The sequence below is a fragment of the Pinus tabuliformis genome, chromosome 5_2, assembly GCF_031772625.1.
Source record: "Pinus tabuliformis cultivar Carrire ecotype Pingquan chromosome 5_2, CPIR1, whole genome shotgun sequence".
In the NCBI taxonomy this organism is placed as follows: domain Eukaryota; kingdom Viridiplantae; phylum Streptophyta; class Pinopsida; order Pinales; family Pinaceae; genus Pinus; species Pinus tabuliformis.
Genome location: NC_142306.1, coordinates 852,775,567 through 852,919,745, shown reverse-complemented (window position 1 = coordinate 852,919,745; position 144,179 = coordinate 852,775,567).

Below are 144,179 nucleotides of genomic sequence, written 5' to 3'. Positions count from 1 at the left end.
TCCCACACACTCTGATTGATATTGGGGCTGCCATTAATGTGATGACCATGGACACCATGCTCAAGCTCAACCTCCAAGGGTCATTGAGGAAGACCACAACAGTTCTGAAACTTGTAGACCGTTCCACAGTCACCCTTGAGGGAATTATGTAGGATGTGATGGTCTCCATTGACTCCTGGGAATACCCTGCAGATTTCCTAGTTCTCCAGCCTAAGGCTAAGCTTACTAGTTACGCTCGCATCCTTGGGAGGCCATGGTTGGCCACAACTGATGCTTACATTAACTGCAGAGCTGGGAATAGTTGGTCCTATACCCTCCTGATCAACCTTCCCTAGAGCATGATTTACCTTATGGTTGGAGGAGGAGGAAGAAGACGAGGTTTATTCTGCCCAACTTTATGCTTTGGAAGCAACCATTGGAGGAGGATAGCAAGATGAGGATGACTTAATTGAATAACTGCTCCAAAGTCCAACTCCTAGTTCACTACCATTAGAAGAAGAAGTAAGGGAAAACTAGAACAATCATCCAATTGACTTATGCTTGGCCAATTCCAACCCACTCTGTGTCAAAACCATAGAATTTGGCCTAGAGAAAACTTTGAAAATTAATCCATCTCTTTTTGTTGTAGAAGAGGAAAAGCTATGCAACATGTCGAGAGAAAACCTAGAATCCTTCGCTTGGAGTTATAAGGAAATGAAGGGAGTACACCCCTTAGTGTGTACTCACCACATATACATCAAAGAAGGTTGCAAGCTGTTCAAGCAACCAAAAGGGAGGATCATTCTAGCCCTTAAAGACATAGTCAAAGAGGAATTGCAAAAACTGCAAGATGCAAGATTCATTTACCCTATCTTTGACAGTGAGTGGTCTCTCCTTTAGTGTTAGTTCCCAGGAAAAATGGTAAGTGGATGATTTGTGTTGATTATAGGGAGTTGAACAAAGCCACAAAGAAGGATAATTTTTCCCCTACCCTTCATTGACCAAGTGCTAGATGGTCTGGTAGGGAAGAAGTTTTTTTCCTTCCTAGATGGTTTCAGTGGGTACAACCAAATCCAAATCTACCCAGAAGGCCAGGAGAATACCACATTCACCTGTCCTTGGGGTACTTTTTCCTATAGGGTCCTTCCTTTTGGCCTATGCAATGCTCCTGCCACCTTCCAGAGAGCAGTCTTGAGTATTTTTGCTGAATTAGTACATGATGCTATGGAAATCTATATGGATGATTTTACACCTTATGATTGTGATTTTCGAGAAGCCCTGACTAACCTAGGCAAAGTATTGCACGAATGCATTGAAATGAATTGTTGAAAAGTAGCAACAAGAAATTTCTAAAAATAGCATTGCTAAAAATAGCACTGCTAAAAATAGCAGTTTGGGCATCAATGCTGGATTGGGTAACAGGAAATGAAAAATGGAAGTGCTAAAAATAGAAGTTCTATTTTTAGTCCTTGGACTAGAAATAGGAAGTAAAATTTGAATTTGGTCTTACCAGGAGTTTGAATATTAATTAATTAATTTAGTTTGAGTTAATTAGTTAAGGAAAATCAAAATTGAAGTCTTTTTGAGAACATGCAATAATTTCTCCACTGATTGGGGAATGTGTCCTTGATTTTATCCACTGATTAAGGAATTAAGAATGAGTTCTATATTGAGAGGATCAGTTGACTTAGTTTAACCTAGTTAAATCCAGTTAGATTAATTTAACAAGTTGTTAAATTATTGAGATTCAGTTTGTTGATGCTTGCATGCATGTGACAACTGGTATTTTCAGATAACTGAGTATTCACTCATGGATAACTGATGCATGTCAGTTCAGACAGAGACCCAGTTGAGATCAGATGAGGGACAGTGTACTATCAGTTGCTAGGATATTCCTAGTGAATATTCCTTGCATGAGGAAGGAATATTATTCCTTCTAGTATTGCGTAGTTGGACTTGAGGTGACAGCAGGTATGATTTGGGACAATTCACACATGTTATGTAATTGGACCCCAATCAAAACTGCGCAAGGAAATAGGGGCTTGGAGGACTTGTGGAGCCTATATATACAGGTCTAGATAGTCCATGAGCTACATCATCAGAGTACAGAGAGAGCAGGATAGCTTTTGAGCTCATTCTTTTTGTATGTTGTTGAGGATTTCCACTTGATTGATAATACAGAGATGGGGTTTTATTCTGGTGCTTTCCCCAAGTTATATCTTATATGTTATGGTTGATTACTTCTCATTCTCAGTTATATCTATCCTTGCTTGATGTTGCTCATGTTCAATTAAGCTTCCACAAAGTTTATGGTAGATGTAGATCTAGTATTATGCTTTAGTACATTGCATATATCAGTTTGATCTGTAGGTGAAATTTCTACACGATATCAGTGAGCTAGCTGATTTGTAGAGAAAATTCTACATGGTATCAGAGCACAAGTGATCAAGGAAGAACAGTATACAAGAAGGGAGAAGTTGAAGTTTGTGGTTTCTGAATATTGAATTGAGTTCTTATCACATCTATTTCACTGATGGCATTCTATGGTTTGCGACTCGAATATGCCCTTGATAGCAGTTCAAATTATATAGCCTGGAAGGATCGCATGGAGCCAGTATTAAAGATAATGGTCTAAAGGACTTCATTGATCAAGAAGTTTAGAAGCTGACTGATGCTACTCAACTGGCAGAATGGAAAAAGTGTGTGGCTAGAGCAAGGAGAATCATCCTGGAGGGAGTTCAAGATCACATTGTCTCGAGCCTCCATGGGAAGGAGACTCCGTTTTCGATGTGGAAAACATTGAAAGATCTTTATCATAATAGCAGTGATCAGAGGAAGCTGGCACTAAAGGACAAACTTCGAAAGATCAAGTGTGAAAAGGATGACACGATCTCTATGTATTTGAACAAGCTCACCTCATGCAGGGATGAGCTTGGAAGTGTAGGGATCATGATAGTTGATGATGACATGGTGAGTCTTGCACTCCTTGGTCTTCCTAAGAGCTAGAATAGCTACCAGGACTCGGTTAATGGAAGAGAGAAACTGCCAGATTGGGAACGACTTTGGTCAGATTTCATGTAGGAGGAGATAAGAAGAAGCACCAGAGATGGTTCTTCATCCATGGAAAATGAAGAAAACTGTGCCTTAGCAAGTAAGGCGAAGAAGGGGAAGGAGAAGGTTTCTCTTTCCGAGTCCAGTTCTTCCCATGGTGGGAAGAAGTTTGACAAATCGAAAGTATGATGCTTTTGTTGTCATGAGGTGGGCCATTTTGTTACAAATTGTCCACTGAGGAAATCCAAGAAGGGATCTGGGGAAGGATCTGAAGGTGAGGCACTTGCTTCACAGTTCGAGTTGGATTTCACACTCTTCGCATGCACGGTTTCATCCATGGTGGGAAGTGGTTGGTTTCTTGACAATGGAGCTTCTTTCCACATGTCTAGCGACAAGAGTTTGTTCAGTACTTTGGAGGATAAAGATCTCTAGATACTCATGGAGATGGGTAATGATGAAAAGTATAGTGTCTCAAGTGTAGGCATGGTCATTTTTCAGAGGGAGCATGGAGCTTGCCTTACCTTGACCGATATCAAGTATGTACTAGGACTAAAGTAGAAACTTGGTGTCGATCGCGATGCTAGAAGACAGAGGATATGATGTAGTCTTCAATAAGGGAAAGGTTTTCCTTAGACACATCATCACTAGACAGGTGAAGCATATCAGTTCATGGGTCAAGAGCCTGTATGCTCTTAAGGTTCAAGATGCATGCAAAGCCTTGAGAAGCAAGGCAACTGATGGAGACTTGGTGGTTGAGAGGGAGAGTATATTACCTCTCATCATTCAGTGCCAGAAGAAGTCTCAGACAATTGTGGAGGAGCCACGATTGGTGCAGCAGCTTCAGGAGGTTGTGGAGCATCCACAATAGGGGAAGCTGAGAGGAGATCGAGTAGAGACATCTATTGATGCAAAGACCTCTAGTAGGAGGAAACTGCGAGCCAGGTGGGCAGAGGGATCACATGTAGCCATACCTCCAAGTAGGAGGTGGGGTGATGTGGAGTGATCATCCCAAGGAGGAGGGGCAGGATCCTTGAGGTACCCAACCTCTTTGATTCGACTTTGCTATAGGAGCCCTGATGTGGAGTAGCATGAACTTACTAAGTGGGTAGAGACAAATGCGAATGGAGCAGCAGAGAGAGCTACAGTGCAGGGAATCCTAGGACAACGCAAAGCATGTAGGATGCAGCAATGCGAGAGGCACAAGTGTGTTGCACAGTGCAAGGTAGCACAGAGAAGGGTGCAACGGTGCGAGATGCATGGAGATGTTGCAATAGTGCAGTGGTTAGAGAGGGAGCACTTGTCAGCAGCAGGTAGAGCTTCAGCATCAGAGTATGTTTCTAGCTCAACAGAGAGGTTAGTTGGGAGTTTTTTTTTTGTTCGGAGAGTTGATGGAGCAACCACACTTGGTAGATGTGTTGCATGCAGAACATTCCAGAGGTACAAGATCGGGTTCGAGAGGAAGCCTTTCTTGTTGAGAGGGAATGTTGAAAATTGGCAACAAAAAATTACTAAGAATAGAAGTGCTAAAAATAGCAGTTTGGGCATTAGTGCTCGATTAGGCAATAGGGAATGAAAAATGGAAGTGCTAAAACTAGAAGTTCTATTTTTAGCAATGTAGTGTAGATTCCTATTTTAGTCAGTCCCTGTACTAGAAATAGGAAGTAAAATTCGAATTTGGTCTTACCAAGAGTTTGAATATTAATTAATTAATTCAGTTTGAGTTAATTAGTTAAGGAAAATCAAGCTTGAATTCTTTGTGAGAACATGCAATAACTTCTCCACTTATTGTGGAATGTGTCCTTGATTTGCTCCACTGATTGAGGAATTAAGGATGAGTTCTATATTGAGAGGATCAGTTGACTTAGTTTAACTTAGTCAAGTCTATTTAGATTAATTTAACAAGTTGTTAAATTAATGAGATTTAGTTTGTTGATGCTTGCATGCATGTGACAACTGGTATTTTAAGATAACTGAGTATTCACTCATTGGTAACTGATGCATGGCAATTCAAACAGAGACCCAGTTGAGATCAGATGAGGGATAATGTACTATCAGTTGCTAGGATATTCCTAGTGAATATTCCTTGCATGAGGAAGGAATATTATTCCTTCTAGTACTGCGTAGTTGGACCTCAGGTGACAACAAGTATGATTTGGGCCAATTCACACATGTTATGAAATTGGACCCCAATCAAAACTATGCAAGGAAACAGGGGCTTGGAGGACTTGTGGAGCCTATATATATAGGCCTAGATAGTCCATGAGCTACATCATCAGAGTACAGAGAGAGCAGGATAGCTTTTGAGCTGATTATTTTTGTATGTTGTTGAGGATTTCCACTTGCTTGATAATACAGAGATGGGGTTTTAGGTTGGTTCTTTCCCCAAGTTATATCTTCTGTGTTATGGTCGATTACTTATCATTCTCAGTTATATCTATTCATGCTTGATGTTTCTCATGTTCAATTAAGCTTCCACAAAATTTATGGTAGATGTAGATCTAGTATTATGCTTTAGTACATTGCATATATCAGTTTGATCTGTAGGTGAAATTTCTACATGATATCAGTGAGCTGGCTAATTTGTAGAGAAAGTTCTACATGAACTTGTCTCTCAAGCTTGAAAAATGTGAATTCTTAATGACTGAAGGCACCGTGCTAGGTCATTCCATATCTCAGCAAGGACTATAAGTGGGCCCAAACAAAATGGAAATCATCCAAAGGGTCCCACCTCCACAAAAGTAGAGAGATGTGAGGAGTTTCTTGGGATTAGCTGGATACTACCGAAGGTTCATAAAGGTCTTCAACAAGTTGGCCTCTCCTTTGTTTAGGTTGTTGGCCAAATATTCTGAGTTTATATGGTCAAAGAGATGTCAAGAGGCCTTAGACATTCTAAAGGGTAAGTAAACCACTGCACCAATCCTTATAGGCCCAAAATGGGCCCTCCCTTTTCATATTCATGCTGATGCCTCACACAAAGCCATAGGAGCAACCTTAGGTCAAGAAGAGGAGACATTTCCCTATGACATCTATTTTATTAGTAAGAACCTGTCAAAGGCTAAGCTAAACTCTATTGTGATAGAAAAATAACTCTTGGTTGTTGTGCATTCATTAAACAATTTTAGGAATTACATTACAGGTTATCAAAAATTTGTGCATACTGATCATGTTGCAATCAAATATTTATTGAACAAATCAGATTTGAATACTAGAATTATAAGATGGTTTCTTTTGTTACAACAGTTTGATCTAACTATTGTTGATAAGCCTAGTAAGGAAAATGTTGTTGATGTCTTTGTATCTAGGATGAATCTACCTGTAGGTGAAGAAGGAACGGTGGATGACCAGTTACCAGATGATATAGCAAACTATTTGGTATCAACATAGTTCTCTTCCCATGGTTTGTTGATATAGAAAACTATTTGGTATCAACACAGTTCCCACCAAACTTGGCCTCCAAGGAAAATAGCAAGATAGTCAGGAAAAGCACCCCCTTCACCTGGATTGGGGGCAATCTGTTCAAGCTTGGCCGATATCAAGTTTTGAGAAGGTGTGTAAGGGAAGAGGAAGTCTTTGAAATCCTTCTGACTTGTCATGATGAGCCTTGTGGAGGTCCTTTGCAGCAAAGAGGACATAATTCAAAGTGTTGCAAGTAGGCTATTATTGGCCTACTCTTCATCATGATGTGAAAAAGTACATTATTTAGTGTGATTAGTGCTAGAGGATGGGAAAGCCTACTCCAAGAGATGAAATGCCCCTACAACCTCAAGTGACTTTCGAGCCATTTGACAAGTGGGGCATGGACTTCATTGGGCCTATCAACCCTCCTTCAAAGCAAAAACATCACATCATTGTGTGCACTAATTATTTGACTAAGTGGGCTGAAACCAAGGCAATTAAGGTAGCAACAAAAGAGAAGATGGATGAGTTCCTAAGGGAGAATGTATTCTACAAATTTGAGTACCTTAGAGAGCTAGTCACAGACCAAGGCAACCAGTTTACCTCCAACATGATTGAATAACTGCTCAGCCATCACAAAATCAAGCATAAGACCTCCACTCCTTATCATCCACAAGCTAATGAGCAAGTGGAGGTGACCAACAGGGCACTGGAGAACATCTTAACCAAGATAGTGAGAAGCAGCAGGAAGGAATGGGTAGAGAGACTAGTTGAGGTCACCCGGGCCTATAATACAACATGGAAGACCACCACTGGATTTACACCCTATGAGCTGGTCTATGGGAAAAAGGCTTTGTTGTCCATTGAGTTTGAATATAACACATTGAGGATGGAAACCCAACTAGATTTGGATCTCAGTCATGCGCAAAAAGGAAGATTGTTACATTTGAATGGCTTGGATGAATTCAGAATGCAGACTCTCCTACACACATAAATAGTTTATCTTCAGAGGAAGATTTGGCATGACAAACATATTAAGGAGAAGAAATTTCAAGAGGGAGACTGGGCATTGTTATATGATTCTAGGTATAAAGACTTCAAGGGCAAGATAAGGACAAGATGGCTTGGACCTTATGTGGTGGAAAGATGCCATGATAATGGTTCAGTGCAAATCGGAACTATAGATGAAGAAGCCATTCCGTTGCTTGTTAATGGACACCGATTGAAAGTGTATAAGAGGCCTTTATCAAAACCAAAGTTCATTGACAATATCAATAAGACAGTGATGATGGTGGAGCAAGTTCTAGGTCCTCCCTCACCAAGGCACTAAAAAAGAGAAAAAAGAAAAAGGGTTCAAGTGAAAACCTCCATGAGGTGCCTGAGTGCTATCTTTGGGTTGAAAACCGCATGAGGTGGCCCAAGGATGAGAAAAAATGAAAATGAGTAAGATCCCTGGGTGAAAACCTTCCTTGAGGCGCCCAGGGTAGATATCTAGGGTGAAAACCTCTCTGAGGCAGCCTAGGTGTTTTTTTTTTTAATATAATAATAAAAGAAAAAAAACATAATTGTTATTTGAATGTGGTTGAGAAAGACAATCAAGGAGAAAAGAGAAGATTCAGAGGGAACCCTGCCTCACATATATTCATCTCCTCCACTCCTTACCATGCATCCCTCCATTAATTCCCTTATTTTTCACTTCATTGCTTCAATTCAGGTAAAGATTGTGTTTTCTACAGGATCCCCTAAATGGTAGATTGTTTAGGTCCCCAAAATTCATACTAGACATGATCTAACCAATCACCTCATCCATTAACATCATCCCTACATCCACACACACTCCTACTCCATATTTCCATTCATTACAGCATCCTCACAGCACGAGCCAGCAACATGATCAAGAAATTCTGAGGGAGACACCAAACATTGCCAAGTGGTAATCCAGGGGCTCCACAATAGCATCAGCATCAGATCTCTAGTCACAAACACCTCCAAAAGCCAAGAAAACATCAACAGATAGTAGAGAAGGAAGAAGAATGACCATGCAACAAGTAGACAACACAACACCCCTGATATTTGACAATTGTAGCATGGCATCAAGACCACAGGTAAGTATCCCACTTACTCTCTCATATGCATCATTTGATCAAAAGTTGTAAAGGTTAAGAGGTAGTTGGTTTGTAAGTGAAAAGGTGGCCAGTTAACTTGGCCACCTTCGTTCAGTCATCACATACAAAGTAGGGTGTCCTCTCACATGGCTGCAGTCAACTCAAATAATAGAGGAGGAGTAGGACAAGAAGTCGTTAACTATGGATTTAAAAATTGTGGGAGATGATTACAAGGAGTAAGAATGATGAGGTGGTATAAAGCGAAACAAAACATCATTTGCATGCATTCATGCATTCCACCTCCTTGAAACTCCCTCACTCAAGTAGCTCTCATAACTCTGGCCACCCACCGGAAGCAAGGATCCATTGTTTTGCAATAGAATTCCTACAAGAATAGTCTACAAGAGTAATCTACAAGATACACAAAGTCAGTCTATAGGATAGGCAGAGAGGGGTTCAAGAGGGAATATCAAGAGAATTGTCCACTACCACCATTCTAAATAGGTAGGATCTAAAAATCCATCCCCATTTACAAGAAAATGAACTAGAAGTCCTCTAAAAAGCTAGTGGATTACATACACAAGAAACTCTGTTTTCTCAAGAATTTTCTCATTCCCTCAGTCCACGCAGAAGAATCCAAGCCACTGTTATAGTTAGAGGGCTCACTATAGATCTCACCCCATATTTCATCAGTAGGGTCACCACACTTCTCCTAGGAATTGCATGGAGAAAAGAAGACAAAGTAGACAGTCAGGTGGAAAAAAGGAAATTCTTTTTAGAAGGTGAAGAACCCACAGAGGAACATGATGAAGCAGAAGAGAAGGAGGATGATGCTAAAACAAAAGAGGAAGAAGGCATTGAAAGAAAGGATAAAGAACAACAAGAGGAAGAAGATAAGAAAAACAAACAGGAAGAAGGCATTGAAATAGAGGAGAAATAACAGAAAGAGGCCATCCAACGTAGGATGCCAGCTAAATCCTATGCTCTTTACCTCAGAAAGAAATGGCTATAGTTTCAGATTAAAGCACTAGCACAAAGGGGCACCATGCCATTTTAGGACTGTAGGCAGTTTATTGATCTTTGTGATCAAAGTGCACTAGAGGATAGGGCCAAAATGGTTGAGTTTTACTTGCACAACATGGCCCTCACAGACATGAATATTTGGGATCCTAATGTAGAGATAAGAGATCTACAATTAATGGCTTTAGCATCATCTATGAACCATGAAAAGTAAAGGGTTGCAGAGATGAAACGAGTATTGGAAAGTGAACAAAATGAACCTCTTTTCATCAGAGCTAAACAACCAAATCCCATGGCCCTAATCAACACCCATAATCTAATTGCAAATGATCCTCAACTCGCACCTAGATATCTTGCTGCCCAAGAGCAAGCAATTTCACATTTTGAGGATATGTTTAGGTTGCTAAGAGATTATAATATGCATGCCTTCTAAAGGAGATGGAAAATACTACCATGCAGCTTGAAGATCAGATAATATCGCTCCCCTCAAAGGTTGAGAGAGGCACTGAACAGGACACCTATGTATAAGCAATCAATTCAAAGGTTGAAGGTCAATTGGATATGCCTAAAACTCAGTCCACCAATACTCCTAGGGATGCTAGAAGGGAGAAAAGAAGAAGAGGAAAATAGGTAGTGGGAAGAAGTAGAAAGGAAAGCAGGCTTCTATAAACAAGAATAAGAGACCACTGCAGAAGCATAGGATATCAGAGAGGCTACCGAAGCCATGAAGGGCATGGACATTGACTAAGTTTCTCAAGGATGAGCAACACATTCAGTAGGGGGGTGATGATGAGCCTCATCATTGGGTAATTATATGGGCCTTAATTGGCCTTAATTCACCTCCTAGCTTAGTCAAACCAACTATTCTCACAACTTATTGCATACTTTTGATTATATTTTGTTTATGAGATGAGTTAGAGTTGGATATTTTTCTTTGTGGTCTAATGTGCATGTAATGCAGGAATAAAGGATAAAATCAAGGAACTGTGGCAAAGACCTTTGTCAAAACTAGAATGAAACAAGGGATAGAAATTATAGGAGGTAAATCCTCCTCATTTACTACCCCTCCATTTGAATATTTCTCCATCAGCTCGGAGTGCAAACAACCAAATGATGAGGGCTAAAAGATAGCCGAGCAAGTGAATGTGACAGAAACGAGTTTATCTTGAGCGGGGAGCCAAGCCTCCCTAATGGGAAGGAAGTCATTGGAGACTTCAGATGTATAATTAGAGAGGCTTAGGACCTCAGTAGGATTCATATTCTTATTTGTAAAACTCTAATTTATTTCTGGGCTACAAGACTTGTGACAGTTTGTTCTGTAATCCATGGTTTTTATAATGAGAATGAGTTTCATTTTGAGCTAGCTATGAGTTAACTCAGAGGGCTGAAGCTCTTGGGTTAGGGCACAACCCGAGCAGCCAAAGCTCCTCTTTACTGTACATGTATGCTAGCATAGATTCCTGGTTTTCATTGTTCATTTGCTTAAGTAGCATATATTTTTTTCTATTCATTTGCTTAAATAGATGCATTTTCATTACAGTAGCATAGAGTAGATCGGTTGTGCTTAAGTTTACTTCCATTTGTGGCTTCTTTTAGTTCACAGGGTAGCTAGAGAAAAAATATCACCATAAGGTTGTGTGTAGGTGTCTCAGCCACATCTCCTCACTTTGGGACCATGACTTGATGAAGAGACCCTTTAGCAACCCCAAAAACACAAGTTTCTGGTTCTCACATGAGCTATGGAGTTTGTAGTTTGATGCAGTTACTTGTCCACCCTCACTAGTTTTTCTGTCGTTTTTCATTTGAAATCGCCTTCAACATGTTCTTCATGCATTGTTTCATTACCATCCGATCCACAAAAAACTTGCTCAATCACCATCTGATTCATTAGTTTATCCAACGCTACCTCGCGTGAAGTCTTCCACTTAATTTATGTGCTTTAAGTCCCCACCATCAATTTGCCTTGCCTGATCCGATGGCTATCATGTCACGTCAACACTGTATGTGCTTTAAACCCCCACTGTCGATCTGCCTCGCCTGATCCTATGGCTATCGCACAATCTCATGCAAACTCTTGCATCGCTATTATCTACTCGAGAGCACATGAGAAAAGTGATTTTCTCATGCTACGTGTCACGCAGTTAGGCTAATCGCATGAAATTTCAAAATACAGCTTACAGCCTTGAGGGCACGTGAGAAACTACTTACCGCCTTCGAAACCTGCCCCATCATTTCCACACGTTTATTTTTCCTATGATACGATCTTCGCCATCCATCCTCTGATTAATTATGTCCATTCATCTCTTGACTTAATCTCCGTGATAAGATCTTCAATGTTCATCTTGTTCATTCGTCTGGTTCATCCATCGATCCACTTAACCTCTGCAATAAGACCTCAGCTATTAATCTTGTGCATTCACCATGTTCATCCATCTAATCGCTTAAGCCTTCGCGATAAGATCTTCGCCATTCATCTCCTGTTCGTTGGCTGATCCAATGGTTCTTATGCACTACTGCTTCCTTACATCCTCCGTTCACTGATTTTGACCTCCTATTGTTCTTTTGCTTGAAAACCGATTTAGCTTAAGTTTCTTTGCTTACACCTTAGTACAGTTTGATTCTCTTTACCTCTACAACTTAGGTCGTATCATTAGGTTAGTGATTGATTTAGCAATTCTGTTTAGCATAGCTGTTTATATGGTTAGTTAGGTTATGGTGTGGTTTAGCATTACATGTTGTTTTCTTCTAGAATTCTGGCTTGGAACCACTGGGGTCTCTTGCCAGATGAGTAGTGACAATAGAGAGGACCTTCACTTTTACTTATGCATATAGCACTGTCACCTCCAAGTCTGTACGAACCTCGGGTTGATAAGTAAAGTTGGTAGCCCTGGGAGTTGCATCATTCTTGTTGCAATACCTAGGCTCATCATTGCAGATAGTCACTTTGAATATATCATCCACTTCTTGATGATAGGATCGGCTCTGGAAGGTTATAAAATTCAAAAGAAGAAGGAACTAGTAGTGCACACGACAAACTTTTCTATCATTGAAGGGAACTTGTACAAAATAGGGTTAGACGAAATATTGCGACGTTATGTGCCTGACTTTGAATGAAGTAGTATCCTCGTTGAGGCTCATGGAGGAGCTGCAGGAGGACATTATGCAGGGAAAGCAACAATGCAGAAGGTTCTACATGCTGGGTTGTGGACAAGGCAGACGTGCTAAACCTGCTATGGGTGCCAAATTACAACCGTGTACCTATCACACTGGTAGTAATCAAGCAGATGATGTGCTTGGTGCATGATGGGTGTCTATGGCTAGAGGAGTTGATACCGATCACGGACACGCTAATCCATAGGATCACATAGCTACCATACAAAAGAGAAAATTTGGCCATGACATTTGGCGGAAAGGCCGACGAGCATGTGCTTGCCAAGGCAATGAAGGAAAAATTTGAGTTAGTAAAGAAGCCACGCGGCTACGCCATTTCGAACATATGTGACATTGCGGTCAAAGTGGCGACACAAATATTAGCAGGAAAAGTCATGTGGTGATAGCTTTGGTGGCCCAATGCACAGAGGGAGTTCAATTTAACTGGGCACGCTACCTTTGCGGTGAGTTCCTCGCGACCTGCCGCAAGAGACAAGATCACAGTAAGCCCTTTCACTATGCGTGGCTATTGCTATCCATAGTGTTGGTTGTGTGGGAGATACCTGAAGATAGCCAGTTCCCTCTGGTCATGCTAGACCTACCAGAGGTAGCGAAGTTCACTTCGTTGTGGGCGATGAAGGATCCTCAGCGAATAAAGGACAACAAGATCTTCTCAATATTGATGGAAATGAGCATACATATGGCCATCAACCGCAAGCCGTGGTTGACACCTACAAACTTTGAGAAGTTAGAGGAATACATGGAATTCAAGGCTAACTTCCACCATGTGTCAATACGGGCGTAGAAGGACCCTAAGCAGAAATGGCACGACCTGCCATACTTGGCCACCGATGATGCAACTACAGCAGTCCTCGACTTTTGGCCGGTAGACTGGCGTAATGCCATAGATTCAACGACAGGGTCTAGAAAGACTGTTGCGCAGTGGAAGAAGGAAGAAGCGAAGCTAAAAATGGAACAACTAGCCATGAAGAGGAGGAAGGAGGCCAATGATAGGGCTAAGGCTGAGCACGCTGCTGCACAACATTTGAGTGGTCAGGCAAGAGAAGAGGAGTATAGATCTGACAAAGGTCAGAAGTCATCTTCACTAGAAAAAGAGGAAGAAGAGGACGAACAGATGGAGCTGGGAGGAGAAGATCCAAAGACGACTCAATTTCGTATCAAACACACTAGAGGTCGATAAAAAGTGGGGCCACAGAAGAAGTCCAAGGCTAGAAATACATCTCTAAGTTCGATCACCCTAACAGACAGGGATTTGAATGATATAGGGGATAGGATACGGGATGCCCTGGCGGAACTGTTGCAGTAGTTTGAGCAGCAATAGTAGCAGGTGTTGGATGCTATTCAAATGGGTCTGGCCAATTTGGCCCTTAAAACCTCAGAAGCCACCAGGATGCTGCGTGTAAGGGACCGTTGAGCAATAGTGCTGTCGAATGGAGCACTAACAACAAAGACTGAAGCTGAGAAACCCACTGTCAGTGCACTCAAGAGAGTTAGACTCAACCTAGCCACGCTTTCTATGAGGTGCTTTACCTTTTGCAGGACGATGTGATCGCAGAACTTCGGGCTCGCGAACAACGCGCTTTGCAGATCATTAGTGAACAAAAGGTTAACAACACCCAGATGGCTATGCAACGAGACTCCACCATTAACCTTGTGACCAACCTCATAGACAAGAATCAACACATAACCAAGGTTGTGGATGAAGCATGTCGGACTGTCCTAGAGCTAGACATTCCTAAGGCTAAGCCAGTGGATGTGTAGGTTTGGAAACTCGTTGTGGGAGTGCATGACACACGCATAGAGTTGGCAAAGGTTCAGCTGGAGCTGAACCTCAAGATCACATAATTGCAGTTGAAGGCCCAACCTTGGACTCCACCAGAAGTCATAGAGTAGCACACAAATACTGTAATAGTTGCGATCGCAGCAGTAGGGAGTGCAGTGACAAACTACACGATGCTCTTCGAGCAGTCACTTGAGTTGCTCACCAGCCTACAAGAAGACCCTAATGTGCAGAGGCTATAAACATAAGCACGAGAGTTGCAACAGCGCTATGATGAGGTTAAAGCGACAACACACATTGTCGCCATCACGCAGAGGCTAGAAAAACTATAGGAGGCCAAGGCATTGAAAGAATAGGTAGATTCACCTCAGCACAAGGAAGTTGTGCTAAAGGTTCTCTTGAAGCCTTGGTTGGACGAGGCCTACATGATCATGACCACCATTGAAGGCAAGCTGGCTAGTCTGCAGGAGACTCAGTAGAAGCTACAGGTTGATAGCGCAGGGCCAACAATAGAGCAGTTGGTCGAGGAGATGAAGCAGGTGACAACGTAGTGCACCACCGAGGTAGCATTTGTCCAAGTCGAGCTTGAAAGTCTTCGCGACAAGATCTCCATGCTAGTCGAGTGACTTGAGGGTGAGTCACCATGTTTTTGTTGGGGGGCTATTGGGAGCGAGTCCCCTGAGGGTCAATTTTGGGGTTAAAAACCCAAGTTTTGGGGTAGAAGGCCGAAGTTGTATAAAGAAATGTAAGTCTCCACATTTTGTAGTCGCGGAGCGTGAAGATATCTAAAGTCAAAAAGGGTTTTCTGCCCTTAGTCTAGATAGGTTGTGTCAGTTTTGGAGATCCATCCTTGGTCTGCGAACCATGGGATTATATAAAAAGGAGGTCTTAAGAGGAGTGTAGGTAGGTAGTGGGAGAAGGAAAAGGGAAGTAGAAGTACTAGATGAGTCTTTAAAAATCTAAGAGCGAGGGTCTTAGCGTAGGAAGAGGCTCTGCAATTGAGTGCATAGAGGCCTAGGGTAGAAGTCTATAGCTGAGTGCGTGGACTTCTGCAGCTATGTGTGCAGGGTAGATAGAGTCTGTATTGGGAATCTGAATCATCAATAAAGAGAAGTATTCTGAAATCACTATGTACTTTCCATCTGTGTATGCGTTATTTTACTTTTGTTATAAATGTTGCGATTATGCTATGTTGAATATTAGGGTTATGAATTAATGCTATGTTGGTGCGCGAATCTACGTATTTCACTTTGTCATATGAATTCAAGTAAGAATATGTGTTTACGCGAAGATAATCATAATAGATGTTAAAGTTAACCAATACTTAAGCTAATCTAGGTAGACACAGAAGTAAGACTAATTATAGAAGTGTGTAAGCACCTAATCTATCTATCTAGGGTCTGCGTAGGATGACCAGAGACTTTCTCAGAGGCTCCAAGGACGAATAAGAGAAGTACATTGATAAGCCCTAGTGGCCTTATAGACCTGTGCGAAGGCAGAGCAAAGGTCTAAAATCTGACATCACAACCATCTCAAAGTGCAGAAACTTGGTTCCTGCATCCCCCCATACTACTTCAGGTGAGACTTCAGTCTAGGCTCTGTGGATTGATGCTGAAAGGGCTAGTCATGTAGGCATTTTCTTGGCTACCTAATGTTGAACCTGGGTCAGGCCCCATCAAGCCAGCACTAATATCAATCCCTGATAATTATTTTATTAACAATACTATAATTCTAATATTTGCATTCAACCTTTATCAGTTTACATCACACTAATAAACTATTTTTTTAAATAAGTCTTTCAAAATTAAAACACAATCATACTTAAACATAATTACAAAATATTCAAGTCAGGGGATATCACATCCTCCCTCGCTTGAATTTGACAGTGTCTCATTGTTTGTTCATAACCTATGGAATTCATTCCATCTTCTTAAAATAGAGATGCATATGCTTCTTTAAAATCACCATCCAACTCCCAAGACACGTCATCTAGGCTGAAATTTTTCCATTAAACTTTCACTTGAGTTATGTCTCTATTCCATAGCATGAATACCCTATGGTCTAGAATATGTAATGGATTTTCTAGAAAATCTCCCTTTGTATCCACCTATACAACATTCCAATTAGTTATATGAGTTGATTCATGTATATATTTATTTAATAAGGATACATGAAATACATTATGAACTTTTATATTTGCTACAAGAGAAAGGTGATAAGCAATTGGTCCAACTCTAGCTAACACCTTCAAAGGTGCACAATATTTAGGTCGTAACTTAACACAATTTCCAAGTTTGAGTGTGCTTTACTTTGGTTTTAATTTTAAATATACATGATCATCAAAATTGAATTATTTTTTAAACTATTTTCAATTATGCATAACCATTTTGTTGATCTTGAGTTGTTTTCAAGTTTTGCCTCACCTATTTAACCACTTCTTCCAACTCTTTGAGCATGTTTGGTCCCATTATTAATCTATCCTCAGGCTGGTCCCAATTTAAAGGCACTTTTCATCTTCTTCCATAAAATACCTCAAAGGGGCTCATCTTAAAAGAGGTTTGATATCCATTATTATAGGCAAACTCAACTGGGTGGAGATAATCTTTCCACTTTGTTGGCCTATACATAACATACATTCTCAACATATCTTCTAATATTTGATTGGTCCTTTTTTTTTTACCTTCATTTTGAGGATGATAAGTTGTGATGAAGTTTAACTTCTTTCCCATACCTTCAAATAGTGCCTTCCGAAATTTAGAAGTGAACTTGGCATCATGCTATGAAATCACAATTTTGAGCATACCATGGATTCTAAATATCTCCTTCATGAATATTTTTGCTATGTTAATAGCCTTAAAGGTAGAGTTAACAAGAATAATGTGTGCACCTTTAATAATTTTTTCTACCACTACCATGATAGAATCATGTTGCCTTAGATTCCTTGGTAATCCAGTAATGAAATCCATTGATATTGTTTCCCATTTCCATTCTTGAATGGAAAAAGGATATAATAGCCCTACTGGGTGTTGATGGGAATCCTTAACCTATTGGAAGTCCAAGAATTTAGTCACATACTTTGTCGTATTTGTTTTCATGTTAGGCCAATAAAAATCCTTCCTCAACATTGTTATTAGCTTTTGATACCCAGGATGGTCAGTTGTTAGTTTCCTGTGCAATTCATCTAGGACAAATATTTTTAGTTTTGACTCATTAGGAAAGTAAAGTATGTCTTTTTATATTAATAAATCTTGATTATTTATAGAAAAATTAGCTTCTCCTTCACCTAACAGTTCAAATTTCTGAATTTTTCTTTTAATTTTCATGTATTCTTCATTAAAACTTGTTGTTGTTTTAATATTTTCCATCAAAATTGTCTACCAACTAGCTGTTGAAATGGCACAAATCTAATTTAATTTTCTACTTAAGGCATCAACAAATTTTTTTTTATCTTCCTTTTATGTGTATGATTTCAAAATCATATTCACTAAGGAATGTTAGCCATCTTACTTGCCTAGCATTCAGATTTGACTAGTCAAATATTATTTGAGACTAACATTGTCTATTTTTCACTGAAACCTTTTTCCTATGAGTTAGTGTCTCCACATTTTTAGAGCATGAATGATAGTTTCTAGTTCTAAGTCATGTATGGCACAATTCTTCTTGTGATCTTTTAGCTTCCACTATTCATTGTTGATTACATGGAATTATTGCATTAGGACACCTCCAAGTCCCTTTACATGCATCTATACATACAACAACATATTTATTGGAATCAACTAATTTCAGGATTGGAGCAGTAGTTAGTAGTTTCTTAAGTTTCTCAAAACTATCCTCACACTTCTAGTTCCAATCAAACTTTGTCCCCTTATTTTGTAAACAAGTAATTAGGTATGCCAATTTAGAGAAACCTTCTATTAATTTTCTGTAATAACTTGTAATGCACATAAATGACCCGATATCATCTACATATTTAGGTACTAGCCATTCAATAATAGCTCTAATATTTTCTGTGTCCACAACAATCCCTTCCTCATATACTACAAGTTCCAAAAACTAGATCTATTTATGTTATAATGAGCATTTGCTAGACTTATAATATAGGTCATTCTCTCTAAGTGTTTAAAGAACAATTTGCAAGTGTTGATCATGTTATTCTCTACTTTTTTAGTAAGCCAAAATATCATCTATGAATAAAATGACAAATTTGTCAAGAAAGGGGCTAAGCACACTATTCATCAAGCACATGAAACTCGTTGGTGCATTAGTGAGTCCAAATGGTAGTACCATGAACTCATAGTGTCCATATCTTGTCCTGAATGTTGTTTAATGAATATCCTCATCCTTGATCCTAATCTGATGGTATCCAGATCTTAGATCAATTTTTAAGAAGATTGAATCTCCTTGGATTTGATCATACAAGTCATCAATCCATGGAAAAGGATATTTGTTTTCTATAGTCATTTTATTGAGCTACTTGTAATCTATACATAGCCTAAGAGTCCCATCTTTATTCTCAAAAAATAAAACCAGTGCACCCCAAGGAGATACATTAGGCTTTATGAATTTCTTGTCTTATAACTCTTACAACTGAATTTTTAAATCCATTAACATGGGAATACTCATTATATATAGGGCCTTGGATATTAGAATTGCTCCAAGAATGAGATCAATAGTGAATTCTATATCTCTCCTTGGAGGAAGACTTGGTTCTTCTTCAAGGAAAAAATATTTACATTGAATAACAATAGGATAGTATTCTATATATGCCTTTTGTTTGCTTCTAGATAGGTCTTCAACCTAGACTACAAGAATTCAGAAACCTTTACAAGCACATTTATTTAATTTTAAGGTAGAATGTTTCCTTACAGAAATAGCACTTGGCACTCCTTTTACTATAGAGTCCTCTCCATCATCACTAATACAAGTGAAACACTTTTATAGGTAGTTTAAAATTACTCTGTGAGGTTCCATCCAATCCATCCCAACATGAACATCATATGACCCCAAAGGTAAAATTTTCAAATTTGGATGATTGTTTATTCCATTCAAATTTACTAAATAATCTTTTCTTATTTTTGTAACTTTCCTTTTTGCTTTCGTGGCTAATTGTACTAACTAGGGCGTACTCTATTTTTCCTTTTTCAATCCACATTTTTCAATTACAGTAGGGGAAATATAAATTAAAGTAGATTGGGGTTCAATTAGTACTGAAACACTTTTCTTAGATATTTTTCCTTGGATTTCCACCATATTGGACAGGTGATCTTCTTGTCTCCCATCCAACATCACACTAATCCTTGGGATGTTGTAGGAAATATCATTGACTGTAGAGGCCTCTCGCAATTTATTTATATCTCTTTTTTTAACTGGGTTTTGTGGACAATTTCTCCACATTTTTTTCTCATTACAACCCCAAAACTTGATTGGTGGTCTAGATGATTCACTAAAATTCCTATTTCCTGCTTGTCCCCCTTGAGCACCTTTATGTCATAGTTTTTTCTATTGATTTACACCTTTTTTGTAATTACCTCGACTACTTTTAAAGGTTTTAGAAAAAGCAGGTTCCTTAAATAATTTTTTCTAAGTAGAGAACTTCTCAGGCTTCGTAGCCATCCAATTCTTATAATTGTCTGTCTTCATTTGGTTCTATTTAAAACACAAAATTTCCTTCCTTGTAATCTCATCCATGCTTTTTGGAGTTTTGAATTCAATCCTTTCTCTTTATGAAAAGGGGAAACAACTAATAAACCTTTGTATCTTGGATTTGTATTCTTCCAAATATGGCACATATCTCAACAAACTCATGAACTTATTTAAAAATTCACCCATGGTGGATTGTCCCAACCTCAACTCATGGAACTCTCTGGCCTTCTCATCAATGTTTTTTTAATACTTATTTTAAATTCCTTTTTATATAGTTTCCATGTCATATTTTTTCCTTTCATCCTATTTATGGCTCTATTTTCCTCCCATCATAAGGTTGTTTTACCAATTAATTGGTATGTAGCCAATTTGACCTTCAAATTTCTTGGATATTTGTAGAACTGAAAATACTTTGACATATTTAGAGGTCATGCTTTTGCTCCTCCTTCAAATTCTCCATCAAAGTTTGGAGGTATAATCTTTTTTAATTCTCCTTGTAACTGAGATGTAGTCTTTTTCCTTTTGGACATAGAAGTACTACTTTCAAATTTATGTTATTTCCCTTCATCAAACCCATGGCTTTTACTTTCATTAGAAGTTATAGAATCAATTGCATCAGTGGATTCCCTCCTATATCTCTTCTTATGAATTCTTCATGTTTTCATATTGGCTATATTCTCTTCCAGCATCTTCAGTAAGTAGCCATTAATTTCCTCTTGATCATCCTTAGCTTTGGACATTTTTCTTGATTGGCCTTTGTATAATCTACATTTTCCTTCAAGTTACGCATTACTTGTAATATTTCAAATACTTGATTATTCGTATTACATGTTCCTCCTCCCATTACTCCAATTTCAGTATCAGGTTCCTCACCACCTCTAAGTGACCCTATAGAAGTATATCCATTGTATTCTTCAATCATTCTTTAATTTATTCCTAACAATTCTTTGATTACCTTATCATGACACAAGAAAGTAATTGTTTAGTTCAGGACCCATCAGGAGTCCAATGTTGTAACCTATAACTCTAATACAACTTGTAATATACCTCATTATAAACAATAATATTTTTTAATATAAAAAGTCATTATCATTATTTAGTACGAATCATGATGACCTTCCTCTTAATTCCTTGTTTAACTTATTTCAATAAAATTAATACTATACCTTATTTTTACACCCTCAATATTAAAGTATAAAGGAGTAATCACCATATACATTTAATTTACTTTCTTAAGAATTTTTCTCTCTTATGTAAAGGTGATTCACTGTAGTTCTTAATTAACATGTGTACACAATATGCTTCTTCCTTTATCCGGGAAGGAATAATTGTAAATGTTAATTTGATATTATCTTTCATCCAAATGATAAAGCTCTAAAAATGGGGTATATGAAGTTAATACTCATATGGCATAAGAGTGAGACTTAAACTGGTATTATTCCAAGTATTATTTGACATATTTTAATGTTTATATTATTTTTATTATTTACACTATTAATTAAATAAACTTTTATATATGTATATATAACACTCTAAAAATTGTGTATATGAAAGTAATACTCCTATGGCATTATAGTGGAGTGGGATTTAAACTTGTATTATTCCAAATATTATTTGACATATTTTAGTGTTCATATTGTTTTTATTATTTACACTATATATTAAATATTGTTTTTGTTATTTAATATATTAAATAAACTTATATATATATATATATATAACTTGGTTTACAAATGTTTTCCAACTTTGTCACATATATGGTTCCATCAACATCAACATCATATCTAGTACAAGTCAACATTTACCAACATATATGAACATTGAATAAACCACATTACACAACTTCCTTAATTCATGGTTTAGTATTATATGTTTTAAACCTTATTTTCTAGTTAATGCGGCATAGTTATTTAAATCATTATTAATATGTTGTCTGGTTGTTATCCCATGATAATCGATTCAAACCCTAAGATTTATGATTGTTATCCCATGATGATTGTCAATGGTTCACAAAAGTTAGGTTTACTATGAAATTACAGTGACTACCTTCAATTGTCATTTTCCCGGACTCATTCTCTCATTTCTACTTTTTATGAACAGAGCTAGGAAAGATTTCAAATTTGACTTTTCTCTAACCATTGTTTTTATGTTACTTGGAGCGAAATTTTGACTTCAATCTTTCTGTCTTTGAGAATTTATAGTTCCTGGCACGAGTACCCAAAATGTGCTTTTTATTAATTCATATTTTTCTTTCAAGGGTAAATTTTTCTTGTTTTGTACATCTTAGAAATTAGTTCTTAACACCATTTTGTAATTGTATTTTTTTGTCCCCTTCGTTATACAACCTTATAACTAATTCTAGTGTTTTTTTTCTTCTGATTTTCATGAAGTGAGTTGGATGGTTAATGGCTAAGATTTTGGTTGAGGATTCATCTTAATCCTTCACCATTTTTGGTATTCGCCATACATTAGAAGTATAAAGTGTCTTAGTGGCTACAATTCATCAATTTTTAGGTGACCCATAAAACCCTAAACTAAATTTGTTGTGGGTTTTTATATGTATATAATTTTATTATTTTTATACCGTAAGGCATTCCCCTCTGAAATCAACTTCCCCAAGCGCTTTTCTGTCTTAATCCTAACCGTTAGATGCATTGTTAGACAATTCAACAATACTCTGCCATCCATTTTAATTAAAAAACATTTAAAATAAAATTAATTTATTAAAAATTTAATTAATTCTCGTTACCCTGACTTATTCCTTCTTCTTTGCTGCAGGATCATGAGGGCCGCGGAGCGAATACCACCTTCTTTACTGCAACTGCAGGATGAGGAGGGTCGCCGAGTGCAGGGAGGCAATACCTTCTTCTTTGCTGCAGGATGAGGAGGGCAGGATTGTTGAGGCGTGGTTAGGGTAACGACCCCAGGGGAAGCAAGGAAAACACCACCATTTGCTAGTTGATTCGACTAAGAGAATAGCTTTGCAACCAGTTCACCACTGGGGTTACATATGCAGGTTCCGGGATGGTTTTCTGCGATCGCCAGGCCCGGTAATACCTCCGCTCATGATTCTGAGTCTTAACTTCTTTCCTTTCCTCCGGCTTTCAAGCAGTAACCTGCCATACTTTATCTGTTGCATCAGCGGGGAGGTTTGCTTCTTCCTTTTGTCTTCACCATCAGAAATGAGGGTCTATCCATGATGCACAACTTTCAGTCCACCTCGCTCGAATGGGTTGAGACCTCGTTCATGAGGGTTCAGATTCAACAGGCCAACTATGCATACCTCGTTCGTGACGGTTTAGATTCACTAGGGCAACTCTGCATTCCTCTGTCGACAGAGGTATGTACCGAGGTTTAGCTTTTCGTCTTAATGAGTTTGGAAATCCTAATTCAGTTTTATGTTTCCTGTAGGACTCTAGAAACTCTCAAAGTGGGTGGTTCGAAAGGAATGCAGTGTCTCTACCATCTTCTGGAGGGACTATTCGAGGTGCGGAGTGTACCTCCTACACCTTACAACGTGGTTCTAGCCCACCATGCTTACTGTGAGCATATCAAAGTAGGCCTCAACTTCATTCCCAAGGTTACAGCCTCAGGCCAATCCTTTTCTAAATCTCTCAAACTTATTGTTTCTTTCTTTTTAGGCATTATCTTGTCCATAAAAAAATTATGAAAGCAGCACTGCAATTTTGTAATAAATATATGTGTGATGTTTGAGGGTGGGTGTTGTAATGATAGATTGAAGAGGAGTATGGCCCTGGCTTTTCCAGCGAATAAGAGGAGAATGAGGGCGGCTAGAAAGAAGGATGTAGGTAATTAAACTCAGTTGCACAAGCCCCCTTTAATGCATGTTGAAATCACTTCTTTCCTCTCAATAAGTGTCTGATAGATTTTTAGGAATTAAGGACATCGTTGATAGCATGCTTCTATCTAATAATTGTGAAATCTGGATGAAAAGGACCTGAATGATATCAGTGTAGTTAACTGTTTTTTGTTTTTTGTTTTTTTTTTTCTTCTTTTTTTTTATTATTATTATATGTTAAAGACTACTCACAAAGTCTATTCTATGTAATAATGTTCTATTTGGATTAATGTTGTTACATGGTGTTTGATCAGCTGTGGTTAGGAGCTTACAAAATACCCAAGTTCGATTTTCATACCATCAATTCCGTAGAATACATATTTCTCTCTATTTTATACCACTCTTTCCACTTGCTTTACTAGCTAGTGTGATTTTTAGACCATTTCTGTCGATTACTGAATGTCAGATGTTAATAAAAAGAGCTGAATGGTATGTTTGCAGATAGTTATTTTTAGTGATTCCCAGATAGTTTTTTTAGTGATTCGACTAAGAGAATAGGTCTGCAACTAGTTCACCATTGGGATTACAGATGCAGGTTCCAGGATGGTTTTATATCGTCGCCAGGCCTGGTAATACTTCAGCTCATGATTCTGAATCTTAACTACTTTCCTTTCCTTCCTCTTTCAAGCAATAACCCTATCATACTTTTTCTGTTGCAGCAGCTGGGAGTTTTTCTTCTTCCTTTTGTCTTCACCATCAGAAATGAAGGATTAATTTTTCAAATTTAAATATGACATATCAGTTTAATGTTTAGCCTGAAGAGAATGATATATTTTTTTGACCCTAAAATCAAAAAATAAATTTACAATGAACTGAACCTGTCTCGATATAATAATAAATTTACTGATTTGTTTTATATAATGATTTTTTTTTTGAAATTGAAATGAATATGTACCGATAGGCTAACAGTTTTGAAATTGAATTTTTTTGTGAGTAAAGCATCCCACTGGAGGGACTATTCGAGGCAGGGAGTCTACCTCCTACACCTTACAACATGGTTCTTGCCCACAATACTTACTATGGGCAGATCAAAGTAGGCCTCAACTTCATTCCCAAGGTTACAGTCTCAGGCCAATCCTTTTCTAAATCTCTAAAATTTATTGTTTCTTTCTTTCTAGGCATTAGCTTGTTCATAAAAAAAATTATGAAATTGGGACTGCAATTTTGTAATAGATATATGTCTGATGTCGGAGGGTGTTGTAATGATAGATTGAAGAGGAGTATGGCCCTAGCTCCTCCAACGAAGAAGAGGAGAATGAGAATGGCTGGAAAGAAGGATGTATGTAATTAAAGTCAGTAGCACAAGCCCCCTTTTAATGCACGTGGAAATCACTTGTTTCCTCTCAATCAGTGTCTAATAGATTTTCAGGAATTAAGGACATCGTTGATAGCATGTTTATATCTAATAATTGTCAAATCTGGATGAAAAGGACCTGAATGGTATCATTGTAGTTAACTGTATTTTTTTATGTTAAAGACTACTCACAGAGTCTATTATGTGTAATAATGTTCTATTCCGATTAATGTGGTTACATGGTGTTTGATCAGCTGTGGTTAAAATCTTACAAGAAACCTAAGTTTGATTTTCAGACCATCAATTCGGTAGAATACATATTTTTTTTGTATTTTATACCATTCTTTCCACCTACTTTACTAGCTAGTGTGATTTTTGATGGGACCAGCCGGTAACTTTACTTTATTATGTTTAACAATGATGAACCAATGCTGTAATCAATGATTGAATGATTAGAAAATAATTTTTGGATTAATACATTTGATTAGGCGCTAACCATAGGACTGTTTTGGATATTTGTTGGATGGCATTTATGTCGGATTCAATAATGTTGTGCTGGCTGTACCCGCCTCGGTTACTGTTTTCCTGCTCTTGGTTATTGCCAAAACCCTTGGTTTTTGTCATCTCTTCATTTTTCACTTGTGTTTTCACTGCGCCGAGTGTTTAGACTTGCAGTGAAGGTTTGTGTTGCAACTGTATGGAGTTTGGCAGTAGGTTCTGCGCAGGCCCAACTATGGGTTTTGTTGTCTGTTGGCGTGATACCTTCGCTTGTTCTTGTGACTTCGTCGTCTGGTTACTTGGGAATGATGTGGAGGATTTCCTCATCTGTATGAGAGGGTTACTGTTGTTTCCGTCTTCTTGGTTACTATACTTTCCCCTGTTCCACTGTTTTCATTCTGTTGTGGTTTTTCTAGTTGTTAGCTTTGATTGATGGATGCCTATTCTGCGTTCTACAGGTCACGGTCATGGTGGCCTCCTCAGCTTCACAGTCCTGACAAGGTAAGATGTTCTTCCATGCTATTACTTACCCTCTTCAGTTTTCTCCGGCACTAACAATGTCTGCTCCTTGGTCTACAAGGTTTCATCGTTGACTGTGGCTCAGTGGGGTTTCACTTCTCCCATGCGAATACTCTTCAAGTAAAACAATTTTCTTAACTGTGCGTTCAGTTTTCTTCTTCTTAGGTTATTTCTTGGCTTTACTCAGCGTGCATGTAGCTAACAGTACTATGTTGGCTCGCTTGTGTAGGTGAGGGTTTGTTCACCGACGTGGTCGATGAAACTGCTATGAGCTTTTGCTCCGGTAGGCTTGTTCTCTACTATTGTTGTCAATTTTTAGTTAGGTGGCCTCTGTTAATTTACTGGGCAAAGTCCCGGTTCTCCTCCATTTGATTTTCTTTGCTATTGTGTGACCCGAGATTCAATTTTGTATATAAAATTTCGTGTGTACCCTGAACAATTGTGTTGGGTCCCTATAATACTAGTGATTACCCCATTACTATTGTAGTTATACCCCTTATTTATATTGTTGTGCCCCCATTACCCCCATATTGTTATTAATGTGCCCATAGAATCCCTCTATTGTTATTTTTGTGGCTTTATATTATTATTGTTAGGTCGGTTGGATTATATTGTGACTCCATAAGCTCCTATATATAGAAAGGAGGTTTTGTTATTTGAATCATCCAAGAATTGTTCATTTATGCAATGTAAAGGAGGTTGCCCCCTCGAAGAGGCTGAATTCTAAGGCGTGGATCTCTCTTTTCTATCTTTTTGTGAGCTGGTTTCATAACATTTGGTATCAGAGCTTTGGATTCTAGGGTTTCACTGCTCCAAACAGGTCATCGTGGCATTTTCGCTATAACTTTTTTTCTGTGACGTTTCAGAAGTCGGAAAAAAAACCCATTTGAGAAGAAATCGCGTTGAACCTTGGGTCCGAATTTAAGAGCTTTTCGCGCGATATTTTCAGAGATATGATCTCAGAAAGTTGGTCTTTTTGCAGACTCCTGAATTACACTCAAAACAGGTGACCTGGAGAAAATCGTCATAACTTTCTTTCTGAGCATCAGATTGAAATTTCGTAAGAAGGTCACTGCGGGAGATTGTTCATAACTCTTTCTTGGAGAATCCAATTTGGTTCAGACTAGTGGCATTGGAAAGAGGACACAGAAGGCTACTACAGGTCACAATTTCAGAAATGGATGATTCGAAATTACAGAGGTATGTATCAGATTCAATATCAGGCTTCTACAAATTAAAAAAAGCTGTGTAGTTTTTATTTTTTGTTTTTGCATAAGCTTGGTTTGAAGGAATTCAAAGGGCCTAGTAAAGCATTATTATCGGTAACTGATGCCTTGAGGAAAGAAAATGCAAACACCTAGTAAGGAACCTGAAAGCTCTAGCATGACTTGTGAAGAAGAGGAAGAAATGCTACATGATATATCAAAATTACAAGAACAAGTGCAACAAATGTCACGCTCACAAAAGCTAACAGATGCTAAGATAAAGGGCATGGAAGCTAAGATGGACGATTTGAAGATAGATTTGAAGACAGATTTGAAGAAAGACATGGCAAGTTTGAAGACAGATCTGAAGACAGACATGGCAGATTTGAAGACAGATTTGACAAATTTTCTACAAGAGATACTTACTAATGGTGAAAAGGTTGTAAAGGAAACTCATGATGTGAACAAAAGTAATGTTAATCATGATTCCATAGATTCTAATGTTGGATCAAAGACCCACCATATTCCAAAAATTGATATGAGGAAGTTTGATGGCAAGGATCCCGCCACATGGATATTACAGATGGAGCAGTTCTTCGATCTCAATAATGTGCAAAACACACAAAAGGTACGTATGGCAACTTTATATTTGGAACCAAATCAATTTGTATGGTATCAATGGCTTTGCTCTCGTAAACAATTTATCACTTGGGCAATTTTTACGGAAGAATTGATAGCACATTATGAGGATACAAAAAGCAACACTTTTTTTAGCCAATTGATAAGTCTCAAACAAAAGGGTTCAATAATGGAGCACATTGAGGAGTTCCAAAAATTGAACATAAGGGTAAAAGATATTCAAGAGCAGCATAGGATTGATGTGTTCATAGGGTCTTTAAAGGATAATATCCAACATGATGTTCGACTTTGGGAACCTGATTCATTAGAGAAGGCATTCAGGTTAGCAAGAAAAATGGAAAGAAAAATTATGGCAACCAGGAAGCATACCACTCACAACTATAAAGACGGAAGTGCACTTGCCCCTAGTCTTCCACAACCTATAAGGTTGACACCACAACAATTGGAAGAAAAAAGAGCAAAAGGGCTTTGTTATAGTTGTGATAGCAAATACACTAAAGGTCATAAGTGTGCTGAGAAGAAATTATTCTACATAGATTGTGAAGAGGAAGAAGAAAAGGAGCAAGAAAGGTCAAAAGAAGAAGATATACTCCAGGAACAAAGCCTAGATGAAGAACAAATAAATCCAACCATATCTTGTAATGCATTGGCGGGAATTACCACTCCTCAAACCATCAAGATAGAAGGACAAATCAAGAAGAAAAAGGTAATAGTGTTGATTGATTCAGGAAGCACCCACAATTTTATTCATTGTAGGGTAGCAAAAGAATTGAATTGCTTCCTATATCCAGCACCAGAGTGTCAAGTGATGATTGCAAATGGAGGAACAATAAATTGCTCTGGAAAGTGCCATAATATCAAGCTATCCATGGGAGAATATGTATTGACTAGCCCAATGCTTTCCATTCCAATGGGAGGTGCTGATGTTGTACTAGGAGTCCAATGGCTACAATCCTTGGGTACAATAGCTTTTAATTTTCAAGAACTTTTCATGAAATTTTCTGTGGAAGGAAAGGAAGTTGAATTAAGGGGTATTGCAGGGAAACCAGGAAAGATAATCAACTCTAATGGTATGACAAAGCTTCTAAAAAAGGAGCAAAGGGTGTAATTGCACAATTATGTTCGCTAGATGTTTCCACATTAGAATCATCTATTTCTCCAGATCTCCAAAAAGTCCTGGACAATCATTCCAAGGTATTTGAGACTCCCAAAGGTCTCCCACCTATGCGTGATCATGATCATGCTATTCATCTGATTCCAGGAAGTGTTCCTCCAAACATCAGGCCGTACAGATATCCCTATGTCCAAAAAAGTGAAATTGAACGTATGGTTGCAGAAATGCTAGAGGCTGGTATAATTCAACCGAGTCAAAGTTCTTTCTCTGCTCCAGTAGTATTGGTGCACAAGAAGGATGGATCATGGCGCATGTGTCCGGATTATAGGGAGCTCAACAAGCTCACTATTAAAGATAAGTTCCCCATTCCTGTCATTGATGAATTACTGGATGAATTGCATGGATCAATTTACTTCACCAAGTTGGATCTTCGTTCAGGATATCATCAAATCAGAATGAAGATTGAAGACATTCCGAAAACGGCATTTAGAACTCATGAGGGTCATTATGAATTTTTGGTCATGCCTTTTGGCCTTACCAATGCACCTTCAACATTTCAAGGTTTGATGAATTCAATTTTCAAACCATTCCTTAGAAAATTTGTGTTAGTATTTTTTGATGATATACTAATCTACAACAAGTCTTGGAAGGATCATGTTGAACATGTTGACAGGGTGCTACAACTATTGGAGGAGAAACAATTATATGCAAAAAGATCCAAATGTTTCTTTGGAGTCCAGGAGGTGGAATATTTGGGTCATATTGTATCTCATGAAGGAGTTAAGGTAGACCCTAGCAAAATTAAAGCCATTAAGGAATGGAAAATCCCCACATCCATAAAGCATTTGCGAGGATTTCTTGGGTTGACAGGGTATTATCGCAAGTTTGTTAAGAATTATGGGAGAATAGCAGCACCTCTAACAACATTATTGAAGAAAGATGCATTTTCATGGACTCTGGAAGCAACAAAGGCCTTTGAACATCTTAAAGAGGCAATGTGCCAAGCACCGGTCTTAGCTACACCGAACTTCACAAAAACCTTTATTGTGGAATGTGATGCTTCAGGAAATGGAATTGGTGTTTTTCTAATGCAAGATGAAAGACCCATTGCTTTTGAAAGTCGTCCAATCAAGGGAAAGTTTTTAAGCAAAGCTATTTATGAGAAGGAAATGTTGGCAATACTCCATGCACTTAAGAAATGGCGACCCTACCTAATGGGAAGACACTTCAAGGTAAAAACAGATCATGATAGCCTTAAATACTTTTTAGAACAAAGATTATCCTCTGAAGAGCAACAAAAGTGGGTCACAAAGATGTTGGGTTATGACTTTGAAATCATCTACAAAAAAGGGAAGCAAAATGTGGTGGCAGATGCACTCTCAAGGAAGGATGAGGATGTGGAAGCATTGTTGTGCGCTATTTCTATTATCCAACCAGATTGGATAAATGAAGCAAGGGAGGAATGGAAGAATGACGAAGAAGTGTGGGCACTTATTCGAAAGCTACAACAAGATTCCAGTACGTCTGATACATTTAGCTGGAAAAATGATTCGTTATGGTACAAAGATCGCTTATACCTCTGTAAGAATTCCCAGCTAAAACAAAAGATTCTTATGGAATTGCACACTTCTCCCTTAGGAGGGCACTCAGGATTTTTAAAAACTTACCACAGGGTTAAGAAGGAATTTTTTTGGGATGGCCTTAAATCAGATATTCAAAAGTTTGTGGCAGAATGTTTGGTTTGCCAACAAAATAAAGTTGAAACAATTAAGACACCGGGTCTATTACAACCTTTATCCATTCCAAGCCAACGTTGGGAGGAGGTTTCAATGGATTTTATCACAGGTTTACCCAAGTCTGAGGGAAAGAGTGTCATCATGGTGGTAGTTGACAGACTTACCAAGTATGCACACTTTTGTGCATTATCACATCCATTTAAAGCCAGTACAGTTTCTACTGCATTTATGGAAACAATTCAAAAGCTACATGGAAACCCAAAGATTATTGTAAGTGACAGAGATCCCATTTTCACTGGAAATTTTTGGACAGAATTTTTTTTTTTCTTGGTACTCAGTTAGCTCATAGCTCATCTTATCATCCTCAATCTGATGGGCAAACTGAGATAGTAAACAAATGTTTGGAAGGATATCTTCGTTGCTTTGTATCTGATAAACAGACACAATGGGTCAAATGGTTGCCTCTGGCTGAATGGTGGTATAACACTTCCTTTCATACAACAACAAAAATGACCCCATTTATGGCACTTTATGGGTATCAACCACCATCCATCACATCATATTTAAGAGAAAATTCTAAGGTTCAGGCAGTGGAACATCACATCGAACATCAACAACAAGTCCTCCAACTCTTAAAGGATAACCTCGTGTTGGCACAGAATAGAATGAAACAACAGGCAGATCAACATCGCAGTGAAAGAAGTTTTGATGTAGGTGATTGGGTATTCCTACGGCTACAACCATATAAGCAAATGTCCCTCAAGCAAGCTAAGAAGGATAATAAATTATCACCAAAGTATTATGGTTCGTACAAGGTGTTGCAAAAGATTGGTACTATGGCATACAAATTGGAGCTTCCTGCAGCTTCTCGATTGCACCCAGTTTTCCATGTTTCATGCTTAAAGAAGGTTATAGGCGACAAGCTCCCAGTTCAAACAATATTGCCAGAACTTGACGAGGAAGGAAAAATTATATTGGAACCGGAAGCAGTTATAGAAACAAGAACTCGACAGCTACGAAATCGATCAATTTCAGAGTACCTTATCAAGTGGAAGAACTTATCTGCTGAAGATTCCACATGGGAGGATGAGAATTTTATGCAGAAGTATCCTAAACTACTCAAGCGTTGAGGACAACACTTTTTTGAAGGAGAGGGGCATGTTGGGTCCCTATAATACTAGTGATTACCCCATTACTATTGTAGTTATACCCCTTATTTATATTGTTGTGCCCCCATTACCCCCATATTGTTATTAATGTGCCCATAGAATCCCTCTATTGTTATTTTTGTGGCTTTATATTATTATTGTTAGGTCGGCTGGATTATATTGTGACTCCTTAGACTCCTATATATAGAAAGGAGGTTTTGTCATTTGAATCATCCAAGAATTTTTCATTTATGTAATGTAAAGGAGGTTGCCCCCTCGAAGAGGCTGAATTCTAAGGCGTGGATCTCTCTTTTCTATCTTTTTGTGAGCTGGTTTCATAACAAATTGTAATTATGGTCCAACTTTTGATGATGGCCGACCAAAACCTCACTTTCAGGGTTCTGTTATTTCGTATTAGTCTTTCCTCTGTTCTTAACTAGGTATTTCAGGATTGTTGAATGTATACAAATATTTTTTCTGGTTATGAAAAAGAATTAACATGAAATTTTTTTGTATAATTTGTTGACCTCTGTCTTGGGGTCGTTGTTCAGTGATTGCATTCTCAATTTATTTCGAACTGCTCCTACTGTTGTTGGCTTTCAATTATTGGGACTCCATTGTGGTTGCTGCCAGACTCCATGTTGGGAATGCTCATTTAATTTCTCTATTTTCTCTTTGTTCTATAGAAAAGAAACAAAATGCAATAGATAAGAACGCACAATATTTACTTAGTTTGGTTACTCAATGACCAAGGGGGAAATAAATGAATGTCACGACAAACCATTACAGATGGATTCATATATTCGGATAAAAGAAATTACTCTTTTTATTGTATTTCTCTTCTCATGTATTGAACCCCTCCATAATGTATTACATTGGTTTTTATGTTGTGTTTAGACAGTTTCTTGAACTGTTCTCGATTACCATACAGTTACTCTTTGTAGTTACACAATCGATGATTATGCTGGGTTTTCTTGTGTTGTAGGATTTACAATATTATATTTTTGTTTATGAACAGACAGTTGTAAAATGGACTAAGAAAATGACAAAACAACGTAACTACTATGACACTATCCTAACTGTATTGTTCCTAATATTCCGTAACTAATAGTAATAAAAAACTAGTTTCTAGACACTATTTTATTCAGTAAATGTAAATGAAACTAAAAGACATTGAACCTATCCTCCTTGGCTGAGACCAACACCTAATCATGATGCCCTTAGCTGGATGCTCCTGCATCAAGCTCCCGGGGTCGGAAAAATTCATGACTCCGGTCCATGAGCTTCTTGACTGAATAACCCACCTGCTCTATCTGTCTAGGGTTAAGCCACGAACTATCTTCAATACGACAGTTCTTACACTTGACCAGATATTGCAGATACTCTTTCCGCCGAGTTCGCTTGGCCACCTGAGTGTCGAGGATCCTCTCAATCTCGAGGGGCTGAGCGTAAGGCACTTATCTCATCCAAGTCTCACTCCCTTCCTGTGTGTCCCATGTTGGTCGTGCTATGTTGTCTTCCTCTGGATCAGTAGTGAATGGAAACAGGTCTGCCACATTAAAGATGGGTGAGATGCCTATTCCTGGTGGTAGCTATAATTCATAAGCATTTGCTGAAAATTTCTAGAGAACTTTGTAGAGACCTATCTTTTTTTACTTCAGCTTGTTATATGCACCTCTAGGAAAACGCTCCTTGCGCAAATGTGTGAGGACTTCATCCCCCACATTAAACTGCACCTCTCTCTGTTTCAAATTTTCCTGCTGCTTATATTTTTTACTACTGTCCTACAACTTTATTTTCACTTGCTCGTGGAGATCGTTCATCGCTTTGGCGAAATCTTACCCATTAGCACTTTGTCTTTCCTGCTATCCTAGATCTCGTAACTCATGCACTTCGAGAGGATGCATGCCATATAAGATCTGAAAAGGATTGCAACCTGTGTCGCGATTGGGTGAGTTGTTGTAAGCGAACTCCGCCTGGGCAAGTACTCGATCCCACATTCGTGAGTTTTCCCTGATCAAACTTCGTAGCAGGTTCCCCAAGCTCCTGTTTACCACCTCTGTTTTCCCGTCGGTCTGCGGGTGATAAGCAGAGTTGAAACTTAACTGTGTGTCCATCTTCTTCCACAAGGTGCACCAGAAGTGCCCTGTAAACTTCACGTCCCTATCAGAAAGAATGGACTTAGGTAGACTGTGTAGCCTGACGATCTCTGTAAAGAACAAGTGGGCCACGTGAGTGGCATCGCTGGTTTTTCTACAAGGGATGAAATGTGCCATCTTTGAAAACTGGTCTACTACTACCATCATCGAATCATAACCTTGTTGCGTCCTTGGTAGACCCAAGATGAAGTCCAAGCTGACTGAGTCCCACAGTCTACTTGGAATGGGCAATGGCGTGTAGAGTCCCGTATTTTGACTGTGTCCTTTTGCCAACTGACACACTTTACATCTGGTCACAAATATCTGCACATCCCTTCGCATTCTTGGCCAATAATAAAAATGGCTAAGCTGCTCTAATGTTTTTTCTATGCCGAAATGTTCGGCTAGACCTCCACTGTGCTTCTCCCGAATGATATTCTCTCTCATTGAACAATCGGGAATGCATAATTGTCCCCCTCTAAACAATAGCTTCTCTTGCAAATTATAGTCCAACCACGGACTATTGTTTCTCAGCAAAGGATTCTGACAGGCTTCATAAGCCTCTTTGAAATCCGTGTCGGTCTGATACAAGTCTTTCAAATGCTCAAAGCCCAGCACTTGTATCGTACTCTCCTGCAAGAGCAAGGCTCTTCTGCTCAATGCATCTGCCACCTTGTTGGCCTACCCGCTAATGTGTTTCAACACAAAGGTGAAACTCTGCAAATATTCAACCCACTTAGCATGCTTGTGATTCAGCTTATGCTGTTGCATCACATATTGCAGTGCAAAATTATCCGAAAATAAAACAAACTCATTCCCCAGCAGATAGTGTCTCCAATGCTTTAGTGCTTGGATGACAACATAGAATTCCTTGTCGTAGGATGAATACTTCTGCCTGCTTTCATTCAAATTTTCACTGAAAAACGCAACAGGTTTGTCTTCTTGGCTAAGTACAGCTCCAATGGCCGTATCGCTTGCATCACAGCGAACCTGAAAAAGCTTTTTAAAATCTGGCAATCTCAGATCAATATTTCTATGATCTTCTTCTTCAGTAGCTGAAAACTCCTTTCTGCTGCCTCAGTCCAACGAAAAGGCTGACTTACCTTCTTTATAGTGTCCAACATAGGTGCGCAGATTTCACTGAAATTTCTTATAAATTATGATAAAAACTTGCTAGCCCATGAAAACTACGTACCTGTTGTGCTGTACAACAACCACCCATTTCATAAAATTTTACTTTCAAAACTATAATATGAAATGGGTCCCTTTTAGATTAAATTGGTATCAACTTACCATTCCTCAAAAGGTCTGAAAAGAAATAAAACATTATAAACCTTTTGAGACAATATATAATCGATCTTATGATAAAAAAATGAATAATTCTTTATTATTGCGATAAAGCGATCGCAAGATCGCATATCGCAATAATAAAGGACTCATAACAAAAGACCCATTGGTTTTCCTCGATGCGACAAGCGCGAATAACTATCAGATATCGGGCAAGTAAGCAATCGTAAAAAAGGCCCCTCTCTTTGCTCCGATGTGATATCGCTATCGGTGATCGGGGAATGTAACATGCATACAACTAAAAGCCCTCTTCTAAAAAGCTCCTGATATGAATTAGCGATATCGCTATCAGTGATCACGGATTCCGTAATGACACCAATATAACTACTTAAACATTCCTCTGATCCCCGATTGCGATAAAGCTAAGCTCGACTTTCAAAGAGGATTGATAAGGCTTGGGTATATTGTGTTGAATTATTATTAAAAGCCTTTCTCTTCCCAATAGTGATTCACTTGTGCCCAACCGCCAAAACATCAAAGTCACACTTAAATGAATTATTCGGCCAATAAACTATATGATGAGCATTTAAATGATTGACAGGTTTAAACGGCCAATTAATGGAGCAATTATGCCAAAATCTCTTCAGAGATTGTATCTGCGACAGTCTTATGTTAATCCTCCATTATTCATTGATTGATATAACTCTTTCATACTTGGTTTGCGCCACCTATTCTCCGCATTACGTTCATTTTATCTCCTGTGCAGAGCTCCTCCGAAGTAGCGAATTTAGGCCAAATGAGGAAGAAGTCTAAGAAATTTGGAACAGCTTCAGCTTCCGCAGAGACAGGACAACAAACTGCCAATCCAGGACCAAGTAAAAAAGGATTAATCTCAGACACCACAAGTCTTGGTCTCGGTAATACTACTTGGCAGAGCATCTATAATCTGGTTGAGGCCGAAGAGCCTCAGGAAACATCAGTACAAGCTATAGCATACCCGAACCGGAAGTCCGAGGTGACTCTAAAGGATTTGGCCAATTCTTACCTACACCGGATAGCGACTCGAGAGCAAATTCTTCCATACACAGATGTGGTAAGATGGGTAGTTGAGGAAATTCCAATTACAAACAGAACATTTTGCACTATCGATGGGAGAGTATTCGGTTCATTTCAGCCCAATGATTTGAGACAAATGTACCATTTGCCCGAACTAGAGAAGAGGTATAACAAAGCATTTTTGGAGAAGTTCAGAGATGAAAATGAAATTGAATCAGCACCTATACGGGAATGGAGACAAAACCCAGCGAAACACAAGCATGAGTCTTTGGGTAAGTACTCTGTCGATTCCTTGTGTTCTCCTTATTGTTATGCTGGAGCGATGATGTGTAGGATTTGGGGGTTGCATGATTCCTCAAAGTTCCCCATAGAGATGGTACCTTTAATGGAAGCAGCATGCAATAGCGAAATAATGGATTGGGGGAATATATTATCTGATAAGTTAGCAACAGTTGTTCTTGAGTTCAGAAACAAATCCCGTGTTACTGAAAGGTTCATTCCTCCATTTTACTTTAGTGCCTACTGTTACACAGTAATTTATCACTGCCTTCCTGTCAGTCGCCCTGCTGTGTCCAAGAAGTCACAATCACTAAGTGTTTGATCCCTGAACTGGCTTAAAACCCATTTTTCCAAAGTTTTGTGCATCAGCGCGTCTGTTCCTAAAATAACCGCGATGACCAGCGCCCCACAGTGTATTTCGTGCACTGCCATCGCGGAAGAACATCACTTTTCCGCGATGACGCACAGCGCGGCTTTCGCGTGTCCTTCCGCGCTGACATGACTTGTTCAGTTATTGTTATGTGCTGACAGCGCGGCAGTCTCCATATAATCCGCGCTGATCCAGTTTGGGCGAATTTGTTCAAACAACCAGCCTTCCAGATCTCTCCAGGCTTGGTTGTTAGCTTTGTGAATATCGACTCCCTTCTATGGCATGTCTGTTCGACCCTTTGCAACTACTTCCCTTGAAGATAAGCTCATCCTTCCACCTTTTTAGGAGACTCCTTCTCCTATATAAACTTCCACCATTACCATGAGCAGCTGGTTAGAAACTAGCTAGACTTAGCTTGGATTGTACAGAGCTTGTAGTGCTCAGATTGCTGCTATAGGTGTGGTGTGTTAGGAGTGGAAGTGATTGATTGCTTTGGGAAGTTTGTTTGTGACATTTGTGTGAGAGAGAGAGAGTTGTTTGTCTTGGGAGAATCATCCTCAAAGGTGAATGCTTGAGATACATGCTGACTGATCCCTCCTGAGGAGTTTATCGACGTCAGAACATTTGGTTGTACTCTTCTCTATTCTGATTAATAATAGATGACTGCTATTATTGTTCCATTCTCGTTTGTTTATGCAATGGATAAATGTGAATTATGTCTTTTCTGACTGGCATATAGTTACTTTTACTAGATTTTACGCTTGCGTTTGCCTTCTCTTCGTGTGTGCAGGTGTCCGTTCGCGGGGATCGCGGAGGACTGTGACCAGCCGAAGCAAAGGAGCGAAGGAGACATCTCTTCGTCCAACGACAGCGCAGGAATCCAAGTAGGTGCTCTTACTTCTTGTTTAATTGTAACTAGGAACATGCGTGGCAGCATTGTGTGATTGTTGCTAGACCCCTATTGGGCTAGTAGGGATCGCCTCTATCCGTAGAGGGGATTTACCTTCCCAACAATTTGGCGACTCCGCTGGGGAATCAGCCTTTTTGTCTCTTGAGTCCACTTTTGTGTTTGGCTTTGATTGATCTCTTTGTGGGTTTTTGGGATTGTCTTTTGTTGCTTATGAACTTTCTGGGTGTTTCTGGAAAGCGTCTTTATTATTAAAAAGCTCCTGCCTTTGGTTTGGGAAGTTTTTATTTTGGCTTTCCTTGTTTTTTACTCCCAGCGCGTTTTATTTCAGAACAGTCGCGCTGACATCGCGACTCTGTTCTTTTGGTTTTCTCTTCATCGCGTCTGTACGTCTAACAGCCGCGCTGACCTCGTTTTCAAGGGCAGCGCGCTTTATTCGTGTTCTTCCGCGCTGACATCGCGCCCCCTCTTCTTTGCGATTTCGGTCATCACGTCTGTGTGCCTTATATCCGCGCTGACCTCGTTTGTCCTAGGGCAGCGCGCTTTTTCCCTGACTTTCCGCGCTGACGTCGCAAAGTTGCTGAAGGCCTCCCCCTGTCAGCGCCAAGTTGCTGAAGGCTACCCGCGCTGAGCCTGAAAAACTCATTTTTGTCCAAATTGACCTCCTGAACCTCTTGCTGTGACTTTCCCTTCTTCTCCCCACTTGTCTGATGACTTGTTTTTCACTCTCTGAACTTTGAACTGTTTGATTACGGAGCTCAACTCCATAGGGTTTCATTTCGCTTGGTTTTAAGTTTGCAAACAACTTCCCTTCTAGCTGCTTGGTTCGTGTTTTCGTCCTTACTTTTGCGATTACTGGATTGTGTTTGGGTCTCTAATTGACTGGTTGCGACTCTGGTCCGTCGGATGTTTGCTTTTCTCTATTTGATTTCATGCTCTGAACCCTAGGACATCTAGTGGCCGTGTGTGTGTCAAGCCTCCCGTGAGGATCCCTGTTTGCTTGATTGACCAGCTCGTTCTAGACTCGCTTTTCGCATTTTTTTTCAGTGATTGTCAGAGTGTATTGGATTGTGCTTCCAAGCGGTCTTTTTCGCTTCCTCCTTGCTTGCGATCCTTGCTTGTTTTGCAGAGCTTAGATCACATAGCTCGTGCATTGCCTTGTTTCCCTTTGATTTCGAGACTTTGGTTGAGTGTTTTCGGGAACTTCGTGTGCTCTCATTAAGTAGTTTACTTGGTGTTCAAGTTCCTCCAAATTCCTTTAGGTGTTTTATGTCACTAAAAAGAAAACGAATTAGTAGCTTACTTTAAAATTCAAAAAGGAAAAGAACATTTCATTGATTTCCATTTTCAAAAGAAAAGTTTCCTTTCCTCGCTTTAGTTGCATTTAGCTGCTTGTTTGTTTGTATTCGTTTTGTTTAAAAAAAAAATTCTTTGCTCTCTCGTAGCTAGAATTCATCGAACGAAACGAAATTCTTTTGCATATAGATTGCATCTAAGTAATTGTGAGCGAACATACGATAGAGCTTGAAATCGAAACTTAATCTCAAGATCAACTATAAAATGAACCAAATGAATCTAAAAACGCATTGGAACTAAACGCAAATATTTAGAGGTCTAGGTTAGAGACGTGTTCCGGCGTCTTAAAACATAGTCACTGTTGTTTCACATTAGGTTGGGTGATTCCTCCTTCTGTGACTCGATAGTGGTCTAATACGGACTGCGCTCCCACGTACCGTCGAGTATATAGGGAGACCCCACTAGGCTTTTATCCTTTATCCATAGGAAGCCGAGTCGGCCGCCCTACAATTCGCAATGCAGTGAACACAGCATTCACGAAGATTGACCACCCGTACCCTAAAAAGTATTCTGTGGTTTTGCGAAGAGTTTGGCACACCCTCTACCTAGAGTTCCAGAGCAGTCACTTTTGATCCTTTTCGGACTCCCTAAACGAAAAGGTGCCTGTGAGCGTCTTGTCACTTCGTGCTCATTAAACATTCGAAGGAGATTGGAGTCATCTTTGTCCTTTTCTCGACTCCTGAAATATGAAAAGGTCAAGTTTGGTCCTTGCGTCTTAAAATTAATTTGGCCACGATAACATCTCCTTTTCTAGGTCTTGTGTGCGATAGTTTTGAGTAGGCTTTTATCGATAGTTTCCTTTAAGAGTTCTAAGGGGTCTGGTCATCCTGGCTAACCCGTCAACTCCCGGTATAAGTGACCAAGGTTCTCAATCCTCTGTTGCTCCCGAGGTACCAGTTGAAGGCGGTACTCTTCCCATTGTTCCGAGTATCCAGCCTATTAACGTACGGTCCCCAGGCAACCCAGATTACTTGGAGGATTGGAATCCCGTCTGGGAAGAAGATTGGGATACCCCCCAAACCCCCCGTACCCCTTTAGGTATGTCATCTCCGATGGAGGGGGCAGCTTCCAGCACGGGTGAGACACCCGCAGTCACAGACATCGAGACACCCGCGGTCACAGACATTGAGACCCCGATCCCGTCTTCATCTCCCCTCCCTCCACGATATCAATCGCTAAGGGATAGGTATGATGCTAGAACAACTTCTACCACTATATGGGATCCTACTCTCGCGGCCTCGATCGGCCCTTTTGTTTCGCAGCCTCTTTTCCCACCCCTCACGTCAGAACTCAACCCGCCCGTCACCTCAGTTCCCGCTCAACCTACTGTTTGTGTAGCACGTTCGACTCCGGTCGTCAGTGCTGTACCGATTCCCTCGTCTGAAGTTCCTCAAGCTGGTTCTTTTGTTGGAGGCATTCCAGGATCAGGACCGTATGATGCTTATGGAGAACCTATAACAGACCCAGATTACGATGGTCCTGTTTTCTTCTTCGATGCAAATGGTGAGTTCCTTGAGGAAATCTCAGGTCTCCCTCGTCACCCTTTCGAAGAGAACGAGGAATCTTTGAATGTCATGTATGACCACACTACTAAGTACTTTGGAAACCGAGACCCTCCTCGGCAGCCCATAGGACCACCCAATCAGGACCCGTCATTCTACGTGCAGCCCCCTCAAGGGCAACCATTATATGGCCTGCCTGACCCAGGACAATCTGGGCATCCACAAGGTCAACCTTACCAGGAACAACCTATGGACATGGGAGGTCCGCCATACCCATATCAGAATCAACCTACTGGGCAGCCAGAGCAACCATCTTTTCAAGACCAGCTTGGTTTCCAGCCAGGGTACCCCTCTGGACCAACTGGCTCAGTTTACAATCCTTCAAATCAACCAGCCGTCCAGCAAGGGTATCCTTATGGCCAGGGTGGACAACCCTATGTTCAACAGGGCCCACCTACCCCTCGAAACGCAAATCCTTCTGGGCAAGGGGGGCAACCCTCTGCCCAGCCTATATACCAAAGAGGGCAGCCTGCCGTACAGCAAGCCCAACCCTCTTCCCAACCCGGTTACAGTGGGGGACAAACGGGCCAACCGTCTATACAGCCAAATCAACCCGGGGTCTACCCTCACCGTCAACCTGGACAAGTTGGCCAGCCTCGGCGTCAACCAGCTATCCAACCAATTCGACCACCCGTTCCGCGAAGACAACCCTTGGTGGCACATGGACAACCTGGCGTTCAACAAGGCTATCCTGCTGGTCAACCAGGTCCATCTCGAATCCGACCAAGTCAACCTTCGGGACGTGTAGTCCAACCTCAACCGGTTCAAGGACAGTACTCTGGGCCTCAGACTCAAACAGGTTATCAACCTCCATATCAAACGCAACCTGCCTACCAGGCTCCGTATGCGACCCAGCAGTCACATGGCTACCAGCAACCCCAGGGGCAAAATCAGTATGCTCCTTACCAAAATTATCAGCGACCACAGGTCACTCCTTATCAAAATTATCAATATGGTCAACCTGGCGGGCAAGCTGCTAATTCATGGGGAGCTGGGGGGCAAACACAGGGACAGTCGTCCGCACACGGACAAAACCCCTACGGACAAAATTCTTATGCGGCCGGTCCTTTTGGGCCAGGTCCGTCTGGACAAAGTTCGTGGGGGCAACCCCAATCTGGGTGGAACCCTAATACCGCCTCGAACCCTCAGCCACAGATGTCCTTCAACCCGCAGCTACCATTTTTGGCTACGTTGGAACTACCCGATGTGTCCAAGTTAACAAACGATCCTATTTTGCATAACTCATGGTGGCCACCGGTTCCGACCAAAATACCAGGTGACTGTCCAAAGTTCGACGGCAAAGCCGGAGAGGATCCTCAAGCCCACGTAATGACATATCACCTCTGGTGTTCATCTAACTCATGGCTTGATGATTCTATCCGACTGCGCCTCTTCCAGAGGACCCTCACTGGTTCAGCCGCAAAATGGTACATCGAACTGCATCGCGGTATGTTTTCAGACTTTAACTCGTTGGCTATGGCCTTTCTCACTCATTTTCAGTTACCCATTCGGTACGAGACTGGGACCCATTTGCTCACGTCTCTGAAACAGGATACGGCAACGCACATCTCTGATCATATACATGAATGGAGAAGGCGCCGTCGTTTGATTAAATTTTGGATTCCCGATCAACTCCTGACCGACTGGTTTACCACGTCCTTTGTCCCTAAAATTGCCAAAGATATTGCAATGGGGGCGTGTGTAACTGAAGAGCAAGCGATTGCGCGAGCTCAATACCTTGACTTAGTATATTCTCAGTCAGGTACTTTGTATGACTATTTGCCAGATGCCCCGAGGCACGGACAAACCAAAGCTCCACCGAAACCGTCTGTTGATGGAGTTATTGGCTCCATGAATTCACCAAGTAAGAAATCAACCGCAAACTCTGGGAAGCAGAAACAAAACGCATCTAACGAGAATGCTTCTCAGAGCCCATCTATTCCTGGGAATACCTCCGAGGTAAATGCCGTTCAGTCCACCGCGGCAGACAAATCCTCGAAAGGCAAAAAGAAAGGAAAGGCCAAAGAAAAATCCGGACAACCTAAGCAGAATCCTCCTAAACCTCCCACCGAGGACGGAGCCAAGCGGAAGCCTAAGTATCCCTGCCTCATTTGCGAGGAGGATCACTACACCAAGGACTGCCCCAAGCGGTCCGAGGTTAGTCGGCTCTTAAAAGGTGCTTCAGGGTCCCCCGCCGTGCTTAAAGAGCCTTTCCCATCCCAGCAGACGCATCAGGTGGCAGACCCTTTTCAATCCTCTTCCTCGTTCGGTTCTCAAGTATTCATGGCGGGAACCATCCCCGTCCACATCACGACTCGAACGAAAGAATATCCATCTTCAGCCGGGAAGGAGCCGGAGGTCCCCTCCAGCGCTCCCGCGTCTAGTTCTGGCCCTCTTCACATTGAACGGCCCAGCACCGAGACGATTCCCCGACCCCCTCCCAAAGGTGTACTCAGGAAGTCATCTTATAACCCCAATGCTCGTGCCGCTCAGCATTATAGCATTGTCGAGGACTTAGCTCAGGCTCCGTCTGCTATGTCCGCGTTAGAAGTCCTCCAGAGCTGCCCCTCCCAGAGGAAGTCCCTGCTATCAGCAATTGGTGGCATCGACCCGGCAGATTCGGATCTAATTTCTTTTGACCTCGAAGGTTTCACGCAGAGATTACCTCATCAGTTGGCCTTCCTTATACAAGTTCTCATCAAAGGCAAGACGATTCACCGTACTGTCATTGATGAAGGAGCCTCAACCTGCATCATGTCGGTTGCTTGTTGGAAGGCTATTGGTTCGCCTGCTCTGAGCCAGTCTCCCACCACCCTAGAGGCGTTCAATGGAAGAGAATCTCGTCCACTTGGTATCCTCCCGCGTTTACCTATCTCTTTAGAAGGGAAAATTGTAGAAGTCGAGGTTGAAGTCGTTGACGCTAATCTCACTTACAACCTCCTTCTAGGACGAAGCTGGACTTATGCCATGCAAGCCGTGGCTTCCTCCTTATTCCGTGTCGTTCGTTTTCCCCATCAAGGAAAAATCGTCACGGTGGACCAGCTGTCCTTTTTTGCTTCCTCTTCTGAAGGGAATGTACCATTCGTGGAGCATACCTTCAAATCACTCGAGAGTGTGGGTGCCGGATTATTTAAAGATCCCTCCTTGATGGGAGTCTTTCCCCTCCCACCTCCAAATCTCGCCTCCGTTAACATGATCACGACGCATTCTGATCCATGGGTTCTCCCTCCCGTGAATCAAGAAGACTCCTGGGGCGAGATGATGCCGTTGAGCCCAGCCGAGCTCAACTACATCGAAATAGTTGCTGCATCGGCTTCAACCTCCGGACTTGCTATTCCAGGCAGCGTTCCCGATTCACCTCAAACCTTCCCCTGGTTGGGAGAGAAGGCCACCTCGGACCCCCTGAAGGAATCATTCCCATCCGACGAGGCTATTATCGAGACTATGTCTCCCGAAGAGCTCCCTTGGTTAGATCACCACCATCGCTCTTCGTTCCTCCCTCCTCATTCGGAAATGGCCACGTGTCTCGGAAAGTTTGCTTCATGTCTCCCACATATCCCTCTCCAAACACCTATCCAGTTATATCAAGTGTCTTCGGAAGGGAACATGGGTAACATTACGCAGACTTTGGCTATCGACATCTCTGTCAAAACAGGGGTTGTCGAAAATATTCATATTGGAGTCACATGTACTCCTGAGGAAATTCAAATCTACACAGATCTATTTCGTGAATTTCGTGATGTTTTCGCATGGTCTTACGAAGAAATGCCCGGCATTGACCCCAGTATCGTGGAGCACGAAATCCCTACCTATCCTGGGGCTAAGCCTGTTCGTCAGCGTTTACGCCCGGTGCACCCTCGAAAGGCTGCAGCCATCAAGGCCGAAGTTGAAAAGCTTTTTCGAGCTGGTTTCATTTATGCCATTCCCCTCACGGAATGGGTATCTAATATAGTTCCTGTCAATAAAAAACAGGGCACTATTCGGGTTTGTGTTGACTATCGCGATATCAATCGCGCCTGTCCAAAAGATAACTTTCCTACGCCTTTTATTGATCAGCTTATCGATGATTGCGCAGGAAGCGAAATTTATTCGTTCATGGACGGCTTTTCTGGTTACAACCAGATCAACATAGCCCCCGCAGACCAGCACAAGACTGCTTTCATTTGTCCTTGGGGCACCTTCGCTTACAAGAAGCTACCTTTCGGTCTCAAAAATGCCGGCGCCACTTTCCAGCGTGCGATGTCGTATGCTTTTCATGATATCCGAAACATCGTACAACCTTACCTGGATGACCTACCCGCTCATTCAGCTAAACGTAAAGACCATCCATCTCATTTACGCGAAATCTTCCTTCGCTGTCGACACTACCGTATTCGACTCAATCCGCATAAGTGTGTCTTCTGCGTGGAATCTGGCCGACTACTCGGGTTTATCGTCTCCCGAGAGGGCATCCGCTTGGATCCCCTTAAAGTCGAGGCCATTGTGAATCTTCCTCCCCCTGCCACTCTACAGCAATTACAAAGCTTGCAGGGAAAAGCCAATTTTCTCAGACGATTCATCCCAAATTATGCCGAGGTGGCCAAGGGTTTCACGCGATTACTAAAGCGAGACACGCCCTTTCATTGGGACGCTATCGCTCAGCAATCTTTTGAGCGTCTTAAAGACCTTCTGGTCTCAGCTCCGCTCCTAAGACCTCCAAATTACCACCGTGACTACACCCTTTATCTGGCCGCTGCCGATACCACCATCGGCATGGTTTTAGTGCAAGACGATGACGATGGCTCGGAGCACGTTGTATACTATCTTAGTCACAACCTCCTGGATACGGAGACTCGCTATGCATATGTCGAAAAGTTGGCATTGGCCGCTGTATGTGCCGTCCAACGTTTCCGTCATTACATCCTGTTGCGCACAACGACCGTGATCTCTGACTGCAACCCCATGACCTATATTTTATCACGTCAGTTGCTGGGGGGCAAATACTCGAAGTGGATCGTAATCCTCCAAGAGTTCGACTTGGAATTTACTGCCGCCAAGTCTAAGAAATCACTGGTCTTTGCTGAACTGCTCTGTTCCTTACCATCTCAGTCTGCACCATCTCATTCAGAGGAGCAAATTCCAGATGAAACGCTCTTTCTCATCAGCACTCTCGACCCATGGTACGGGGACATCATTGTATATTTACAAACGTCTTCGTTTCGTCCCAATACATCAAAGGAAGCCCGACGACGGATACGTCATCAGGCTCAACCGTATCGCATTTTAGGCGACACCCTGTACCGCCTCGGCGTCGATTCTATTCTTCGCCGATGCTTAACTCTCGAGGAAGCTGAGCGAGTCATGAATGACTGCCACTCCGGCGCTTGTGGCGGCCATATGTCCGGATACGCTACCGCTCAAAAGATCCTCCGCGCTGGTTATTTCTGGCCTTCTATATTCAAGGATTGCATCCTTGCTGTACGCGCATGCCATGAATGCCAGGTTTACCACCGGAAGATGCGTGCACCTGTTGCACCACTGCACCCTGTTGTAACCGTAGGTCCATTTGCCAAATGGGGCATCGATTATACGTCCTGTAACCCTCGTTCGGCCGGGGGGCATGGGTACATTATCGTTGCTGTGGATTATTTCACCAAGTGGGCCGAAGCAATGCCTACATTAAACGAAGACGGTCACACAGCGGCGCAGTTTTTATTCAATCATATCATCACTCGCTTCGGAGTCCCTCAGGCTATTGTTACAGATCATGGAAAGCATTTCCGAAATCATATGATGACAGAGTTAACGAGCCAGTTAGGCTTGCGTCAAGATAGTTCGTCACCGTACTATCCTCAATCTAACGGTCAAGTTGAAGCTGTGAACAAAGTTTTGATCACCATGCTTCAACGCACCGTCAATACACACAAGTCGAACTGGCATCTAATGCTTTTCCCAGCCTTGTGGGCCTACCGGACTTCTGTGAAGGATGCCACCGGTTTCACCCCGTTTCAACTGGTCTATGGACTAGAGGCTACCCTTCCCGTCGAATGTGAAATTCCTTCATTAAAATTAGCTGTCGAGTTGCTTCCCAACACCACTCCGGTGGAGGAACGGCTTCTTTACCTAGAACGGTTAGACGAGACTCGTCGTTTGGCCTCTCTGGCTATCGAAGCGCAGAAGAAGAGAGTCAAAGCTCACTTCGATCAGAATATTCATCCTCATTCCTTTGTTGAGGGAGATTTAGTACTGCTCTACGATCAAGCTAAGGATAAGCTGGGGGCAGGAAAACTCGAGTCCATGTGGTTAGGTCCCTACATCGTAAAACGTGTTTTACAAAAGGGCGCATATGAGTTGATTGATTATGAAGGAAATCCTCTTGACAAGCCCCGAAATGGGCTCTATCTGAAGAAGTACTATGCATAGCTGCTCACAGTCACTTTGTATATACGTGTGTTTTTGAGTTTTTACTGCATGAGTTTCTTTTGCTTTGGTGTGAAGGCATGTTTTTGCCCCTTATTATGCTTTCTCTTTCCTGCGCAGATGTCTCGTACTCCTTATGTTGGTTTCGCTGATGGTGCCTGCCGTAGTACTTGTAATTTGTCGTCGGCAGCGTGGGTGATCTACGATCCTCACGGGGAGTTGATAAACCTGCAGGGTGTGTGCCTAGGTCGTACCACTAACAACGTTGCCGAGTACAGTGCTGTAATAGAATTACTTGCCGAAGCAGTTGACCTCGGCATCCGAGAGCTAGTGGTGAACCTGGACTCCCAGCTGGTTGTCCATCAACTAAACAGGCGATATTCCGTCAGAGACCAGCGCATATTAAGGTTATACCTACGTGTGAGATTGTTAGAACGGAATTTCGATTACATTACTTATCAGCATATTCCGAGACGATTAAATACGTTGACTGATGCATTGGCCAATCGTGTATTAGATAGACATTTGCGAAACAGATAAACATCATACAAGGAAGGAAAGAACAGCATAGTAAGACCATAAGCATATCCAAGCATAGTTTGCACGTGTGTTTTTAAGCTTGCATTAAACATATAAAATCCATGAGTCGAGTGTCGTGCAAATTCATACATAAGATCACAAATTGTACTGAACAAACACAAGATAACACATCATCACATGTAACAACGACTCATCCAAAAATCGGTATGTATATATATATATATCGTGTGGCGCACTGAGGCGCTCAAAAATAGAAGTACGTGTCCCAAAATCTCAATACACCTGAGTCATAATGTCTCAAAATAAACAGTGGAAATAAAACCTAGGTGACTAATCGGCTGGGTGGTGCTCTCTGTAGTACACAGCCGCTCGTGCCACCCGCCTCAGAAGGCGGTGCACTCTGGGTTCCACACCCACTGTGTGGATCTGATGCTCCACAGGAACCTCCTCAACCCCCTGGAAATCCGGCACCCCCTCCAGCAACCCCTCAAGGTTGCGAGCCACAGTCTCTGGTGTGTTGGCCCCTGGAGGGGCTAAGGCCAAAGCTCCGGCTCCCGGGCCCTCTCTCCGTGCCGTGGCAGCCAGGCCAATCGGTCTAGTAGGCCCCACATCTGCATGACAAGACATTTATTAGGACATGTACATAAAAAAAAATACAAAACTCAAAAGACAAAAAGTGTCATACCTGCATCATCCCACTGTTCACCCGGAGGCAGCACCAAGTCAGGATCATTGCGGAAATCCATCCCCGCATATGGCCAATCCTGTACGAAGATCTCCTGTTGGTCCAACCAGTCTCTGAAATATACCCCCCAGCTATGTGGTCGGCCGCCACCCCCACGTGGCATAATCCGAGCCCATCGTGAGGCCCTCGTCTCTCGAGGATCTCTGGGGGCATCCACAGCCATAGACTGCAGTCGCATGGCTGGTACTTGCTCCAGAATGAGCGGGACCAGGATCGATCCATACCCGAACTGCTTCGTCTCTCCGCGACGGCAGTTGCTCAATTGACTCTTCATATTGTTGCACACTGCAGTGCACCAGTCGAACACGGTAGGCTCGAGGCACTCGAGGGCTAGTAGGAGATGGGTCTTGGATGCCTCGTGGTTCGCCATGCTGCCCGCTGCCCGGGTCACCATGAACAGGATGGTGCGCAGCACTATATCTCTCACTGTGGGGATCGAGCACTTCCCACTCCGCGTTTTCACCGCCCCCGGGCAAACCTCAGCCATCAGGTCATCCAGGGTACCACCGCTAGGTCGCTGCCCCTCCAGGATGGGCCTCGCACCTCGGCGCGACAACCCAGTCAAGAAAAGATATCCATATGGTCAAACTCAATGTCGTGACCACGGATGGTGAACTTTTGGTCCACCGGGTTCCATGCCCTGATCAGCAGCTCCAGCAGATCATGTTGGGCCCTCAGACGCGGCGTAAGGAAGAATTTCATGAATCCACACGCCCGCATGGCGTTGCAGCAATTTACGTCTCCCCAAGCAGCCACATCCTCTACATCGTGAACTCTCTCTTGCCATTGAAAGGCCATGGTGTCCTGCATGAACAATAAAAACCAATCAGAAGTGCTTCCATGTAAAAATTCACGTTCATTTTCAAAAACAAAATTTTTTCCGTGCTAGCGCGGCTGTTTTAGAAACAGCCGCGCTGACAATGGCAGCTCTTTGTAAAAAATGCGAGGTCAGCGCGGAAGAACACGCCTTTTCCGCGCTGACCCGAAGTTGGTTACATTCACTATTTTTCGATCAGCGCGACCCCGTGGGCAATTTCCGCGCTAACCGAGGGCGCACCCATGCAAATAAAAAATGCCCAATTGGGCCTATTCAACCGTTAAAAAACTCCTAAAATGAACCAGAATGCAGGGCAAAGGAATGGGAACCTACCTGGAAGAAGCAGATCTGAAAATGGTCTCCGGATGGGCTGGAAATCGCTCCGTCAACCTTTTGGTTTCTCCACGTTCTTCGCACTCCAAATAGTAAAATGGTAAAAATGACTTATTACCCCCCCTATTTATAGTAAAAACTCCTAAATTATCATATTTTTTGGGTTTTTTACCATTTTTAGCCATAAAACTAGCCTTGGTTCTGTTTTCAAGCATGTTTCCATATGTTTTTTACGTATATCGAATGGATTTATGCGGGTAATGCCCTTGTGCAGGTACAGGTATCGCAGCTTGGTCATGACAATTCACGATTCATGTGATTCCCAAAGTGTCGTCTCTAAGCTCTTTTCCGACGTTAAACAAGAGAAGATGGCCGAGCTCCCTTTCAGCTCGTTAAAGGGAACGAAAGGCGGTCGTTTTTAAGCTCTTTTTCCGACCGTTAAACCAAAAAGATCGCCGGGTGTTTGTCGTTTCGCACTCGATATTGGCTCTAAAACGACGTGTCTTCGACCACTTTTTTACTTTTTCCGGTCGGCGACACTATTTATGAAAAGTACTCCTCGGTTGTAATGACCGGGCGGTTCTTTCGAGCACAGTTTTATACTTTTTCGGGCTCGAGAGACACAACTGTACGAAAAAGGACCCCCCTGGAGTCTCCTTTTCCGCATTCTTTTCAGACTCTCGAAACAAGAAAAGAAGCCGAGTTTTTCCTTTGTCAGGCTCGTTAAACACTCAATGACATCGGATATTGTCAACATGACACACACCAAGCATATGTTACCCCCGTCAAGCTTGTCATCCAAAAATAATCGGGGTACCTGCCTGCAAAGGTGGGGAAAATGGAACTTTGATTACAGTCGTCTCGGCAGTACGTCACTCTTGAACATGGCACTCCGCTGTTTCGTGTCTGGGTGGGGTCATCTCATCTCGTTTTCACTAGCCTCCATGGGTTTGGGATAACCTATTTGACCTCTCATCTGTTCATTGCCGTCATCATCTTATTCGCTGCCCATTTGATGTCAAGTACTCCCAAATCCGTTACAGTGCCGTTATATGTTCAAGAGAAGTTGTCCTCTGCCACAATGCAACCTCGTTCGCTATCTCATCACAAATTATTATACCTCTGTCTCATGTCGATGATGTGGGAATCATCATGGCCCACCTTCGATCAAGGCCACTTCTCGTCGACTTCAACTCATTATCCGAGAAAGTGACTTAGAGACTCTTTCCAGGTGCCTTGGAGCCTGCATGCCTCAATGGCAGGTTCCTCGTGTTCGACGCAAGGTTTACATCATTGACCTACGATCGAATGATTCCGTGGGTGTTCGACACCAGCTCATTGATTCACACGCCACGGATTGTACCTATAGTACCTTGAGGGCCATTGTCATTATTGGTGGTACCTCTCGCGTCTGTTAACGGTTCTCATCATTGGCCGGTAATCAGACGATGTTCATGCATGTTCGACTCCAACCCCTGTATTCACATGTGTGGACTTGTACTCTGTTCGGGTCAAGATGGAGCGCAAGACCCTGGATCCTTGCTCACTGTGGTCCAGGTTGCGATTTTGTGGATAATCATTACATGACTCATTGATGGATGGCTGCGCCCATACCTGAGTCTTCATGGATGGCTGCGACCATACCTTGTCATTATTATGGTCTCTTTAGCTGGGTGGCTGCGTCCATACCATAGACCAGTCTCGCATGTCTTTTGGATGGCTGCGCCCATGCCTAGACTGCATGTATGTGATTGTCAGAGATTTTTCGGTACTTCTTGGTGGTGTTCCAGTTCGGCGTGTGTTGTAAAGCATTTCACCCCTCCCACTCTCTCGGTCTTCATGCTTTAGGGGGCATCTGTTACACAGTAATTTATCACTGCCTTCCTGTCAGTCGCCCTACTGTGTCCAAGAAGTCACAATCACTAAGTGTTTGATCCCTGAACTGGCTTAAAACCCATTTTTCCAAAGTTTTGTGCATCAGCGCGTCTGTTCCTAAAATAACCGCGATGACCAGCGCCCCACAGTGTATTTCGTGCGCTGCCATCGCGGAAGAACATCACTTTTCCGCGATGACGCACAGCGCGGCTTTCGCGTGTCCTTCCGCGCTGACATGACTTGTTCAGTTATTGTTATGTGCTGACAGCGCGGCAGTCTCCATATAATCCGCGCTGATCCAGTTTGGGCGAATTTGTTCAAACAACCAGCCTTCCAGATCTCTCCAGGCTTGGTTGTTAGCTTTGTGAATATCGACTCCCTTCTATGGCATGTCTGTTCGACCCTTTGCAACTACTTCCCTTGAAGATAAGCTCATCCTTCCACCTTTTTAGGAGACTCCTTCTCCTATATAAACTTCCACCATTACCATGAGCAGCTGGTTAGAAACTAGCTAGACTTAGCTTGGATTGTACAGAGCTTGTAGTGCTCAGATTGCTGCTATAGGTGTGGTGTGTTAGGAGTGGAAGTGATTGATTGCTTTGGGAAGTTTGTTTGTGACATTTGTGTGAGAGAGAGAGAGTTGTTTGTCTTGGGAGAATCATCCTCAAAGGTGAATGCTTGAGATACATGCTGACTGATCCCTCCTGAGGAGTTTATCGACGTCAGAACATTTGGTTGTACTCTTCTCTATTCTGATTAATAATAGATGACTGCTATTATTGTTCCATTCTCGTTTGTTTATGCAATGGATAAATGTGAATTATGTCTTTTCTGACTGGCATATAGTTACTTTTACTAGATTTTACGCTTGCGTTTGCCTTCTCTTCGTGTGTGCAGGTGTCCGTTCGCGGGGATCGCGGAGGACTGTGACCAGCCGAAGCAAAGGAGCGAAGGAGACATCTCTTCGTCCAACGACAGCGCAGGAATCCAAGTAGGTGCTCTTACTTCTTGTTTAATTGTAACTAGGAACATGCGTGGCAGCATTGTGTGATTGTTGCTAGACCCCTATTGGGCTAGTAGGGATCGCCTCTATCCATAGAGGGGATTTACCTTCCCAACACCTACATCTTAGATACTCTCTGTTTTAACTCCGAGTTTCCTGTGCTGGGATGGAGATGGACTCCACAGGACCCCATGCCCATTCATATCTATCACCAAAAGTTGTGGAAAACCCATTATAAACACCACCTATATCAAGCTTGCAATGGATTTATGTTACCCATTTACTATGCAATTTTTGACAAACCTACCCCTAAGATTTCCTCACAAGCAGAGATTGACTTGACAGCCTTAGGAACCTGGTTCGGAGAAGAAAAATTTACATATGTAAGAGTTTTCGGCCGTCATGCCAGGCCTCATGTCCTCCCCTTGTATATACCCAACAAACTATTGGCTCGAGAGATAGCATATCAGCTTACATCCGCAGGAGTTACAAAAACTCTGAGGAATTCAAAGAAGCAAGTCTGGCCTCCTTTTCCTCTATGGTGTGGTGTTTACACTCTGCATGACTACAAGCATGCAAAGGAAGAAGCAGAAAAATTTTCGCCGAAGAATTTTTCTCCAACTTGATATGGATCACAGAAGCCTGAACTCTATTAAAGATAAATACACTAAATCTCACCACTCTTCATAACAGACGATTTGATCCAAACAAAGTCATCTATAATGTACTAGAATAGGCAAAAATCACTAAATTTGAACATAAAAAAGATGAGTTTGATGACCTATTCTCCTCGGCCAAGTCATTATTTCAGGTTCAAGCGCTAGCTAAAATGAAATATCACGACGACGGGTTAGTCGAATTTAACAAACTTAGAGAGCAGAGGTTGCAAACTCTGCCTCTAGATTTGTTAGCCACTGCCCTGGTGACACAGTCAAGCGAGCCTGAACAACGACTTACCAATGAACCTCCTGCTACATCAGAAATTTTTGAAGAAGTCCAAAGAAGAGAGCAAGAGGAACTCCAGAGGAGGAACTCCAGAGGAAAGAACAAGAGGAAGCGCAGAGGAAAGAACAAGAAGGAATATGTGAAGAGGAACAGAAAAGGCAGCATGAGCAGAGCAACAAGGATGTGAATGTCGATACCTAGATTGACCCAAGGTTTCTCCAGGAATGGCAGCAATTCGATTCAATCATAAGCAATCTAGAAAGCTCACGAGAATCCGATACATCCAAAGCAACTGATACACAGGATACAACATCAAAAGAGGTTCCAAGCGAAGGAACCAGCGGTCTACCCCTTACTATAGACTTAAAGATCCTTCGGATCAAATCATTTTGCTAGTGGAGGATATACCTCCATTGGATGTCTTTTACAGCTCAAAGCACAAGGCTGTAGTAAAGCGACAGCGGAAAAGGAGAAGGATTGATAAACCTTCCCTATTCCTTGAACAAACAATGACAACCAACATATTTTGGAAGGAGGAGTTCGATCCTTCTGATGACCTAACAAAGTTGTCCCAATATGCTGGAGCCTATTCGACGACCACCATGGACAAGGCATCAGAAGTGAGTAATTTGTTAAAAGAAAAAGACCAGGCAATCGCTTCGTTACAAGCACAACTATCGGAGGCACAGCAGAAAGCAGAACAATTAGAACAGCAATTGTCCATGCAGAAACAGTTAAATAATCAATTGAACAAGCAGTTGCATGAAGAGAAACAGAGGGTAGATTCGAGTGCGATTCAAAAGCAGAAAGAACTATCGGAGGCATTAGAAAAATTGAAAACAATGAATGAACAGATGGTAAAGACAAAAGATGAGAAAATTGCTCAATTATTAGGTCAAATAGAGAAGTTCAAGAGTCTTCCGCAGCCTGCCAATTTCATAGTAGAAGCACTACAGATTAATAAGGCACTGGTAACACAAATAAGATTATTGTGTCATAAAATTGCTCAAGTTGAACCCCTGTGTGACATAACAACATCAATGATGGATAAATCAGTCGATGCTAGACAAGACTTAGAGCAAGCCGATGAGACCTTAACATATTTTCTTACTTGGTAGGACACTAATGAAGGACAGGAAGCAAATTTGCCTAAAATCCTAGAATCCCATAAAGAAATTCTATTTATGGAATGGCAGTCCCAATTGATGAACGCAGAGAGAGAAGTTTCTAGATGCAAATTATCCACAAGTAATTTGATTGAATAATTAACAATACTCTCTATTTATCTAATATGATCTCTCAATGTACACCAGGTAAATTACTATCGGCCAAAACATTGGAGCAATCATGTTATCAAGAGCTGGAAAAGAATGGGAGATTGATCACAGGTATTAAAAGTTTAACTTGGGACACCTATTGGTTGTTCCTAGTAAAACCATATAGCCAGAGAGCCACCCTCAAGTGCCTAACAGATGGAATCGGGTGTATCATTCTTGATATACACGATGCCACCTATTCTGCTCAACTCAATTCTCATCTCAGCCGCCCTCAAGAAGTGGAACCAATGCTAGCGATATGCCAACTCAGGTCGAAAGGCAAACAACCAGAGTGATGAATCATGTTGCCGACTACCAAATTGCTTTGGGGGAGATATTCAAGATCAAGTTGTACCAATTTAGTAGCATTTTAATTTTGTAGTTAGTTAGTTTAATTAAGTATTTATAGACCCTTTCATGTATTTAGAAAGGGTCGTAAGTTTTTGTATATAACTTAAACCTAAAGTTGCACTACTGTACTTCAGGTATATTTTTTTTATAAAGACTGGGCCAATTATTCCAATTTTGATAATGAAGATTTTATGTGGATGTGCAATACTACCTTTATTTAAAAGTATTTCTGAGTCAGAAGAAGGAATTCGAATTGCGATTGATGTTGGGAATGATTTTTAGCTCATATGGTACTACTATCTATGTCTGAATTCATTCTTTTTATGTGAATTGTTATTTGATCATTCTTGCTATTATTGAATATATGCATGTGTTTTAACAACATTCTTTATACTTTCCACTATTGGATGTTTACAGCGTGCTTTTCTTCTAATCATACATGTATCAGCGATATAAAAAGATAAGTGTAACAATGTTTTATTAATTACTTTGTTCAACTATTTGAACAAAGCAATTATTATATGAATGAATGTCTATGTTTATTGAATAGAGTCATCTATATGCCTATTGATGAACAAAGATCATCAAACGTTGCACTTAAGAATATAAGTTTCCCGGGATAGAATAGTCATTTGTATTTTCGCTTTTAGATTAAGTCATCCACTCATTATCACTTATTAGAAAACCAGTCACTCATCCATCCCTTTTTTATTCATTACTGGGAAACTGGTCCCATTATATCCAGTCGAAGCCACCATCCCAAATGGAAAAGGAGTTGTATTAAGGTTCGGACTGGGTGGTTATCCCCCGATGTTGATGCAACGATTTTCGAGGCATCAACATTTTTGGTGCTAAAAGGAGGGCATGAACTGTGAATGGCGAGCAAACCCAAACCTACAATCCATTCTAAGAGTAAATCTCCCTCCACATCACCTCGTACTTCCCAATTGCATGCTGGTTCTCCAGCATCCAAGTGAGAAGAAGAGGAATCAACTACCACTGCTGAAGCCCACAATACTCCAAAACGATTAAGTCCTGAGTCCCCTGACGTTCAGTTACTTATCCATAAACTTCAAGGCTTCTCGATATCACCACAGAAATCTGAGGTATCTCAAGGCATTGAGACTTTGCAATTCAATCTACCTCATCCTCTCACTAGACTTCAGAGTGGAAAGCTCGGTATCGAACCTACTGAGTTGCCCTTACTTAAAAGGAAAAGGGCAAAGAAGAACACTGAAGGATCTGGCAGTGAAGCATTTTCATCCACATCCTCCATCTCATCTTCCCTAGTGCGAAGTCAGCCATCCACTCCCTCATTACATATTGTTGTTCATCAGGGATTAGGAACTTTAAGATCCCAACCTGCTCAATCCTCAATATCAATTCCTTCCCAAACATCTAGAATTTCATCAGCAATCTCATCCACTACTAGTGTTTCAATGGAAAATCCATGGAATAGTCCTAGTGCGGTCAATATGCCTGCACCATTACATGCATTGCCTAATTCTCCTGAAAAATGGCTACCCAAGTTTAATCCAGATGCTGGAACACAAGCCGAAGAACATATTAATAACTTCATGTTATCAGTTAATCTGAAAGGATTAACAGAGGAAGATGTTGTCGTGAGGCTTTTCCCTTATACTTTGCAAGGATCAGTGGAATCTTGGTATTTTTCCCTACCCTCTGGATCCATTACCAGTTGGAACATTTGCCAAGAACAGTTTCTTACCAAGTATGGCGATGATAGATCTTTAGCCACATTAATCAATGATCTCTCCAATCTTAGGATAGAGCATAAGGAACCCATTAAATAACTCAACTCACGATTCAATAAACTCTTGAATAAGATTCCAATGACCTCCAAAAGAAGTGAGCAAATCAGAAGTGAATGGTATATAACCGCCCTACCTGCCAATATAACTATTTTCGTAGATAGGGCCGCAAAACCAATTTTAGCTGAAAACATGAAAGAAGTACTTGTTGTGGAGAAACTTATTAATGCTATAGAAAAGAAAGCTGCTCTTGAAGATAGAAAATCAAAAAAAGTTTCTTTTAAAGATGATTCAAAGAAGAAAACCCCTAAATATCCATATGATATGGAGGGTCTACAAAAGGTCCTCAAGACTATGTCAAATGAAATGGTTGAAATCAAAAAACAAGTAGCTGAAACCTCAACAAAAAGGCCATTTAGGAATTTCAAGAAACCTGAATCAAAACCACCAAATGTTATATCTAATGCAGATTCAGATCCTGAAGAGGAAGAAGAAGATGAAACAATTTCACCATCCGATGAATTCGAAGAAGAGGAAGTTGTTGAATGCCATGGAATGTGGGACTTCATATTACCTAACTCCGATACAGAAAATGAACAAGAAGCTTTTCCTGTGACTACTAGGAGTAAAGGTGCCCCTGAACCTGTCCAGGCAAGTTCAAAGAAAAGGAGTGCAGGTACTACTACTACAAAGGAAAAGGTACCCACAAAGAAGCCGGCTACAATAGTACCTCAAAACCAACCATCATCCTCAAATATACCTTCAACATCTAAAACGTTGGTAGTATCGGATTCAATGGATTACAATATTATTGATGATATGAAGAAAACTAAGGAAAACATCACCATGTTTGAACTTAGCAGATTAAAACATCAGCAGAAATTGCTTCTTAAGGAATTGAATTCAGTTCCTTCTTCACCTCTTCCTAGTGCTAAAGCTGCAAATGATTCAGGTCAACCACCTTCTGGTAGGGTTTAAGCTACTGATATGATTCTAATTGGAGACAGATCAAATTCCCATACTCCTCCTTTCCTCTTAACCTACGAGATCTATAATCAAAATCTACACAATTGTTTGATTGACTCAGAGGCATCCTCTAATATAATGCTAGAATTAGTTTGTTCTAAACTGAACATTGAGCCCCAAAAGTCCGCAATTCACATTGTGCAGTTAGATAGAACCAAAGTCCAGGTTTTAGGGGAAATCAACTCTGTGACTATCAGGTTATCGGCTGATCCATGAGTAGTTCAAATAATTGTTATCTTAATCACTGATATACCTCAGTTTTATGGTTTAATCTTGAGTAGGGATTGGTCTGAGAAGCTCCATGGGTATATTTCTACCGATTGGTCCCATATGTGGCTACCCTACAAGGGAAAGCCAAATCAAATAAAAATCAATCGGGGGAAACATATGACCCATACTGTTACAAAATCTGAATAGGAGAATCAACCAATAGCATTTAACAATAATATTTTGGGGAATTACTCTTCCGAATCATTCTTTGACAATTATAATTCCCAACCATCTCCTTTCTCAGTAAACAATTTCACATCCCAAATTGAAAATTTTTCACAAACCGATAGATCAAGATGTGTTAATGTTGCTGAGAACACTGTAAATAAAATTGTTGATAACTCTTTATTTTGGTCTTTATACTTTGACGGATCTAAATCCAATGAAGGATCAGGAGCAGGTTGCATTTTAGTGAGCCCTGAGGGAGAAAAAATGATGCTGTCTTGTAGGTTGGAATTTGAATGCACGAATAATACAGCTAAGTATGAGGCCTTAGTTCAAGAAATATATAAAGCTATTGGACTTAATGTTCAATATTTGAAAGTGTTTTGTGATTCAAAGATTGTCATAAAACAGGTTAGAAAAACAATTCATTGTCTTTCTAGTCATCTCTAACACTATCAGTCTTTGGTCCAGGAACTCATATCTCAATTTTTAGCGTTCAATATTTGTCCCATCCTAGGTCTCAGAATTCAGCAGCTGACTTGCTAGCCAATTTTGCTTCTAAACTCCTACCTTCTGAAGATTATAGCCCAGATAGATTTTCAGTAGAGTTAATTTTTAGACCATCGATTCCTGACAATATCACCAATTGGCGAGTGTTCAATCACGATGAAGAAATCTTACATTTTTTGACTTCCGACAAGTCCTACGATGATCAGATCATTGAGGAAAGCGATCATGATCTTCAGATGAAAGAAAAACATGAGGAAAACTCAATACCAAAACTTGTGGTTAAACTTGAGGATCTCTACGATATTAAAGACAGGTTTAAACAGGTAACCAATTCAAAGCTCCAAAGTTCCACCTTAAGATTTGAATTGATAAACCTTGGTACTGAGTAGAACCCTCAAAACATTAATTTGGGATTAGGACTTTCTGTGGAAGAAAGGATAGCATTCATTAGATTATTAAGAAAAAATAAACATGTCTTCGCTTGGAAATATGATGATTTAAAAACATACGATACATCAATCATCCAGCATACCATTCCAATGCTTTCTGAACAAAAACCAGTTCAACAAAAGTTGAGGAAAATACATCCGAACTTAGAGGGTCAAATAAAATCAGAACTCAATAAACTCTTGAAAGCTGAGATTATTTTTCCCGTTCAACACTCAAACTGAGTTTCCAATATGGTGCCTGTTAGGAATAAAAATGGCGACATCAGGATTTGTATAGATTTCAGAAATCTGAATAAGGCAAGCCAAAAAGATAATTTCCCATTACCTACCATGGAGCAGATACTCCATTCAGTAGCAAGTTCTGAGTTAATGTCCTTTTTAGATGGGTTTTCAAGATATAATCAAATTTTGGTCCATCCTGATGACAGACTCAAAACTACCTTCAGAACAAATGGGGAACTTACACTTATCAGAAAATGCCTTTTGGACTTATTAACGCATGAGCTACATTCCAAAGAGCAATGGATATAGCCTTCAAAGGATTGATCAACAAGACAGTAGTTGTCTATTTAGATGATATTACTGTATTTTCCAAGAAGAGATCCAATCATTTGCATGATTTGAATCAAATCTTTGAACGCTGCAGAAGGTATGGTATTTCACTCAATCCCAAAAATCCTTCTTTGCTCTTAATCAAGGAAAGCTCTTGGGCTTTATCATTTCCAAAGATGGTATTTATATTGATCCGGATAGGATTAAAGAAATTTCTGAAATTCCATTTTCTCATAACAAAAAATCCATGCAGTCATTTTTAGGTCAAATTAACTTTGTCAAGAGATTTGTTCCTGATTTGTTCCCACATCATTTTACCATTACAAATCATGATTAAAAAAAAATCAGTGTTTAGATGGGGATCTGCAGAAAAGGAAGCATTTGATTCAATCAAACAATCAATAATCAATGCCCCCACTTTAAACACTCCTAATTTTTCTAATCATTTCATATTGTACACTATCACGTCCGATTCATCTTATGCAGCAGTACTCACTCAGATTAATGATCACAACTTGGAAGCACCGATTTCATTTTATAGTTCAAATCTGTAGGGTGCTTAACTAAATTATTCCAAAGTTGAAAAGCAAGCCTTTGCTATGTATAAATCTGTCAAACATTACAGACCCTTCCTTTTAAAAGCCCATACAAAAGTTATAGCTCCTTTTCCCGCAGTAAGGCAATTACTAATCCAAAGGGAATTAGGTGAAAAAAGGGAAAACTGGGTTACAGCACTTCAAGAATTTGACTTGGAAATCAAGCCAGCAAAGATTGTTAGAGGCCAAGGTTTTTGCAGGTTATTAGCAGGAGCATCCAACATTCAAGAACCAGGTGATACAGAACATATTAAAGAAATCAACCAAATAAGTATCACTGATTCTAAATTGCAATATGCAGACTTGATATTTTATTTGAAAAATGGATATGCACCTCCTAACCTTTCTTATAAAAACAAACGGGCCATTAGATTAAAATAAAAAAAACTTCATAATTATTGATGATGTACTTTTTAGGCAAAATTATGATTCAATTTTATTAAGATGCCTAGAAAAACCTCAAGCACAAAAGGTTTTACAGGAACTAAATGATGGACCAACAGGAGGACATTTTGGAGCTGACACAATAGCCCACAAAATCATTCATGTTGGATATTAACCCACCCTATTCAGAGATACTCATGAATATGTCAGGAAACGCCAAATTTGTCAAATCTCTAGTGGAAGACAAAGAAAACCAGCTTTCCCTTTGCAACCAGTCAACATTGATCAACATTTCGAGCAATGGGGATTAGATATCATTGGGGAAATAACTCCATAGTCCTCCAAACAACATAAGTATATCCTTACTGCTACTGACTACTTTACTAAGTGGGTTGAAGTAATTCCTTTAAAGACAACAAACTTGGAAGTAATTATAGAGTTTATAGATCAATTCATCATTACCAGGTTTGGTGTCCCAAATGCTCTTATTTTCGATAATGCATCTTATTTCTCTGGAAATGCTATGTTTGAGTTCACTATTAAAAGAGGATTTAAATTGAAATATTCTGTAAATGATTATCCCCAGGGTAATGGTTTAGCAGAGTCTACCAATAAAAATCTAATTAAAATTATTAAGCGAACTATTGAACAGAATCATAAAAATTGGCACAAATCTTTAATATTCACACTATGGGCTGATAGAATAATGCAGAAGGCTTCCATAGGTACTTCTCCATTCAACCTTGTATATGGGAAAGAAGTGGTGCTACCAACCAATCTAGTGCTTCCTTCTCTAGCCCTAGTTCAATTTATTGAAGAAAGCCCCTCTTCTTCTATTCAACTTAGACATGATCAAATCTTAAAATTAGAAGAAGAAAGAGAAAAGGCCAAAATTACTCATGCAAAACATCAGAAAATTATCAAGTCATATTTTGATTCAACTTCATCCAGTTCAAAACAGTTATAGGTTGGTGATCTAGTTCTGAAATGGGACAAAGCCCATTAGGATAAAGGAAAACACACCAAGTTCCAGAAGATGTGGCTTGGACCATTTCAGATCTACGAGAAGATAGGCCATTCGACATTCATATTACAAGATTTATCAGGAAAGAGAGATTCTCTTCCTGTTAATGGCCTCATCTTAAAGAAATTCTTCAATTGAGGAGGTAACCCCTTCTCCCTTTTTTTTAAGTTGAGTATAATTTGTAGTTTTTAGGACCATTAGGAAATAAAGTTGTAAGATATCTTCCATTGGCCTTTGCTATATTGAAAATTTGCTCAAAAGAAGTAGTTTTGATATTTAATTTTAAAATAGAAGCCTTAAAAAAAGGGGACAATTTCTAGGAAATTAGGTATATTCACATTCTGAAACCCCATTTCATTTTTGTGAAATATTCTCAAGATTTAGAAGTACTGTAAATCATTTTATGGTTTTCAAATTGGCCACAAAAAAGGTTTTCAATATCAAAACATAAACTAATTCAATCTTAGCATCTTCAACTCTTACCCTGTCATCCATTCTCTCTTAAGCAAAAAATTGTCCATCCCATTCATCCAAGATTATGATTACTCAGAGTGTAATTCTAAAATATTTGATATAAAAGATAAGGGTTCTTATTACAAGCCTGCTTACCATGATCATTAGGAAATAGTTTAACCGACATTACCAACACTGCATACCAAAACAAGGTAATGGCTTATAATCATAAGACAAGGGGTCTTATCACGAGCTAGCTTGTTCGGTTAGATTACAACTAGTGAATGGCATTTTCAAACAGCTGGCCACCAAACCAGAACAATGGCTTTTTATCTTACAAAATAATAGAAAAGGAAAAAGAAATACAAAATATGAAAGCATAGTTTGAATTCATTCTTTTAATCATACTCTGAAATGGATGGGATAATGGATAGTCAAATGGTTAACAGGTATCCTTGTCGAAACCATGAACGTTTGCTGGCAGTAGAGGCTCTACCTATGACAAAGGAGTCAATTAAAAAGGCTAAGTTGGAAAGGTTTTTTGTTTTATCATTATCAACCAATAGAGGCCAATTTAAAACATAGAATGTATCTAATTTTAACAAGAGAAGAAATTAGCAAAAATAGCTCTTATTATATTTAGAATGTATGTATACCTAGTTATATTAGAATTTTCCTCTTTGATAAGATTTCTATACAAAGAAAGTCTAAGTATTTCAATATTTCTCAGAGATAACTGTTTCTCCCAGCGAATCGCCAATTGTTGTGTTGTACAACAACCCCCCATTTCATAAAATTTTACTTTCAAAACTATAATATGAAATGGGTCCCTTTTAGATTAAATTGGTATCAACTTATCATTCCTCAAAAGGTCCGAAAAGAAATAAAACATTATAAACCTTTTGAGACAATATATAATCGGTCTTATAATAAAAAATGAATAATTCTTTATTATTGCGATAAAGCGATCGCAAAATCGCATATCACAATAAAAAAGGATGCATAACAAAAGACCCATTGGTTTTCCCCGATGCGACAAGCGCGAATAACTATCGGATATCGGGCAGGTAAGCAATCGTAAAAAAAAGGCCCCCCTCTTTGCTCCGATGTGATATCTCTAGCGGCGATCGGGGAATGTAACATGCATACAACTAAAAGCCCTCTTCTAAAAAGTTCCCGATACGAATTAGCGATATTGCTATCAGCGATCAGGGATTTCGTAATGACACTAATATAACTACTTAAACATTCCTCCGATCCCCGATTGGGATAAAGATAAGCTCGACTTTCAAAAAGGATTGATAAGGCTTGGGTATATTGTGTTGAATTATTATTAAAAGCCTTTCTCTTCCCAATAATGATTCACTTGCGCCCAACCACCAAAACATCAAAGTCATGCTTAAATGAATTATTCGGCCAATAAATGATATGATGAGCATTTAAATGATTGACAGGTTTAAACGGCCAATTAATGGATAAATTATGCCAAAATCTCTTCAGAGATTGTATCTGCGGTAGTCTTATGTTAATCCTCCATTATTCATTGATTGATATAACTCTTTCATACTTGGTTTGCGCCACCTATTCTCCGCATTACGTTCATTTTATCTCCTGTGCAGAGCTCCTCCGAAGCAGCGAATTTAGGCAAAATGGGGAAGAAGTATAAGAAATTTGGAACAGCTTCAGCTTCCGCAGTAACAGGACAACACACTGCTGATCCGGGACCAAGTAAAAAAGGATTAATCTCAGACACCACATGTCTTCGTCTCGGTAATACTACTTGGCAGAGCATCTATAATCTGGTTGAGGCCAAAGAGCCTCAGGAAACATCAGTACAAGCTACAGCATACCCGAACTGGAAGTTCGAGGTGACTCTAAAGGATTTGGCCGATTCTTACCTACACCAGATAGCGGCTCGAGAGCAAATTCTTCCATACACAAATGTGGTAAGATAGGAAGTTGAGGAAATTCCAATTACAAAAAACACATTTTGCATTATCGACGGGAGAGTATTCGGTTTGTTTCGGCCTAATGATTTGAGACAAATGTACCATTTTCCCAAACCAGAGAAGAGGTATAACAAACCATTTCTAGAGAAGTTCAGAGATGAAAATGAAATTGAATCAGCACCAATACGGGAATGGAGACAAAACCCAGCGAAACACAAGCATGAGTCTTCGGGTAAGTACTCTGTCGATTCCTTGTGTTCTCCTTATTGTTATGCTGGAGCGATGATGTGTAGGATTTGGGGGTTGCATGATTCCTCAAAATTCTCCATAGAGATGGTACCTTTAATGGAAGCAGCATGCAATAGTGAAATAATGGATTGGGGGAATATATTATCTGATAAGTTAGCAACAGCTATTCTTGAGTTCAGAAACAAATCCCGCATTATTGAAAGGTTCATTCCTCCATTTTACTTTAGTGCCTACATCTTAGATACTCTCTGTTTTAACTCCGAGTTTCCTGTGATGGGATGGGGATGGACTCCACAGGACCCCATGCCCATTCATATCTATCACCAAAAGTTGTGGAAAACCCATTATAAACACCACCTATATCAAGCTTGCAATGGATTTGTGTTACCCATTTACTATGCAATTTTTGACAAACCTACTCCTAAGATTTCCTCACAAGCAGAGATTGACTTGACAGCCTTAGGAACCTGATTCAGAGAAGAAAAATTTACATATGTAAGATTTTTTGGCAGTCATGGTAGGCCTCATGTCCTCCCCTTGTATATACCCGACAAACTATTGGCTCGAGAGATAGCATATCAGCTTACATCCGCAGGAGTTACAAAAACTCTGAGGAATTCAAAGAAGAAAGTCTAGCCTCCTTTTCCTCTAAGGTGTGGTGTTTACACTCTGCATGACTACAAGCATGCAAAGAAAGAAGCAGAAAAGATAAATACACTGAATCTCGCCACTCTTCCTAGCAGACCATTTGATCCAAACAAAGTCGTCTATAATGTACTAGAACAAGCAAAACTCACTAAATTTGAACATAAAAAAGATGAGTTTGATGACCTATTCTCCTTGGCCGAGTCATTATTCTAGGTTCAAGCGCTAGCTAAAATGAAATATCACGACGACGGGTTAGTCGAATTTAACAAACTTAGAGAGCAGAGGTTGCAAACTCTGCCTCTAGATTTGTTAGCCACTGCCTCGATGACACAGTCAAGCGAGCCTGAACAACAACTTACCAACGAACCTCCTACTACATTAGAAATTTTTGAAGAAGTCCAAAGAAGAGAGAAGGAGGAACTCCAGAGGAAAGAGCAGAAGGAACTCCAGAGGAAAGAACAAGAGGAAGCACAAAGGAAAGAACAAGAAAGAATATGTGAAGAGGAACAGAAAAGGCAGCAAGAGCAGAGCAGCAAGGATGTGAATGTCGATACCCAGATTGACCCAAGATTGCTCCAGGAATGGCAGCAATTCGATTCAATCATAAGCAATCTAGAAAGCTCACGAGAATCCGATACATCTAAAGCTGCTGATACACAAGATACAAGATCAAAAGAGGTTCCAAGCGAAGGAACGAGCGGTCTACCCCTTACTACAGACTTAGAAATAATTCCCAAAGATCCTTTGGATCAAATCATTTTGCAAGTGGAGGATATACCTCTATTGGATGTCTTTTACAGCCCAAAGCACAGGGCCGTAGTAAAGCAACAACGGAAAAGGAGAAGGATTGATCAACCTTCCCTATTCCCTGAAGAAACAGTGACAACCAACATAGTTTGGAAGGAGGAGTTCGATCCTTCTGATGACCTAACAAAGTTGTCCCAATATGCTGGAGCCTATTCGGCGGCCACCATGGACAAGGCATCAGAAGTGAGTAATTTGTTAAAATAAAAAGACCATGCAATCGCTTCGTTACAAGCACAGCTATCAGAGGCACAGCAGAAAGCAGAAAAATTAGAACAACAATTGTCCACGCAGCAACAGTTAAATAATCAATTGAACAAGCAGTTGCATGAAGAGAAACAGAGGGTAGATTCGAGTGCGATTCAAAAGGAGAAAGAACTATCAGAGGCATTAGAAAAATTGAAAACAATGAATGAACAGATGGTAAAGACAAAATATGAGCAAATTGCTCAATTATTAGGTCAAATAGAGAAGTTCAAGAGTCTTCTGCAGCCTGCCGATTTCAGAGCAGAAGCACTATAGATTAATAAGACACTGGTAACACAAATAAGATTATTGTGTCATAAAATTGCTCAAGTTGAACCCCTGTGTGACATAACAGCATCAATAATCGATAAATCAGTCGATGCTAGTCAAGACTTAGAGCAGACCAATGAGACCTTAACAGATTTTCTTACTTGGCAGGACACTAATGAAGGACAGGTAGAAAATTTGCCTAAAATCCTAGAATCCCATAAAGAAATTCTATTTATGGAATGGCAGTCCCAATTGATGAAGGCAGAGAGAGAAGTTTCTAGATGCAAATTATCCACAAGTAATTTGATTGAATTAATTAACAATACTCTCTATTTATCTAATATGATCTCTCAATGTACACCAGGTAAATTACTATCGGTCAAAACATTGGAGCAATCATGTTATCAAGAGCTGGAAAAGAATGGGAGATTGATCACAGGTATTAAAAGTTTAACTTGGGACACCTATTAGTTGTTCCTAGTAAAACCATACAGCCAAAGAGACACCCTCAAGTGCCTAACAGATGCAATCGGGTGTATCATTCCCGATATACACGATGCCACCTATTCTTCTCAACTCAATTCTCGTCTCAGCCACCCTCAAGAAGTGGAACCGATGCTAGCGATATGCCAACTCAGGTCGAAAGGCAAACAACCAGAGTGATGAATCATGCTGCCGACTACCAAATTGCTTTGGGGGAGATATTCAAGATCAAGTTGTACCAATTTAGTAGCATTTTAATTTTGTAGTTAGTTAGTTTAATTAAGTATTTATAGACCCTTTCATGTATTTAGAAAGGGTTGTAAGTTTTTGTATATGACTTAAACCTGAAGTTGCACTACTGTACTTCAGGTATATTTTTTTTATAAAGACTGCGCCAATTATTCCAATTTCGATAATGAAGCTTTTATGTGGATCTGCACTACCACCTTCATTTAAAAGTATTTCTGAGTCGGAAGAAGGCATTCGAATTGCGATTGATGTTGGGAATGATTTGCAGCTCATATGGTACTACTATCTATGTCTGAATTCATTCTTTTTATGTGAATTGTTATTTGATCATTCTTGCTATTATTGAATATATGCATGTGCTTTAACAACATTCTTTATACTTCCACTATTGGATGTTTACAGCGTGCTTTTCTTCTAATCATACATGTATCAGTAATATAAAAAGATAAGTGTAACAATGTTTTACTAATTACTTTGTTCAACTATTTGAACAAAGCAATTATTATATGAATGAATGTCTATGTTTATTGAATAGAGTCATCTATATGCCTATTGATGAACATAGATCATCAAACGTTGCACTTAAGAATAGAAGTTTCTCGGGATAGAATAGTCATTTGTATTTTCGCTTTTAGATTAAGTCATCCACTCATTATCACTTATTAGAAAACCAGTCACTCATCCATCCCTTTTCTATTCATTACTGGGAAACCAATCCCATTATATCCAGTCGGAGCCACTGTCCCAAACGGAAAAGGAGCTGTATTAAGGTCCGGACCGGGTGGTTATCCCCCGATGTTGATGCAACGATTTTTGAGGCATCAACAGTACCTCAAACAGATTTTTCGGGGATGGCCAGTTGACAATTGCTGCAATATTATCTGGGTCTATCTTCAACTCATTTTTTGCAATCATGAAAACGAGATAAACCAATTATTTTTGCAGAAAAGTGCATTTTTTCAGATTTATCAGCAGCTTATTCTGCTGCAATTTTTCTAGCACACTTTGAACATGTCGAAAGTGTTCCTCCCTTGTCTTGCTGAAAATTAATATATCATCCAGGTACACTATTACGAACTTTCCAATGAATTTTTTTAGCATTTCGTTCATCAATCGCATAAAGTTAATGGGTTCATTACTCAATCTGAATGGCATTAACAGCCACTTATACAGTCCTTCATTGGTTTTGAAGGCTATCTTCCACTCATCCCCTTCCCTGATTTGAATCTGATGATACCCACTCTTTAAATCAATCTTTGAAAAATATGCTGCCCTGGTCAGGCAGTCCATCATGTCGTCCATTCGTGGCAATGGAAATCTGTACCTGATGGTAATATTGTTGATGGCCCTCGAATCTGTGCACATTCGCCATTCTCCTCCTTTCTTGGGAACGAGAACTGTTGGAACTGCACAGGGGCTCAAACTCTCCCTTATCAGCCCTTTATCTAGCAATTCCTACACCTATTTCCTGATCTCCTCATTGTCTTTGGGGCTCATCTAATACCTTGCCTTATTCGGTAGACTTGCTTTAGGTATAAATTCAATATGATGACTTATACTTCTCTTGGTAGGAAATTCATCTGGTAAGTCGTCCACTACTATATCGTTGAATTCCTGCATCATCTGCTGAATTTCTGCAAGCAGATCTAACACCTCTGTGTGTAACAACATCGTCTTTTCTCTTCTCAAAACAACATAGTTCACTTCACTATCTTCAATCTGCTTCAAAAACTATTTTCCACCCATTAGTAACACTCTCGTCCCGCTTGTTTCCGCTGTCTCCTCTTCCTTGATGGGCACAAGTGTGTGCTTGATCCCATCTTTGACAAACTTATAACAGTTTGTCTTCCCGTCATGCACTACCTTCCTGTCATACTGCCATGGCCTTCCTAGCAGTATATGACATACATCCATCAGCATTATATCACAAATAACCTTATCCTTATATCTTCCAATATGGAACTCAACTTCGCACTGTTCATCCACCAACAGCTGATGGCCTTTCTGCAGCCATGATACCTTGTAAGGAGTGGGGTGCTTCAGCCACTTCAACCCCAACTTCTCTACCATCTCTGTGGCAACCAGATTATTCGTGCTCCCACTATCGATAATTAGCTTACATCATTTTCCGTGTGACTTACAAACTATCCGGAACAATGCTTTCCTTTGAGTTTGTTCAGCTATTTCTTTGGCTGGTTTCAACAACATTTTGTTCAAAACTAAGGCTTCCCCTATTTCTAACACTTTTTCTGCTTCCTAGGGAGTTGCCTCTGCTTCCTCTGGCTATGCGACATAGGCACCTCTTTGTCCACCTTGTTCCGCCTCATGACACTCAAAAGATCTGTGCCCCCACTTGGGGCACCTGTATCACTCATAGCTAGCTCCTCTGCCTCGGCCATTTCCTCTTCCTCGCTGATATGGCCTGCCACCTATAGTTCTGTCACCTTTTTCTGTTGTCCTAGAAGTTTTGGAACCACTTCCTTCTTCACTATTGCTGGCAGTTCGCGCTCTACCATAAGACTATCCTCTTCCTCTGTCGGTTCCCCATCCTCTTCTAGCATTTTTTTTTCTAGTGATCTTCTCCTCTACTTTCATAGCACTTCAGTATGCTTCTTCTATTTTTTTTTGGGGAAAGAATGCTGATTTCATCTAATATTTCAAATCTCAAACTATTTACATACCTTGTTGTTTTCTCCAGGGTGTCCTCTGTATAACCAGCTCTTAAATTTACCCGGTAGAATTCTTCAGTGTACTCTCTTACTGTCATCCCTTTCTGTTTCAAATTCTGCACTTGCTGATGCAGTGCAATCTAGTAATCCTTGGGTAGAAATCTGCCTTTCAACTTGGCCACCATCCTTGGCCATTTCTTTATTGGAAACTTGTTCATCCTTCTTCTCTCTGCTTGGACACTGTCCCACCACAGGGCTGCATGTCCCTTCAGCTTTGTCACAACGAACTTAACTCTCTGATCTTCACTGACCTCTTCACACTCAAAATATTTATCTAGTTCATTGATCCAGTCCAAAAAAACTTCTGTGGACAAGCTGTCGTCATACTTTGGAATTTCTGGTTTAGGCTTGCTACTTGCCAATAGGACCGACCTCAATAATCTCATTTCTGGCCCTTCTTCATCCGATCCATCTGTTATCACTACAGCTTCTTCTTCACTATCGTTTCCTACCTCTGGATCCCTTCTCCTTCCTGCTTCAACTACCTCCAAATAGGTAGCAAGGATCCTGATTTCCTCCCGCAATCCTTCATCTGCTGCTCTCTGAGCACCTCTTCCACGTCCTCGTCTTCCAACTTCCATCTCTCAGGAAAACTCTAAATCCTGCTCTGATACCACTATGATGGGACTAGCCTATAACTTTACTTTATTATGTTTAACAATGATGAACCAATGCTTTAATCAATGATTGAATGATTAGCAAATAATTTGGGGATTAATACATTTGATTAGGTGCTAATCATAGGAATGTTTTGGATATTTTTTGGGTGGAATTTATGTCTAAATTCAATGATGATGTGTTGGTTGTACCCGCCTTGGTTACTGTTTTCCTGCTCTTGGCTATTTCCAAAACCCTTGGTTCTTTGTCATCTCTTCATTTTTCACTTGCGTTTTCGCTGCGCTGAGGGTTTAGACTTGCAGTGAGGGTTTGTGCTGCGACTGTATGGAGTTTGGCAACAGGTTCTATGTGAGCCCAGCTATGGGTTCTGCTATCTGTTGGTGTGATACATTCGCTTGTTCTTGTGACTTCGTCACCTGATTACTTGGTCACGATGTGGAGGTTTTCCTCATTTGTATGAGAGGGTTACTGCTGTTTTCGTCTGCTTGGTTACTATACTTTCCCCTGTTCCACTATTTTCATTTCATTGTGGTTTTTTTGGTTGTTAGCTTTAGTTGATGGATGCCTGTTCTGCGTTCTACAGGTCATGGTCACGGTGGCCTCCTTAGCTTCGCAGTCTTGACAAGGTAAGATGTTCTTCCATGCTATTACTTACCCTCTTCAGTTTTCTCTGGCACTAACAATGTCTGCTCCTTGCTCTACAGAGTTTCATCGTTGACTATGGCTCAGTGGGGTTTCCCTCCTCCCACACGAATACTCTTCAGGTAAAACAATTTTCTTAACTGTGCGTTCAATTTTCTTCTTCTTAGGTTATTTCTTGACTTTACTCAGCATGCATGTAGCTAATAGTACTCAATTGGCTCGCTTGTGCAGGTGAGGGTTTGTTCACTGGCATGGTCAATGAAACTACTATGATATTTTGCTTCGGTAGGCTCGTTATCTACTACTGTTGTCAATTTTTAGTTAGGTGGCCTCTATCAGTTTACTGGGCAAAGTCCCAGTTCTCCTCCATTTGATTTTCTTTGCTATTGTGTGACTCAGGATTCAATTTTGTATATAAAGTTTTGTATGTACCCTGAACAATTGTAACTATGGTCCACCTTTTGATGGTGGCCGACCAAACCCTCACTTTCAAGGTTCTGTTATTTCATATTAGTCTTTCCTCTATTCTTAACTGGGTATTTCAGGACTGTTGAATGTATGCAAATATTTTTTTTGGTTATGAAAAATAATTAACAAGATTTTTTTTTGTATAATTCGTTTACCTCTGTCCTAGGTTCGTTGTTCAGTGATTGCATTCTCGTTCTATTTCGAACTGCTCATACTGTTGTTGGCTTTCATTTATTGGGACTCCATTGTGGTTTCTGCCAGATTCCGTGCTGGGAATGCTCATTTAATTTCTCTATTTGCACTCTGTTCTATAGAAAAGAAACAAAATGTAATAGATAGGAACGCATAGTATTTACTTAGTGTGCTTACTCAATGACCAGGGGAAAAATAAATGAATTTCAGGACAAACAGTTACAGATGGATTCAAATATTTGGATGAAAGAAATTACTCTTTTTATTGTAATTCTCTTCTCATGTATTGAACCCCTCTAGAATGTATTACATTGGTTTTTATGTTGTGTTTAGATTGTTTCTTGAACTGTTCTCGGTTACCATACAGTTACTCTTTGTAGTTACACAATTGATGATCATGCTGGGTTTTCTTGTGTTGTAGGATTTACAATATTATATTTTTGTTTATGAACAGACAACTGTAAAATGGACTAAGAAAATGACAAAACAATGTAACTGCTATGACACTATCCTAACTGTACTGTTCCTAATATTCCTTAATTAATAATAATAATAAACTAGTTTCTAGACACTGTTTTATTCAGTAAATGTAAATGAAACTAAAAGACATTGAACCTGTCCTCCTTGGCTGAGACCAACACCCGATCATGATGCCCTTAGCTAGATGCTCCTGCATCAATTTTCAGACCATTTCTGTAGATCACTGAATGGCAGATGTTAATCAAAAGAGCCCGAATGGTATGTTTGTACATAGTTGTTTCTACATCAAAGAATCTCTTATGTTTGTAATAATGTTCTCTATTTCGCATAATGTGATTACATATATTTGATGGGTTGTAATTAGCAGTTTACAACACAACAAAGTTGGATTCTCACACCACATTCTGTACAATACATGGTTTTCTTCTATGATTGGTGCACTTTATGGCACTCTCTTCATCCGCGTTATTATTGGACAATGCAATTTTCTTAACTTTTTAAAATTTTATATATATCGTGCTGAAAGAAAAGGATTTAAACACTTCAACAGTAATATTTCTGGAATTTTTTTGACTAGATTCTGGCCAGAAATTTCCTCTTGGAGCAACTTTTTTATAATCCGTTTATATGATAAAAAACATTCACTCCTTTAAATATGAATTTTATGAACACTCTGAACATCAAGAAAGTTTTGTTTTAAAGGTTTTTCTTTTTTAATTATGAATAATCTTAATAATCATCCACTGTAATTTTATAACAAAATTCATAAACCTTCTTTACTTCATGTACAAGTTAGAAAATGAATTTGAAAGGTCAGATATAGGAAGTGCTTCCAAATACCATTTTTTTTTCTTTGCAGCCTTCAACTTTTAGCCTATGGGATTACATCATTTTTTATTCTTTCACCCTTTAAGATTTAGCGTGTGGGATCGCATAATGTGATGGAGATGATCATTTTCTAGCACACCCAAAGATTCACTTTGAGCAGAACCTACGTGGTTGGATTTATAACAAATAGTTGTGCTAAATAAACACTATATGCACTAAATGTTGACTATTGTAGAGATCTTTATGTAGAACTTGCTTGTCTTTCTTATTTTTTGAGATGGTATACTGCTTTCCTCTGCTGACAAAGGTATGTACCCAGGTTTAGCTTTTCATCTTAAAGAGTTTAGAAACCCTAATTCAGTTTTATGTTTCTTGTAGGATTTTGGCAACTCTCAAAATGGTGGTTTGAAAGGAACGCAATGCCTCTGCCATCTTTTGGAGGGACTATTTCAGGCACGGAGTCTACCTCCTACACCTTACAACGTGGTTCTAGCTCACCATGCTTACTGTGGGCAAATCAAAGTAGGCCTCAACTTCATTCCCAAGGTTACAGCCTCAGGCTAATCCTTTTCTAAATCTCTAAAATTTATTGTTTCTTTTTAGGCATTAGCTCATTCATAAAAAAATTATGAAAGCGAGACTGCAATTTTGTAATAAATATATGTGTGATGTCGGATGGTTTTGTAATGATAGATTGAAGAGGAGTATGGCCCTGGATTTTCCAATGAAGAAGAGGAGAATGAGGGCGGCTGGAAAGAAGGATATAGGTAATTAAAGTTAGTGCACAAGCCCCATTTTAATGCATGTTGAAATCACTTTTTCCCTCTCAATAAGTGTCTGATAGATTTTTAGGAATTAAGGACATCGTTGATAGTATGTTTCTATCTAAAAATTGTCAAATCTGGATGAAAAGGACCTAAATGATGTCATTGTAGTCAATTGTTTTTTTTTTATGTTAAATACTACTCACAGAGTCTATTCTGTGTAATAATGTTCTATTTGGATTAATGTCATTACATGGTGTTTGATCAGTTGTGTTTAGGAGCTTACAAAAGACCCAAGCTGGATTTTCAGACCATCAATTCCCGAGAATACATATTTTTTTCTATTTTATACCACTCTTTCCACTTGCTTTACTAGCTAGTGTGATTTTTAGACCATTTCTGTCGATTACTAAATGTCAGATGTTAATCAAAAGATCCTGAATGGTATGTTTGCAGATATTTGTTTTTTAGTGATTTGACTAAGAGAATAACTCTGCAACTAGTTCACCATTGGGATTACAGATGCAGGTTCCAGGATGGTTTTCTACGGTCGCCAGGCCCGGTAATACCTCAGCTCATGATTCTGAATCTTAACTTCTTTCCTTTCCTTCATCTTTCAAGCAGTAAATACATGGTTTTCTTCTATGATTGGTGCACTTTACGACACTCTCTTCATCCGCGTTATTATTGGACAATGAAATTTTCTTACCTTTTTAAAATTTTATATATATCATGCTGAAAACAAAAATATTTAAACACTTCAACAGTAAGATTTCTATAATTTATTTTACTAGATTTCGGCCAGAAATTTCCTCTCGGAGCAACCTTTTTTATAATCTGTTTATATGATAAAAAACATTCAATCCTTTAAATATGAATTTGATGAAAACTCTAAACATCAAGTAAGTTTTGTTTCAAAGGTTTTTCTTTTCCAATTATGAATAATTTTAATAATCATCCACTGTAATTTTATAACAAAATTCATAAACCTTCTTTACTTCATATACAAATTAGAAAATGAATGTGAAAGGTCAATATAGGAAGTGCTTCCAAAGATCATTTTTTTTTCTTCGTAGCCTTCAACTTTTAGCCTATGGGATTACATCATTTTTTATTCTTTCACCCTTTAAGCTTTAGTGTGTGGGATCGCATAATGAGATGGAGATGATCATTTTCTAGCACACCCAAAGATTCACTTTGTCTAGAACCTACGTGGTTGGATTTATAACAAATAGTTGTGCTAAATAAACACTATATGCCCTAAATGTTGACTATTATAGAGATATTTATGTAGAACTTGCTTGTATTTCTTATTTTTTGAGATGGTATACTACTTTTCATCCACCATGAATCAATTTTTTAAGTTTGGAAATTGTGTAGCTTTATTTATCTCATAGTCAGATTGCTTGCTTTTATTATTTTTTGTAGTTATAAATTACCTTTTGCCAATCATGAAACAACTTTTTAATAATTACAGTTTAGATTAATTTAAAAACATATATTTATTTATTTGGGAACTATAAATATATCTATTTATATAGGTAATTTTTTCTAAATTAAAAAGGTAATTTTTAAATTAACTGTGATAATACAATTAAATTAACTCAGAAAATATATATTTGATGGGTTGTAATTAGCAATTTACAAAACAGCAAAGTTGGATTCTCACACCACATTCTATACAATACATGGTTTTTTTTTTTTTTTGGTGCACATTCTATACAATACATGCTTTTTTCTATTATTGGTGCACGTTATGGCACTCTCTTCCTCTGTGTTATTGGACAATGCAATTTTATTACCTTTTTTAAAATTATATATATATATATATATATATATATATATATATATATATATATATATATATATATATATATATATATATATAGATATATATATATATATATATATATATATTTTTCTCACAGTTTCAGGATTTTGGGTTACATTTGTTAAGATTTAGGATTTTGAGTGACCCATAGGTTCTTGATCCTCTTAAAAAAATATTTAAACACTTCCACAATAAGATTTCTGGAAAAAAAATTGGCAAATTTCTGGCTATAAATTCCCTCTCAGAGCAATCTTTTTTATAATCCGTTTATATAATAAAAAAAATTCACTCCTTTAAATATGAATTTGATGAACACTCTTAACATGAAGCAAGTTTTGTTTCAAAGGTTTTTCTTTTTTAATTATGAATAATTTTAATAATCATCCACTGTAATTTTATATCAAAATTCATAAGCCTTCTTTACTTTATGTATAAGTGAGAAAATGAACCTGAAAAGTCAGATATGGAAAGTGCTTCCAAATACCATTTTTTTTTTAATTATGAATAATTTTAATAATCATCCACTATAATTTTATATCAAAATTCATAAACCTTCTTTACTTCATGTACAAGTTAGAAAATGAATCTGAAAGGTCATATATGGAAGTGCTTCCAAATACCATTTTTTTTTCTTCGCAGCCTTCAACTTTTAGCCTGTGGGATTACATCACTTTTTTATTATTTTACCCTTTAAGCTTTAGCATGTGGGATAGCATAATGTGATGGAGATTATCATATTCTAGCACACCCAAAGATTCACAGTTGTGCTAAATACACACTATATACACTAAATGTTGACTATTGTAGAGCCACTAAAACAAACATAAAAAACTATTGTTTTTGCAAAGTGATTCACCAAATATCACAATTGTAAAAGTGATTCACCAAATATCACAATGATGTTGCAAAGGAGATTCAAAATTAAAATGTTGCTGCAAGATGATCTAAAGATCGTTATGTAGAACTTGCTTTCCTTTCTTATTTTCTGAGATGGTACACTGCTTTTCATCAACCATGAATCAATTTTTTAATTTTGGAAATTGTGTAGCGTTATTTATCTCATAGTCAGATTGCTAGCTTTTATTATCTTCTGTAGTTATAAATTACCTTTTGTCAATCATGAAACAACTCTTTAATAATTACAGTTTAGATTAATTTAAAAACATATATTTATTTATTTAGGAATCATAAATATATCTATTTATATAAGTAAATTTTTCTAAATTAAAAAGGTAATTTTTAAATTAACTGTGATAATACAATTAAATTAACTCAGAAAATAAATGTCTCTCAAATTTAACCAGTGGCTTATTTGTTCTTATTTGTCTTATAATGTTCTTTCATTCTTAATGCAATCATGGATAAACAATAGTTCATGGATTAAACGGTGAGTTGTCTCGGAGTTTCTGGAAATTTCTTTAGTTTCTTGAAGAAGTCATTAGTGTAATCGAGCAAAAACTTCTATTTGAAGAAATACCCTTCTTTGGTAATCAAATAGTCAAGTTGTTGTTTAATGTGTGTTTTTGGATTAGGTATCAGAGCAAGGTTGAGTGCTTAGAGGGTAAGGTTCCTCTGTGAGGTTCAATAAATATTTCCTTAGCTTCTTGAAGAAGTGCCACTCACAATGTAGCCGATCCAAAAATTTCTTATATTTGTATAAATACCCCTCTTTGGTAATCAAATAGTCAAGTTGTTGTTTTGGTATCAGAGAAAGGTTGAGTGCTGAGAGGGTAAGGTTCCTCTATGAGCGATCAGTGTGAGAGATCGTTAAGGGTGTGACACAAAAAGTCCATGTGTAGAGCTTGATGGCCCCGGTGAAGGGTGAGCTGGCTGAAGGATTGAGGTTACTGCCTCGATATGTGTGAGTTTTTCTACAAGTGGCATTGTTGTAAATGTGTAGTTTGCGTGAAGTTCGAGTATGTGTGCCGGCGAAGAGCTGTGAGCTTATCTGTAACGTGAATTTGGCCTTGAGCATCTGAAATCCAAACAATAGATCAATTCTTGATAGTTGTAATCATAAGTGATAGGGCTGAAGCATCCTCTTTGGCCATTTAAAATTGCAGCACTTACCAGGGTGGGTGCCATTACATGGTTTGATAGTTGTAATCATAAGTGATAGGGCTGAAGCATCTTCTTTGGCCATTTAAAATTGCAACACTTATCACGGTGAATTTAGCTATGAAAGGAAAATCAATCCAAGTGTTAATTTTAATGACCTAACTACCTATGAGCCTTGTCTTTTGTGGAGATTGCCAGTCATATATTTAGATAGATCGATAGGTGTTAGTGTTAGAAACTACACTACATTTTATTGATTGATGGAACGATTGCAAAGGATGTGATTGCATGGTAGGTAGTGACTGTGCTTAGTATCTACAGACTTTCTAGATATAAACTTGATTTTCATATCAAATTTGTCAGATAGATGCACCTTTTTGGAATGAAATCCATAACTTGTCATCACGAAAGGAATAAGATTAGTTGGACATCATGGAGAGAGAGGTGTGCCCAAGACTATAGTTGTACTATGTTTGATAATGAAAATGGAATGAGAATATAGTATATTGGAGTAGGAGCGCTAATGAAAATGGAACGAGAATATAGTATATCAGAGTAGGAGCATGACATAGGAAAATTATATAGTAGTAGACGTGCTAGAAGGCAAATATATAGTAGTCAAAGTGTGCTCAATGTTCTCCAAATAGTGAACTTACACTACTATATTTTCTCCTCCTTGCAATTTTACCAACAATCGCTAATTCATAGAGCACTTGCCTGGTCTTATGACTAAACATGTATTGGTCACTTGGTTTTTGATATCCTCCAACCACTTGTATTATTGTGATCAAACATGTATTGGTCACTTAGTTTTTGATATCCTCCAACCACTTGTATTATTGTGATCAAACATGTATTGGTCACTTAGTTTTTGATATCCTCCAACCACTTGTATTATTGTGATCAAGAATGACATTCTTACATTTCTTTCTCTGGCTCCAATTGAAATCAAAATCTACACAAGTGAGCATACAAATATTCAAGGGAAACTACTCTCTGTGACTTTCCAGAGAGCAGGAGCATGGCATAAGGAAAATATATAGCAGTAAAAGTGCCAGAAGGAAAATATATTGCAGTCAAAGTGCACTCATTGTTCTCCCAACTCTGACCTTTTACTGCTATATATTTTCCTTGCAATTTTACCAATGATAGCCAATCCAAAGAACACTTGCCAAATCTTCTCATTAAACACACACTGCTCACTTGGTTTCTGATCATGCACCCTTGCTTTCAACAATGTCCATTCACATGTTGCTATTCTTCCCCACTCTATGCCTTACGGCATTTCCTTTGCAACATTAGGTGAAAATGCTAGTTTTAAACCACGACATATGATTATATGTATAGAATGTTATTATTTATAAACCACGTCATTTGTTTATCCTTTTATGATATACATGGTTACAGTTTCATTCAATTTTACGGAACAATTTCCTTTTATTTTCAGTCCATATTCATACATAAGTATTATTTCTTTAGCTTCTATGTCTTTCTATGAGATTTTGAGCTCACCTTTCATCACGACTGGGTTTCGTTGGTAGAAACCCTAACCCTATATATAACTCGTAGTTACTATTTGTTTTTCTTTTTTTTTTTCTTTTTTTCTGAGATTGAAAAAGGTTGCGTGCCTCTAATAATATATTTTTTCTCTTGCGGATATTTTTGGTGAATGCAGAGTCTAAACCCTTCCCAAGCTAATTATGAAGTCGTATTTTACTTTTTCATTTTGTATATCATTCTTCTTTTTCCTTTATCATAATTAAATGTTAATAGCATTATCATATTTCTTTGTATATCCATAGGTAATTGTTCTATAATCCTATAACCTTATTGGAATACTTTTTATTCTTCTTTTTCCTTTATCATAATTAAATGTTAATATCATTATCATATTTCTTTGTATATCCAGAGTTAATTGTTCTATAGTCCTATTGGATTACTTCTTCCTTCTATGTTTCCAATTTCGAATTGGTTCAATGGCTTATAAGACATTTGACTACCTTTACCAGTTCAAATGCTCCTATACTTTTTGACTCTTACCTATTCACACATGGTTCTTGTGTTCATGGCACAACTAGCACGCTTCTATCTTTTGTTTTTTATAAAATTTAAATTATATTTGTTGGTTTATACTTCCATCTTGGAAGGTTATAAACATTAGGATTATTTTCCTACATATATTATAACTTGTGAATATTCATTTAATCTATTTTTAACTGGTCATGTTGAGGTCAATTCTATTGACTCAAACTAGTACTTGAGAATTTTTTTATTTTAAAAATATTACGTATCAGTCATTATACTCTTTCAATTGGAAAATAGTTATCTTTATATACTTGTACCATTCTATCAGTTATTACTTAGATACAATGTTTTTTTATTCTTATTATATGACTAGTTATCTCATTTATATGTATGTTCTATCTAAAGGCACAATACTTTATTGTAACTATTTAATTTTTCTAGTTATATTTGTTCTTTCTAAATTTGAAATGTTTTGTCTTTTATATAATATTGTTCTCCCTTGAACTTTTCAGGTCCATTTATATTTTTAAACAACCCATACAAATTTCGTAATTTAAAATCTTTTAATATAGTCCCTTAAAGAGTAGATTCTACTATATTCTTTATTTAAAACCACTACAAAGCTTTAACTACCATCAACACTTACATTAATTTTATTTCCCAATATTAACGCTTAGAAAAATCTATAACTTAATATATTAAATGTATTTATATATGTTTACACTCTTAATACTTAAATTAACCTTATATTTAAATTCCTTTATTTTCTAATTAGTCCTACTTGGTTCAAATTTTCAACTCTAGTAAACAAATACATGAGAATCTTTTGCTCACTCATACTTTTAAATTATAGATACTAAATAGTCCAAGTAGTCCAGCAACATTACACAAGAAATGAATTTTGTAAATACTCACAAATACACAACAAATTTTATTGGTTTCATCTTCTCTACTTTCACATAATATGCTCAATATTAATTAGAAAATTAATAATCTCAATAATTATTTATCTCATAATTTTAACATTTTTCCATCAATACAATTTGCACAGAATTATAAATAAAAACATAATAGTTATTTTCCTTTCCTTAGAAACTTAGGAGGTAAATGACACTGACTTGAAATGATTATCTATAATTGTTAAAATTATATTCCAGCGCCTCCCAACCTTCAATACTTTAGTTCATAATATCCCCCGAAGCACTTTGATTGCAAGTCTTCAGTTCACTTGTTCACTTTGTCTTTTGATTGCTTGGTTCCTCTGTGTGATTCCTCTACTCATAAATGTGACCAAAAGTAGATTACCACCTCCACCTTTCAATTGGTAGTTGGTAACTACCTCCACCTTACCCAGCAAGTGGCAGATAGTTATTGGCTCATTTATGAGCTCCACTTCCCACTTTCCAAGACAACTTACTATCTTTTAGGGAAATTAATGATTGATTACTCTTGTGATCACTTATAATTTAATCATTTAGATTAAATTCCTAGGACTTAATGAGTGGTACCCAATATCAACAATCAATTTGTAGCCATAACTCTTTCATCCAAGTGTAATTCTAGCATCAGTCCTAGATAATTATTTTATTAACAAATGATATATTTACAAAAGTTACATTCAACCTTTATCAATTTATTACACTAATAAATTGTTTTTTTTAATGAGTCTTTCAAAATTCAAACACAATCATAGTTAACCATATTTACAAATTCACAATAAAATATTCAAGTCAAGGGATACCACAACAAGTTCTTGTGTATATACAAAATGTATTTTCATTTACAATATAAATGAAAGTACACATTTATTTTCTTATAAAGAAAAAAAGTAATCACATAGATAAGTAATAAATCAATTTTCTTGAAAGTAAACATTTAGGTAGAAAATAAATCAATCTACTAGAATATAAATACACCAACATGAAATAAAGAGGTGACTTGATAAAGCTAATTCATCATTCATAAACTCTACAAATGACATATTTTTATGTTGATAAAAAACTATAATGTGAGAGATATATTCAGCAATTTGAATCATGAACATGAAAATAGAATGAAAATCTTATGAGTCAATAAGCAAAACATTAGGTGACAAAGTCAATAATTTACTAAGTTGCAACAAATTTATTTAATTGGAAAACAAAGTAAATGCTAGTGAGTTGCAACAAATAGAGTAATTACTGATTGTGTTGCAAAAGCCTAAATTATTAAGAAAAAGAGTAAATAGCCAAACTAAATAATATATAAGTGAATTTATAACCTATCCTAGCTAAAATTACAGGAAATAATTTACTAAGAAGGGATGCATACCTCCTTAGGCGAGGAATTCGTTAAACTGGAAACATGCCTATATTATCATCACATCACACTCATAAGGAATGAAAAGAATTGAGAACAACAAAATTTTGTATTAATAGAAATGAAAGTGCAATCTCAAGAATATCCTCTCCTCTCTGCTACTCTAACTCGAGTAGAGCAGGGGTATTTATAAAATGTCTCAAATTGTTAGTTTAATCAAGGAATCATGGAATGGACATGCAAAAATTGGATTCTTAGGTTGTTTCCTCTTTGTTACAACTAAAATACAAAAATATGGAACTGTTGCCTCACTCAGCCAATGTAATGATCAGGAAATTGAGTCAGGAATAACTACGATCAGTCCTTCTCTGTCAGATGAACAAACTTCCTTTTCCTTTTTGGACTCATGATTATTGTTAGACCAAAACCTATATTCATTATTCTTTGCTACAATTTTCATATTTAGGATTCATGAGAGGTGGTTAATCCATGTCATGAAACACATGGGAAGCGTTGAACCCAATGTCCAACAATCTTCCCCTACTGTGGATCGAGTGAGTTTCAAGCTCTAAAATTGTAGCTATGATGCCACGTGTTGGACTCATGATTGACATTAGTCAAAAACCCATAGGAATTATTCCCTAACAATCATCAAAGATAAGATCCATGAAAGGAAGTTAGTTCATGTCATGAAACACATGAGGAGCACCGAACCCAATGTCCAACAATTTATGCTTTCCTTCATGGCATGTGGTTGATTATCTCATTAGGAAATCATTGAGAAACATTGGTGAATTTAATGGTTGACCTGTGTTGAGTTGTTACATTTGTCCATGGAATTGTAGCAGTCGTTTTTTATGGTTAGTGTGTTACAAAAATGGGAGTCAAGTTGTGTTGCAGCAATGTTGTTTTAGTCATGTTGTAGCATAAAGTGTTACAACGTTGATTCTTTCATCATGTTGTAACATAAAGTGTTGTAGTGTTGGTGCTATAATTGTGTTGCAGCATTGGTGATGGAATTGTAGGAACACAAATATGTTGCAGTGTTGTAGCATCGATATGTTGGATGTGGACTAATGGTGTAATAGCAATGTAGAGGTGTTCCAGCAACACAAAGGAATTGCAACACTAACTCTTTGATTCTTCATTTATGCCTCCAAGGGTGTCTTTTATGAACCTATATACATCATTTCTCATGTTTTCCTTGTTAGTTATCATAAAAAGGTGTATTTTTTCCTTAATGCATAATAATGAACATTAAAAGTGATATACTCAAGGAAATATTATACCTTGGTGAGAAATGTATTTTTATGGGAAAAATGGATTATAATATGATATGCGGATGGGAAAAGGTATCAAAAAGGTGGTGAATGGATGTTGAAGGGATGCCAATTTGGGTTCTTGTCTAAGCCACTAGATAAATTACTTTTATAGTCTGAAAGGATCTGATGATGAGGTAGCTAAATAGTTTCCAATAATTTCTGAAATCTTTCAGAGAAGGAATCTGTCATTTTTATAAGAGGACCAAAACATTTTTTATAAATGAAGAAATCATTAGCAAGGTGTATATATTCCCAATATGACTGCCTTAGGATAAAGAGGAAAGGCAAGAGGCCATTCTTTCCAAGAAAAAATTCTTCATTGAATATGAGGAATACCTAGAGGAACAAAATGGAGTAAAAAGGGAAAGCTTTCGTACCTTCACCATGGAATGAAGTAGCCTACCACATTTTGATATATATTTCCTGTGAGGGTAAAATAAGCATGGTTTATGCTTACCAGTATAGGATCTCCACCAACTAAGACACCAATATCAGTTGTATCCAGTAGAATCCTTTACCATACCTTGTTTTCTACAATCCCTAAATGAAATGAGCACAACGATGAAAGGAGGAAAACATAAAGCACTATCCCATCATGGGTTTATTAAGATGATAGTTTTCAACACCCTAGGAAGCTTAGAACACAACTTCCTATGGTCTAATTTCAAGGACATGGATGACCAAGCCTTCCTAGAGACCTAGGAGGCCATGAAAGGAAAAAGATTTATAGGGAAAGGAAAAGGAAAACTTAGTAGTCAAGGGTATTCCAAGTAAAATCCAAAGAAAAATATAAAATTGGAACCCTTAGAGAAGGAGGTCATTGCAACATTAATTAAGTTGGTTACACCAAAAAATCCAAATGAAAAGACATGAACTCTATATATAGGCACCCAAATCTATAGAAGAAAATGACTATATGTAAAGGATTTTGTAAAAGAATAAAGCCACCCTCTCCTATGGTAGTTCACATTGAAGACTCACCTAGTCCTACAAAAATACCCACAAAAAAAAAGAGGAGGAACATAAGTATGAGAAGGCACCTCGAGTGTAATAGGAACCAATGGTAGTAGTAGGGATATCACATACAAACATAATCACACTAGCCTTTCTTTTACCTCATACCATGTTTGAGCTAGAAAAGTATAAAATTGAATCTCATAAGTGGAAGAAGGTAGCAATAGATTAAGGAATGGGGGATATGATAAAACTACAGGAATAATTAAAGTGGTTGACGAAATAAATGATGATATTAAAATTATAAGAAGATGAAAAAAGGAAATAAATCTAAAAGAAAACCAATTACTCAGGAAAGAGTTAGAGGAGATAAAAACATATTTGGTCACCAAAGATGATAAAACCAGGGTGTTGAAACATTCTTTAGGAACAGTGGCCCATGTAGCCATGGACATAATAATGTACAGACCACCTATAGAAAATTATGCCCTATTTATCAAGGAGCAATGGTGTTAAAAACAAATCTCCAATTTGGTGCAACAAGGTGAATTTAACATTTAAACACCTAGCATTGATGTAAGCATGTCAAAATTGTAGTATGGAAGAGATTGAGGTTGTGTGAGTTTGACCTCCACAGTCTTGTTCTTTCTCACCCACATTCTTAGGATCCCAATTTTTATGTGCGAGATGTATAGTTAGTGGCTTTAGCCTTATGGCTCATGCATGAAGAATTGGGAACTAGAGAAATAAAAAGGTATAAAGATGAATAATTGTCAAACTCCCTCTAGATACGAGCTAAATACCCTAAACCTGAGACTATTTTGATGGCTTAGAAGATCTTATATTCTAATTAGGTAGTGGCTCCAATATGGAAGATTCTAGGAATCCAACATACAAAAAGATAGAAAAGATAGATCAACACCTTAGAATTCAGCCTCTTCGAGGGGGAAACCTCCTTTACATTACGCAAATGAACAATTCTTGGATGATACAAATGACTAAACCTCCATTCTATATATAGTATTCTAAGGGGTCATAATATAATCAAACTTACATAACAGTAATAACATAAGGGCACAAAAATAACAATAGTAGGTTTCTATGGGGCATACTAATAACAATATGGGTATAATAGGTGCACAATAATAACAATAAGGGATACAATGACAATACTAATAGGGGAATCACTAGTATTATAGGGGCCTAACATGCCCCTCTCCTTCGAAAAGCATTGTCCTCAATGCTTGAGTAGTTCTGGATGCTTCTGTATAAAATTCTCATCCTCCCATGTGGAATCTTTAGCAGATAAGTTCTTCCACTTGATGAGATACTCTGAAATTGATCAATTTCATAGCTGTCAAGTTCGTGTTTCTTTGACTGCTTCCGGTTCCAATATGATTTTTCCTTCCTCATCAAGTTCTGGAAATATTGTTTGGACTGGGAGCTTGTCACTTATAACCTTATTTAAACATGAAACATGGAAAATTGGGTGCACTCGGGAAGCTGCGGGAAGCTCCAATTTGTATTCCATAGTACCAATCTTTTGCAAGACCTTGTACGGAACATAATACTTTGGTGATAATTTATTATCCTTCTTAGCTTGCTTGAGGGACATTTGTTTATATGGTTGTAGTCGTAGGAATAACCGGTCACCTACATCAAAACTTCTTTCACTACAATGTTGATTTTCCTGTTGTTTCATTCTATTATGCGCCAACATGAGGTTATCCTTTAAGAGTTGGAGAACTTGTTGTTGATGCTCAATGTGATGTTCCACTACTTGAACCTTAGAATTTTCTCTTAAATATTATGTGATGGATGGTGGATGATATCCATAAAGTGCCATAAATGGGGTCATTTTTGCTGTAGTATGGAAGGAAGTGTTATACCACCATTCAGCCAGAGGCACCCATTTGACCCATTGTGTCTGTTTATTAGATACAAAGAAATGAAGATATCCTTCCAAACATTTGTTTAATATCTCAGTTTTCCCATCAGATTGAGGATGATAAGATGAGCTATGAGCTAACTGAGTACCGAGAAAAGAAAATAATTCTGCCCAAAAATTTCTAATGAAAATGGGATCTCTGTCGCTTACAATAATCTTTGGCTTTCCATGTAGCTTTTGAATTGTTTCCATAAATGCAATAAAAAATGTACTGGCTTTAAATGGATGTGATAATGCACAAAAGTGTGCATACTTGGTAATTTTTTCAACTACCACCATGATGACACTCTTTCCCTCTGACTTGGGTAAACCTGTGATAAAATCCATTGAAACCTCCTCCAAATGTTGGCTTGGAATGGATAAAGGTTGTAATAGACCTAGGGTCTTAATTGTTTCAACTTTATTCTATTGGAAAACCAAACATTCTGACACAAACTTTTGAATATCAAATTTAAGGCCATCCCAATAAAATTCCTTCTTAACCCTGTGGTAAGTTTTCAAAAATCCTGAGTGCCCTCCTAAGGGAGAAGTGTGAAATTCCATGAGAATATTTTGTTTGAGTTGGGAATTCTTACATAGCATAAGTTATCTTTGTACCATAATGAATCATTTTTCCAACTAAATGTATCAGATGTATTGGGATATTGTTGTAACTTTCGAATTAGTGCCCACACTTCTTCGCCATTCTTCCATTCCTCCCTTACTTCAATCATCCAATTTGATTGGATAATAGAAATGGCGCACAACAATGCTTCCACATCCTCATCCTTTCTTGAGAGTGCATCTGCCACAACATTTTTCTTCCCTTTTTTGTAAATGATTTCAAATTCATAATCCAACATCATTGTGACCCATTTTTGTTGCTCTTCAAAGGATAATATTTGTTCTAAAAAGTATTTAAGACTATTGTGATCCGTTTCTACCTTGAAGTGTATTCCCATCAGGTAGGGTCATCATTTCTTAAGTGCATGTAGTATTGCCAACATTTCCTTCTCATAAATAGCTTTGTGTAAATACTTTCCCTTGATTGGATGACTTTCAAAAGAAATGGGTCTTTCATCTTGCATTAAAACAACACCAATTCCATTTCTTGAAGCATCACATTCCACAATAAAAAATTGTGTGAAGTTCGGTGTAGCTAAGACTGGTGCTTTGCACATTACCTCTTTAAGATGTTAGAAGGCCTTCGTTGCTTTTGGAGTCCATGAAAATGCATCTTTCTTCAATAATGTTGTTAGAGGTGCTGCTATTCTCCCATAATTCTTAACAAACTTGCAATAATACCCTGTCAACTCGAGAAACCCTCGCAGATGCTTTATGGATGTGGGGATTTTCCATTCCTTAATGGATTTAATTTTGCTAGGGTCTACCTTAAAACCTTCATGAGATACAATATGACCCAGATATTCCACCTCTTGTACTCCAAAGAAACATTTGGAGCTTTTTTCATATAATTGTTTCTCCTCCAATAGTTTGAGCACATTGTCAACATGTTCAACATGATCCTTCCAAGACTTGTTGTAGATTAGTATATCATCAAAAAATACTAACACAAATTTTCTAAGGAAGGGTTTGAAAATGGAATTCATCAAACCTTGAACTGTAGAAGGTGCATTGGTAAGGCCAAAGGGCATGACCAAAAATTCATAATGACCCTCATGAGTTCTAAATGTTGTTTTCGGAATGTCTTCAGTCTTCATTTTGATTTGATGATATCCTGAATGAAGATCCAACTTGGTGAAGAAAAATTGATCCATGCAATTCATCCAATAATTCATCAATGACAGGAATGGGAAATTTATCTTTAATAGTGAGCCTATTGAGCTCCCTATAATCCAGACACATGCACCATGATCCATCCTTCTTGTGCACCAATACTACTGCAGCAGAGAAATAACTTTGTCAAGGTTGAATTATACCAGCCTCTAGCATTTCTGCAACCATATATTCAATTTCACTCTTTTGGGCATAGGGATATCTGTACAGCCTGATGTTTGGAAGAACACTTCTTGGAATCAAATGAATAGCATGATCACGATCACAAATAGGTGGGAGACCTTTGGGAGTCTAAAATACCTTGGAATTATTGCCGAATACTTTTTGGAGATCTGTAGAAATAGATGATTTCGATGTGGGAACATCTAGCGAACATAATTGTGAAATTACACCTTGTTGTTCCTTCTTTAGAAGCTTTGTCATACCATTAGAGCTTATTATCTTTCATGGTTTCCTTGCAATACCCCTTAATTCAACTTCCTTTCATTTCGCACAAAATTTCATGAAAAGTTATTGAAAATTAAAATCTATTGTACCCAAGGATTGTAGCCATTGGACTGCTAGTACAACATCAGCACCACCCATTGGAATGAAAAGTATTGGGATATTCAATACATATTCTCCCATGGCTAGCTTGATATTATGGCACTTTCCAGAGCAATTTATGGTTCCTCCACTTGCAACCATCACTTGACACTCTAGTGTTGGATATAGGAAGTAATTCAATTCCTTTGCTATCTTACAAGGAATAAAATTATGGGTACTTCCTAAATCAATCAACACTATTACCTTTTTCTTCTTGATATGTCCTTCTATCTTGATAGTTTGAGGAGTGGTAATTCCAGCCAATGCATCACAAGATATGGTCGGATTCATTTCTTCTTTATCTAGGGTTTGTTCCTGGAGTAGATCCTCTTCTTTTAATATTTCTTATTCCTTTTCTTCCTCCTCTTCACAATCTATGTAGAATGATTTCTTCTCAAAACACTTATGACCTTTACTGTATTTCCTATCACAACTATAACAAAGCACTTTTTCTCTTTTTTCTTCCAATTGTTGTGGTGTCAACCTTGTAGGTTGTGGAAGGCTAGGGGCAACAACACTTCCATCTTTATAGTTGTGAGTGGTAGGCTTCCTGGTTGCCATAATTTTTCTTTCCTTTTTTCTTGCTAACCTGAAAGCCTTCTCCAATGAATACGGTTCCCAAAGGCAAACCTCATGTTGGATATTATCCTTTAAAGTCCCTATGAACACATTAATCCTATGCTCCTATGGAATATATTTTACCCTTATGTTCAATTTTTGGAAGTCCTCAATGTGCTCCATCATTGAACCCTTTTGTTTGAGATTTATCAATTGGCTAAAAAATGTGTTTCTTTTTGTATCCTCATAATGTGCTATCATTTCTTCCATAAAAATTTCCCAAGTGACAATTTGTTTACGAGAGCAAAGCCATCGATACCATACAAACTAATTTGGTTCCAAATATAAAGTTGCAATACGTACCTTTTGTGTGTTTTGCACATTATGGAGATCGAAAAATTTCTCCATTTTTAGTATCCATATTCCAGGATCCTTGCCATCAAACTTCCTCATATTGATTTTTAGGACATGGTGGGTCTTCAATCCAACATTAGAGTCTATGAAATCATGATTAACATTTCTTTTGTTCTCATTATGAGTTTCCTTTACTACCCTTTCACCATTAGTGACCATTTCTTGTAGCAACTTATTCAAATTTATCTTCAATTCTTCCATCTTAACGTCCATTCCATTCATCTTAGCGTCCATGCCATTCATCTTAGCTTCCACGCCATCCAACTTAGCTTCCATCTTAACATGCATGCCATTCATATTAGCTTCCACGCCATTCATCTCGGCTTCATTTACCTTTAGTGAGAGTGATATTTGTTGTACTTGGTCTTGTAATTTTGATATATCATGTTGCATTTCTTCCTCTTCTTCACGAGTCATGCTAGAGCTTTTAGGTTTCTTACTAGGTGTTTCCATTTTCTTTCTTCGGGGCATTAATTAATGCTAATAATTCTTCACTATTCCCTTTGAATTCCTTCAAACTAATTTGTCAAACCAATCTTATGCAAAATTTAAAAAAAACTACACACCTCATTTTTCACTTTGTAAGAGCTCAATATTGAATCTGTTGTATCTCTGTAACTGCGGATCTTGAATATCTAAAATCGTGTCCTGGGGTATCCCTTTGAGTCCTCTTTCTAGCGCCACAATTTTGATCAAGATTAGATTCTCCAAGGAAGAGTTATCCCAAATATCCCATGGTGACCTGATTATAAACTAGTTCAGCAGAGCAAACTTGGACGATGTGCCCCATGTCACTGTTTTGACCTTAGTACCTGAAACTGATACACGGAAGACTACAGGCTATCCTTTTTCTAAAACCTTTGATGAAATTTCAATCTGATGCTCAAAACAAAAGTTATGATTATTTTCCCCAAGTCACTTGTTTGGAATGTAATTCGAGAGTATGCAAAACTCTAACTCCCTCAGATCATATATTCGCAAATATAGTGATAAAAGCTCTGAAATTTGGATCCAAATTTTAGAATGAGTTGGGCTTAAATGGATTTTTTTTTTACCTTTTGAAACATCACAGAAAAATTTATAGTGAAAATTCCATAATGACCTATTTGGAGCAGCGAAACCCTAGAATCCAAAGCTCTGATACCAAATGTTAGGAAACCAGCTCACAAAAAGATAGAAAAGATAGATCAACGCCTTAGAATTTAGCCTCTTCAAGGGGGAAACCTCCTTTACATTACAAAAATGAACAATTTTTGGATCATACAAATGGCTAAACCTTCCTTCTATATATAGGAGTCTAAGGGGTCATAATATAATCAAGCCGACATGATAGTAATAACATAAGGCACAAAAATAACAATAGTGGGTTTCTATGGGGCATACTAATAACAATATGGGGAAAATAGGGGCACAATAATAACAATAAGGGATACAACACCAATTGTAATGGGGGAATCACTAGTATTATAGGGGCCTAACAGAAGAGAAGGTACAAATAATCTTTATCAAACTTGGAGGATACACTAAGGCTTTTAAGGGAAGAATCCAACCTAGCTTACAAAAGAAGATGTCAGTATTTTCCCTATAACCTTCAAATTAGGAAGCCTCACTCTCCTACTAATCTACAAGCCAATATATCTTGGACACCACTATATAAGAAATCAATGTATATATTGGGAACAAAATGGGTTCGATTAAGATTCAACCCATCACTCATACTTAGACCAAAAAAAACTTTTATTAAAGGAGAAAAGTCAAATAATGTAAGGAATAGAGGAATCAACAAGATTTTATCACCAAGGATCCCTCACTAGGTACATGCATTGGGATGTTAGGAAATAATGTAAGGAGTGACATGACAAGGAATAATCACATGCATAACAATAAGAGTAAGGAGTGTAGTTGAACAAGGATATGTAACACTCTAAGCTAGGGGGTATGGTTTTTCCTTGCAGTTGACATTCTATAGACCAAGTAATAACACCATTTTTTCCAAAACACATAGAATTTGACCTCACTTTATGTGCATTTATATTATTTTTCATTTTTAATTATGAGTTGAGTAAGATTCTTTAATAGTATGGTCATACTCATGGTTTTGTTCGTTTTTGGTACAAATAGTGCATTAATGTGACAGGATGTTATAAAGAGCATGTTAGGGTCCTATAATAATAGGATTCATAATTTTGAATTGACTATGATTAGTCTTGTAATATTGTACATACTTTTTCTTTCAGCAAAATGTTTTCCCATATTAATAATAAAGAATGTAAAGAGGGTGAAGTCCTACAAGAAAAATCAAAGGACTAATAAAAGAAAATGATCAAAAAAGAAAACAAAATTTGAACCCCACCAAAAAGATATAAAAAAATAGATTCTAAAAGTGATGCAAATTAAAATACCACTGCTTTTTACTTTGCATTGCAAAAAAATAAAATTGTGTGCACCTTGTCAAAAATGCCACAATCCATGACGGTCAAAAAGTTTAATCTTGATTCATTCATGCTTTAAATTTCATGCTGATAGATAGAGAATAAAGATCTATCCAAACTGTTTAATGTTGGCATATCAGTAGTTAGGTAGAGAATAATATTGATCTCAATAGTTTAATCTGAGCCATTGGAGAGTCATAAGGTTAGAATTAGATAGTTTTCTTACAAAAGAAAAAGAAATAAAGGGTCAGCAAAGTCAAATGCACCTAGTAAATGAAGAAAAAATGTTATGGTAAATGATGGGTAGACAGAATCAGTTTTCACAAGGCATGGAGAGCTTCAATTGGCTCATTTTATATTACTAACTTCCTTCCAAACTCATTTTCCCTTGTAAGAGAACCCCTTCCCTATTCATATTCCCTTGTTCTAACACATTCCCCTTATTCTAACCCTTTCCCTTTCCTAAAATCCTTTACCTAGCTTAAAAACCCATTCCCGTCATTAAAACCCTTCCTTTAAAGTAATCGGGCCCCATGTGAAAATCCCCCCAAATTTTATTTAACTCATCCCTAATGTGTTTCTAACACTCACTCTCATATTTCCTCAAAACCCCTTTATATTATTTTAACCTATAGTTTTGATATCTTTATTCCCCGCCATATAATCCTAACCCCCACTATATTAAACCTTCACAATATGTATTATACCCCTCCGCTTACAATATCCCCGGGTCCCACTTCATTTAAACTCCCGGTATCATTTAAACTTCCGCCTATCTATAACCCAACCCCAAACCTCGACTTATCCCTCACAGCTCCACAATGTGATAACCCTCCAATCACCCACCTCCAAATCCAACGGTCGGCATCCCATATCATGCACTCTGACGTTTGACCTTTAACATCCCAAAAGCACGCAAGACTAATAGTTTTCCCCGCTCACCTTTTTTCTATGTGGCAGCCCCACATTATATCTCGTCCTCTAAAAAAATACCATCCTACCACTCAAAAGCGGTGTGATAAACCACCTTACCACCTCCTCGCGTCAAATGAAACCACCCTGCTGTTTAGGTTTAACCTCGCCCCCAAAGTTTAACCACTGTTGGTTAAAAATGAAAAAGCCACCCTTTCCAATATTTTCACTATTATTCTATTGCAAAGAACCTTTGTTGAACTGTTCTAAGCCATTTACAACCAGAAGGCACTGCAGACTCCGATTTGAAGTAGCATAAAGACCATTGAAGCCTAAAAAATCCTCTATTTCCCACAGAGAACACTTCTACATACCAAAGCTTCATTTTCTAGGTATCCCTGAAGTGTTGCAGGCCTATACTTAAACTTTTCACAACATTTCTAATCGGTTAATAAATTGAACCAATTTAAAAGCCTTTCCATCCTAAAGAAAGCCATTGTGCATCCAAAACCCTTTTGGCATACTGTATTCATCTTTTCACACTATTCCTAAGGTCCTAAGCATACTTCTTAAGCTAGATAATGATAAATTGATTAAAATAAACAAATCTATGGCTTCCCAAAGCATTTGGATGCAAAACCCCTGCAAACCCCTCACCTGGATGTTGGCCACCTTCCATTGGTTGATAGAGATTTCCAGATCAAAGATACAAACTCCCCTAACAATCTCTTAAAACTCCACTGCTGGAGCAAAGATAAATTCCTCAACTAGAATGATGATATTCAGCTATGGGAGTCAAATTTACCCAAATACTTGTTCCCATAGGTATACCAGTTCCTTGAAATCATCCACCTATGCCAACTCTGCTATATCCCAAGTCAAAGAGCCATAGTATCTCCTAACCAGCAAATTTTGTTCACAATCACTAAAGGATTAATAAATGAAATGTTGCAGATCCATCCAAAGCCTAATGAAGCCCCATTTTCTATTGAAAACCTACTTGATCTGTACTTAAAGATGGACCTTCCCAAGAGATCCCAAAATTTTAAGACTTTCCTCCTAGAAAAGGTCCAAATTCCTACATACAACCCTCCATATTCTACCACCATTTTCTCTGAAAGGGCCAGACATATTGTAACCATGTTGTCATGTATTCTAGGATATACCACTTGTTGGAATAATACTTTGGGGGGGGGGGGGGGGGGTGGTTGAATCAGTATTAGCACGTCAATAAATTTTCATTTCCATAATCAGATTTATATACGCTACTTCAGTTAATGGAACTTGCGTGTATACACAACTGTGTTTAAGGAAACTAGCATATATACTGCAAACTTATGATTCAGTTAATTCGTCATATGTTGATCTTTAATCAGTGCATCAGAACCATATAAACAGTAACCAGGTGTAGCAAAAACAAAACATACAATCACACACATGAACACAAGATATAAGGTGGAAACCTTATGTGGGTGAAAACCACCTACTGTAATCGTCTCTATCTTATTTTTAATAAGAAACTTCTTTTTACAATTTTTGTACTAGTGTAATATTATACCAGTACGCAGGCTTCTACCTACAGAAGGCTACAACCTTCTCTCATTCTCCAGCTTCTCCTAGAAGGGAGCTGCAACCCCCTAGCTCTTGTACTAGCTAATATGTTTACTATTACGTAGGTGCCAACCTACAGAAGGCTATAACCTTCTCTTTTCTTCCAAGGACCACGTTTCATAAATTTTCAGGTTGGATCCATCAATAACATTATTCAATCATCAAATATATCTGCATCAACCAATCTCCTTTGCACTAACCACAACTAAATCAATAAATTACTTTGACAACCCTTCAATCTTATCTTTCAGAATGTTGTAACTAGAATAAAGTAACCAGAACCCAAGCCAGAACCCAAAACACTGCAACAGCAAACAGAAGCAGCTAAAACATATTTTATGAGGTATATGCTACTTCCATGTGTCGAACCTGCGTGCATACGCTCTTTTCTCAAGAAGAACCTGCGTACAGATCTGTAAATAAAATTTAAGATGTATACATTGTTTTGATATGCAGAACCAACATGTATACATGCCTTTTCTAAAGTGAACCCGTGTACAGATCTGTAAATTATGGTTTAAATTTTACAACAATTCTAGACTTTTGTTATACCCAGATCATCATATTTATAGACTACCACATGCGCCAATTATTCAGATAAATGATCAAACCATATAAAGATACCTCACTTCAAGCCTTAAGATCTTGACCCACCATTAGATATTATCCTTCATCAAGCACTAGGGTTCATCCTTGGTTCAGATCCAACTATGCACCATAACCCAAATAACCTGTATACTAGATCTTTCTCTTCGTTAGATATTCAATCCTTGAGTTCCTTTGCCTAATGATCTTCTCCTCCTTTTATAGTCTTAGGCCCTACTCAATACCATGGACCAAAACCACCTAGGACCAATACCTTGGACCAAATACCTTGGACCATATATCTTGGACCAATACCATGGACCAAAATACCTTGGACCAAAACATAGTTTTCCAAGATATACGCGCCTTTCATTCTGTGAAAGTGCATGTGTACGTATACACTCCTTTTGGTCTATTAACCCGCGTGTATACACTACTTTGTCAAGTTGAACTGTGTGTACCTCTCTTTCCTCATTCTATGAAGTCTGATCTATAACTCTGTGTTGTTAACCTGCTGAACTATGATCTGTCATCTGAGTGAATTTCCATTAAGGATAAAACCTGTGTCATAGTTCCACATCTGTGTCATAATGCCAACAATCGCCCCCTTTGGACTTGATTGCAACCCCAATTCACTCTCCCCCTTTGTCATCAAGGTCAAAGGGTTATGTTCCCCCTGAGTATATGTTGAATTTTTTGATATGCTGAAGTGTGCTGATTGAGCTCCATGATCGAGTCCATGCTCCCCCTGAATATAAGGAAGGTCTACAAAAAGATGTTCTAAAAGAAGAACATGACTCTATACATACATCATAAATGACCTTCCTATCACCAATGACTCATACATACATCCATCTCATGCATAGTGGGGTAACAAAATAGGTCGTTTCATAACCTTTACATTAAAATATATACATGACATATATAACAGAGACCAAATATCAGTAACTATCATCAGCAGCATCCAACAACCATGTTCTCCCCCTGAACCTATTCGACCTGAATAAAAAAAAAAATAACTGTGTGAATCTATACCAAAATCTTATAAGATAATGCCAACAATGCATTTTTAGAAGTATATGCTCCCCCTAAACCTGTGCCAAATGATCACTTTCAGATCTGATCATTTCATATAGTAGAAGAGTTATCAAGGCATCATCAATCAGATATACATCAAGTTATCAACAACTTATGAGAGCCCATATATTTCCACATGTCATCCACAGACTGTAACCATCATCAAGCAGAGCAGATAATTCACTTAACCATATTAGACCCCTTTCATCCTTAGTCTAGCCCACCGCTTTTCCTCAAACCAACATATACGCGATTGTATCCATAGAAACTAGCGTATGTACTCGACTATGCTTCATGAAACTCACGTATAACCACCTTTCTCTAAAACAGATAAGTTTTAGCAGCAACATGATGCATCAACTACTCCTAGCTGTTGTGGGGAAAAATGCCTATGCAGGACGATCCTATCCACCTAAGGTGTGACAGTGCCTTAGCAACAAACAGATACAACTATTCTGGTTTCTTCCTTTATGAAATGTGAAAGAGGGGAGATCAATAGACTTAACGTTGTCTTCAGTTTGTCCCTCGATCTAGATCCTCTTCTCTTTGGGTGTTCACAGCTACTTGCCTCCTCGCTCGTCCAAGAGAACAGCTACTTGATTCCCGCGAGATCACAAGAGAACAGCTACCTGCGACAAGAGAACAGCTACTTGCGACAAGAGAAGAACACAACACAAAGGCAAATATTCATATTCATAAATGATTCAGGATTAGAAGTAAACCAAATACACTAATGCAATCATACAAATACACCAGTATATAGGAGAAAACCAAGATAGCTTTATTGATTGATAACAAGGTTCAGGAAGAGATACAACCCAGAGGGCTCCAATCCAGCATCTCCTTCCCAGCAGAATGGAATTCCTATCTTCACCACCCTTCAAAGCATTAAGCACCCAATGATCCAGTCTCAAACCAACAGCAATTCTTTGCAATAACAAAATCCCAGCCTCTAGATCTCATGGAGGAGAGATCTATATATAGTTATTTTGGAGAGAGGATGAGTCAGCTTGAGATCTGACTAGTGTCCTCTCCCTCTGTCAGTTCTTGAGTCCACTTGGAGGTTCTTGCTTCCACTTGGAGATTTGGAACCTCTTACTCATCACCAGTCGAATTCCCTAAGGCAAGTGTCATTTTGGAAGCTTCCTGAGCATTGACACCTTGAGGAATGACTCTGCCACATGTCCAAACTCGCTCAGCGCAGGTAGCTAGTGTTGGAGTTGGCATTCAACGCAGGTAGACAGTGGAGTCACTGACATTCAGCGCAGATGGTCAATGGAGCAGTTGACATGATCCTGAATTGACTTGTTTTTTAGCAGTTTCAGGTGGAGAACTTCTGTGAATTGTTGTGGTTAGTTAGCCTTGTTCCTCTAGGGGTAGGAACAACATGTTTAGGGACTTTGGATCCCTTAGATTATTGACATTTCATGCTCAATGCTGTAAGGCACAAAAATGTCTATAACAGTTGCCCCCTAAAGTATGAGGCCGTTTATCGGGTGAAATGCTTTATCCAGGAGGGTCCGAAGTTCATCCATTTGCTGGGAGGAGACCTGTAATAAGATACAATACAATACATTATGATTCATACTGCTTTCATGATCTAGCTGAGGCGGGCATTCCCATGCTCAGCTTTATAAATTCATTTTTGTACATAGAACAGACGATCGTCTGATGGTAGACTGATAATTTTGGCGAAATTATCATCCTTTGAGTAGGATGATCATCTGCTGCAATGATGTACATGTCAAATGTCTTTATTTTTCCCGAATATATATCGCAGCCTGGATGGATGAAACTAGATCCGGGGTCTTCAAACTCGTTCGATCTTCACTCTAAGTACAATTCGATCCATGTGAGAATTGCGCTGAAGTCGAACATGGGAAGACATCGCTTGATTACCGGTCAATGATGTAAACCATTAACAAGCGCGAGAGGAATCACCGATAATGATAATGACCCTCAAGGTACTGCAGTACATTTCACGTGGTGTGAATAAAGGACTTGGCGTCGAACACCACGCAAAATCTTCTGGTCGAAGGTCATTGATGTATACCTGTTGCCGGAAGTGAGAAACTTGCCATTAAGGCATGCAAGCTTCAAAGTACTGAAGGGGTTGTTCCTAGATCAACTTCTTGGATAATGAGCTGATGTCGACAAGAAGCGATCCATCAAAGGGGGGCCTTAATGAATCCCACATCAGTGACATGGAACAGAGCTAATGATTTTGATGGAGGTGAAAACGATCTGTGACATATGATTCAGGGTGGCGGTCATGAATGGATGAAGGATAATGTATGGTAGTGGATGGGACCCGGTTGACTCTTTTTGAACGACTTCTCTTGAACATATGGCGACACTGATGCGATGGATCGGTAGCATTACCCCAATTATGGATGGTATGGCGAGACCATGGTGATGTGACCGGTGAATGAAACAACCCAACCCGATTTTGGTACGGAGGAAAAGTGTCATGTTCAAGAGCGACTTGCTACCATCAAAGTTTTCTTGATTTTCTCCCAATTTTTCCCCAGTCATTGCTGACCAGTACCTCTTTATTTTTGTCAAGCTTGAGGAGGATAACATATGCTTGTTCTATAACCTGCCCTTCGGGCAAGCCCATCGCTATGTTTTAACGAGCCTAGCGATAGTGAAACTCATTCTCGTCTAAAGACAAGTTTGTCGCTATTTGTGATTTTAACGAGTTTAACGACAAAGATAACTCGGTCCTTTTTATTTTTAGAGAGTCTAAAAAGGTACATAAAGTTAACTCCAAAAGTCATTTTTCGTCATCTAATCCCTTAAGTCCAAAAAAGTATAAAACAATACAAAAGGGATGAATTTTCGATAGTTTTAACGAGCCGAAGAAACAAGCGCTCGATCTTTTTGTGCAATGATCCCTCAGGTCCAAAAAGATTAAAATCTAGAGGAGGGATAGCTCTTCCGGTCACTTTATCGAGCTGGAAGGCCAAAACTCGGCAATCTTTTCATATTTTACAAGTCAGTTGAAAAGAGCTTAAAGAAGACTCGTCTTTTGAGGAACGAGTGATGAACAGGGTTAGCAGCTGATTCCAGGTACAGGTTGGAATTTTCCAATCACGGCAGTGTCAGAAGGATGGCTAGGTGAAATCACTCTTCGCAGCTGTTCCTCAAAATGGGTAAACAATCATATGGAGGTGAACGATCGGCCAAATGAAAAGTGGAGGTGACGGTGCAAACACGACCAAGGCTTTTATGGCAGATAAGGTTACATACACAATGGTTATTCACCGGAATGGGTTCATTTTTTAATGAGCTTGAATGCGCCAAAACACTGCTCAAACTTATGTTTATTTTTTAACGAGCATGAACTATGCGCTAAAACTGCTCAGACCTTGCGTTTATTTTTTAACGAGCATGAACTTTATGCTAAAACTGCTCGTTCTTATGTTTATTTTTTAACGAGCATGAACTATGTGCTAAAACTGCTCGATAAGTTTGCATGCCCCCAGCATAATAACACAAATCGAGGTGCATGCCCCCTAAGCTTCATTGCATTCAATTCGGTGGTTGGAATGAAGGTTTACCTTTGAGATTGGAAAAGGGGATTTGTTTCATTTTTTAATGAGGTTGACATAGTAAAAAAAACTATCCTCATGACTCCTTTTTTCATTTTTTAACGAGGTTGACACGAGATAAGAACCGTCCTCGGAGTCCAAATCCATTAGATATAGAAGGTTTCATATTCCACTATGGCCACTTCCGCCAGATTACTCGGAGGCGGTAGGGCAAAAGCACCCATTAAGGCAGGGTCTTTTAGGAGACCTACTCCGATATTTTGGAGTGAATGATTGCTTCCATGGATCATTGGAATGCTTCTCGTAACTTGTGAACTGTTAGGGAGAAATGTTTGTTGGTCGACGATTGTAATTCCTCCTTGGAAGGGAAATGCAATCTTCCTGAAGTAGGTCGACACAACTGCGGCCATGGCATATATCCAGGGTCTTCCCAATAGGATGTTGTAATCAAGGTTTCCGTCAATTACTTCAACATCAATTTCTACTGTTTTCCCTCCTAGTTCAACTTTCAAGTTACTTAGGATACCATATGGGGTATATGTCCTTCCGTCGAATGCTTTTAATGTCGTCGAAGATCGCGACAAGGTTGGAGATCCTAAAGTTTTCCAGCAACTCATCGACATAATGCATGTAGATGCCCCCTCATCAATAATTGTTCGATGAACAGTTTTGTTGAGGGCTTTCACTTGAATAAGGAAAGCTAGTTGAGCTGGTAACTGATGGTCATATCCTTTATGATCAAAGGCCACAAGATTGGAATCCATTGGGTCAATACCACCTATTGCTGATAATAAAGCTTGCTCTTGGGAGAAGCAATTTTTCGGTACCTCAAGTGTCGACATAGCGGACGGCGATTGGGCCAGGTCCTCTATCTGTGCTATTTTCGCACAAGGATTAAATGTCGATTTGTGTACTGCTCCCTTTTGCGACTTTATCATTGGCTCAGGAACGATGGGTGGCACAACTTTGGTCAAAGTTGTTGTCGAACTACTAGGTTGTTCATTAGCCTTGTTGTTCGAGAGCTTTGGATTCCTGTAATCTTTATTCCTCGTCAAAGCATCATTTTGCTGCTTTGATACAGACAACATAAGCACTTGGGATCGGGAAGCATTTTGATTAGCAACCAGTTCGGTTCCCGGGCTTCGAAACGGATCAGTCAACACAGCTGAGGTTTTCGAACTCTTAAAGAATCTTTTAAGCTCAGCTTTGTATGGACAATCTGCTGTCCAATGATCCTCATCGCATATATGACACCCTGCAGGGGGTTTCCTTTTTCTCCCTTTCTTTTTCTTCTTGCCCCCTGGTTGCTTCAGTTGTTTGCCCTTGTCGGTTGACGCGGCATTTACTTCCGAGGCAAGAAGTTCTTCATTTGCATTTTGACTAGAAATCTTACAGGCCTTTCTAGATGTAGCCTTTGTTGATTTCCCATCTGTCGTGCCAATCACGCCATCGATGGCATGACAGTCATTGTTTGATTTAGGAGGAGGAGGAATTGAGAATTCCGGTCTAGGGGCGTCAGGTATTTTGTCGTAGAGTGTGCCAGACTGAGTATAGACCAAGTCCAGATATTGCGCATGAGCGATGACTTGCTCTTCCGTTACAACTCCCCCCTTTGCCACATCTTCCGTTATTGTAGGAAGTAAGGATTTGATAAACCATTCAGCTAATAGCTGATCGGGAACATACGTTTTTACCATCCTACGACGACGTTGCCACTCATGTATATGATCATATATGTGAGTGGCCGTTGTCTGTTTGAAATTGGTTAGGAGTTCCGTTCCTGTTTCATACCTTATCGGTAATTGAAAATGGGTTAAGAAAGTCGTGGCTAAGGTACTGAAGTTGTTGAACGAAGCTCTAGGCAATTCAATATACCATTTTGCCGCTGGACCAGTTAACGTCCTCTGAAAAAGGCGAAGCCTAATCGAATCATCGTTTAGGGTGTTTGATGAACACCACAGATGAAATGTCATCACATGATTCGACGGATCTTCACCCGGATTTCCATTAAATTTAGGAATATCTGACGGAAGTTTATGCGGAATCGCTGGCCACCAAGGGGCATAAGCAATTGGATCATTCATCAGCCGGTTTAGATCTAGTAATTCTAGAGTTGCTACAAAGGGCAACTGTTGATTCAGGTTAGGCGAAGCATACCCAGGATAAGATGGAATCGCCTGAGCAGTGGGTCTTTGCATACCAGCATAATGTATTTGATGCTGGCAACTTTGACAAGGTTGATGGGCATAACCATTATAATATGGTTGTTGATAACCGCTTTGGAAATGTGATTGCCCATTACTTACAAAGACTTGTTGCTTAGGTCCTTGATATGATTGCTGGAATGGGGGTTGTTGAGTTTGAACTAGCTCTGGTTGTTGAACCATTTGCTGTTGACCAATACTGGATGATTGACCAAGATGAGGAGTCATAGTACTTGTTTGAGCCTGAGTCGCTCCAGATAAGGAGGCACTAACCAGAGGTTGTGATTGAGTTTTCGAGACAAGAGGCTGTTGTATGGAAACCTGAGAAACTTGGGGTTGACATACAACAGGTAGCGCTTGTACTTGCGACGCAATCACCATACCAGGTATAGTGGCAACATTCGACACAGGGCGGACGGGTTGCATTGAATATGCAACCCTTGGTTGCTGAGGCAGTATCGGTACCCATCCGCTGGATGTAATTCCAGTTTGACCTGAACTTTGTTGTAAACTCCCATATGGTTGTTCTCCGGGGGGGAACAATGAAAAGGCATACTGCCCTCCATATGGTGGCAATCCAGTACTTAAAGGGTAGATTGGCCTTTGAAGACACATTGGATCAATTTGTTGAGTTTCAGCATAAGAAATACCAGATGATAATCCGGATGAAGAAATAGGAACTACCCATGTCGTCGAAACAGTCTCTGATTGGACTCCAGCTTGTTGTTGACAATTTTCCGGGACAGATGGTATACCAGCGAACATCGTTGGAGTAGCAGCAGGAGGCTCTACCGCTGCTGCGTCGGATGACAAAGTCTTGGATGTCGATGGTTCTTCAAACATATTTAGTCTATCCAAAAGATTTCCTAGCGATTCTACAAGAACTTTGTGATGAAGGTAGACTAACTTCGAAGATCAACGAAGGAAAGGTGATGATTATTCCGTTTAAAATAAATTTTAACGACGCTTGGACACAACTTGCTTTTTCAATTTTAAAGAGTCGAGAAAAAGCTAAAGATGACTCTAGTCTCCTTTGATGTTTTAAGGAGCCCGAAGTGACAAATTCTCGGATGGACTTTTTCTGTTATAGAGTCTGAAAAAGGCCAAAAGAAACTGCTCTGGAGTTCTAGGCAGAGGGTGTGCCAAACTTTTCGCAAAAACCGCAGAATACTTTTTAAGGTACGGGCGGTCAATCTTCCTGAATGCTGTGTTCAATGCATTGTGATCAGTAGGGTGGCCGACACGACTTCCTAAGGATAAAGGTTTTATGCCTATAGGGGTCTCCCAATATATACGCGACGGTACGTGGGAGCACAATCCGTACTAGCGCTATCGTCCCTCAGGAGGAATCACCCACCTTCCACGAGATCGACAGTCACTAGGCTTAACGACGCCGGAACACGTCTCTAGCCTAGACCTCTATGTTGTGCATTATGTTGTAAAGCGTTGTTAGGTTCATTCAGTTTATTTTAAGTTGATCTTTTTAGAAGTTTTCCTTTTAGGATCACCACGAGATGTATGGTACAATTCCTAAATGCAGTCTAAGATGATAAGCAAGCTTTATAATCTTTTCAACTTTGAAAATCCTAGCTACTAAGGGAAAAGAAAGACATCATCTTTTCTCAAAGAGAAATCAGCACACTCTAATGCACTCTTTCCTAAATCAATCATGCAAACTTATCAAAATGCAAATGCACAATGCAGGTGTTTGTTTTCCGCTTTCTTAGTATTAATGCCTACAAAGAAAGCTTTTTGTACAACTTTGAATTCGGTTTTAAATGACAAGTACAAACAAGTTCACTTTTTCGAAAACAACAAGGGTAGAAGAGATTACAACACTTTGTGACTTTCGAAATGAATACTTGCTTCGACACATAAAAGAGACAAATTCAAACCAATAAGCAAAAGCAAATGAATAATCAACTGTCAACAACCAATGAACTCTCTCCTAATATCACAATCAATCAGATCTGAATCAAGGGCTACAGGATGATTACTTCACTCATGCAAAGGAAAACTGTAAATGACGCCACAAACACATAAAAACACTTACAATCTTTTTGTACAAAAGGAGGCGGAATTCAAGCAAAGAAAAGGAGTTATCAGACTGGTACCTATGCTGGTTAAAGGTTGCAAAAACAAAGATCAAAACAGGGCAATAGACAGCAGAGAACCCCAGTTGCTCAAGGCCAAACTGGTTCAGCGCAACCTCAACACTGTGGGTTTGACATTCAGCGCAGGTAGCCTTCACGGGACCTGCGTTGAAATGCAGACTGCCTTCACAGCAGTTGCGCTGAAGGAGAAACTCTCGTTTCTCCTGGGTTCTGGGTCACAAAATGCTCAAAAATCAACTGTTTCAGGCCAAATCAGAAACACAAGCAAGGTATAATCAAAGGGATGCTTTGAGAGGGTACTAAAGACTATCACAAAGGATCATCAAATCATTTGTGAGTCCATTGTTCAGATCATAGACAAAATCCAGTGAAGGATCAAGGCAGCAACAGTCTACTTTGCAGAAGCAGTTCGATTGTTGTTGTTGAGTCTATGAAGCAAACAATGATGTAAACACAAATAAAATGACTAAAACAGATCTCCCCAGCGGAGTCTCCAATTTGTTGTGGGGAAAAATGCCTATGCAGGACGATCCTATCCACCTAAGGTGTGACAGTGCCTTAGCAACAAACAGATACAACTATTCTGGTTTCTTCCTTTATGAAATGTGAAAGAGGGGAGATCAATAGACTTACCGTTGTCTTCCGTTTGTCCCTCGATCTAGATCCTCTTCTCTTTGGGTGTTCACAGCTACTTGCCTCCTCGCTCGTCCAAGAGAACAGCTACTTGATTCCCGCGAGATCACAAGAGAACAGCTACCTGCGACAAGAGAACAGCTACTTGCGACAAGAGAAGAACACAACACAAAGGCAAATATTCATATTCATAAATGATTCAGGATTAGAAGTAAATCAAATACACTAATGCAATCATACAAATACACCAGTATATAGGAGAAAACCAAGATAGCTTTATTGATTGATAACAAGGTTCAGGAAGAGATACAACCCAGAGGGCTCCAATCCAGCATCTCCTTCCCAGCAGAATGGAATTCCTATCTTCACCACCCTTCAAAGCATTAAGCACCCAATGATCCAGTCTCAAACCAACAGCAATTCTTTGCAATAACAAAATTCCAGCCTCTAGATCTCATGGAGGAGAGATCTATATATAGTTATTTTGGAGAGAGGATGAGTCAGCTTGAGATCTGACTAGTGTCCTCTCCCTCTGTCAGTTCTTGAGTCCACTTGGAGGTTCTTGCTTCCACTTGGAGATTTGGAACCTCTTACTCATCACCAGTCGAATTCCCTAAGGCAAGTGTCATTTTGGAAGCTTCCTGAGCATTGACACCTTGAGGAATGACTCTGCCACATGTCCAAACTCGCTCAGCGCAGGTAGCTAGTGTTGGAGTTGGCATTCAACGCAGGTAGACAGTGGAGTCACTGACATTCAGCGCAGATGGTCAATGGAGCAGTTGACATGATCCTGAATTGACTTGTTTTTTAGCAGTTTCAGGTGGAGAACTTCTGTGAATTGTTGTGGTTAGTTAGCCTTGTTCCTCTAGGGGTAGGAACAACATGTTTAGGGACTTTGGATCCCTTATATTATTGACATTTCATGCTCAATGCTGTAAGGCACAAAAATGTCTATAACACTAGCTTCTGTTTGAGATATTTAAATGTCTCTCTGGGCAGTGGTTTGTTGAATATATCAACAACTTGTTCTTTGGAGGGAACATACTCCAATTTGACCTTTTGTTCAAGCACTTGTTCACGTAGAAAATGATATTTGATGGGTATGTGATTGGTCTTGGAATGCATGATTGGATTCTTTGGAATACTAATGGCACTTATATTATCACATAGAATGGAGATGGGTGGAGAACATGTGATCTAAATGTCTTGCAATGTTTTCATCATCCAAAGGAGTTGTGTGCAGCAAGATGCAGTAGCCACATATTCTGCTTTAGTTGTAGATCATGCAATTGAACTTTGTTTCTTGCTGAACCAAGACAATAATATGGAACCCATATAGAATGCACCACCACTAGTGCTTTTTCTGTCATCAACGATTCTTGCCCAATCTGCATATGTATATGCATCAAGTGTAAGATTTGTATCTCTAGGATAACATAAACCAAAATTTTGTGTTCCTTGAAGGTATTTGAAAATCCTTTTGACTGCCTGAAGGTGTGATTCTTTTGGATTTGCTTGAAATCTTCCAAATATTCCTACTGCATGCATGATGTCTGGTCAGATACCTGTTAGATAAATTAGACTGCCAATCATGGATCTGTAAGTTGGTTGATGTACTACTATTGATTCATCACTTGAGCTGAGACTGCATCCTGTTACCATTGGGGTACATCTGGTTTAGAATCTTCCATGCTGTATTTTTTCAAGATTTGTTTGAGATATTTGGTTTGTGATAGAAAAATAACATCTTTATTTTGTTGAACTTGTAGACCAAGAAAATATATAAGCTCAACAAGCAGGGACATTTCAAATTCTTGCTACATTACCGAAGCAAAATTCTGACTCATGGCTTCTTCATTGCTACCAAAAATGATATCATCAACATACACAACAAGTATTAGCAATTTATTATTGTCAATCTTTGTATATAGATTGTTATCAGCTGATCCTTTTGAAAAACCTTATTGATGGAGATATTTGTCAAGACGGTAGTACCAGGCCCTTGGAGCTTGTTTTAGACCATAGAGAGATTTTCTGAGTCTGCATACAAGTTTAGCATCATTTCCAAGAATGAATCCATCTGGTTGCTCAATATAGACTTATTCTTCTAAGTCTCCATTAAGAAAGGGAGATTCTACATCCATTTGGTATACTTTGAATTTCTAAAAACTAGAAAGAGCAAGGAACATTCTGTTGAAGCACCGAAAATCGGGTCTACAAAAAGGAGGATACCCACCCGGTCCGGACCTTGGTTGGCAGCTCCTTATCCGTTTGGTATAGCGGGTCTGACTGGGGATATGGGACCAGTTTCCCAATCTATGAGTGTGTGTGCGTAGAATTTGATGTTCCTGATCTAACAGTTCCTAATTAAGATATTCTAATTTTAATTTTAATCTAATGCTATATTATTCTAATAAGCAGCAACATCTAAATCTATACTAACTCGGGATGTAATTCTTCTATTATGCAATCTAAAAATATTTCAAATAACAACTGGTAATAAATATCATTCAGCTATTATAAGAAAAGAAATCAATAAGGATGAACCACTTCGTATAAAAAGTTAGACGAAACAGTTGTGAAAAACATATCCCATAATGAGCTATTCATACATTAAGCATAAATAAATAGCTATCATCGTACAAAAGTGCCAAATGATAACTCAGGCATTGATGCAATAATACATAAGCAACTAAAAACTTTATATCACTTTAACACAAGCAGAAATGGTTAAGAGATAAAAGTACCATTTATAACTAGTCCTACTCATGAGCTTCAAGCGACAATGATTTATCTCTCCTTGATCTAACATCCACTAAGAGTACAGAAGTGCAACATCAGTAGCAGATATTAAATGCAAACATCAACAAATCTTGTTCCATTCATTCATCAAAACCTCCTCGGAGGGTGCAAAAGTGCATGTTCTGAGGACAAGTTTTTGATAAATTTCTGGACCCTTCTCTAAATGCATGAGAAGGGTTTAAATACTACTAACTAAATCTAAAAATAACTTATTTACAAAAATTTAGGATACGGTTTAAATGACCGTCCTTTTTCTAAGCAAAAATAAAGCAAAACTATTTCTAAAATTAAATCTAATATCTAACTATTTCTGCATTTGCTCCTTAACGTTGCAAGCATTCAGTATTTGCTTGAGTAGAGTCGGTTGACTGTCTTCCGCTTTTAGTTGAGCTAAGAAAACAGAATTGACAAGAGCTGGCACCATCTTCTCAGCAAAATCGATGATATACTTGAGAGTCATCCACTGACTATATGGCTTTATCGTGTATGCCCAGTAATAATCCCAGTTCAACTTGGTTAACCCTTTGGATTGCTTCTACCTTTTCTTTAGCTTTCCATTTCCAGTTTGTTTTTATCATTGCTCTCTTGCAATTTCCAGGCTTGCAGGTGACTGAGCAATTAGAAGCTTTCCTTCTCGAGCAATTTTCTCAGCGATGCGCGATTAGCGCTAATCGCGCATCGGAAACTTCCTCCATTCTTTGATCTGGGCTTCTCTGATGCGTTTTTCTCCTTTTGCACCTCTTGCCCTTATCGGGTATAAAGCTCAAAATTTGTAAAAATAATGATTTCGTGAGCTCTTGACCATGAGCATTAAACTGTCTTTCTCTGATATCAGCATCGTTCAGTACCCATTTAACCATGGCTGTATATGAGAGATCTATAATGGATGGCTCAGTAGAATTCTGTGAATCTGCGGTTCTGTTGCATCCGGTGTCTGCATATAAGGGTGCCATTTCTTTGTCTTTGGACATTGGAGCTTTACCCTTTTTCCCCATAGCTTCCTGCATATTGCTTTGTGTAACTTTTGTTCTTCGTTCCTGCAGTTCACAAGTGAGGTGAGAGTAATGATAATAAATAATAACAGGAAAGTTTTAAATGCCTAGGATATGCAAAAACACGCCATCTGACATGAACTGGCTCTTCGGAAAACACAAAACCATATTTTATTAACAACTGGCATGTAACTCATTAATTATCATTAAAGCACGTAACCGGTTCTTGGTTTATGGAAAAAAGCTTTTTCTTGAATATTGATCCAGGAAAATCTGCGATGGAATGTTTCTGCGATTTGCATCGCAGTATCGCATTACCGCAAGATCGCAGATCGCTTTATCATCATGCTCTTTTATCGCAATATCACGAGATCGCAATATCGCAATATCACAAGATCGTGGATCACAATATCGCAAGATTGCGGATCGCAATATCGCAAGATCGCAGATCACTTAATCGTTTAATAGTTATGTGTATTTTATGCGATTTTGTGGTATGCGAAATGGGATATCGCATATCGGCGATTTTAAGGTTTTCCAACTTGAGTGCTCATTAATGGATGCGATGCGATGGAGTTTCGCATCGCAATCTCGCAATTTTTATCATTTTGACTCATAAGAAGATGCCCTATCATTCTTCGCGCGATGCGATATTTCTTAAGGAGTGACTTTACTTTCTTGATCATGAAACTTAAGCTTTTTAGATTTTTCAAAAGTATTTTCCTAAGTCCATGATGGAAAGTTTTATCCAAAAGGAAATGTAAGCACTAGTTGATTTTTTTAAATTTTTTGACTAGGGGTCCCCACTTATATAGTGTTATTGCTAATGCTAATAAGGAGGGGGGTTGTTGGTGGCCACAACAATTTGCGATTCATTTGGAAGAACCAGTTACCTCTGTTTTTCTATTGAATTTTCTAAATTTCCAAAATAGAAAATTTTTCAGAAAGTTAAACTTTATTATGGAAAGATAAAGTACATTATGCTCTAACCTGTCAATGACATTTTGTTTCAACTATTTTCAACTTTGATTATTTGCTCCCTCAGGGTAGTCCTTGTATTTACATCAGTCATTACTTGGTCTGTAAAGATAAAACAAAGTCTTCTCTGTAAACCAGTTTTAAATATGCTCATTTGTCGTAGGTAGAGCCTCTGCTGCCAGCAGGTGTTTATAGCCTTGAAACGGTTACCTGTTACCCATCAATGATCATGTATCCTACTTAAAGCAGCCTACAACTTTCAAAGAAGAATCCACATCCACACTTATTGCTTTCATTTTCTTTTTTCTCTTAAAGAACAATGTCTTGGTTTGATAGCCAATTTATGACACAGTCATTCACTTGATTTATAACTTTACTGAACAAGCTGGCTCGTGATGAGACCCCTTGTCTTTTGATTGCAACAATATTGATTCATTGCCCTATTGTGGTGTATAGTATTTGGCAAAGTCAAAAAGTTATAACATCTATGATTATGATAAGCTGGCTTGTGATGAGACCTCTTATTCTTCAAGATAAAGTGTATTCTTGGGTTGTTCCTCTGAAAGTTGTGATTTCCTTAGCAGGGAGGAAGTCATTGTTTCCTTAAGATAGCTTTGGACAACAATAGTAGAGTTTTTGGAAACAGTTGTTCTACAGAGAATCTTTATTTTGTTATTGATACCTTTCATTGTACTGACATAAAACAATTTCTTCACTAAAGGTTGTTTTCATCAAACTTTATGAAGTTGAAACTAGTATCATATCTAGGCTAGAGTCTTTAACTGTATCTATCAATAATAAAGATCAATTTTCCAAAATATTTGCTATTTATACAAGTGAAAAGTTCAAAATCTGAAAGAGAATTGGTGTCTTATTCGTAAATGCCTAATGTAACCACTCACAACTGGTTTTATTATGAAAAGAAAAACAACTACTCTACAAAATAGAAGAATAATCTTCTATGGAAAATATTTCTTGAGAATTTGTCCATTAATAGGCAAAGAGTCTCTCTTACCTGCTAAATCCTGTAACACAAACGTTGATGGACCTATGACTTTTGCAATTTGAAAAGGACCAAGCCACATTCTTTGAAATTTTGTATGTTTTCCTTTCTCTTCATGAGCCTTGTCCCATTTTAAAACTAAGCCTCCCATCTGAAAATCTTTTCTGGTCATTATGTTTGAATCAAAAGAGGATTTTACTAGTGCTTGATGATGAGCATGGGTTTTCTTAGCCTGTTCTCGTTGTTCTTCTAATTTGATTATTTCCATTTGTCTTAGCTGTAAGGAGGAAGTTGGTACTTCATCAATGTATTGAACTAGAGACAAAGAGGGAGTTGCTAAATGAGTCGGAAGAACCACTTCTTTCCCATAAACTAAGTTAAAGGGAGAAGTGCCGATAGAAGATTTTTGCGTTATTCGGTCTGCCCATAAAGCATATATCAAAGCCTTATGCCAATTTTTATGATATTGGTCAACTGTTCTTTTGATAATCCTGATTAGGTTTTTATTTGTAGACTCAACTAACCCATTGCCTTGTGGGTAATAATTGGCTGAATATTTAAGTTTGAATCCTCTTTTAAGTGCAAATTCAGTCATTGCATTTCCATAAAAGTATGATGCATTATCAAACATTAAAGCAGAGGGCAATCCAAACCTGGTGATTATAAATTGATCTATGAACTCAATGATATTTTCAGAATTAGCCGTCTTGAGTGGAACTGCTTCTACCCGGTTAGTAAAATAATTTGTTGCTGTAAAGATATATCTATGTTGCTTAGAAGAATGACGAACGATCTCACCTATTATGTCCAATCCCCACTGACTGAAAGGTTGCTCAATGTTAACTGGCTATAGTGTCAAGGATGGCTTCTTTTGTCTCCCAGCAGTAGTTTGGAAGACTTGACATTTCCTTACGTAACTGTGTGAGTCTTTAAATAACATGGGCCAGTAATAGCCTGCGTGCAAGATTTTATGTGCAGTAGCATCTCCAGCATAGTGTCCGCCTGCTGGCCCATCGTGGAGTTCCTGCAAAACTTTTTCAGCTTCAGATTTCTCAAGACATCTAAGGAGAACAGAATCATAATTTATTCTAAAAAGAATATCATTTATGAGCTGATATTGTTTGGCTTTCAACCTTAGAGCTCTTTTCTTAGTATGATCGAGGTGTGAAGGAGCATACCCATTCTTAAGATAATAAATGATATCAGCGTATAATGATTCTACATCGTTTAGGCTTACCTCACACATTTGTACCTCTGCAGATGGAATTTCATAAATTTGCGACGCTCCAGCCAGCATTTTGCAAAAGCCTTGACCTTTTACAATGTTTGCTGGTTTAATTTCTATGTCATATTCCTGTAAGGCAGTAACCCAATTGGCCCTTTTCTCACCCACATCCTTCTGTACTAGAAGATTCCTTACCACTGGAAACGATACTATAATTTTTGTATGGGTTTTGAGTAAAAAAGGTCTGAAGTATTTGACTGCTTTGAAAACAGCATAAGCCTGTTTCTCCACATCTGAATAATTTAATTCAGCGCCCTGTAAATTTGAACTGAAAAAAGCAATTGGGGCTTCCGCTTTTTCTTGATTTGCTTGAGTGAGTATCACAGCATATGACCTATCTGAGGCAAATGTATATAAAATAAAAGGCTCTGAAAAATTTGGAGTTGCTAAAGATGGAGCATTAATAATAGCTTGTTTGATCAGGTTGAATGCTCCGTGCTCATCTTGGCCCCATTTAAAATTTGAGTTCTTTTTAATCATGGCTTGCAAAGGAGATACGATTCGTGAAAAATCTGGAACAAATCTCTTTACAAAGTTGATCTGACCAAGGAAATATTGCATGGCTTTTTTGTTGTGAGGTAGGGATATTTCAGAAATCTCTTTGATTCTGTCGGAATCGATGTGAATTCCAGATTTTGACACTATGAATCCTAGAAGTTTCCCTTCACTTAATGCGAAAAAGGATTTTTTTAGGTTAAGTGAAATTCCATACCTTAAACAACGTTGGAAGATTTGTTTTAAATATCTAAGATGGTTGCTTCATTTCTTGGAATACACTGTTATATCATCCAAATAAATTACTACAGATTTATTGACTAAACCTTTGAATGCGATGTCCATGGCTTTATGGAATGTGGCACCAGCATTAATCAAACGAAATGGCATCTTTAAATATGTGTATGTGCCCCATTTAGTTTTGAATGTGGTTTTTAATTGATCATCAGGATGTACCAACACTTGATTGTATCCTAAAAATCCATCCAAGAAAGACATTAATTCTAAGCCCGCCACTGCCTGCAATATCTGTTCCATAGGTGGTAAAGGAAAATTATCTTTTTGGCAGGCCTTGTTAAGGTTTCGAAAGTCAATGCAAATCCTAATATCTCTGTTTTTCTTTCTAACAGGTACCATATTGGAGACCCATTTATAATGTTTGACGGGAAAGATTATTCTGGATTTCAATAACTTATTGAGTTCAGTCTTTATCTGATTTTCTAAATTGGGATGGATCGTTCTCAACTTTTGTTGGACAGATTTTTCATTATCGATCATTGGAATAGTATGTTGGATGATAGAAGTGTCGTATGTTTTGAGTTCATCATAGTTCCAAGCAAAAACAATTTTATATTGTCTCAAAAGACGAATATACGCTAATTTTTCTTCAGGGACTAGGCCGAGACCTAGATTAATGTTTTGTGGTTTGGCATCGGTTCCTAGGTTTACTAATTCGTAATTCAAAGTTGAACTTTGGAGTTTTGAATTGGTAGACCTTTTAAACCGATCTTTGAAATCGTATAGGTCTTCTAACTTGACTACCGACTTAGGTATAGCATTGTTAGTGCTATATTGTTGCAATTGTCGATCATGTTGTTCTTCGTCAATTATTTGATTGGAGTAGGATCCTTCAGATGTGAGGAAATTTACGATATTAGGATCGTCGTTGAATACTCTCCAATTTGTGATGTTATCGGGAATAGATGGTCTAAAGATTAATTCTATTGAGAATATATCTAGACTAAAATCTTCTGAAGGAATAAGCTTAGAAGTTACATTAGCCAAAAGGTCTGCACTTGCATTTTGGAGTCTGGGAATTGAAGATATATTAAATTCTATAAAATGCTCAATCAGATCTTGAACTAAGGATTGATAATGTTTTAAATGACCTGATAAGCAATGTATAGTATTGCGTGCCTGTCTGACCATAATCTCAGAGTCTCTGAAAACTTGAAGGTACTTGTCGTCTAATCCAATTGCTTTGTACAACCCTTGGACCAAAGCCTCATATTCTTCTGTATTGTTGGTGCAATCAAATTCAAGTATGCATGTTAGCATAATTTTATCTCCTTCTGGACTAATTATAACACATCCTACTCCTGCTCCTTCGTTAGATTTAGAACCATCAAAAAAAAATTTCCAAAACAAAGATTTATTTATAGGACTATCTAACAAATTGATACATTTTGAACTATCTGTTTGAGAAAAAATTTCGACTTGGTACAAAACAGAATGTTCCAAGTAAGGTGACATATGAGCATTAAAATTGCCAAGGAAAGAATCTACTGAGTAATTGCCAATAATGCTACTGTTATATGCTACTGGTTCATTTTCCCCCTCTAGCTCCGTTACTATGTATTTCTGATGTAGTTCTCGTTCAACTTTTATTTGATTTGGTTTACCATTGTAGGGCAGCCACATGTGCGACCAGTCAGTTGTGAAGTATCCATGAAGTTTTTCTAACCAATCCCTGCTAAGAATTAAGCCATAAAATTCTGGAATATCAGCAACTAAAATGTCAATAACTTGACATACCTTTGGGTTGGATGACAGCCTTATGGTTACTTGATTTAGTTCGCCAATCACTTCGACTTGAGATTGATCTAGCTGAACTATGTGCACAGTGTATTTCTATGGTTGAACGTTTAATTTGGCACATATGGACTTTGGTAAAATATTCGATGAAGCACTAGAATCCACTAAGCAATTATGCACATTTTTATTGAAAATTTCATAAGGAGAAACGGGGGAGTATGAGATCTCGATCTTCCTCCAATTAGAGTGATGTCATTTGGATCAATTTTATTGGTCGCATTAGTTGGAGGTATTCCCATGTTATGGGAAGCTTGAGAAAGTACAACGGCAAGCAAAGGTGCAACTAGCATAGCATGTAATTCTTTCAACATTATCTTTTGTTGATGCTTTAACTTGCTCAATTCGTAAAGAGTGATATTGGCCCTAGTCTTTTTCATATCTTCTATAATATTGTACTCCATTTCATCTGAAACGATTAGCGTTTTAGATGGAGTTGATGAATATGTTTGGACTGGGTTGGTTTGAGTCACTTTAGATGTCGTTTTCTTTGTTGCGACTTTATCCTTTATTGCAGAGCTTGCGCTCTTTGGCTTAGGGATAGTTTGGGGAGGATCAAGCTAATTTTTACTTCATGTGCTAACAAGGAATACTTCTTGATCTTCTTCTTGTGGGAGGATGAAATCCCACATTCCTTGTAACTCTACAACTTCTTCTTCATCGATTTTCCCTTCAGTGGCAATTTCCTCTTCCTCTTCTACGGATTCAGCATTTTTAATAGCATTGGGTGGCTTTCAATCCGTTGAAGGGCCTCTCTTAAAATCTCTGTAGGGATTTTTTGAAGAAGTTTCTACTACTTGCTTCTTGATGTCGACCATTTCATTGGACATGGTCTTCAGAACTTTTTGCAATCCCTCCAAATCGAATGGATCTTTTGTTTGTTTCTTCTTGGAATCTTCCTTGAAGGTGACTTTCTTGGATTTTCGTTCCTCTATCACGGATTTCTTCTCTAGGGCTATTATACGTTTCTCTACTGCTATTGCTTCTTTCATGTTTTCAGCTAAGTTTTTTTTATTAGCCCTGTCCATGAAGATTGCTATGTTTGATGATAAAGAAGTGATATACCATTCACTTCGTACTTCTTCACTAGGCTGGGAAGCAGTAGGAATTTTGTTCAAGATCTTATTGAAACGTAAATTGAAATCTTTGATAGGCTCTCTTGACTCGGCCCTAAGGTTAGATAGGTCATTGATTAGTGTTTCCATAGACCTATCATCACAAAACTTGGTCAGGAATTGCTCTTGGAAGATGTCCCAGCTAGTGATGGATCTAGAGGGTAATCAGAAATACCATGATCCGGTTGTTCCTTGCAGAGTATAAGGAAAAAGTCGAACAACAACATCTTCATTAGTAACCCCATTGAGATTAATGGATAGCATAAAGTTGTTTATATGCTCTTCTGCTAGCATGCCTACCTTGGGATTAAACTTAGGCAGCCATTTCTCAGGATGGGCCGGTATTTGACTCAAGGGTGCAGGCATTAAGACTGCCCCAGGGTTATTCCATGGAGATTGGGCCATTGCTGAACTACTAACAGAGGAAAGTGCAGAAGATGATCCCTGTGGTTGGGAAGATGAGGATATTACGATCGCAGATGATTGAGGAGGAGTTGTGGGGGTTCCAATGGATGGATGGACAATGATATAAAGTGGAGGAGTGGATGGTTGACTTCGAGGTGAAGAGGTTGAGATGGATGATGATGATGAAAGAGTCTCGCTATCAGACTTCTTAGGTGATTTCCTTGCTCTTTTCCTTTTAGGAAGAGGTAATTCGGTTGGTTGAATGCCAAACCTTTCACTCTTTAATCTGGTCAGGGGATGAGCAGGGTTATATTTCGAAGTCACACTGCCTTGAGATTTATCAGATCTTTGAGGAGAAATAGAAAATCGTTGAAGTTTGTGAATCAGAGATTTGACTTCAGGAGGTTCAATAGTAGATTGCTCTGAAATGTCAGGGTTTGTAGCAGTGGTTGATGCTACAGTGACTTCTAACTCTGGATTTAAGTGTAATGGAGAAGTCGGGGGAGATGGTGAGGGCGATTTACTCTCAGAATGGTATTCAGATTTAGATTTACTTGCCATTCATATTTCAAGCCCTCCTTCTAGCGCCAAATATGTTGAAGCCCCAAAAATTAGGTCTACAACAAGGGGGATACCCTCCCGATCCAGACCTTGGTTGGTAGCTCCTTATCCATTTGGTATAGCGGGTTCGACTGGGGGTATGGGACCAGTTTCCCAATCTATGAGTGTGTGTCTGTAGAATTTGATGTTCCTGATCTAACAGTTCCTAATTAAGATATTCTAATTTTAACTTTAATCTAATGCTATACTATTCTAATAAGCAGCAACATCTAAGTCTACATTAACCCCGGATGTAATTCTTCTATTATGCGATCTAAAAAGATTTCAAATAACAACTGGTAATAAAGATCATTAAGTTATTATAAGAAAAGAAATCAATAAGGATGAACCACTTCGTATAAAAAGTTAGACGAAACAGTTGTGAAAAACATATCGCATAATGAGCTATTCATACATTAAGCATAAATAAATAGCCATCACCGTACAAAAGTTCCAAATGATAACTCAGGCATTCATACAATAATACGTAAATAACTAAAAACTGTATATCACTTTAACACATAAGCAGAAATGGTTAAGAGATAAAAGTACCATTTATAACTAGTCCTACTCATGAGCTTCAAGCGACAATGATTTATCTCTCCTTGATCTAACATCCACTAAGAGTACAGAAGTGCAACATCAGTAGGAGATATTAAATGCAAGCATCAACAAACCCTGTTCCATTCATTCATCAAAACCTCCTCGGAGGGTGCAAAAGTGCATGTTCTGAGCACAAGTTTTTGATAAATTTCTAGACCCTTCTCAAAATGCATGAGAAGGGTTTAAATACTACTAAATAAATCTAAAAATAACTTATTTACAAAAATTCAGGATACGGTTTAAATGACCGTCCTTTTTCTAAGAAAAAATAAAGCAAAACTATTTCTAAAATTAAATCTAATATCTAACTATTTCTGCATTTGCTCCTTAACGTTGCAAGCATTCAGTATTTGCTTGAGTAGAGTCGGCTGACTGTCTTCCACTTTTAGTTGAGCTAAGCAAACCAAATTGGCAAGAGCTGGCACCATCTTCTCAGCAAAATTGATGATATACTTGAGAGTCATCCATTAACTATATGGCTTTACCGTGTATGCCCAGTAATAATCCCAGTTCAACTTGGTTAACCCTTTGGATTGCTTCTGACTTTTCTTTAGCTTTCTGTTTCCAGTTTGTTTTTATCATTTCTTTCTTGCAATTTCCGGGCTTTCAGGTGACTGAGCAATTAGAAGCTTTCCTTCTCGAGCAATTTTCTCAGCGATGCGCGATTAGCGCTAATCGTGCATCGAAAACTGCCTCCATTCTTTGATCCAGGCTTCTCTGATGCGTTTTTTGCCTTTTGCGCCTCTTTCTCTTATCGGGTATAAAGCTCAAAATTTGTAAAAGTAATGATTTCGTGAGCTCTTGACCCTAAGCATTAAACTTTCTGTCTCTGATATTAGCATTGTTCAGTACCCATTTAACCATGGTTGTATATGAGAGATCTGTAATGGATGGCTCAGCAGAATTCTGTGAATCTACAGTTCTGTTGCATGCGGTGTCTGCATATAAGGGTACCATTTCTCTGTCTTTGGACATTAGAGCTTTACCCTTTTTCCCCATAGCTTCCTGCATATTGCTTTGTGTAACTTTTGTTCTTCATTCCTACAGTTCACAAGTGAGGTGAGAGTAATGATAATAAATAATGACAGGAAAGTTTTAAATGCCAAGGATATGCAAAAACACGCTATCTGACGTGAACTGGCTCTTCGGAAAACACAAAACCATATTTTATTAACAACTGGCATGTAACTCATTAATTATCATTAAAGCGCGTAACCGGTTCTTGGTTTATGGAAAAAAGCTTCTTCTTGAATATTGAGCCAGGAAAATCTACGATGGAATGTTTCTGCGATTTGCATTGAAGTATAGCATTACCGCAAGATCGCAGATCGCTTTATCATCATGCTATTTTATCGCAAGGTTGCTTGATCGCAATATCGCAAGATCTCGGATCGCAATATTGCAAGATCGCAGATCGCTTAATCGTTTAATCGTTATGTGTATTTTATGCAATTTTGTGGTATGCGATATGCGATATCGCATATCGGCGATTTTAAGGTTTTCCAACGTGAGTGCTCATTAATGGATGCTATGCGATGGAGTTTCGCGTCGCAACCTCGCAATTTTTATCATTTTGACTCATAAGAAGATGCCCTATCATTCTTCGCATGATGCAATATTTCTTAAGGAGTGACTTTACTTTCTTGATCATGAAACTTAAGCTTTTTAGATTTTTCAAAAGTATTTTCCTAAGTCGATGATGGTAAGTTTTATCCAAAAGGAAATGTAAGCACTAATTGTTTTTTTTTTAATTTTTTGACTAAGGGTCCCCACTTATATAGTGTTATTGCTAATACTAAATAAGGAGGGGGATTGTTGGTGGCGACAACACATTCTTATGGCTTCAATTCTAGCAACAGGTGAAAAAGTTCCTTCAAAATCTATACCTTCTTGTTGAGCATATCCTTTACAAACAAGTCTAGCCTTGTTGCTAATAACTTCTCCATTTTCATTCAGCTTGTTTTTGAATATCCATTTAGTTCCTATGATATTCTTATCATGAGGTCTAGGAACTAATTCCCAAGTATTATTCTTTTCAATTTGCTCAAGTTCTTCATTCATGGCCTTGACCCAACATTCATCTTTGCATGCTTCATTTAAATTTTGAGGTTCGGTGGAGGATAGCAATGCTAGATAGCTTGAAGCTTCTGTAATAGTTCTTCTTGTTTGTACACCTGCCTCTTTCTGTCCAAAAATTTGAGTCTTTGGATGATTTTTCTAAACATACATGGACGGAGCCTTTTCTTCTACCGTTATCTCTTCTTCTGGTGCTTCATTGGTTTCTTCTTCAGAATTAGTCTAATTTGATGTGGTAGGATAATCCTCATCTTCTTCATAATATTTGGTTTTTATTTGCTTTGTATTTTTGCATGCTTCATCAACCACAACATCAATACTTTCAATAATTTTCCCAAGTCTCTTATTATAACATTTATATCCTTTACTTCGAGAAGAGTAACCAAGGAGAATACCTTTGTCTACTCTGGGTTCAAACTTACCAAGTTTTTCATCAGTCCTTTTGATGTAACATTTGCTTCCAAAAAATTCGAAGTATTTTATAGTAGGAGTCTTACCATATCAAAGTTCATGTGGAGTTTGAGTGTTGTTTACTCGAACATTTGCTTGGTTTAGAATAGTGATGGCAACGAATGCAGCTTCACTCCAGAAGGTTGAAGGAGTTCCAAACTCATCTAGCATAGCACGAGCCATTTGTTGAATAGTTTTGTTCATCCTTTCTACCACTCCATTTTGCTAAGGAGTCCTTGCAGTGGAGAATTGCCTTTTTATTCCATTTTCTTCACAAAAGTCAAAGAATTCATCTGAGGTAAATTCCCCTCCTCGATCAGATTTGAGGCATTTGATTTTGCGATCTGATTCATTTTCAACCAAAGCTTTGAAGGCTTTGAATCTTTCAAATGCTTCATCTTTATGCTTTAGAAGTCCTATCCAACACATTCTGGAAAAATCATCAATGAAAAATATAAAGAATTCTTCTCCATTAGGTGACTTTTTCCTTGATGGTCCACATAAATCAGTATGAATAAGTTCAAGAGGCTTACTAGCTGATCCTTCCTTTTCAGGGAAGTGCGATCTAGTATGCTTACCAAATTGACATGATTCGCATATTGTATTTTCTGGAATGTTGATATCAGGGATATCATGAACAGCCTAGAATCTACATGCTTTTCTTATTTGAGAGAGGCTTAGATGCCCTAATATTCTGTGCCATAGCCAGTGTTCATCATTTTTTCTTAGATAGCATTGTTGTTGTCCTCCCTTGAGTATCTATAAGTTGTTTGGAGTTCTTATACCTTTGATCACGGTTTCTCCTGTATCAAGCTCACGAACAACACATTCATTTGATCGAAATACTACTTCATTTCCTTGATCACACATTTGACTGACACTCAATAGGTTATGCTCTAGACCATCAACATACATAACATTCTCAACTTTAACTTTTTCTTTTAAGAGAACAAAGCTTTTACCTTTTATGACAGCAGGAGTGTCATTTCCAAATGAGACCTTCTTTTCCTTTTCTAAGGCATTATATGGCTAAAGTTTTTCTTTGTCACTTGTCATGTGTTTTGAGCATCCACTGTCGATGTACCACTAATTTTCTTATCCTTCTGCATACAAGGTTGTACTACATCTTTCTGTTTATAGTTCTTTCTTTTCTCCACATTTTGGGACTTAATGGATTTTTCTCCTTCTAAGATGTTTGCCGAAATTTACTCCTGCATTCAGATTCTTCATGACCGAAGTTGTTGCAGATAGAGCATTCTATTTCATTTTCAAGAAGAGAAAAGTTATTGTAGGTTTGTTTCATGATCCCTGTCCCATTCCTTTGATTTTGTGCTTCTCTAGTCATGATGGTCTTGTAAGCAACACATTGAGCAGCTTTGCGTCCAAAGTTATGACATGAAAAACGTTGGCCATTAAAGAAATTCCTGCGATTATCAAATCTACTAACATGGTGATTGTAGTTTCTATTGATATTCATTCTTGAAACAGATTGAGTATGATTTACCTAAGGTTGGTTGTAGCTTCTATTCATCCTTGAAGTAAATTGAGCCTAATTTACCTGGTGATCTGCTTTATGCCTTTTTCGACAATTGTCAAACTGTTCACTGCTCTTTGCTGCATCAAGATAGCTTTTAGTGGAGGTTGACAACTTCTGTGCTTGAGATGCTTCTTCAATATATCCAAGACCTGTCTTTATCAGAGGAGAATGTTGCACTTTGATAATTTCATTTAAGGTTTCTGATCCTTTAGCAAATCTAAGATTGAGAGATTTTGTTTTCTCAATATCCTTTCTTAGATCCACTATTTCACATTCTAGTTTTTCATTGTGTTTTTCTCTTTCAGCAAGTTGGAATGTCAAAGTATCTATAATCATATTCTTTTCTTCTAAACAAATTTTGAGTTTATAGATTTCTTCATAAATGCCATCTTCATCTAAAGTATCCAAGAAATCATCATCTTCAAAAGCCATCAGAAGTCTATAGTCATTAATATTTTCATCTTCATTATTAATTGATAAACCATCACCATCTTCATGCATATAGTAGCTCTTCTTACTTACACTTTGTTTTCTATTCCATTTTTCTGATTCCTTACCTTTATCAAGATTATCTTTATGAGGACATTTGGCAACATAATGACCGACTCTTCCACAAGCAAAACATTTGAAAGGTAGTTTACCTCTAAATCTTCCTGAACCCCATTGAAGGTTCTTAACAAAGTTTGCTTCTTCCTCTCCTTCTGAAATATGTCCTGATTCTTCGAGTTCTTCTCTTCTTGAAGCTTTAAATGCGGCTTCTCTCATATCTGATGGACCTCCTTTTCTCATCTCGAAATCAGTTAATATTTTGTGCAGCTATGTCATAGTAATTGTCTGAAGATCCTTCTTTTCTTCTATGGCAGATACTTTTGATTAGAACTTAGCAAACAAGGATCTTAAAACCTTTTCAACTAAAGTGACTTCTTTTATCTCTTCACCCAAATGCTTCATGCAATTAACAATCTCATCTATACGTAAGAAGTAACTAGCTATACTTTCAACATTGTGCATTTTAAGGGTTTCATATTGAATTCTGAGAGTTTGCAGTTTTGCACATTTTACCTGAGAATATCCTTCATAGCTCAGAACGATTTTGTCCCATATTTCTTTGGTGGATTTCAACTTCATAACTTTGACAAATTCTTATTGTGACAGACTTTCCAATAATGTATTGACAACCTTGGCATTGGTTTCATATCGCGTTTTACCTGCCGCATCTGTAGGAATTGTTGATGGAAATGTATATCCTCCTTCCACAATTTCCTGGACATCTGTTCCAAGAGATTGAAGACAGGCTGTGGTTCTTACCTTCCAATAAACAAAGTTGATTCCATCAAAGATTGGTGGTCTGATGGATCCCTCTCTTTCTTGATTACTCATGATGATGGATCTTCCTTCAAGCAATCAAGCTTCTTCTGAAGGACCTGCTCTGATACCAATTGTTGGAAATAATACTGAGAGGGGGGGTGGGTGAATCAATATTAGCAAGTCAATAATTTTTCATTTCCATAATCAGATTTATATACGCTACTTCCGTTAATGGAACTTGCATGTATACGCAACTGTTTTTAAGGCAACTAGCATATATACTGCAAACTTATGATTCAGTTAATTCATCATATGTTGATATTTAATCAGTGCATCAGAACCATATAAACAGTAACTAGGTACAGCAAAAATGAAACAAACAATCACACACATGAACACAAGATATAAGGTGGAAACCCAATGTGGATGAAAACCACCTGCTGCAATCGTCTCTATCTTCTTTTTAATAAGAAACTTCTTTTTACAATTTTTGTACTGGTGTAGTCGTATACTAGTACGTAGGCTTCTACCTGCAAAAAGCTACAACCTTCTCTCATTCTCTAGCTTCTCTTGGAAGGGAACTACAACCCCCTAGCTCTTGTATTAGCTAATATGTTTACTAGTACGTAGGTGTCGGCCTACAGAAGGCTACAACCTTCTCTTTTCTTCCAGGGACCACGTTTCATAAATTTTCAGATTGGATCCATCAATAACATCATTCAATCATCAAATATATCTGCATCAACCAATCTCCTTTGCACCAACCACAACTGAATCAATCAATCACTTTGACAACCCTTCAATCTGATCTTTCAGAATGTTGTAACTAGAATATAGTAACCAGAACCCAAGCCAGAACCCAAAACACTACAATAGAAAACAGAAGTAGCTAAAACATATTTTATGAGGTATACACTACTTCCATGTGTCGAACCTGCGTGCATACGCTCTTTTCTCAAGGCGAACCTGCGTACAGATCTACAAATCAAATTTAAGATGTATACGTTGTTTTGATATGCAGAACCAGCGTGTATACGCACCTTTTCTAAAGTGAACCTGCGCATCTGTAAATGATGACTTAACTACTACAACAATTCTAGACTTCTGTTATACCCAAATCGTCATATTTACAGACTACAACATGCGCCAGTTATTCAGATAAATGATCAAACCATATAAAGATACTTCACTTCAAGCCTTAATATCTTGACCCATCATTAGATCTTATCTTTCATCAAGCGCTAGGGTTCATCCTTGGTTCAGATCCAGCTATGCACCATAACCCAAATAGCTTATAAACTAGTTCTTTTTCTTCGTTAGATATTCAATCCTTGAGTGCCTTTGCCTAATGATCTTCTCGTCCTTTTATAGTCTTAGGCCTTACTCAATACCATGGACCAAAACCACTTAGGACTAATACCTTGGACCATATATCCTGGAACAATACCATGGATCAAAATACCATGGACCAAAATACCATGGACCAAATACCTTGGACCAAAACTTAGTTTTCCAAGATATATGTGCCTTTCATTCTGTGAAAGTGTGTGTGTACGTATACGCTCCTTTTGGTCTGTTAACCCGCGTGTATATGCTACTTTTTCAAGGTGAACCTGTGTATACCTCTCTTTCCTCATTTTGTGAAGTCTGATCCGTAACTCTGCGTTGTTAACCTGCTGAACTGTGATCTGTCATCTGAGTGAGTTTCCATCAAGGAAAACACCTGTGTCATAGTGCAAAATCTATGTCATAATGCCAACACCACTGATGAACAAGTGGATAATGGTAACCCTCCAACTACAGTTTTCAATTTTTCCCAATTCTTAGCAGACAAAATCCATGATCAACTGATCAGATTGTCAGATGAAAGAGTATTCAAATACTTTTCAGTATTGTTCCATATGTTTCTTTACTTCCAGTCTGAAAGGTTTATAGTTAACATCCAAAAACTGGACACTAAGGGAAATCCTAGATCTGTTATCTTTTGGACACCCTTAATCAAAAAATATTCCACTGTTTTAGCTACAAGGATTTCATTGATTTATTTGTTCACCCAAATTTGGTTAACATGCTAAGTAGTAGCAATAAACCCAGGGTCAGTGATGAAATAAAGAAAGTTTTACAGTTGTAGAAACACAGTAGAACAGAATACTGGTATTTATACCAAAACCACACTGAAGTTAGGGTGTATGGATGTCAACTCACTCCATATAAGCTGCCCAAATATCTCCCCATGAGGATATTTTCACTAGAATATATCACACAGATCATAAATTCAGATGATGTGAGTTTTCTATCAGCTAGGAAGAAAACATAGTTTAAAATAAAAAACCAGCTTGGTCCTATTATCTGCAATAATAGGGAGGCTAGAGAGGAAGCAGAAACATGTTTACAAGAAATGAAATTCAGTGATATTTTCAAATGGAGGTATGATCCTTTGGGTGTCATAAACAAACTGAGACTCAAGTTTAAATTGAGCTCTTTTATGCATGAGTCCAAGCCATATATTGAAAGATATGCGAACCAGTCAAAGTGATTGGAAAATCCCTTACTAGATATGAAGGAGCAGGTGGATACTAGTTCCAATCTACATACTCCAACCCTACGCGACAGAAATTCAAAAAGGACTAGAGAAGAAGGTCCTTGCTCAAACAAAGAGACAACAGATAACAAATTTGAAATTTTGTATAGAAAAAGAACAAAGTTGAATCCAATAGATGAGCAAGAAGAAATTGATACAATTGAGAGAATTGATACACACACTGTGATTAAAGAAAATTCACCTCCATCGGTTTCAAATCAAACTCATCAGCCTTCAACTTCTAGTGCTTAGATCATCCAGAAGCAACATAGTGTTGAAATCTCTTCATCAAGTGAACCAGTGGACAAAGAAATGGACATCAAAGAGAGATACAAAGATATTAAGGACAAAAATGAAGAAATAAAAGCTGAAATATATTCACAGTACTTAAAATAGACTCTTGGAGGCCACAACAGATTACTCTCTACATGTTATTATAAGACAGGAAAAATGTAGATGACCTTTTTGCAGCCCATAGTATAGCATCCCAAGTCAGCAGTAGATTACAAAAAGATAGATTATGAAATTTCTGCCAAAGATGTTCATCCTCTAGACCAAATAGAATTTCATAAGCAAGTAGGAGAAATGCTATACTCGACTATGACTGACAAAGCTATGAGTGCCCAAGAGCTTCACAATTCTTTGGAAAATGTAAAAGTACAGTTGAAACTAGAAAAAAGCATCCTCACAGGCTAAAGATAACATAATTAAAACCCTTGAAGAGTTGGTTATTGAAATGGGATATGATCCAAAGAATATCAAAGGTGCATAAGAACTCAATAAGAAAAAGAATGCATACATTGTTGCATTGAAGAAACAACTAAAATTGCCTCCTACTAAACATCCACAGACCAAGGAGGTTTTAGAGAATCAAAACCAAAGGGATGAGATGATGAACCTCATTCTTCAGTTAACTGCTCAATTAACAGAAATGGAAAATGAGATGGATAATTTAGTGCAGGAGAAAAAGGCCAACATGGAAGCAGTGACTATCACTACTATTCCTACAGTTACTACAGTAGTTCCTTCTACTTCAACAATTCCAGTAGCTACAACACTTCCCACTACAACAGCAACTACATCAGTTACAGAATCATCTACAGCAGTAGCTCATCTTAGTGATGAAGCAGGTAAATTAATCAAAGCTATGTAGGATATGCCCATCCAAACAAATGAAATAAATAGACTTAAAGATCAAATAAAAAGTCTAGAAGATGAAAAGAAGTTGGTACAAATCATGCATAAAGATGAAACATAGAAGTCAAACAGATTAACTGAAAGAATACAAAAGTTAGAGAAAGAGTTGACATTAAAAGAACCACTTGCCCAAGCAAAGCAGCAACTATGGGCCAATATCATTAACAGAGCCATCCATACAGGTGATATTTGAGCAGAATGATTGGGTCAAAGAAGTTGGTGATGCAATTCAAAGGGTAAGATCTGAACTTGGAGATAAGCCAGAAGAAACCTCAAGAATAATCCAGTTCCTTAATTCAAAAAACAAATATGAATTTTAGGAGCTTGGAATAACTGACAAAATAGGAACCATACTAGAAGTAAAGAAAGTAATCACCAAAAGGAATCTGATGATACAGCTTGAGGAGAAATTCCAAACAATCGAGCTAGAAATAGCCAGGTTCATGGTTAAATTTTATGTTTTGAGGCAGAAAGGTTTGCCTAATCCATTGGTGATTAATGACAGGTTGAGGAAACAAGAAGATTATGACAAGAAAATCAGATAAATGGCCAAGGAACAATCCAACAATTCCTCCATGAAAGGAATTCCTACAGGAAAAGTGCTTTATCAGACTTTTGAGAACCTCTTTTACCTCTAGCATGAGGTAAAACATCTCTTTATAAACAAGCCTACTTTTGCAAAGTACACAGAAACTGATGAAATCTTCAAAAGAATGGTGAAGATTAAAGTACCAGATGTAGAGACTTGGGAAAAGTTGAATGACTTGTTGTGAAAGGTAAAATAGTGAAAACAGATCAGCTAAGTCAAAGAGTATCAGATGGAAGATAGAGTTTAAAGATAAAAGGTATAGTAAAGGGACAACCAACGTAAAAGCAACAACAAAAGAGAGTAAGTAGCGAAAGATCAAAACAACAAATAGCAAGGTGAGTAAAAGAAGGTACAGCTGGCCTTTTAGTTTCCTAGGTGTCTCTATCTTCTTGCATAAAGATATTTCTTTTTCCTTGAATAATTCCTAAATCAGTTTTACGATATTTTGTAGTAGTTTTTGTATAAATACTTCGCAATTTGAAGTATTGAGGGTGGATTGTTGAACCTTTCTATGGTTGTACTAATCTAAAACCTAAGGGTTTATTGTAACATTTTCAAGTCAGCAGATTGGACAAGTAATAAAGACATTGCATTACAAGATTAATCTGTTGGGCAACTTTAGTGAAGAATCTTTCAATTGTTCACATTGTTAATTTCTTAAGTATTCCATAAACTTGTATGTTTTCCAAATTTAAATGTTATAAGAGGAATATTATTGCATAATATGTTTAATTACACTCTGTTTTGAACTGTTATTCATTTTGATGTTTTCTTCTGATATCTAGAGTAGGGAATTCTTCATTTCTCGCTAGTTTCGATTGACCTCTTTTATTTACATCATTATCTTGTTTGAGGAATCCTTAACTGCTCCTTGATTTCGATTGAAAACCACTTCACCCTTCAACCTAAAATATCTAAATTTGCTCAGCTACCTTACCCTGTGGAAACTTCCTTTAGAACTAGATTCAGTCCTGTTTTCTCAACATTTTAACTCCATAGCCTAATGGTAGAAAGAAATTTATCTATCCATCGAAATCAGTAATTCCACAACCAAATCAAATCAAAGCCCAATCAAGCTTAAATAAATAGCCTAAAATCAATCAATTCAAAAAAGTTAAATTAAAAAGAGAGAGCCCTCTCTAACATTAGGAAGGCTAGATCCTAATCTCAAAAGTAGGTGTGTGGCTACCTCTAATATTTCTTTAAACACAACATGACAACCCTAGGGAAATTTTAGAGTGATAACATAGTGGTGACCATACTAGGGAATCAATCCTCAGTTTAATAAACCTTAAAGGAAATCCTAAATCTCATCTTTTCACCTTAAGGCCATTTTAGGGTTGTCAAAGGTTTCATTAAAAAATTAAAAAATTAAAATTTTGGCTTCCAAAAGAACATACTATACTAGGGCACATCCAAATCCAAACCCTGCTATAATTGTTGATAATCAAGACAAAATCTTAAGAAAAACAATAAAGTAGAAAGTAAAAAAAGTGTTAATCGTCTAATCAAAGCAAATATACTTCCTAAAGAGTTATCAAACTTAGAGGATCTTCAATTTGATTTATCATTTGAGCATTCATTGTTTTGTACCAAATCTGAAACTTCAGTCCATGATACTGTAATAGACCCTACTTTTATTCAATTTATTGAATCAAAGAAGAATACTATACATCCTGATTTAGATCAACATGTTCTAGACACTTTTGACAAACTTGATGCTTTAACCTCAAATTTGATAAGACACATAGACGAAGCCTATTTTCAACAGTCAGTTGAATTAGCTACCCTAATTGCTGCTACTCCTAAGCCTTCTACCATTCCTTCAAAGTCTGTAAATTCATATTTATTTAGTACCACCTCATCTATTATTTCCACTACACTTCATTCCACATAATCATTCATCTCTAAGCTTCCTCTTTAGTCCAGAGTTTTATTTCGCTCTCCAAATACTTCAAGTTCATCTTCTAGTACTTCTGCTACATTTTCTAGCACTTCAAGCTCATCTATAAGCCCTTCTAGTTCATCTTCAAGCACTACCACTTTACGTCCTAGCCAAGCTAGAATATTAGCCATCGCTACCAAATATGCTCCTATGACCTTACCATCTCAAGTACATGCCATGCCCCAAGAATACTAGAGTAAAATCTTTCAATTTGATGGTACTGGTCAATATACTGCATAGCAACATGTAAATAAAATAAATGATTATTTTGAATTACATGAAATTGATGAAGAAGATGTACAGATGAGATTGTTTGCACAAACACTAGAAGGAGATGTAAATAAATGGTTTAAATCTTTACCTGCTGGTCATATTGTTGATTTAACTGTTTTCCATAGATTGTTTATCAATAGATGGGAAAGAAAGAAAAATCCTTTACAAATATTGTCTGAATATGAAAACAATAGAAGAGCTCCTACTAAATCTGTTCAAGACTATTCTACAAGGTTTAACAATATTTATAATGCAATCCCTGTAAATATCAAACCTCCACTAGACTTGGCACTAATCAAATTTCCTAATGGTTTTGACATGTATATGTCTTACCAATTAAGAGAATGTAACCCTCCAACTTTAGCACAGATGTAGAGAAATGCAGTTAGTGTAGAAGCTAACTTGTTGGCTAAAAGGGATAAAATGAGGAATGAGAGGAGAGTTACCATTAAGTGTTGGAATAATACTGAGAGGGGGTGGGGGGTGGGGCGGGGGGGGCTGAATCAGTATTAGAAAATCAAACACTTTTTCATTTTCATATTCGGATTCATATACGCTACTTCAGTTAAGGATATCCACGTATATACGCGACTATCTTAAAAGCAACTAGCGTACATCCAGTAAACTTTATGATTTAGTTAGTTCATCTTTAGGGAATGCATCAGAACATTATTAACCATGTGAACAGTAAACAGAACAGATCATCACACATAAAGAGCACACATGAACACCATGATATAAGGTGGAAACCCAATGTGGGTGAAAACCACCTGCTGCAATTTGTTTCTATATTCCTTTAATAAGAAACTTCTTTTACAATGTACTGGTGCAGTCGTTTACCAGCACGCAGGCTGCAAACTATAGAGGGCTACAACCCTTTCTTCTTCCAGGGACCACGTTTCATAAATTTTTAGACTGGATCCATAAGAACAAAACAATCACTGCTGCAATACAATCATCAACTTATACCTGTATCATAAATCACCCAATACTGAATCACTGAAACCTTGTCATCAAAACACAGTTACCAGAGCATAAACCAGAGCCCAGAACTCTACAACAGCCACTAGAACCAATAGCAACCTGAAACTCCAAATCTCATAATGCATACACTACTTGACTATATCAAAACCGCGTGTATACGCGCTTTCACCAGAGACAACCCACGTACAGATCTAAAGATAATTACTTATACCTTCGCTGTCATTTCCCACTTGAGCCAAGCATCACAAACCCGTAACCAGCATACTAGATCTTCACACTTCATCAGACATCCATTCCTTGCTCCTCATTCTTTGCCTAATGATCTTCTCCTTATATAGGTTTAGGCTTCTCTCAATACCATGGTCCAAAACCATGTAGAAACAATACCATGGACCCAATACTTGGGATCAACACTTTAGACGAGATACCATGGTCCACAACCATAGGTTCAAATACCAAGGACTAAATACCACGGACCAAAACATAAGTTCTCCCACATGTACACACTTTTCCTTGCGTGAAAGTGCGTGTATACGCATACACATCTTTGGAACGTCTAACCCGCGTGTATACACGGCTTTGTCACAATGAACCTGCGTATATCTCTCTCTTGACCTGCTGTACTAAGATCTGTCCTCTGATTGAGTTACCATCACCTGTATCAACCTCTGAGTGAGTTGCCATCAAGGACAACACTTATATCATAATGCCAACATTAAGGAAGAACCATCCACTTCAGATGTTAAGATAGATACTTTGGCTAAAAGTTTAGAAAAGTTAATGGATATATTAGAGAATATGGAAAGAAAATCTCAGTGGGAAAATCAACAAGGACCTTAAATCAGAAACCCTAACTTCAGGAAAAATCCTAATGCTGGAAAATCAAAAGAAGGTACACTCGATCAACAAATTAGGCCACCCTTCCAGGAAAATTATGCTAAAGGTTCACAACAGCTTGAAGAAGACCAGGACACCTAGATAAACTTGATGGGAGTAAACAATGAAGATGCCATTTTTCTTACCCAGGAAGAATAGGAATTGTACATGTTACAACAATTACAATTAGAATCTGGAGAATCCTTTGACTACAAACAAGCTTATGAATCTGCTATCTATGAATTTCACAAACAATATAGCCTTAGAAGCAAAAAGAACAGAGAAGTTCCAACTAAGAAATCAGTCCTAACCCAAACTAAGAAAATAGCAGAAGCTCCTGTGACCAAAATTCTACAAATTCTACCTAGAGGAACTCAAGAGGCTTCCAGCACAAAAATTGTAGACATAACTTCAGTTGAAACTCAAACATCAACTGCTACTCAAACTATTCCAAACAATAAAATTGAAAGCAAAACTGTTAATACACAAACTGAATTACCAAGTGCTGGTAAAGAAGACAAAAACACACAAACCCAAATTGCTAAAAATGAAATCATTCAACTAGGCAAAACTCAAATGCCATTCAATATCAAAATTGAGATAACCAAATTAAAAATACTAGTTCCTCTAACAGAGCTGGTGAAAAATGAATCATATAAAGCACAAATTACTAAAACACCTGACATAGGTGAAGGTGAAGATGCTGGAACCTTAATGATGATCAACCTGAGTTATTATTTGGTCTAGAAGTGAATGGAAAACATCAACAAGGGGGTATTCCTCCATTCTACGTTAGCTTAAACGTTCATGATAAAATCCTACATAATGCTATGTTAGATTCAGGAGCATCTCATAACCTTATGCCTAAAGCAATCATGGAAAGATTAAACTTAGACATCACTAGTCCCTATAAGGACCTGTTTTCCTTTGATTCTAGTCAAGTCAAATGCCTAGGCTTGATAAAAGATCTATGTGCAACTCTAGTGCAATGTCCAGCAAAAAGTATTGTTATGGACATAATAGTTGTTGATATTCCACCTAAATATGGTATGTTGTTATCTTTCTCATGGGGAGAAAATTTACAATGATCTTTGCAATTAGACATGTCATATGCTACCATTTTTGTATTTGGACAACAAAGAAAGCTTTATAGAGAAACCTTGATGAAATACATGGTAAATCGTTCAGAAATACCACAGAATTACCCTATTTATTCCATGCATTCTGATTTGGACTCATTTATCTTGTATAATTCAGACAATGGCAAAGGTGAAATCACAACTTTAGAAGAAAAACATAAAAAACCTGACAGTGATAATATATTTCATGAATCTAGGTGGCACCTAGATTTTGATGGTTCAGTGAACAGATTAGGAGTAGGTGCAGGAGTTTGGATTCATAACATGGAAAATAATCATTCTAAAGGTCATGCCTTCAGATTAAACTTCAAATGCACTAACAACATGGCAGAGTATGAAGCTTTAATCTTGGGATTGCAAATTGTAAGAAACCTTGGAGCCAAAGAGTTTCTATCATGGGAGACTCAGAATTGATCATAAAACAAATTAAGGGAGAGTATTCTATAAATAATCCTACACTTAGCGAATACAAAGAAATTGTTCTAGATATGATTAAAGAACTGCTTGAAATTGATTTTGTTGTTATTCCTAGGAAACAGAACATGCAAGCTCACAGTTTGGCTACTTTTGCTAGCACTTGCAGATTACCTTTTCAGCCCAATCACCAGTACACTGCAGAAGTAAGACACAAGCCTGTTATACCTAATAATCTGAAACATTGGTAGATTTTTTCACAAGATTCTCAAATATATGATTTTATGAATGCTGAGGGAGAGTTCCAAAACTATAACATAGATACTGATTGTATAGTAGATGACATCATAAATAGTGAGATAGATATAAATGTTGTAGATGTAAATAAACCCAGTAAATTCATTAAAGTAGAAATATATAACTTAGAAAAAGTAGAAATAGAAGAAATAGCCCATGATGATTTTGAGATTTTAAACCTTAAAAATAACTTTTTCCTAAGAGATTAGCCCCATTGGAAGATATGTTTGATTCAAATGATGTATCTAGAAAATAAAAAATGGAGCCTTTAAGATCAAACATAGAAGAATGCGATATAGGAACAAAAGAAAAACCTAAGCTTATTAAATTATCCAAAGCATTACCTCCAGCTGAAAATCTAAAATACATAAGTCTATTTAAATAATTTTAAGATGTATTTGCCTGGAGTTATGAATACCTCAAATCTTATGACACTAGCATTATTCAACATAAAATACCCATCAAAGAAGATGAGAAACCCTTTAAACAAAAGCTTAGTAGGATTAATCTAGTTCTTATGCCATTGATAGAAAAAGAAGAAAAGGGATGTATGAGGCACAAATCATAACACCAATTAGATATTCAAATTGGGTCTCTAATTTAGTCACCACTAGAAAGAAAGCAGGAAAAATCAGACTCTGTGTTGATTTCAGAAACTTGAACAAAGTATCACTAAAGGATAACTATCCCCTCCCTAAAATGGACCACATTCTCCAGAGGGTAGTAGGGTCATCTAGAATTTCATTACTTGATGGATTCTCTAGATACAATCAAATCCTAGTCCAACCCAGAGATCAAGAAAAGACGACATTCACCACTCCCTGGGGAACTTTCATTTATTAAGATGCCCTTTGGATTGATGAATGTTGGAGAAGCATTCCAAAGAGTAATGGACATAGCTTTTGCAAAAGAAATCCATGACTTTTTAGTTGTTTACCAAGATGATATCATAGTGTTTTCCAAATTAGATAATGAACATCTAGATCATTTGACAATATTTTTTATTAAATGTAGAAAATTTGGCATTTCTTTGAATCCCAAAAAGACACTCTTTGGGCTAGAAGAAGGTAAACTCTTAGGACACATAATTTCAAAAGAGGGAATTATAATTGATCCAACTAAAATAGAAGCTATCCTAAACATCAATCATCCTAGGAGCATTAAAGAATTGCAATCATTTTTAGGTAAAATAAATTTTCTTAGAAGATTCATTTCTAACTTAGTAGAACTAATTAGATATTTGAATAACATGTTGAAAAATAATTCAACACTTAAGTGGCCAGTAAAGGCTAAGCAGTCTTTTGAGGCAATCAAAGAAGCTCTTACTAAAACACTTTTCCTCATAAGTCCTAATTTCAACAAAGACTTCATAATTTTTTCATTTTCTTTAGAACACACCATTGGAATAGTCTTGTTGCAAAAGAATGATGAGGGTTATGAACAACCCATCACCTTCTTCAGTAAAGATTTGAGAGATGCTACACTAAAGTATAATATAATGGAAAAACAAGTTCTTGCTTTAGTAAAAGCCATAAAGGATTTCAAAGTATATGTTCTATACTCTCACATAATAGCATATGTTCCAAACTTAGTTGTAAAGGACATTCTAACTCACAATGGGCCTGATGGAAAAAGAGGCAAATGGATTTCCACCATATTAGAATATGACATTGAGATCAAGCCTACAAAGTTGATTAAAGGTCAAGGTTTAGCCAAACTCATGGCCGAATCGAACTGTTGAGCCTTGGACATAAATTTCATTGCTGCTATAAATGATCAGGAAGAGATGGCGACTCCACAAATCAGTGAACCTTTCATAGATTCACCCTGGTATGCAGACATTATTTTCATTTTACTCAACTTACAAGCTCTTCCTGGTTTATCTAGAACCAAAAGTAGATTCCTAAAGATGAAATCAATGAAATATTGTATCTTAGACAATGTTTTATTTTGGAAAGATAATTGTGGCATTTTTTTAAATTGTTTATTAAAAGATGAAGCCGACAAGGTCATGCAGAGGATTTTGGGGGACACCTATACTGGAAAACAACTCCTGATAAGATTTTAAGGGCAGGTTTTTACTGGCCCACCATTTTTGCAGATGTCAGAAAATATGTTACCTCCTGACACATATTTAAGATTGAAGACAAGAAGAAACTCTTACCATTACCCCTCAAACCCATCTCCACAGAGATGCCATTTCAACAATGGGGTCTAGACTTCATTGGTGAAATTCACCCATCTTAGTCAGCCCAACATAAATGGATTTTGACAGCCACTGATTACTTTACTAAATGGATAGAAGCCATCCCTTCTAAACAAGCCACAGATTTTGTCATCATTTCATTCCTTGAAAACAACTTCCTTTCTAGATTTGGATGCCCACAAAAGCTCATCACTCATAATGTTGTTGCCTTCAAATCCAAGAAAATGGTAGAATTTTGTAACCGATACCACATTACCCTTGTCCATTCCACAACCTATTACCCTCAAGGTAATGGACTTGCAGAATCCTCAAACAAAAGCTTGGTTAATATCATCAAGAAATTGTTAGAAGACAATACGAATACCTGGAACAAAAAGTTGGTTAATTCCTTATGTGAAAATAGACTAACTACAAAAAAATCCATTGGTACATCTCCTTATCAACTAGTATATGGAATGGATGTTGTTTTTCCATCCTCATTACGAGTACCAGTGAGGAAGATGATCCAAGAATTGCAAGTAAACCCAAATGATATCCAAAGGAGGATAAATCAGACAATACATTTGCAGCAAACTGGGGAAGAAGTCTATGACAATTCCCAAGGGATCCAAGATAAAATCAAAAATACTTTTGATAAGAAAACCAAAGCTGATGATTTTTATATAGGTGACAAAGTAATCAAATGGGATTCCAGAAGAGAATAAAAAGGTAAACATGGGAAATTTGATTTCCTATGGCAAGGCCCTTACATCATTTATGGTTACAAAGGTAACAATGCATTTTTCTTGAAACAATTAGATGGAACAGATCTACTAGGTGGACTAGTCAAGGGTAGAATGCTAAAGCATTACCTTTCCCTAGATTAACATTAGTTCATTTGTTTACTTTGCTCACTATACATAACATTGCAAAGTTTAGATTGGATTGGATGATTGCCTTTCAAGGTTAAAGCCAGAAGGGAAGGCTCTACGCTTTGAAAGGTGTAGCATCATAGATATGAATAAAGAAAATCACAGAAAAACAATTACAAGGCTAGCACAGTCAAAGTTTCAAAGGCTATTGATTTTAAAGTTCTTGACATTGCACGAAGAAATTCCATCCCCATGTGGAGCCACTATTAGGGTCCTATAATAATAGGATTCATAATTTTGAATTGACTATGATTAGTCTTGTAATATTGTACATACTTTTTCTTTTTGCAAAATGTTTCCCATATTAAAAATAAAAAATGTAAACAGGGAGAAGTCCTAAAAGAAAAATCAAAGGACTAATAAAAGAAAAGGATCAAAAAAGAAAATAAAATATGAACCCCATAAAAAAGAGATAAAAAATAGATTATGAAAGTGATGCAAATTCAAATGCCACTACTTTTTACTTTTCTTTGCAAAATAAGATTGTGTGCTGCTTGTCAAAAATGCCACAATCCATGATGGTCAAAAAGTTTAATCTTGATTCCTCATGCTTTAAATTTCATGTTGATAGATAGAGAATAAAGATATAGCCAAATTGTTTAATCTTGGCAGATTAGTAGTTAGGTAGAGAATAATAATGAGCTCAACAGTTTAATCTAAGCCATTGGAGAGTCATAAGATTAGAATTAGATAGTTTTCTTACAAAAGAAAAAGAAATAAAGGGTCAGAAAACTCAAATGCACCCAACAAATGAAGAAAAAATGTCAAGGTAAATGATGGGTAGGTAGAAGCAGTTTTCAAAAGGCATGGACATCATCAATTGGCTCATTTTATATTACTAACTTCCTTCCAAACTCATTTTCCCTTGTAAGAAAACCCCTTTCATATTCATTTTCCCTTGTTCTAACACATTCCCCTTCCTAATTTCCCCTTATTCTAACCCTTTCCCTTCCTGATTTTCCCCTTATTCTAACCCTTTCCCTTCCCTAAAATCCTTTACCTAGCTTAAAAACCCATTCCCATCATTAAATCCCTTCCCTTGAGGCAATCGGGCCCCATGCAAAAATCCCCCCCAATATTATTTAACTCATCTCTAATGTGTTTCTAACACTCGCTCTCATATTTCCTCAAAATCCCTTTATATTATTTTAACCTATAGTTTTGATATCTTTATTCGCGCCATATAATCCTAATCCCCACTATATTAAACCTTTGCAATATGTATTATACCCCTCCACTTACAATATCCCTGGGTCCCACTTCATTTAAACTCCCTCTATCATTTAAACCTCTGCCTATCTATAACCCGACCCGACACCTTGACTCATCCCTCACAGCTCCACCACGTGATAACCCTCCGATCACCCAACTTCAGATACAACTTCCTACATCCCATATCGCGCACTCCGACGTCCGACCTTTAACATCCCAAAAAACACGCGAGATTAGCAATTTTCCCAACTCGCCTTTTTGCTATGTGGAAACCCCACATTATATTACGTCCTCTAAAAAAATACCATCCTACCACTCAAAAGTGGTGCGATAAACCACCTTACCACCTCCTCGCATCAAATAAAACCGCCTTGCTATTTAGGTTTAACTCCGCGCTAAAAGTTTAACCACTATTGGTTAAAAACGAAAAATCTGCCCTTTCCAATCTTTTCACTGTTATTATGTTGCAAAGAACCTATGTTGAATCGTTCTAAGGCATTTACAACCAGAAGACACTACATACTCTAATTTGAAGCAACATAAAGACCATTGAAGCCTCAGAAAGCCTTCGATGCCCCCAAAGAACCCTTCTGCATACCAAAGCTTCATTTTCCAGTTTTTCTTGAAGTGCCGAAGGCCTGTACTTAAACTTTGCACAACATTTCTAATCGGTTAATCAATTGAACCAATTTAAAAGCCTTTCCAACCTCAAGAAAGCCACTACACATCCAAAACCCTTTTAACAGATTTTATTCATCTTTTCACACTATTCCTGATGTTCTAAGCATACTTCTTAAGCCAGATAGTGATAAATTTATTAAAATAAGAAAATCTATGGCTTCCCAAAGGATTCTGGATGCAAAACCCCTGCAAAGCCCTCATCTGGATGTTGGCCACCTCCCATTGGCCGATAGAGATTTCCAGATCAAAGATACAACCTCCCCTAGCAATCTGTTAAAACTCCACTGCTGGAGCAAAGATAAATTCCTCAACCAGAATGATGATATTCAGCTATGGGAGTCAAATTTACCCAAATACTTGTTATCACAGGTATACAAGTTCCCTAAAATCATCCACCTGTGCCAACTCTACTATATCCCAAGTCAAAGAGCCATACCCTCTCCTAACCAGCAAATTTTGTTCACAATCACTGTAGGATCAATAAATGGAATGTTGCAGATCCAGCCAAAGCCTAATGAAGCCCCATTTTCTATTGAAAACCTACTTGATCTGTACTTAAAGCTAGACCTTCCCAAGAGATCCCAATTTTTTCAGAATTTCCTCCTAGAAAAGGTCCAAATTCCTATAGACAACCCTCCATATTCTGCCACCAATTTCTCTGAAAGGGACAGACAGATTGTAACCATGTTTTCTTGTATTCTAAGATATACCACTGATGAACATGTAGATGAACCTATACTTGGTTTCCTTTCTATTGTTTTCCCAGGCAACCCTCTAGCTACAATTTTCAATTTTCCCCAATTCTTAGCAAATAGAATCCATGATTAACTGATGAGTTTTCCAGGTGAAAGAGTGGTCAAATACTCTTCAGTATTGTTCCATATGTTTCTATACTTCCAAATGAATAGGTTTACATTTAACATCCAAAAACTGGACACTAAGGGCAATCCTAGATTTGTTATCTTTTGGACACCCTTAATCCAAAAATATTATGTTGTTTTCAGCTACAAGGATTTCATTGATTCATTTTTTCACCCAGTGGTTAACATGCTAAGTAGTAGCAATCAACCTAGGGCCAGTGATAAAATAAGGAAATTTTTATAGTTGTCCAAACACAGTAGAACATGAGACTAGTATTTATACCAGAACGACACTGAAGTCAGGGTGTATGGATGTCAACTCACCCCATATAAGTTGCCCAAATATCTCCCCATGAGGATATTTGCACTAGCATATATCAGGTAGATCATAAATTCATATGATGTGAATTTTCTATCAGCCAGGAAGAAAACATAGTTTAAAATAAAAAACCAGCTTGGTCCTTTTATCTGCAATAATAGGCAGCCTAGAGAGGAAGCAGAAAGATGTTTACAAGAAATGAAATTTAGTGATAGTTTCAAATGCCAGTATGATCCTTTTGGTGTCATAAACAAAACGGGAATCAAGTTTAACTTTATCCCTTTTATGCATGAGTCCAATCCAGAGATTGAAAGATATGCCAACCAGTCACAGTGGTTGGAAAATACCTTACTAGATATGGAGGAGTAGGTGGATACTAGTTCCATTCTACATACTCCAGCCCTATAGGACAGAAATGCAAAAAGGACTAGAGAATAAGGTTCTTGCTCAAACAAAGAGACAACAGATAACAAATTTGAAATTATGTATAGAAAAAGAACAAAGTTGAATCCAGTAGATGAGCAAGAATAAATTGATACAATTGAGATCATTGATATAGACACTGCGATTAAAGAAAATGCACCTCCATCAGTTTCAAAGCAAACTCATCAGCCTTCAACTTCTAGTGCTCAGATCATCTAGAAGAAACATAGTGCTGAAATCTCTTCATCAGGTGAACCAGTGGACAGAGAAACAGACATCAGAGAGAGATACAAAGATATTAAGGCTAAAATTGAAGGAATAAAAGCTTAATTATATTCACAGTACTTAAAGCAGACTCCTAGAGGCCACAAAAAATTACTCTCTGCATTTGATTATAAGACAGTAAAAATGTAGATGACCTTTTTGTATCCCACGGTATAGCATCCTAAGTCAGCAGCATATTACAAAAAGATAGATTATGAAATTTCTGCCAAAGATGTTCATCCTCTAGACCAAATAGAATTTCATAAGCAAGCAGGAGAAATGCTATACTCAACTATGACTGACAAAGCTATGAGTGCCCAAAAGCTTCACAATTCTTTGGAAAATGTAAAAGTACAGTTGAAACTAGAAAAAGCATCCTCACAGGCTAAAGATAACAGAATTAAATCCCTTGAAGATTTGGTTATTGAAATGGGATATGATCCAAAGAATGTCAAAGGTGTAGAAGAACTCATTAACAAAAAGAATGTAGACATTGTTGCATTGGAGAAACAACTAAATTTTCCTCCTACTGAACATCCATAGACCAAGGAGGTTTTAGAGAATCAAAACCAAAGAGATGAGATGATGAACCGCATTCTTTAGTTAACTACTCAATTAACAGAAATGGAAAATGAGATGGATAAGTTAGTGCAGGATAAAAAGGCCAACATGGAAGCGGTGACTATCACTACTATTCCTACAGTTACTATAGTAGTCCCTTCTACTTCAACAGTTCTTGTAGCCACAACACTTCCCACTACAACAACAACTACATCAGTTACAGAATCATCTACAACAACATCTCATCCTAGTGATGAAGCAGATAAATTAATCAAAGCTATGCAAGATATGTCCATCGAAACAAAAGAAATAAATAGACTTAAAGATCAAATAAAAAGTCTAGAAGATGAAAATAAGTTGGTGCAAATCATGCATAAAGATGAAACACAGAAGTCAAACAAATTAACTGAAAGAATATAGAAGTTAGAGAAAGAGTTGACATTGAAAGAACAACTTGCCAAAGCAAAGCAGCATCTATGGGCCAATATCATTAACTATGTTAATGATATTTGGCCATCCATATAGGTGATATTTGAGAAGAATGATTTGGTCAAAGAAGTTGGTGAGACAATTCAAAGGGTAAGAGTCGAACTTGGAGATAACCCAGAAGAAGCCTCAAGAAAAATCCATTTCCTTAATTCAAGAAACAAATATGAATTGCAGGAGCTTGGAATAACTAACAGAATAGGAACCATACTAGAAGTAAATAAAGTAATCACCAAAAGGAATATGATGATACAGCTTGAGCAGAAATGCCAAACAATGGAGCTAGCAATAGCCAGATTCATGGTTAAATTTGATGTTTTGAGGCAGAAAGGTCTGCCTAATCCATTGGTGATTAATGAAAGGTTGATGAAATAGGAATATTATGACAAGAAAATCAGAGAAATGGCCAAGGAATAATCCAACAATTCCTCCATGAAAGGAATTCCTATAGGAAAAGTGCTTTATCAGAGTTTTGAGAACCTCTTTTACCTCCAGCATGAGGTAAAACATCTCTTTATAAATAAGCCCACTTTTGCAAAGTACACATAAACTGATGAGATTGAAGAATTGTAAAGATTAAATTACCAAATGTAGAGACTTGGAAAAGTTGAATGACTTGTTGTGAAAGATAAAACAGTGAAAACAGATCAGCTAAGTCAAAGAGTATCGGATGAAAGATAGAGTTTAAAGGTCAAAGGCAAAGTAAAGGGACAGCTAGTGTAAGAGCAACAACAAAAGAGAGAAAGCAACAAAAGATCAAAACAACAAACAACAATATCAGTAAAAGAAGGGACAACTAGCCTTTTAGTTTCCTAGGTGTCCCTATCTTCTTGCATAAAGATATTTCTTTTTCCTTGAATAATTCCTAAATCAGTTTTAGGATATTTTTTAATAGTTTTTGTATAAATACTTCACAATTCGAAGTATTGAGGGTGGATTGTTGAACCTTTCTATGGTTGTACTGATCTAAAACCTAAGGGTTTATTGTAACATTTTCAGGTCATCAGACTGGACAAGTAATAAAGGCATTGCATTACAGGATTCATGTGTTGGGCAACTTCAGTGAAGAATATTTCAATTATTCAAAGTGTTATTTTCTTAAGTATTCCACAAACTTGTATGTTTTCCAAATTGAAATGTTATAAGAGGAATATTAGTGCAGAATATGTTTAATTACACTCTATTATGAACTATTATTCATTTTGATGTTTTCTTTTGATATCTAGAGTAGGGAATTCTTCATTTCTTCCTAGTTTCAATTGACCTCTTTCATTTCCCTCATTATCCGGTTTGAGGAATCCTTAACTGCTCCTTTATCCTGATTGAAAACCACTTCACCCTTCAGCCTAAAAGATCTAAATTTGCTCATCTACCTTGCCCTATGGACACTTCCTTTAGAACTTGATTCAGTCCTGTTTTCTCAACATTTTGACTCCATAGCCCAATGGTAAAAAGACATTTATCTATGCATTGAAATCAGTGATTCCACCACCAAATCAAATCAAATCCCAATCAATCTTAAATAACTAACCTAAAATCAATCAATTCAACAAAGTTAAATTAAAAAGAGAGAGCCCTCTCTGAGCATTAGGAAGGTTAGATCCTGATCTCAAAAGTAGGTTTGTGGTTACCTCTATTATTTCTTTAAACACAACATGACAACCTTAGGGAAATTTTAGAGTGATAATAGAACCTTAAATCAATAACCTTGCAACTAATTAGGGATATTGCTGCTCATGTAACTAGCACTTAGCTGAGATTACTCAAGTTCACTTAGGGACACCTCATCTAGCTGAAGACGAAATCTGAATAGAAAACTCAATCCTAAAAGAAAGTCCCTCTAATCTTGGTATTTTGGAGGGAACCAATCCACCTATCAAGAGGATTTATCTATGTTATTTCTGTATAAAAGTGGGATTCAAAACCCAAAAAATATTAGATTTTTGTTGTAATTTTTGTTTTAGTTGGAAGACACTCTCAAATAGTGAGACTTGTTGAACTATGTAGTATGTTCTATCAATTTAATGAAGAATTGCTTCTACTCAATTAGTTGTTGGTGATTATTTTAAGTTCCCTAAGTACCTTCGGTAGGTCCCACACAAGGGGACTCTAAGAAACTCACTATATGATGTTTTGGTTACATTTACTCTTACAACTTTGTCATTTATTAGTAATTTTCTATTACATAAATTTCCAAAAATACAATTTTTTACCTTCCTATAGAAGCTACTTATATGACGTAGCCACTTTCCTAATTGTAGACTCGTTTTGCATGGTTTATTTTATGTTTTTTAGGTAGTTTGCATCAGTATAAAGGTGTTTTATTCCATCCATATCTTTCTTTAACCCTTTGAACAAGTTTTGTGTAGCACTTTAGATTTTATTATAGGTTTGTAAATGTTCTTGTAGAATAGTGAAGAATTCGTTTTTGAGAAAATTTATAATCTAATAACAATGCATATTCTAACATTAATATGATTGGTGGAATTAAGAAATTATGTTAAAAGGGGGAAAATATGATTTATGAAAAAATCTTTTAATTCTCGTTGTTGCATTACTTATTTCCTTTATGATTTGAATTCTAAATTTTTCAATTAATTATATAGCAATATTTCCTTTACTTAATCAATGATTTGTTTCCTTAGATTTGATTATGGTAGAATAGAGTTTATTTTAAGAATAATATTTATATTTTTGTAATTGAAGTTAAGTAGATCTCCTAACTTTAATAGTTAGTAGCCATGAATTTATTTCACCATCAAACTTCCCCTTTACTTGAATATTTAGAGTGAGACCTAGGGTGCCAAATTCCACACCATTAATTAAGATCTTCAACATATATAGCTATACAGTAAGGAAAAGGAGTGTGGTTTGCACATATAGGCCACAACCACTCTAAGTTGGTAGGATCCCATATTGATAACTTAAAGTTAGAAGCTACATGTGGGGGGAATTCTTGCTGCAAATCTAAATCCCATCAGTAATCTCTAATTGGGACATAATTTTTCATGTGACATTGAAATAAAGGGATTCACGTTAAATTAAATTGTAAGGGCCATATGCCCTAGAAACTA